Here is a 138,642-nt window from a genome sequence, read left to right on the forward strand (position 1 = left end):
TAGAGGCCAAAAAAGATTGGAGATGGAGTAAACAAAGAAGGCTGAAAAAGAAATGGAGGCTAAAAGCTGGGAGAAGGCTTGAAAGGAAGTGGAGTCAAAAATAAAATTGGAGGCAGAGAAAAAGCAGAGGCTGAGAAGGAGTGCAAGACCAAAACATGGCTGGGAGGTCAGAAAAAAAGAGAGGCTGTGAAAGGGTAGGAGGCCAAGAAAGGGTGGGAGGGGGAAAGAAATAGAGAGGCTAAAAAGGGTAGAAGGCCAAAGGAAAAGTAGAGGGGGAAAGAAATGGAGAGGCTAAAAAGGGTAGAAGGCCAAAGGAAAAGTAGAGGTCAAAAAAAGTGGAGGCTGAAAGGGAGCGGGAGGCTGGAGGGCAAGTAGAGGCCAGGAAAAAGAGGAGGCCGAAAAGGGGTGGGAGGCCAATAAAATTTTAGGATGAAATGGAGTCTGAGATTGAAAGAGTCTGACAAAGAGTGGAGGCCACTGAAGAATGGGGGGCTGAAAAGGAGCGGGACTCTAAAGAAAAAGTGGAGACCATTAAAAAAGAGTGGAGGCTAATATAAAGCTGAGGCCAAATAGGGGTAAAAGGCTAAGGGGGTGAGGGAGGTGGGGAAAAAAAGTGAAGGGCAAAGAGTGGGATGCTGAATAAATAGTGGAGCCCCCCCAAAATGTGGAGGTTGACAGGGAGAGGGAGGCTGAAAAGTGGGATGTGGGTCTTGGTGGGGCAGGGCTCCCTGCTTGACTTGTCTTGCCCTGCCTTGCCTTGCCCTGCCTTGCCTTGCCTTGCCTTGCCCTGCCTTGCCTTTCCTTGCCCTGCCTTGCCCTGCCTTGCCTTGCCTTGCCTTGCCCTGCCTTGCCTTGCCTTGCCTTGCCTTTCCTTGCCTTTCCTTGCCCTGCCTTGCCTTGCCCTGCCTGTCCGGCCGTGGTCCCACGGAGCCGTGTCATGGAGCCGGGCGTGCACTAGAGGACAGCCGAGCTCCACGCAAGCCGCCCGGGCAGGAGCCCCCGCACACTCTGCCCTGCCTGCCAGCAGCCCCTGCCCCCGAGCCCCCTGCCCTGCCCGGGAGCACTCTGTAGCCCCCGAAAATCCTGGCCGTGGGCACTCCGCAGCCCCCAGCATCCCTGCCAGCCCCGAGCATCCCCACAGCCCCCGGCGTCCCTGCCGGTCCTGAACACCCTGCCAGCCCCGAGCATCCCTGCCAGCCTCCAACGCTCTTCCAGCCCTGAGCAGCCCAGAGACCCCCTGGCAGCCCCAAGCATCCCTGGCAGCATCCCTGGCAGCATCCCTGGAGCTCTGAGCATCCCCCAGCCCTGAGCGTCCCCCAGCCCCGAGCGCAGTCCAGTTTCTCGCAGGGCTCCCAGGCCTCCCAGACCTGGAGGCTGATGCCGCTTCCTAAAACCCTGCCGAGCGAGTCATGGCAAAGGTGAAATCGGGGGGGATTTGGTATTTCTGCTTGTGCGTGGGGGTTAGAGATCCTTGCGCTTTATTTAAATCCAGAACCGGGAGCGTTACTTTGGGGGAAGCAGTTGCGAAGGTTCCCACTCACGGCTCTGCCCCGGAGCTGATGCCGTTGCATAGTAAATATGGGAAATGCTTCCTTTCTCCTCAGTTTCAGGTCAGACGGGGTGGGGACCTCTGCGAGCTGGGGAGCTGCAGCAGGCCCTGCTGCCAGGAGCTGCTGCTCGCATTAAAATTAAGGAAGAAGAGAAGGATATGGGAAATCCCAGCCGTGGTGGTGTGGTGGGCATGCAGCCCGTGCCGGGGGTCCCCCCAGCCAGCCCCCCGCTGAGCCGCAGCCTGTCCCCGCAGAGGTGGCTCACAGCTCGGTCCGGGAACCGGCTCTGCCGCCCAGATCCCGTCTAGAGCCGGAAAGTGTTTCCTGATGTTTAACCTCCACTTCACCCCATCCTCCACGTGGGTTCGGGCAGCCGTGTCCTCCCTCACCAGCGCGTCCTCTTCCCGCACACCCGCTCCCTCCTCTGCTGCTCTCGTCCCCAGGCTGCGCAGGGTGACGGGTCACGCTGCTCTCCCACGCATCTCCTTCCAGAGGGGTCTGCGCATCCATCCCTTCCTGCAAGGAAAGAGCAGAGGCCGGACCAGCTGGACGGGCACCTCTTTAGGGTGGCTCCTCGCAGCTGGGATGTGCCTTCCCTCGCAGCCCGTGCCCTCGCCGGGGCAGGCAGCGCTGCCTCAGCACCTGCGCCCATCACCCAGCGTGGGAGGCTGGGTGTCCCCTGCCCACGCCGCCACCCGCTCTGGGGGCTCAGGACTGCCGTGGGGTCTGGCCCGTGGGCATGCGGCTGCCTGGGCAGCACATCCTCACTGGCTCGGCACGGGGACCACCGCGGGGTGGGCAGGGCAGGGGGGCCGGGGTTCACGGACCCTGCTCGGGGTGAGCAGAGCAGCTGTGTTTACTTTCCATCTGCTGGAGGGAACAACAGGGGATTTTTCTTTTTTTTTGTTATTTCATTTTATTTTCTTGAGGCTTTGTGTGTCCTTCACCAGCCAGAAACTGTCATGTAAACATCCTGCTGCTTCTCCAGGAGGAGACAACGTGGTGATGGAGGAGGCGTCCCGCCTCCCGCTCTGCAGGGCTGCCCCTCTTGCGCACCCACCCACCATAGGACCAGGTAGCACAGGAGGGTGCTGACATCCCCCCCCCAGCTCAGTGTGGTCCCTGTGGCAGCGGGGCCGGACAGGTGAAGGGTGCGCAGGTGACCCCATGGGTCCCCAGAAAAACACGAGACACCAGGGCTGCAGCCTGCCACTGGTGCCAGCCCCGAGCACAGCGGCCAACTGCTGACTATCCTGCAAAAAATGGTTCATGCTCTCGCTGCAGGCAGGGGCTGCCCAAGCTGCCTGGAGGGAGAGGAGGTGGTGTCGGGGCGTTTTTGGGCAGTACCGCTCTGGGGGAAGAGAGAGGAGGATGTCCTGGGGGCAGCGGTTTGGGATGCCCCAGGGAATGCCACCAAACCGTGCGGTGCCTGCTGTAGCCCGTGGGCAGCGGAGGGTCAGCAGAAGAACGCGTGGGGGACAGTGTGCAGGGGGAGGCTTAGAGAGAGACAAGAGCAGCACCTGGATTTGGGACTGCGATGAAAGTGTGGGGTTTGCTCCAAGCACACCCCGAGGCTTTGCTTTGCTGTGCTTTGCTTTGCTTTGCTTTGCTTTCGTTTCCCTTCCTTTCCCCCTATACTCCAGGCAGGGGCATCGGCACCCTCGTGGTGGGGTCTGCGGCTGCATTAACAATCAGGGTGCCCCAGGCAGCATCCACGAGTCCTGTGATTTGAATCCCAATGACCAGGCACTCTTCCTTAAGCAGTTTCCCCCAGTCCCTAGATAGGAGAGGGGGTCTCTAGCCCTGCGGGGTCTGAGGGGGAGCGTGGAGGTCATCAGGAACATACCCCCCCCCAAGCCTTGCTGTACAGAGAAAGCTCGGGTGCGCAGGGCTGCTACCTCCCTGCAGCACTCGTGACACCCCGCTACCCTCCCCGCGGTGGCAGAGCCAGGGCAGTGGCCCCGCATCACCTCCTGTGTGCCCAGTCCCTGTGGCTCCCGGGGTGGGCGACATGGGGGACGTGGGGGACACGGGGCGGGCGGCTGCAGCGCTGGTGGCAGGCGGCTCCGGAAGAATGCAGTCAATCGCTTTGTAAAGATTTCTGAACCCTCGTGCTGTGCCTGTTCAGGAGGCGAAGGGAAGGCCCTTAGCACACACCGCCGCCTCTGCCAAGGCTTAATCAGCAGGTTTGTTCCGAGTTGTGGCCAGCCTGATTAATCCAGGCTGTCTCTGCTGGGATGCTGATTTCAGAGTCTGCTGCTGAGAGCAAATTTCGGGCTATTATGTACAGAAAATTGTTCAGGTTCTGGCTGAATTATCGGTGTCCAGGGAAACGGAGCAATACCTCGGTGGGACTGATGCTAATGGCTTGCATGGTGCTGGTGCCCCTCTGTGGGTCTCAGAAGGGCTCAGGGGGCCTGAGACAAACCCCGAGGCTCAGAGGCACACCAGTCCTGCCCCATCCATGAGAGACGAGACCCACTGCTGGCCCGGAGCATCATCATCTCCGGTGAGGAGGAGAAGAAGCATCTGACTTTGAAGAAAACATTACCCTCCCAACCCCAGCGCTCAGGCCAACGGTTGACTCATTTAACATCATCCCCTTCTTGGCCAAGGAAACTTGGAAGAGTGCGGTCAGGCAATGCCGTAGCCCAGCTGCCTTCGCTCCTCGCAGCCCGGAGAGGGGCAGGGGCCGCGTGTGCTGCCCCGGGGCTGGGCGAAGGTGGGTTTTTGCTGAAATGCGGTGTCTGCTGCCGAGCCTGTGCTCTCCGGAGCATGCACGGCAATGCCAGCGCTGGCAGCCGTGGCAGCAGAGCATCCTCCGTTCGGACAGGCGGCACGTGGAGCATCCTCGGCGAGCACTGGGGGCAGCCCCGTGGCTGGGGACCGGGATGAGGGCTGCGGGGCCGTCCAGCCACCGGTGGGGCCGGGAGCGCAACCCCAGCGCCCGGGTGATGCTTGGCGGCGGCGGCAGCTTTGCTTTGTTTACTCTGCAACTTTGGCTATGGCTGGAGTTTGTTAAGGGGTCAGGCTGATTGGGTTGTTTTCCTGTACTTTACAATTTCCTATGTGGTACTTTAATAGACGTTAGGGCGCCTACAGCTACAGAGAGGCACTTTATTTTATTTTAGAAATGGAAGTAAATAAAGAAATAAATGCACCCAGGCATCGCCTCCCCCTCCCTGGCCGCCTCGCTCACTCGCTATCTCTCTGCAGTCCCTCACCGGCTTGTTCTGGCTTGGGGGAACCTTGTTTAAACCAACCACAATATATTTTTAACAAGGACTGTTAATTAGCCCCGGCCCCAGCCCGCTGCGCACGGCTTCCTCGAAGCTGGGTCGGGGCGGCAGCTCTTTCCTTGGTGCAAACACCAAGATCCTAAAAAGCACCAAGCGAGTGGCTTTAAGCTCTTCCCAAGAGGATGCTTCTCTGGGAAGGGTTTTGCTGGGAGCCAGCGGAGGAGCCCGGGAGGGATGGGGAGGACCGGGGCATGATGCTGGCACACCCTTGGGACATGCAGGAGGGAGACGGACCCCGGGGAGCTGCACACCCCCCATCGCATCGCCCGCTGCCGCCGCTCGGCTCTGCAGCTTCTTCCCTTGAAGACCAGGCAGGGTTTGGGCATGGGGCTGCCCTGGGTGCAGCCGGAGGGCAGGTCCCCCATCACCACTGGGGTGATGTGCCCCCCATGGCACAGCGGGTGCCCGTGTGCTGGGTTGGCACCACTGTGCCCGCTGGCATCCTGCTCCGGGGTGCGGGTAGCTGCCGCCCCGAGGACCTGCCCCTGGCACTTGTTTTTGCTCAAACAGTGGGGCTGGTGTGTTGATAAGGTGCCAGCGGTGCCTTTCTCTGGGCCTTTCCCTGCTCTCCCAGGCCCTGAGGGCAAACATTCCTGGCATATTTGTCATGTTCGGCTCAATACAGCATCCTTCAGAAAAGAAAAAAAAATCAAATAAAAGAAAATCCGGTTCTTCCACTGCTCCCTTTAGCGTTCTTTTACACTTAAGCTTTTCAATTCCAGCTCTGAATAACACTCTTTATGGGGAGGCCTGAAAAGCCGCAGCCTCCACTGAGCTGGCGCAGGGGTGGAGGGTGAGCGGGGCTGCCGGGGGGGGCCTTGGGGGGACCCCCGGCTGTTGCCCCTGCTCCTGGCACCCACAGGGACCCTGCTGCCATCCAGCCCTGCGGCATGGGGAGGAGGGAGCTGGAAGTGCAATGGGGCTGCTGCCGGGGCTGCGGTGGGTGCCCATGGGGCTTGCAGGTGGCAGGGACATGGGACGGGTGGCACTGGGCGGCTTTAAACTAGACCTGGGGAGCAGAGACTGATAAATAAAAGGGTTTCACGTGTGCATTTTTATTGAGGTAAGCCAAAAGGCGCCTGGATCCCAAGGATGCCCTGGCACCCGGGGTGCTGAGCCTGCCGTGCTGGGCTGGGGCAGTGGCACCGGACCTGTCACCCCGTGGTGGAGCACTCGCGGGTGGTGTGTGGTGATGTCCAGCACAGCCGCTCTCCTCTTCACCTTACCCCCTTGCCTTTTCATTTTTCCATCCCATTCCCCTCCCCGCCTCGCCTGCCGCCCTCCTTTTACGCCATTTCTTCCACCAAAGCGCTAAACCCGCCGTCCTGCACATTTATAAACGTTCGTTTTCGAGGCTGAGGCTTTGGTAGCAGGTGACCTGCCCTCTCAAAGTCCTGTAATAAGTCGCCCTTTCTGGCCACCCACTCCCCAGCAGCCCCCGCACGCAGCCCGCTCGCCCTGCCCTGCCGCACGGGCGCTCCCCGGTGCTGCCCGTGCCACGGCTTGCCGGGAGCCAGGGCTGCCTGCTCCCTTTCAAAGGACACCTGGGTACGGGGGCGAGCAGCACGCGGCTTCAGAGAGTTCTCCGAGCTTGGGAAAAAGCCTCCGAGGCTCTTCCCCAGCTGTTTGCCTCCCCAAGACTGGTGGATTAGACCACGCCGCTGGCACGCTGCCTCCCCGACGCTCTCGATACCACCTCTGCGGCGGACACGCGCAAGCCCGGGCGCTGCCGGGAGCTGCCGGCGAGGCAGGGTGGGATGGGGACCGCGGTGTGCCGGGCTGGGCTCCGGCACGGCTGTCCCCCATGTACGGGGGTCTGGGAGAGGGCAACGGGGCCGGGTGGGCGAGGGGGGCGGCGGGGGCAGCCGGGAAGGGGCGCGGGCAGAGCCCCGCTCCCCGCACGCAGCTGGCCGCGATGCGCTGCCGGGGGCCCGGCGATGCTCATTTCTTTCCCACTCCCTCCCCCGTCGTCCCCCCCCCGAGGAAAGTGATGTTTTTGGAGAAGAATGAAAGGAAAGCCGGGGAACGCTCGCTGTGCTAATTCTGTCAGGGAGCCAAGAAATATGAAGCGCCCCTTTGTTTTTTTGAGCAATTATCCTCCACGATTTGGCTTTTTGTATCTCCGTGCGTGTAAAACTAGTTATTTTATCCTCCCTTATCTGCGGGGAGCGCGCTGCCTCCTCTCCGTGCCGCCCTGCGTACCCACCCCTCTCCTCTCCCCCGTCCCCCCGCAGCACCGGCTGCATCGCGCTGGCATCCGAGCCCAGGTCCCCCCTGCCCTTGCTGCGTAGCGAGTCAGAAAGACGCAGAGCATCCCTAAAATTGGTCCTGAGCAAGGGCGTTTGCTCACAGCAGTTTCTAACCTGAGCGTTGTGGCTGTTTTCCTATAGCCGTTGCCTGCAGCACCCCGGCATCACCCTGGAAGGGGTCACTCTCGCCCCAACTCTAGCCCAAACTGACCCACGGGTAACTTAGAGCAGCCTTTGGGCTGGTCCATCCTGCACCATCGCCTGTAGCTCCATCAGCCTTTCCCCAAAATGCCTGCTGCTTTGCTTAGCGCAGCTGCAGAGCACCCAGAGGTACCCCTAAAACTGCTCTGCACATTGGGAGGGTGCAGGGGGCTCTGCCACCCCCAGCTCCGGTGCAGCACGGAGCAAGGAGAGCGCGGCCACCCACCCCGTCCTTGGCCGGGGCTGCCCCAGCTGCTCTCTGCCCTTGCTGCTCTAAAGGGAATTTACCCCACCCCAGCTTTTATGACTGTTTAAACACGTGAAGCTGCCGCACGCTCCACCCGCCCGAGCCCGACGCCTTGCAGAGGAAGAGCAGCCGTGTCCCACTTTGCAGTTTTGCCTCCCGAGGCTTCATGTGATGGGAGATGCTCCCAGCTCCCCCCCACGCTGCGATTTCCCGCAGCCAATTTCCCCTGCAACACTTGTCCTGATGAGACTTGCTCCTTCCTTTAGCTCCTTATCAGCCCTTACCAGCCTGTGTCAGAGCCTCGCAGGCAGGTACGGTGACGTTTGCCCGAGGGGGGCACAGAGGGATGGGACCCTGGGGGACAGCAAAGGGGAGGCAGCTGCTTTCGGCCTCTCATCCAGCAGCTCCAAATTCAGGTCAGGGCTGTGCTGTGAGCGGCGATGCCTCGGTGTGTGTGTTTGCGTGAGTGTTGGTGTGTGTGTTTGTGCTGCCCTTCGGGTCCCGCTCTAGAAACCAGTGATAAAGCAGCTGCTGTACCGCTCCGGGGTGTCTCTGATGCTCTGGGACCGCTGGGGTCCCTCGATGGCCGCAGTCCCACCCGGGGAGCCGCGTGGGGAGGTGGCAGGAGCGCGGCTTCGTGCTCCGTGTGCTGCACTAGATCCCACCACGCAGCTTTCCAAAAGGGCTTCAGAGATGGGGTTTGGGGGCTGGCAAATGCTCTGCAATGGCCCGAGAGTGTCCCCCTCCATCTGCTGCCCCCACACTTGGCTCTCCATCACAGAGGGTCCTTCCACGGCACCTTTCTGAGCCAAGGGCTCCCCGAGACTGCTTATCTCTCTGCAGGGCTGGCAGTTTTTATGAGGGGCTTTTCTTGAAGATGCAGAGCAAATCTGTTGCTTATAAATGCAGAGCCCGGTATGCTGCAGGTACAGTGGGTGCTGCAGGCACCAGCCCCGGCTGGTGACACGGGTCTGCGGTCCTCTCCACAACGCTACCAGCATAAAATGTGGCATTGAAAATAGCTGCCAGATAAAAACCTGCCTGGCTTTGCTGGCTGAAGGATCCGAGCAACGTTCCTGCCTTTAGCAGCCCTCACATCTGTCCTTCTCCCGCGGAAGGGGCTCGAGTTCTCCACACGCACAGAGACTGCGGCAGCCAGCGAGCTGGAGCGCTCCGTGCATCCCCGTGCGGAGTTCAGCCGTGGGGTTTCGGCCAGGAAAGCCACAGCAGGATAAACAAGGCTTCGCTCCTCGGGCCGCCCGCACGGCCAGCTCCGGAGAGCATCGCAGAACCCCCCTCCCGCATCCCTCCTCCAGCTGCAGCTGCCTCCGGTTTGCAAGAGGGTCCGGGTGGGCCGGTAAACACCGCTGGCGGTCCGTAAACAGGCTGGGGCTAAACAGGACATGAACGATCGCATCCGTCCTTGGGCTGCGCCAGGGCCGGCACTGCCGGTGCACGGACACGGAGCTTCCCGGTGGGACCGGGGGAACCGGGCTGGGTGCCAGCGGTGCTGGGGGGTGCCGAGCCCCCGCTGGGTCGCAGCACATAGCACCCAGCCACGGCGTCCCGCTCCTGCAATCCTGCACCCTCCGAGTCCCCCCCAGCACAGGGGGATGTGCGGGTGCTCCGCGTTCACTCCGCATGCGGCCGGGATGGTTTCCCTCCGTTTTCTCGTGCTTGCAAAGGAAGGCTGGAAGGCAGCAGCTGCAAAAGCTCCTGGTGAAAAACAAGAGACCTGTGACTTGAATTTGGTTTTCATATCTGTCTGAAGGTGCTTCGTACAGGCTTGGAGCTAGTGATCCTGTGCGAGCGCTAATGGGAGCTGCTGCGATTCTGGGAGAATTCAGTGGCAGTTACGCATGAGTTGGCTTCGTGCTGACAGATGAGCCCTGTAACTTGCTCTCCGGCTACCTGGAGGAAGCAGTGAAACCCATTTCGTATGGTGATGGCTGGGAAGAGCAGAAGCCCCTGCCCAAGGCAATGCTGGGCTCATGCGAAGTCTGGACAAAAATTAGCCTGCTCGTTCAATGAGCTTCCCGCAGGATGAGGACATGAGCAGAGCTTGGGTTTCCAAGCCGTGGAGGGGGAGGCAGCAGCACCGGTGGGTGCAGGGGGGGTCCGGGTGCTGCTGGGGCAGGGCTGGCCCCGGCAGGCAGGCAGGGCTGCAGCCCGCACACCCCACATCTGCACAAGGCAACTTATTTTCTTATCAGAAACGTCCTGGCAAAGCCTCAAGCGCCGGCGAATTGCTTCAGCTCAAATAAACGAGCTGACAGCTCCATGAGACGGGGGTCTCCTGGCAGAGGGCGGCGGGGGGACAAGCCAGCCGCTCGGGTTTTGGCCGTTCCTTGGGAACATCTTTGCCTGAAGGCTTTAATGGCAAACACAAATGTGTGCGACTAGGTGTAAGCCAAGGAGCCTGTGCCAGGTCTTGCTACCTACTTAATACCTGGGGCCTGTTCAATTATGATGACTCCCTCCTGGGTAATGAATATTTTTAGCACTCTGCTATAGTGATTTTAGTGCCCGGAGAGGCCGGTTCCTGGCCGGCCTCAGAAGGCGGTGCTGGGGCTGCTTATGTTATTCCAAAGATGTCTTCCCCTACACAGATCCCAAGGGACCTACAGAATATCCTGATCTCTTTCTCTTTTGTTGTTTTTTTTTTAACTTTCTCTGATGTAAGCGGAAATAAATCTGCTGCTTTGGAAGCGGGGGAAACTGCCGGTCCCCTCACTGCTTTGGCATCAGGCTCAGAGCTTGGACAAAGGGCAGATCTGTCCCTGCTCGCCCCCTCCGGAGCCTGGGGCCGAAGAAAAGGTCCGTGCTGAGAGCAGAAAGGGGGGTTCGCCCCTACCCTTTGGTCTGCGCGAGGGCTCCATCTGGAAGCACTAAGGACGGAGGGGAAACTGAGTTTCTAATATTGTGTTTGGCTGCAATCTTGTTGTAGCGACTGCTGTTAATGCAAATCCCGTGTTGATTTTCTCCAGCTCACTTAGCTCGGTCGCAAGGCAAAAAAGCAGGATTTCTCTCCAGCTGGAGCCAGGAGTCAGGGCTGCGGAGGGGGAGAGGGGGGTCGGTCAGGCAGGGGCGAGGGCATCGGGGCATCGAAGCTGTCCCTGGCTTCACCCACGTGCTCCCCTGGGCAGCGTGGGTCGGAGCCCACCGGGGTCTCCTCGTGCCCCCCCGGACATCCCTCTGGTGTATTTGCTGGGCTCAGGAGGTCATACTCCCCAAATTGCGGGCAGTTGCTGTGTCCGGGGGATAAACACCCACCCTGTGCCCCGAGAAAGAGATGGCACGGCTTGAGCTGCAGCCTGCACCCGAGGAAGGGTTTCTGAGGTGTATCCTACCCAGTGGGCACCCGCTCCCTTCAGAGGGTTCTGCTTTATTTATCGCCGTTAGAAGACTCTTTTTCTTGCAGGCTTAAGTAGAAATATGGGACGGTCCATGACTCCCGAAGAGGAGCGTTAGGAAGGAGCGCGGGCAGCTCGCCACGAGCACCCGCAGCCACTTGAGGCAGAATCCGCTTTTCCAAAAGCAATCTGTGGCTCAGTCACCTGTTGATTAATACCACGGCTCCGCGAGGTTTCCTCACGCCTGCGAGCCTCCCGGGTGATATCTCCTCGATTCGCTCGAGTTGCCTCTAATCCCCGGGCAGAGGAGAGCAGAGGTGATGCTGCTGGCAGCTCGGTGCAGAGGGATGTTTCCCGCTGGCCAGGGTCGGGGGGACGCATTGCTGATAACTGGGAGATCCTTTTGGGTGGGAGGTGGCTGGATGCGACCGAGCATCCATCCGGACCGCGCTGAGGAGGGCACACGTGGCAGCCCCGGGGTCACTTCTCGCCTTGGACTGAGCTCTGGAGAACTTCAACCAGGAATGACAATAATTCATCTGACGTGCGGAGCGAGCACCGACACCTCTCTTCGACCATGGTCTGGAGCTGCTGATTGCGGGTGAGGGTTTTCCTGCTCTCAAAGGGACCCGTGCCGCGTGTAGCCGCCCCACAGCCTCCCCTCCCCGCACCGAGGGTAGGGGCAGGGTCAGCAGGTGACAATTTGAGCAAAAACCGATCCCATACCAGGTTCTTGAAGTCATTTTGCTTTTGTAATGTGCTAATTCCTGGGCCCAGAGAATAATTGATTCCAGATCCTAGAGCATTTTTGCAGGAGGGCGATGGAACTTGGCAGCCCTTCCCACCTCCAGCGTGAGCGGCGCGGGGAACCTGCGGGAAGGACGGCAGCGGGGAGGGCATCAGCTCCCCGTGCCGCTGCGGTGCTTGGTCCTGCAGAGCCAGGGTGGCCGTGGGTGGCCGTCGTGCATGCCACAGCGCCCGATCTGCCCGCTGTGACTGCGGGTACACCCCCCTCTGATCCTACCCACCCGCCCTGGCTGCTGCACGTGTCCCCCGCCGCGGGGGACATCTGCTCGTGCTTTTCTCTTTCCCCCGGCTGTCCAGGCCGGAGGTGCAGCTTCAATTTTTCCGAGAGTTCAGGAAGGTCAAAGACTTTTTTCAGTGGTTCTCATGGGGCTGCGTCTTCCCCAGATTGCATCGAGGCGAGAGGCTCTGCATTATCCGCCGTGTCCGACCCCGCGGTTAGCTCATTCCTTGGCCGGGATGTTCCCATCCCGGTCGGATTTATTCACCCATCTGCTGGTCCCACAGAATGTGGATCCTTTGGGGCTGCCTTTGGATCTGCCTTCCTGGAGACCTCCGGCCAAAGCATCTGCACTGTGTGTGTGGGAAAACTCCCCCTGACACCCTGACCAGTGCTGGGGGGTCCCAACAGCCCCCTAAACCCTGTCTCTGCCCCCCCCAGGCCCTGGCTGCAGAGCCAGTGGAGGTGCACAGGGCTGCTCGTCCTGCAGCATCGGCTGTGGCTCGTCCCCTGCACATCCCCAGGGATGTCCCGTCCCCTGTGCAGGGATGGAGGGATGAATGGCCGTGGCTGGGAAAAGGGGGACGGGACCGACCGTGTGTCAAAATCCACGCCTGCAGCCCCACGGCTCCTGGGTGGCTGCTGAACACCACTGCATCTCTCCTGAACCTTCCCTCTGTGTGTCCCAGCAGCGGGGACGTGCCTTCTGCCAGCTCGCCGGAGCCTGGGGCCAACATCTGAGGTTTTTTGTGGCTCCAAGAGCAGGGAGAGCTGGGTGCCCTCCCGCAGCCCCTACCTGCCATCAGCACCCGCTGTGCATCCTTCCCAGGCTGCAGGCTGTGTCCTGGCCCCCGTGCTGCGGTCCAGGGGTGATGGGAAAGTGGAGATGTGGGGGGGAGATGGGGGGGGGGCAGCCAGGTCCGCAGTGCTCAGAGCCCAAGGGGAGCCTCTGCGCAGCCAGGAGCTTTTCTGCTGAAGATTGCACTCGAGCAGAGTCGGCTTACGTTTATTTTTTCCTCTAATAAAAAACTAATAAAGGAGAAAATGAAAAAATAATTTTCTGGAATTTGGCTGTGTCTGCCCAGTTTCCTTTGTCCGATCAGCAGGGCTGCGGATGCGCCGGCGTGTGAGACGCAGGTCATTGCGGCGTGGGTGCTGCAGTGCAGGGCACTGTGTTCCCTTCCCCTTCCTCTTTCCCTTCCCCTTTTCCCTTCCCCTTTTCCCCTTTCCCCCTGCCCAGGCCCTCCCTCCTGCAGAGGGACAGGGTCAGCGCGCGGTCCTGTGCCAGAGCCCAGCATCGCAGGGTCCCCATCCCACCTGCAGACCCTCTTCCCCGCCTGCCTGCTCCGGTGCCTCCTGCCCACGCTGCCCACTCTGCCCTCGCCGCAGCCACCGGTATCCCTTTGCAGGGGACAAACCTCCCTTGTGCCTCCCTTGTTGTTGTTTTGGGCTTTGTCTCTCTCTAAGAAAACCTCCCCGTGTAAATCTCTGCAAAGGGCCCATCCTGCATTATTTATGCTCGCAGCGGGACCCTTCGCGCTCTTTTATCCTGCCTCTTTAATACGAACCAGAGATTTTTTTGGCTTAAAAAAAGTCTGCTGTGTTCCCGCTCCTTCCCCCGCCCAGCCCCGCTCTTTGGAAGTTCAGATAAGGGGAAGATTTATACGGGCGAGGAGGGAGGCGGTGAGCAGGGGGTTAAGAGAGAGTCACTTTTGGGGGTTCTTTGAAGATAAATTTAACTTGTTCTTATCTGGGCTTCATGCACTCAAGAAAATGTTAACACTGGGGGGGGCTGGCCACGGCTGGGGGAGGTGGGGGCTGTTTTTAATCTTTACCCTGTTCCATTTTGGGTTCATTATAGCGACATTCATCACTCCGGCCAGGTAAATAACTCGGGTCCTCGCTATTGCCCAGCGCAGTGGTGGGAGCTTTAGGGGATGCTGGCAGGTACACGTGGGCTCTCCTGCCCTGGGCGGTTAATGGGGTGATGCCGGAGAAGCCGTAAGGCCTCGCAGGATGCGCTTTTATTTCACATCTCATCTATTAGGGGTCGACGGGCGGGAATGGGGAGCGGGGGGGGTCCCTGCCCTGTGGGGCAGTAATCGAACACACACCCCCACGTCCGCTGTCAGCAGCCGGGAGCGTGGCCCCGGCCCCGCAGCTGGGGCTAATGAGCACGGGGGCTCATTAGTGACCCACGCGCTCACGGCGCAGGACGGCCGAGCTCGGCGCCAGGGGTTATTAACGCGCTGCCAGCCGGGGTGACGCGGGAGGTGCGGGGGGATCCCGTCGGCGGGAAGGGGGGTTTTACAGACCGGCTTGACGGGAGTTTTCCTCACTTGGCTTCTTCAAAGCTGTGCGGTTGCCTTCGCCTGCAGGGTCTTTGCCCGGATCGTGGGGCTTCACCCTGTGCAGAAGCGGCCCAACACCTTTAGGGGAGCACTCGCTCGTGGGGTGACCTGAGCAGCCCCGGCGATACCCGGGATGAGCTGTGCTCACCGCCCTGGGCAGCCAGCAGCACGGCTGGGCAGAGGCTGTGAATGCTTTTTTGTTTTGTGGGTTTTTTTTTTTTCACACAGTTTCTCGTGGTGGGAAATTTCAGGTTAGAAGGTTGATGGTTTTAGCAAAGGAGGGACACGCGCAAGCAAGGAAGGCACAAGGAGATGATGCTCATGAGAAACTTTTACCTTCTTGTTGCCTGGCCTCTGAGAAAAGGCAGAACCGCTTCGCTTTCCTCCAGTTCCTGCAGGTTGCATCCCTTCCCAGCAGCCTGCCTGGCACCCAGGGACCACCCCGACCCCAGCGCCGTGGGGTGTCGGGGCCCCAGCCCGGGCAGTCCCGTCCCCCCCAGCATGGCAGCGGTGCCTGGGGCAGATGCGTGTCACTGCAAAGGCCATTTCCCCTGGCTCGGCAGGACGGTTTGGTGCCTGACCCGTGACCTCGGTGTCAGCAGGTATTAACGATCCCCTCATGCCTGGCGGGGGAACGAGAGCCCAGCCTGCCGAGGAATTCGCTGCCTTTGGGGAGGCAAAGAGCATCCCCGCGCTGCTGCACCGGGGACGGGCACCCGCGACCCCCGGAGTGCTCTGCTCCTGGCCCCTCCGAGCCAAGGGCTGGCTCCTATCTCTGATCTCCATCATTAATTTATGTCCCAAGGCTTCGGCTGGCAGGGCTGCTTTAATTCACCGGAGGAGGGAGGGCAGGTCCCTTCAGCCCAGCCATATATCTGCCTGGGGTTATCTAGGAATTCAGCCCTGCTATCACGGCCCTATAAAGGGCTGAGCATCGTGGTGGCCGTGCCCTCTCCTGCCAGGGTCCCTCTCATCGCCCCGATGCACTCCAGGCTCATCACCTCCCTCCCTGGGGTCGCTGGCTCTTAACCCGGCGCAGGAGTGTGGGGCACAGCTTTTGGGGCAGGAGCACATGCCTCTGCTCTGGGGACACAGGGAGGGAAAGGGTCCTGACAGCGCTGGGGCTGGGCGAGGATCCTGGTGGTTTTGCTTCCCAGCTGGGGTTTTCTACGGTGACTTCATTGCCTTTTTGGTCCAAGGGCTATTTAACGATGCTCCAACCAGCAACAAATGGTTAAAACCAGCCACAAGCGTTTAAAATCAAAATAGAAAGGACAAATGGTGAAAAGAAAAGCTGTGGTAGAAAGGGATGAAATAAATGACTTTCCTAAGACCATACCAGCAGGTCTAGAAGGCGAATCGGTATCTTATCCGCAGAGCATTGATGTTTTCCATGTGCTTTGTGCTCTCTCATGCAGTGATCTGGGTGGAAAACACATAGGAAACCATTTCCTCTCCTTTTCACTCCCCCTCAAAGTAAATGCTGGGCAGAGCAGAAGCGATTCATCAGGCTGAGGACATGTATTTATGTTTCAATCAACTGGAAATGAATAAGTACCTGGGTAACAGGAGTGGGTATTTTGCATCTGGCTGTTGAAAGGTCGGGGACCCTGGGGGTCTCTTTGCATCTCCTGATATATTGAGGCTGCGTGTTCAGATGCCGTCCAGTGTCAGCCCCTCTCCGCCTGGGAAGATGGGAACACTTTCCTGGACCTGGTGCCGGCTCGCCGGAGCATCGCCCCGGGTGCGTGCAAAGGGAGAGCGAAGGCGTCCCCCCGCTCTTGCTCCCAGTGCCCCCCTCATTAAGGCAGCGAGTGTCCTTAGGAGTCCAATCCCTGGTGAGGCAGGAAAAGCTCCATGTCCCCACATCTGAGGCACTCACCAGTGACCTTCTTTTCCAAACCCTTTGCTACAGCGCTGGACGCTGATGCTCTGCCTGCGCCCTGCTGCCCGAGCGGGCCGGGGTGCTGGGGAGCCCTGACGGGAAATTTGGGTCCCAGCCCCGCAACACTGAAGGACAGGATCCTCTGCGGGACCCCCTTCCCGCTCACCAGCATCCTCCCAGCACGGCCCCACGCTCTAACTGGGACAAGCCGCAACCATCCCAGCGCGCAGAAATGCCCCACGCGGGATCTCGGCAGCGGCTTTCGGCGGTGCAGGCAGCGCTCGGGCAGGGTGCAGGCAGGAGTGCCGAGAGCCGAAACACTTTGGGAAAGGCAGAGTCCTTGAGTGCCGGCGGGGAGGACACGGGGAGCCCGAGGCCGGCCGGCGAGCGGCGAGCACGGCCCCGGAGCTCCGTCGGCAGAGAAGGGATGCGAGAGGCAAAGGGAAAGGCAAGGCAGAGGGCAGGAGCTGGCGGGGACTCGAGCTAAAAAAGGCTCCTTTCAGCATCGAGGAACCCAGCTTGCCTGAAGGCAAGAGAAAGGGGCAGAAAAATATGGTAGGTCAGTTGTAAGATGTGGCTTAGGGGGGATACGGTGAGACTGAGGCAAGGGTAGGGAACAAAGTCCTCTAGCACATCAGAGGGAGAAGGGCTGCGAGGGAATTCGTGCAGCCGCGGGAAACCCACAGGCAATAAAAGAAAAACGAAGGAGGGAAGGACACCGCAGAGGAGAGAGAGGATTTCTCTGCACAGACTTTTTCAGAGCGAGTACGTGCGACGGTGATGCCAGCCAGCCCAGCCGAGGGCAGGGGCGAGGGAGCTGCTGCTGCCGAAGAGGGCTCCCGAAACCACCGGCACATCAGAGAGCACAAGGACGGCCAGCCTCCTCTAAGAGTCCAGAAGGATGAAGCAGCTCAGCAGCTAGACTACATAGATCAGGCTGAGAAGTGGCCAAGGAAAAAAGACTTTCTCTTAAAAATGCTGATTCATCAACTTTGTCATGAACAGATCAGCATTGTTTTCTTTTTTCACTGCAAAAAAGGGAAAAACTCTCCAAATTAGTGAATGTTTAGCTCTTTTCCGTTTCAAAATACCCTGAAATTAAAGTTAATGATAGGAAAACATATTTAAAAATAAATGGCTGTCATGACTGAAACAAAAGCTTATGAAAATATGGGGAGAGCACATTTTGATTGTCCTGAGCTCTTCTTTGCAATTATTTTCCCTTCCCCTGCTCTTTTTTTTTTTTTTTTTTTTTTTGAGATGTAACATCCTTACTGCCCAGCCCTGCAGCCGTGACTGGATTTGGATGGAGGGAACGAGAGGAGCCCTGGCTCAGGGGAAGCCACTGAGCCCCTGAGGATGATGAGGATGGGGCTGGGATTCCGGGGGGGGGGGATCTGGGTGGTCCAGGGATCCTCCTGCAAAGAGCCATGGAGGGAAGCTCTGCCCCACCAGCACCGCTGGAGCAGCAGCAGCAAAGTGCTGCAAGGAAGGTGGGAGGCAGGCGCTCGCGAGGGACGGATGCTGGCACATCGCGTTGGGTGGATCGAGCCGTGAGCTGGTAGTTTTAGCTGCACCTCTTGACTACTTTCAAGCCAGCGTTGAAGCCATTTGGTATTCTGTTCCTGTGACTTTTCAGAGAGGGATTATGCAGTCTTCGAGGCATTACTAGGTGCTAAAGTTATAATGAATAATGCTTTAATTAAGCTTGTGGTCCCTAAAAAAAATACCTCAATGAAAGATTGGAGAAAATACTGCAGAGGAAATATCTCCTGTACAAAGAGCGAGGCTGTGTGAAACCAGTAATGGGTCTAGCAGAAGTTCTCTCCATTGGCTATAGAGTGAGAAAAGATGTCTTAATTGCTAATCCAGAGAAATTTGGAGCAATAGCCGAAATGTCCCCTCCCCAGCGCAAAGTGGATCTGCAGAGGATTCTCGGAAAGATTAATCACGGGAGAAATTCATTATAAACATAGAGGTGAACCCAAAGACTTGAGGCGCTTCGCAAGGCTGCTCTGGAAAAGGGATTTTTTAGTGGAGAAGAGGAAGCTGAAAGAGACGTTTGAGCAGCTCCGAGCGACGACTGCTCCTGGGTGACCACGCTGGTGGCTGCGTGGGGCTGTCCTGAAGGAAGGGCAACGGTGGCATTGCCCAGCAGCCGCAGCATCGCCGTTGAGACTTGGGGACCGTGCTGCTGTGAAGGGAAAAGCCTTGCTGCAGTTCTCCATCCCGGGGGCCTGGGGCAGCAGGGTTCAGGGCTTGGGGAGCAGGTGGATGCTCCCCACAGTTGGCCGTGCCACTGCTCAGAGGACCGCAGGGTGACGGCGGGGCTGTGAAACATCCCTTACAACAAAAGTCCCTCGTCTCTGCTGTCCTGTGCGAGGGAAGGCACGTCCCTGCAGGTCCCGGGCTGCTGGGATGGCAGCGTGCCATGCATGCAAACCTCGGTTGGGTGCAGCACCGGCATGGATCCCAGGGAAGGGGGCTCTGCCGGGGAGGAGAGGGCAGCAGGGAGAGGGGCAGGGAAACTGCGGTGGGGAAACTGCTGGGGTGTAGGGACACGAGCCCACCAGTCCCATGCAGCATCAAGGGGCATTTCTGCGGCAGCGGTAGCGGCCGGTGAGAAGCTGCAGTTCCCGTTGGAGTGTGGTGGGTCCTAGCAGTTCCCTCCTCCTCCTCAAAATGGGGTGCTCCCCCCTGCAGCCCCATATTTCCAGGCTGGTTTCCCACCTGCAGCCCCCAGCAGAAGCACGAGCCCGGAGTGCTGTGCCGTGCCGTGCCCCACGGCAGCACTGCCGGCAGCGAGAGCTGGTGGGGTGGCTGGCGAGCTCGGGGCAGAGCAACCTGCGGCATTTTGGTGTCTGCTCCCGGACCCAGCCCTGAGTCCCCACAGGCAGCAGGAAAGGGGGAGCTGGGCAGAGAAAGCAGCTTCACCCCATCCACGAGGGTCCGTGCCCCAACTACGAGCCCACCCACCTCCCGTAGCAACCCATCCTTTTTGCTGGGAAAACAGCCTCTCTGGGGAACTGACGGTGCAGCTGCGGGAGCCTGGCAGCACTGGCAACCTGGATTTGCAGAATGGGGACCCCCAAGTGCCACGGCAGGGCAGCAGGCAGGGATCCTGCCTCGCCGACCCGCTCGCTCAGCAGCGATGACCAGACACCAAAGCAGAGCCGGGCTGGGGTCTTGTTTTCCCACCTTCGCAGCTGCCGGTGGGAGGCCGGGGAAGCCCCCCCGTGCCCTGAACCGTGTCTGGAAGCACTTGCACAGCCCCGGCTGGGAGGAGGCGGCCGGGCACCCGAGAGGATGCGCGGGGCTGGGGAGGGAAGGGGCGATGAGCGGAGCAGCATGTGTGGTGGGGACGGACGATTTAGCGCAGCCGTCCTTCCTGCGCCGCTGCTGACAGGGTCCCGACCCGCGGGGGAGACGTGCACAGCGCAGACCCGATGTCAGGGCGATTCACGCGGCTGCAAAGCCGATTAAACTGCCCCGCAAAAATGCATGCGCTCAACGAGCGGGGAAGTGGCTGGGGTGGCCATGACCTGGCCCCAGGAACCCATGCAGGGCTCGCGTGGGACTGGGTTTATTTTGGTGCGGAGCTGCAAGACTTTTGCACGTCCGGACTTTGCTCCTGAACCGGGTGGATGCAGCTGGGGAGGATGCGGCCCCTCCTGTCCTGCAGCTCCTGGGACTTCAGTGCCCTGGAAAAACAGCCCTCGCTCAGGGGCTTGGGCTGACCCCATCCCAGCATTGCGGGGGACGCTGCTGCAGTCCTTGTGCCGCCCCACATGCAAAGCGTGAAGCCAGGATCCGGCCCCTCCGGGGCAGCTGATGAGCTTTGCGGTTTCACCCTTATCTGATCGAGCCCGGGTGCGGAACAAGCTGGGAGCTGCGGCCCCGGCAGCACCTCGCCGTGGGGCAGCAATGGGGAGAGCACCCTAAAACCTCACCCATCAGCTGTGTAAATGGGGGGGTGGGGGGCATCCTGCAGACCCCAGCCGCTTTCTCTGCCCCCTCAGGGGTCCCAGGCATTTTCTGAGCTGTCGCAATTTGGAAGAGCAGCTTGTTTCACGGGGCTGACATCTACAGCCAAACGCTCAGAGCTGCGGCCGCTGCTCCCAGGGGGACAGGGTGTGCAAGAGCCCTTTGTGTCAGGGCATGGCAGAAGGTCCCCATGGGGTGTCCCAGGAGAGGACCCCATTGACAGGGGGGTGGGATGCCCCCACATCGAAGCAGTTCTGGGTGCAGGACAGTCCCCGCAGCATCGTACCGAGCGCTGCCCTCGTGCATCGACCCGGGGCAGGGAGGATGCGGGCAAAGGTCTTGATCAAAGATAGGTCACTTTTGTAAACACATCTGAAGCCACCCCACGGCTCCCCTTCCCACGGAGCATCTGCTGGGTAATGTCTTTCAGGTGTCCCAGAAGCAGCACGTTGCAGGGGGAGGTTCAGAAGGAGAGCACGGGCTCCAAGTGCGAGCACAGGGTGCAGCGGGACAGCGGTGCTGGTGCGGGGATGCAGGAGGTTGCAGCCCCTGGGCAAGAAAAAGGGCGATGTTAAACCAGTCCAGCCTCAGCGGGACTGCCACAGGCAGTCCTCCCCACCTTGTGGCAGACAGAGGCTGATGTGGAAACCTCCTTTTTGTCAGTCCTGACATGGAAGACTCTGGGTGGAGAAAGAAAAATTCAGAAATGAAAGTTTTGGAAGGAGTTTTTATATTTCCCGTTTGACTCCAAGAAACAAACTCCTATTCTTTGTCCCCTGCCAGTTTCAATGAAAGACTCTGAAAACACACAGTTTTCCATCTTTCTTACATCTGGGGGAGGTGTTGTCTGGTTTACAACCAGTCCCACTCCCCCAGTTTACCTCACCCCTTTTATTTGACTGAGTCACGGGTGCCCGTGGAAGCCCTGCCAGGACCGAGGCGGATGTGGTGCGATGGCGTTATCGCTTAACGAGTTACCCACGTTGGCAAAGGAGGAGATGAAAGAGATTTCATCCCCCGGGATGGAAGCGAACATGTTTTGCCCCATGTTCGCCCCGGCTGCGAGCACTCGTATGCTGCAGCTGGGCTGGCCTGGGGTAAACACAAGGAAAGAGCCCACGGGCACCTGGCACCACCGAGAGCACGTTGTGGATAACCAGGATGGAGCTGGGGTTCTGCTGGCCTGTGCTGGTCCCAGTTGGCTGGCGGAGACTTTGGCTGCTCCGGCATCCCGGGACGATAGGGCTGATCTCAGAGCAAACACCTGCAGGGCTCGGCACAGGGAAAACAAAGGTGATGTGTGGGTTGGAGGGAGAGGGGCTCAGCGGGTCACCCGGCCTCCTTATCTCCCGCAACTGTTTGCTCCAAGATTAAGGCAAAGCCTGCAAGATGCAAAAGTCCAAGGAAAGCCAGCCCGGAGGAGGCCGGGTCGGGATGATCAGGGGACTCTCCCCCTTCCCACCACGGGATTGCTGGGCACCTTCACCGAGGGCTGGCGTTTAAAGTCCAGGCAGATTGCTGGTGTGATTTACAACCCATTCTTCTTTGGTGCAAGACTTGGTTAATGAGCAATGAGGGGTTGGGCAGGCTGCAGGGGTGATGTGAGGAGGGGGCAGGCTGGGCGCACCCATGGGAACCCGTAGGGAAAGGGCTTCTCCTCTGAGCAAACCCGGGCAGCTGCCTGGGCATAAACATTAACAGATTTAAAAAAAAAAAATACATAACTAAATCCCCACTGAAACTAAAGCACTCCCCAGGGGGAGGGAGGGGAGAGCAAAGGTGAACAAGGCTAGTCTCTTGGCAATGCCTCGGGAGGGTGCTGCGGGGAGTGCAGGGTACGGCCGTGCCTGGTGGGCACCCCAAAATCCTGCCAATGCCCGGGGCAGGAGAGGGGCTGGGCAGCCCCTGCCCGACCCCCAGCCCTCCTGCAGGACCATGTGTCTGACCCCCTGCGCTCCCCCCCACTCCCCGTGGGTTTCTCTAAGGGCATTTCTGAAGCTTTGATTCATACCTTCCAGCCTGCCCGGAGGCAGCCCCTCACCCCAGCCCCGTCCCAGCAGGGTGGTGAGATGGGGCCGGGCTCTGCGGGCAATCAGGCAGACAGTCTCTGCCTGCTTGAGGCCGAGACGACCGTAAATCATTGCCCGAGAAGGGGTCTGCAGCCGGGAGTTCTCTGCAAAGCCTGGGCCGCCGCGACGTGCTGCCCACAGGTCACCGGCTGCGGGCAAAGGGCACTGTCCGGGGTCTTCGTGTTTGCTCTGGGAGGTGATTCTGCAATAACAGTTTCTGCTCCACTCGCGCCACGTACGCTTTCGCACCCCCCCCCCCCAGCATCCCACCCGCCGGGGGGAAGCGGGCAGCACATCTGCGTATACAGCGTAGAAGTGACGACAGCCCCAAAATCCCCCATCCCGTGCGTGGCGGTTGTACCGGCCGGCTGCCAACTCGTGCTGTGCCGTGGTTCCAGCACCCTTGGGTGCTCCCTGTCGCAGGAGCCGTGCACCGGCCAGGGGAGAGCTTCCCTGCCTGGAGAGCTGCCTGCGTGGGATGCTCTCCTGCCTGCCAGGCAGGGCCCGCAGGGAGCGATCTGTTTGCAGAGAGGCTGAGCAGCCGCTCCCATCTTTCCCTTGAAACTGCAATTTCATTAAAGTGGTATTCAGCTAAAAGGTCAGCACGAAACCCCCGGCTGAGCTCACCGCTCGGGGCCCCCCCCACCCCACCGTGAGCTGTCCCCGCTGTGGGGGTGCACAGCCCACCTCCTGGCTCCGAACCCCCCCCAGGGACAAAGCCGGGGCTGGAGACAAGCCACGATGGGCATCCACGTCCCACCCCAGAGATGAGTTACCTGCAACAGCTCGGGTCCAGGCTGGAGGCAGGGCCAGAGACAGGCATGCCCGCACCAAGGTGAGGAAGGGGCTGGGGGGGCTCCAGGCTGAGCTTAAATAGAGCCGCAGGCAGGGGTGGGGAGCCCCAGGTGGGGCTGCTCAGGGTCTGACAGCCCCGCAGTGCCCCAGGGCTCTGACAACCCCTTAACTTAGCTCCGTGTCTGGCTGCAGCATCCCCAGCCCTGCAGCAAGGACCAAAAAGCCCATCCGAGCCAGCTGGGGGTGACGATGGTGACACCAGAGCTGCATCCCCCCGCTGTCACGCTCTTCTGCAGGCAGCAAGCGGCTGGTCCTGGGAGAGGGAGCCGCCGGCGAAGCCCGTATCCCGCGGTCCAAGCGAGCTGGAGAAGGCAGCCAACTCTGCCTCTCCAAATCCCTTCTGTTTTCTCTGTGATACAGATTTAGGGAAATGAGAAGAAAGCGGCGGAGAAGGGCTGGAGGGTCCAAATCTAATTTAAGTCAGCGCATTAGGCCAGGGGCTTATTTGGCCCAGGCAGCGTTGGCTGCGAACAGGATCTCAGGGAAGGCACTCAGCACGGGATGTGGGGAAGAGCTACCGTTCCCGAGGCCTGGGTACAATATGTTGTAATTAGTATCTGCGGGGAATTAGGAAGGATTTGAAGACAAAATGGCCTTAGATTAAGTTAAACAGCAATGTGATCTCAGCTTTGTTAGAAATCTGCTTTCCTGAACGGCTGGGTGCTTCCTCACAGCAGCGGGGCTGGGTGGCCACCAGTGACTGTCCCCCCCCGTCCCCACTCACCCAGGCAGCATCGGGGCCACGCACAGCCCTGGGAGCCCACCCTAATCCTGCACCCACAGCCCGAGGCATCACCCACGGTGTCAGGGCTCTAGGAAAGGCTCAGAGCTCAGCAGCCCTGCTTAGTCGCCGGTCTTAAGTCCCCTCTGACGGGGGGCAGAGGAATCCTCTCTGCCTCCCCAGGGATCGGATGTCAGGGGAATTAAGCAAGAAACAGGATCCAAATCCTCCAGTTCCTCTCTAAGCCCCCTCTTGCACAGTCGGGTGCCTCCAGGTCGGTCCGGTGGGTCCAGCCTGTCCCCAGCCACGGATGTCACCCCTCGCTTGTGTCCCCGCGTGAGCTGGCAGCTCTGCAAAACGCCCAGGCACGGGAGGGTGGCTCTTCTCCGGGGTCAGAGAGCCGGTGCTGCTTTTGGGGCCCTTTGGGATATTTTACAATATGGGGTGTTATTGTCAGCAGAAAGCCCAGGCTGCGGGTCAGGCGGCAGGAGAGGAGGAGGAGGAGGAAGGTGGGTGCTGGGGCTGCTTTGCCCAGAGAAAGCACCACATTTGCCCCCCGTCCAACCCCATCTCTGCTGCCCTTTGGGGATCGCTGCGAACCACTTGGCTGCAGAATTAGCCCCAGAGCAGGAAGAGAAGCACTTTCTGCTACCCCAGCCCTCACTCCTGCCTGCCGTCCCCAGGGCATCGTGACCCCAATTCCTGCAAAATGGGGCTGCGGGACCGATGTCCCCACCTCGCCCCTGTGGGTTGTCCCCGCAGCCCAGTGGCCTTGGTCCCAGGAGACCCAGACCCAGCTCTCCCTCCCCTCGATGCCACAGCTCTGCCTGCTTCTTCCTCGCCTCCTCTTCCTCGCCACATGCCGCTGCAGACATCGGCAGCGCTTTGCATCCCGCCCTGCTCGGGCAGGCTCTCCTTCCCTCTGCCAAAGTCAACACGGCACCAGCGACGCGCTCAGCCCAGTCCCGGTGCTGACAGTCGCCCAGCCTCCAATCGACAGGTAGGAAATAAATAATGTCAGAAAGATAAACAGAGTAAATACAGCCCCGGCTATTTCATTTCAGAAAATATTTGCAGAAGAGGCGCGCCCATCCCACCCGGCGTGAGTCAGCGGCCAGGCAGGGTGCGGCTGGTGGGGGGACGGTGGCCTGTGACCGCGGGGGGTCCCCAAAACCGGCACCGGGGGTGTAGCGCCCGGCTTTCCCCGGCACTTCTCCTCAGTGCCCGTAAAGGGGCACCCGGTGCTTTCTGCCCTGCGGGCTGTTCATTTGCAAGAAAGCCCTTGGGCAGGGGTGGGTGGTGGGCACCCAGGGGTCCGTGTAGGGGGAGAGCTGCCCGCTCCTGCAGACCCCCTCTGTGTTGTGCAGAGCTTGTAGGTCACCTCACACCAGGGGGGTGTCAGGACCCTTGGGTGGCCCCCCAGCTCCCCAAGGAGTCCCTGGGAGATGCTTGTTCTGCAACCCCCAGTGCAAAGCAGGGGGATGCCTGGTTCAGCAGTCGCTGAGTTTGTCAAACCAGGAACCCAGAGTGCAGCTCCCAGGCTGTGCAGAGGGGCTCGCAAAGAGCCCTGAGCACCTCCAGGGACCTCAGCGGGGGCTGTCCGCGGTGGTCCCACAGACGGCATCAGGAGCAGCAAGAGCAGCCAGCCTGGCTGGGAGATGTTCTGCAGTAATCCGGGTGCTTAGCGCTGTGATTTATCTTGCCTTGCTCACAACTTTGCTTTTTTCTTCTCTCCTCGCATCTGGCCACATGTGCCTGTGACAGCGCTGGCTGCCGCAGCACCCCCGTGCCTGCAGATCATGTGCGTCCCGCTAATTGGCGGTGATGAATGAGGGAAGGAGTGGAAGCGTGGCTCGCATCCCAGAATACCGCTCTCGGCGTGACAGTGACAGATCAGCCTCCTCGAACCCAACGGGGAGCTCAGGCTGGGCTGCTCGCTCAGGCACAGTCTCTGGGGACTTGCAGAGGAGGTCCCAGGAGAGCACCGACCTCCCCACGGCCACACTCGGGGACAAATCCGATTTGCAAGGGCGGGTTGTGGATGCTGCAGAGATGCTTCCCCACCTCCCTCCCAGCTCTGCGGGGCTAGTGGGCTTAACCCCTCTGTGTGCCGCCGACACATGCACCATGAGCTGGTGCAAGCTGATGGGGCTGCACCGACATCCACGGAGCGAGTCAGCTCCACCGCAGCCGGGTCCTGGGATGCTGCAGCTTTGCTCTCCATCCAGATGTCGGGATGGCTCAAGGGGGTGGGATAGCAAAGGGAGGCTTCCCTTCCTCTGTGCTGACTTGGGCTGTCCAGGGAGGTTGGTATCCCAGTGGGCGTGCTGCAGAAATCAGAAGGCTTGGGAAAACTCCCACAAAACAGGGAAAAATTCCTAAAAAAGCATTTGGAAAATTCTTTGGAACGTTGGAGGTGTTCCTGAAGTGCAGGTGAAAACATCCTGGAAAGCACAAAGAAAATTATTAGAAATTACCAGGAAAATTGCTGGAAAGGTCCTCGTCTGAGGAATTTCTGGAAAGCAGTGGAAAAGTCTGAGAAAAGTCCTAGACTGAGGGTTTCCTAGATGGGGAAGTTTCTGAAAAGTATTTGGAGAATTTCATGAAAGGATTCTAGACTGAGGAATTTCTTGATAGCCCTTGTGGGATTCTTGAAATGCTTTGGGATTCTCCTAGACAGGTTGTAGATAAGGAAATACCAGAAAACTCCTGAAAGAAAGAAAACTCCCAGGAAAACTGGAAAATTCCTGGGAAGTTTCTAGATGGAGGAACATCAGTGAAGCTCTAGGGCATTCCTTGAAATGTTCCAGATCGGGGAAGCCCTATGAAGCCCTCAAATATTCCTGGAAATGTCCTAGACACGAGCCTTAGAAAGACCTGTGAAAAATGTAGAAAGGCTTTAGACTGAGGGATTCCTAGGAAGATATGGAAAATTCCTAGAAAACAGTGGAGCATTGCAAGAAAGGATCTAGATGAAGGATTTAAGAGGAACACCCCCTACCCAAATTCATAGCTCTAGGAAAAAACCTCTAGAAACCATGGACATGTGGATCCCTAGGAAGGTCCAGGACTTTCCCAGGAAGTTCCAGGTGAAGGACTCAAACGCAGTGCTCAGCTCGATCCTCTTCACTTTTCTTTTCCTCATCCCTAAGCTCTCCATCTTTCACGGAAAGCTGTGCAGCACTCGTGGGACATGACTTTCTTGTCTCACGGCCCTCGACGTGTTGTTTGATTGCGATGGTCAAACAGACATGGCACATCAAAGGGCTCTGCTGGCAGAGGGAAGAGCTGCCGCTTGCAAGAGCCGGGCAAACTCTTGGGCCAGGTTCATCGCTCGGTGCAAGCACCAGCACGCCCTAAGCCCCAGCAGGATTTAACTGGAGCTGATCCTGGTTTTGCTGGCTGCCTGGTTTTGGGCTGCTGAGCTGACCGCAGGGAGCCATCAGGGTGGCGAGGAGTCTCCTCTGGTGACAAGTCCCACAATTCCATGAAGCCACTTTGTGGGAAAAGTATTTCTACTGCTTCGCGTTAAAGCTGTTGTCTAAGGATTGTGTTGTCAATTTTTCCATTCACTCTTTTGTAAACCTCTATAATTTTCAGTTATTTGCCTCTTCATCCTCTTTTCCAGGCTGTGGGGTCCTGGTCCATTTTAACTCTCTCCATACAGGTGCTATCCCAAACCTTTGATCAGTGGTGCAACGCTTTTCTGCACCCTCTCTTCTTTTTATGGCGTGGGTCAGTTGGAGCCAAGCCGCCAGAGCTTCACAGCTCCAGATGAAGGAAAAATGACATTTTCTCTTTTGTTCTCTCTTCTGGCTCTAAGAGTTCTTAATATTCCACTTGCCTTTTTTGACTCTCACTAATCGTTGAAAGGATGTCTTCAAAGAGCTCTCTGCAATGTCTCCAAGATCTCTTTAAAGACCAGTAATTGCTGATACAGAGCCTGTCGCTGTGCGTGTACGGTGGGGATAATGCTTTTCATGTTCATTACTTTGCAATTATGAATAGTGAAGTTCATCTGCCATTTTATTGCCCTGTTCCGCACGATCATTACATTTCTCTGCAATTCTTTAGTGTCAGCATTAGATTTGGCTGCCTGAATAACTCGGTGCCACGCACAAGCTCACTGCTTTGCTGCGCTCACCCCTCTCCCAGATCATTTCTGGGAGGGGACCACTGGAGGTCCCTGGCCAAGGCTCCCGTGGGACCTCGCTGAAAGCCCCCTCCACCGCAGCGGCAGGCTGTTCGCGCCGAATCCTTGCCTGCTTGTCTTTAACCAGTGATTAATCTGCAAGACCTTCTCATTTAACCCGGGGCAGCTCTCTTGCCTCACCAGCTTCTGCTGAGCAACCTTGTAGAAAGCTTTTAGAAAACCCAACTATTGCACAGCAACCTCCCTGCTCAAAACGTCTTCCGAGAGCTGAGCTCAATTACTCTAATTGCACTCGCATTACGGCACGGCTGGGTGCAGACAGACCTGCCCCGGCGCTGTGAGCTGCCGTGGGGCAGCCGGACCCAGGCAGGGTCCCAGTTCGGGGACAACTCCATCCCTGCCAGGACGCGGAGTTCACCCTGCTTTCCTCCCGGAGCATCTAAAACTGGAAACTTTGCAGGTCACTGTCCCAGACGGCGCATGAGCTAAGCGGGCTGGAAATTCAGGGGAGGGATGCTGTGCTTCTCGGAGCTCTGCTCTACAGCTTCAGCCCGGCTAGAGAGGAGCTGGGCTGGCCAGGAGGGATGCTCCTTCTTTAACAGCTTCCAGGAATGGCAGCACAAGAATAGTAGAAGGTAGAGGAGGGTAGAGGGGGCTTTTGGAAAAGCTCCTCAGGCTTGACAAAAGCTCTTGAGATGCTTCTCCTGCTGTCAATGGTACCCGGTCCTTTGGCCAACACCCCGCCGAGGTCAGACAGCTGGGAGGAAAGGGGCGGCTGAAGGGCCTCTTTTTTTCCCAATTTTTCTCTTTTCTTGAGTGAGGAGCTTGACAGGAATCAGCTTAAAGTAAACAGAGGAGTCCTTGGGGCGGGATGGCCAGCCGTTCTGCAGAGCTGGCAGAATTTGCTGAGGTTGGCGCTGCTGCGGACAGGGAGGATTAAGTGTGGGATAGTTAGCTGGGCTTTCCCAGCATCCATAGGATGTTAGTTTTCGGACTTCATCAATAAGACTCTTCTCCTGTGGCTCCCAAAGATGTTTATGAAAGAGATACAGGAAGGGAGGAAGATCAAACCTGCTTTAGCGAGGCCTTTCTGGCTTTATCTGTGGTTTATGAGGTGACCAGACCTTGGCGGCTCTGTTTTAACTTGTTTTGATCTGGCTGTGCTTTATGACTATTATTCTGAAATGTTTTGACAGAAGCGAGCCTCACCCGTCTGGGCTCCTCTGCGGGAGCCGCATCTCCCCGCCACGGGGAGTCTCGGGGCCACACTTTCCGGCTGCGGCCGGGAAAGTGCTCCAACAGCCTGGCTTTTCCCTAAAAAAAAAGGCAAAATGCAGAGGGAGTTGTGAGGGAGACAGTGCCAGCCCTGGTGATGCTGCAACCCAGGTCTGGTTTCACCAGGGAGGACTTGACCTGCTCGTGGTGCTTCGTTTCCCCACCTTGCTTCTGCAGAAGGGCTGAGGGTGCATCAGGCTTGGGCCAAAGACCTGCATTTAGGTCAATTTAGCTTTTCTTCTCATTTGTACTGGCAATGGGGCGACTGCAGTTGAGGATTGAGGGATGGGAGGACAGCACCGAAGGGACCCGGGTGTCCTGGGTGCAACAGCTACGTGTTAGGGGTGAGCCCACCTTGGGTGCTGGGGACCCTCGGCAGGGGCACGGGCAGGCTGCTGCTCCCCCGGCCCCTCTGCCCGGGGGCCACTCTGCCAGAAGTGAATTTGCCCGCTTTAACCCAAGCGTTTGGCAGCCTTTATCTTCCTGGTGCTTGTTGTTAGTGGGGCTTTCCGAACATCCCAGCGATGGTTTTCCAACAGATATTTGGGCTTTCAGGTTGTTTCCGTGCGCCGCCGCCCCCCCCAGTTGTCTTTTGTTAGCATACATGTCATGCTTTTTTTTTCCAGTTAAAGGAACCTCCAGCTGAAAACCACATTTCTGGGAGGAAAAATCCTTTGTGTTTTCAGTGAAAATTGGAACATTTCAATAAATCATTCTCATTTTTATTTAATTGTTTTGCAGACAATACTTAAAGATGGCATCAGAGCTACTGGCTGGCTGGCTTTGGAGAAAAGTCAGATTGACCCATCAGCAGGGGCAGCAGGGTGAGCTGTGCCGGGGTCTGCCGAGGCCGAGGGAGCTGCGGGGAAATGCCAGCGGTTCCCGGGGACCGGTGGGGTTACATTAGCAGCAGACACCTTCCCCATCTCCTCTTTACAGTCCTTCAAACCACAAGCAGCACAGCACAAATGACTGCACTGCAAGTCGCCAGCGCGCGCTGCAGCTGCGTATTGCACGCCCGAGCGATGTAATGAATCCTCGTGTGGTTCTGAGCAGGTCTCCAGCTCAGAGGATGGGGTCCCCAGGGCGGGGAGAAGCCACGTCGCCCTCGCCCATCACCAAAGGTTGCTTATCGCAGCAGCCGACACCTCGGCACTGGATGGAGGCAGGCGGGAGCAATGCCGGGGTAGCGGGGACCAGACCGCGCTGCAGAAGAAAAGCAGCCTGGACCAGCATCGTCTGAAGAAGCTGGGCCGAGGGAGGGCTGTGGGTACCAAGGGGAGGGCAGAATCCTGCCCCGGGTGCTTGGCACCGTGCTGCGGGGCTGGTCCTGCCCGGGGTGCACGCAACCCTGTTACTAGAAAGCTGGCATGGGCTTACCCGGATCGAGTACCTGCTCCCTGGTAATTAAGGATGTGTTGACATTAAGAGCCGGGTATCTCTATTTTGTTTAAGCATGCTTATGGACTAAAACCGCCCCGCTTTGTTATTAGCTTTGCGGAGCGGCGTGTGCAGCGGGTGATTAGAAGATGAGTGGAAAATTGCCTCCTGCTAATTTATGCAGATTTCCTCCCCTCTTTCTGGGCGCTGCCGCCCGCTCCTCTCCGGGCTGTGCCCGCTGCCGGCCCCCTCCAGCCCCCTGCCCATACATCGCAGTGCCCTGTTTTGGGGGTGCCCCGCTCTCCGGCGTCGAAAGACCCGTGGCGTGGCATTTGCGGTGACCTTGCATCGCCGGCGCCTGTTGCAGCCGGCAGCCCTGCTGCCGGGACGCCGCATGCGGCTGCAGCGGGGCGGTTAGCCGCATCCTTGCATGAGGCGAGGTAGAAGGAAGACCGTCAGGCAGCGAGCCGCGGCTGCCGTTTACATCTCAGTGGGTGTTTTCTTCATTAAAATGCTGTGGGAAGAGGTTACCTCTCCTGCCTCGGTGTTTATTACTGCTGAGATGGAAGCAGAAGCTCTTTGTCAGGGAGAATGCAAAGTAGTTTTGGCTGAAAGGGCTTTCCGTGTGCCGGCGAGGGCACTCGGGCAGCTGGCCGTGTCCGTATCGGCTTCCGCGGCGGTACAAAGGCTCTCCCCTTTGGCAGGGGGAGGACGGGGAAGGGGACCCCTGCAGCCCCCCACCCTGCCCACCCTCCTGGGGGCAGAGCCGGCTCCCTGCCCGCTGCCCCGGTCCCCGAGGTCTGCGTCGCTTCGCCCTTTCTGCAGGTTTGGCTTTTGGACAGTCTGGCTTTTAAGCGGGCTGCCCTGTATGCGAAGCTGAATGTCTCTTTTTATGGCTGAACCCCTGTTTATGTCTGTCCCTTGCGTTTCTGAGCCAGTCTCTCCGAGGACCCCTTCAGCCCCCCGTATCTCGCTCGGCATCGCTTCCCCAGCAGCGGCTGCGGGTAGGTTATTGCCAGCAATTGTCGTCTGCCTCACGGATACAGTTGGTTTTGATCTGTTGCTTCCTTGGAAAAGAAAAACCCATCTCTTTATTTTGTTTTAAGCATCGTTTATCGGAGGTGCAGCGCCTTCGGGCGATGGGGTGTATGGGCAGGGTGCCCCCCGCCAGCGATCCACCCTCTGAGCAAAAGGCTTGGGGGCACCTGGGAGGGTGGGAGGGCTCAGGCTGGGGACAGCAAGGACCCCCCTGTGCCACCCACGGTGTGGGGCTTCGCACAGCCAGGCACCCACCCGGGCTCCCTGCCCTCCCGCTGCCTTCCAGGCAGGTCTTATCTGGGCTGGACATGCTTTAGAGGCACTGCTGAAATTGATGCTGCTCACTGAACTCCTTAATTGCTTTTAGTTGTAGAGTTATTAAGGAACAAGATTTAAATAATGTCGGGGGGGGGAACCCCGCAATATAAATGAGCTGAAGGAGCTAGCAGAGAAGCTTCCCGTCCTGCCGAGATGAGTCCTAGCAGCAGCAGAGTTACAGCGAGGAGTCGTCGGCAAAGGCTTGTCGCACCGCTCCCCCGGCTCTGCCTTTCGGAGGCTTGCAGGTTTCCTATTTTTCCTCCAAATCTGCTTTGCGTTTAAGCAAACACGCCGAAGATTGCCCATGAATAGTCATGCAAGAACTGCCTGTGCTTGTGAGCTGCCTGTGCTTCAGCTGCCTTCGCTTCCCACAGGTATCCCGAAAAATGAGTTTCCTGGCAGAAAGGAGATGAGAAAAAGTGCAAGATTTTCCTTGAATATTCCTTATTATTCACTGAAGACTTGTAGACACTAGTTAGTGCTTGCGCTGAAGATCTGATAGGAAGAGCAGCGCTTGCCCAATTATGGAGTGGAAACGATACTGGGGGGTTTGCAGCCAACTGGAGCCAGCTCCTGCGGTTCCAACGGCAGAGCCCTGGTAGAAAATACCCTGCCAGGCAGAGAGCAACCGCTGTCGGGTGCAGGACTGCCCTCGCTCTGCTCTTGGCAGATCCTTTCTTCTGGTGTGCGCGTGGGTGTCTAAATCTGAGAAAAAAAAATAATATCGTGATTATCTGGGGGAAATCCAAGAGCGAAAAGAAGCCAAAATCCTTTGGAAAAAGTTCCCTTGATCACAACTTGGTGCGCTCGGAGGGTCGGAGAATAAGGGATGAATTCCGGGTGCGCCTTGACTGATGGAGGCAGATCATAAGATTCATACTAAGCAAACATGCTGAAAAGGGCATTAGAAGAAGCACTCATTATCTGCTTCTCCAGAGTGCTAATTGGGGTCACGGTGTGATTTTTGGAAGGATGGTGCTGTGAAACCCGGCGCGAGCCAATTGCTCTTTGCATAGCGAACAGTTGTGTCTGGGTGACGGGGGCTTTCCGGTGAGATGACAGATTCACCCAGGCCTTGAAATTTCTGCTGAAAATTGTCTCTCCCAGCAGAAAGGCACTTGGTAGAAAAGCCATTTTCCACACCGAGGTTTCTAGAAGTTGCTCTGGAGCTGGCTGTCAATATTTCAAATATCAAATGAACACAAAGCAGTTGGCTGCGTGTTTCCACCCACTGTACCCGCTGGTCCTGCCAGCCATCCCATTTCTGTGGCACGCTTGATTAAAGCAGGGAATTCAGTTCTTTTGGTGGAAACACAGGAAGAAAATGGCTCAAAGAGGAGGAAAATGGGAAAGAAATGGGACACTCGCAAGGGCAGACGCTCCTGCACCCTCGGCGTCTCTCCCATTTAGGAACCAAATGCTCTGGGCTCGGGCTGCCCTTCCCCTGTGCTGAACCAGAAACCACCCAGCCTGATCCCAGAAATGCTGTTGCCCATCTTTGAAGCTGGGGAAAAACAAGGACAGTAACAACAAGTTGAGATCCCTCCAGAAAAAAAAAAAAAAAAAAAAAAAAGACATCAACAGCTCTGCTGTTTCCTAAGATTATCTTTGCATTTCCAGCAGCACCCCAGCAAAAATCTCCTCTATCCCCAGGCCCGGTGCAGCGGCTGGCAGGGCAGATGCGGCACCCCATGGCACCCCGGCAGCTCGCAGCCGCGTCGCAAGGTTGGATCGGGGGGAGCCGAGCACCCGGGGGTGTCCCTCGGCTGGCAGAGAGGCAGCGCCGGCGGGGTACCGGTTCTGGGAACCGCTGCCGGAGGCTGGCGGGCAAGGGGCTCCTCTGAACCGGGCCGGTACCTGCCGTAGATGCAGCTCGTTAAATGACTGGCTGGAGGCGAGACAGACAGATCGCTTGATAAAGATGTAAAGCGAAATAGAGGGTAAATACAGTAATCTCCAGAACTTCCCACCAGGGTGTTAGCACTGAGGTTGTAAATACACTGAAATCAAAGACTCATAAAACATGCAAATTGCTCTGTGTTTGTCTGTCTCCTTCCCATGTCTTTGCCCCTCACCCCCTTCCTCTGAATGTCTATCTTTCTATCTCTCTTCTTTCCATGATCTCTTCTCTGCTCCTGATGAGCCTGTTAGGGCGAGGGAGGGAGCCTTTAAAAGACATTTTTGTGGTTCTGGGAAGCAAGTCAAGAAAAATCTGCTTTTTTTTTCCCGCCACCCTGCCCCCTTCCCTGTTCCAGACTCAGGGACACGTCACCCCAAACCTACACAGCCATCAAAATAAACATTAATTAAGATATTTTCAGTGATGCTCGCTGTCACAAATTACCAGCCTCACAAAAGAAACGCTGCTGTGCAACTACTCATGATGTCAGTTTATCCCTTTTGCGATTGCTGAGATAAAGCATCATTTCTCCGCTTTCCTCTTCTGCCTCTCGCCCCATCCTGCTCTGTGCCGGGAGCCAACGTCTCAGCGCGGCTGGAAAAGCAACGCCGCCGCCGCGGGCTCCCCGGGCCGCATCGGCAGAACCTGTGGCGGGGCACGGAGCGATGGTCCAAGCAGGCAGCGCGACACCGTGTTCTGCCTAAATGGGAGGATTTTATAGCCTTGGTGCCCTGTGGGAAACCGGGGTCCCCTCCCAGCACCCGGGGTGGGTGAGGATGGGCTGTGGTGTGCAGGGATGCAGGGGTGTGGGGATGCAGGGTGCAGGGATGCAGGGGTGTAGGGATGCAGGGGCGCAGAATGTGGGGATGCAGGGGCGCAGAGTGTGAGGATGCAGGGATGTGGGGGTGCAGGGGTGTGGGGATGCAGGGTGCAGGGAGGCAGGGGTGTGGGGATGCAGGGATGCAGAATGTGGGGATGCAGGGGTGCAGGGGTGTGGGGATGCAGGGATGCAGGGATGCAGGGGTGCAGGGGTTCGGGTGCTGGAGCTCGCTGGCCCGGGGCAGCGGAGATGGTGCCGGTGGGGCCGCGCAGCCGCCCGGGGAGGCAGCGTGGGCCGCCCGGCGCAGGATGGCTGCCAGCGAGCAGGAGCTGGCAGGGCAGGGTGGGGAAGCAGGAAAGGGAGCCCCGCTCCTCCTCCCCTCGGGGAGAGCTGTGGCTCTCGGCGGGAGGGTTGTGAGTACACACAGACTCTCTGGAGCCTCCCATGTAAATCCTGGCAGGACCCAGCCAGCTCTTAGCTCATTCACGTGAGATCACCGTCTCGTTCGGGGCACTCGTGCGGGTAGGTACGTGCTGGGATTTCTGCGGGGATCCTACCCTGGGGGGCTGCCCACAAGTTGGGACCTGGGAGAAGAGTTCAGCCCATCCAGCCCCTCTCCCTCCAGGTCCCTCCTGCAGCAGCATCGTGACTATGTGGCCATGCACAGAGGTCCCTCAACCTTTTCCAACCAGCTAGCAGAAACCTTTTCTCACGCCGAGACACAGGCTCTGACCCTGGGGATGGAAGGTCTGGCCCTGGGCACAGCAGATCTGACACTGGGGGTGGCAGGTCTGACACTGGGGACAGCAGATCTGACCCTGGGGGTGGCAGGTCTGACACTGGGGACAGTAGATCTGACACTGGGGGTGCCAGGTCTGACACTGGGGACAGCAGATCTGACCCTGGGGACAGCAATGCTTTTATTTGCTGCCCCGGCCAAGGGGCAGAGGCTGTGGCAAGCGGGAGAGCAGCCCTGGGAGCAGCCGAGGTGCGATGCCCTGGGCACCTCCACCGGCAGCCGCGTGCCCCGGCACGACGCCGGCGTGGTGCAAAGCGTGGCCTCCGGGTTGCCGGCAGTTTTCCCTTGGGTAGGATACGGCCTGAGGTCGCCTTCTGTTCTTCTGCCACCCTCAATCATTTTTCCTTTGGTGCTAAAACCTTGCGGGATATTTGCATGCAGTTGTGACTTCCCCTAGCCGCTACTGGTCCAAAGAAAACAGATCCATGTGTTTTAAAATCTCGGCTTACATACCATTCCTCCAGCTTCTGCTCCTTTTTGGGGCTTTTCCTTCTTTCAGTGGATCAGTGACCTGAAAATGCACTTTATGTTTTCCCTGGGAGAGGTAGATGAGAAGAGCTCTGGCATAGCTGCATATTAAACCCGACCTGCCGCCGCTCCCGTCCCCAGCAGCCTTTGCTGTGCTGCCGGCTGCCGCTCTCCCCCTCTGACAAGTTTCTAATCACTTGCCCCAGATAGATCCGATTAGATATTTTTTTTTCCCCTAACAAAATCATTAAGTTTCCTGTGCATATTTCTAGCCATTTGGCCCCTTTCATGTTTCCCTGACTGTGGAAGTATGAGCGGCCCTGCACATCGGGGTATCTGCGGGAATTTCATTGACAAGCTGCTTATCTTCTCTGCCAGGTCATTAACATGCTGTTTACGCGTTCTGCCAGGTCATTAAGGAAGATGTTAGCGAATGACCTCTGCAGTACCCTGTTAGATGCTCCTGACTCCACTGCCTGCCTCTTCCAGCAAGCTCTGCGCAAGTAGGTAGGTTGCTGCCTTATATATACATACATATATATATTCCCACCATATTGCTGTTGGGATATATTACCGTGCAGTTTAGGGCTGCTCACGCTCCAGCCAATTTGAGTAATTTTCATTATGTTTTCTACAATACTGTTCAAAGAGCTAAAAATAGCTCCCTACCGCTTCTCACCCATTGCCATTACTCTTTAAAAGAGCAAGGCGATCTACTTCTGGTGGGGACTTTTAGCGTGCGTGGCTTGGCTTTCGGTAAGTTCTGGATGCTCGGGACCTTCTTGCCCCCGGTTGCTCTCCCTTTGTGTTTTAGGGTGATGCCAGCCGCCTGCCAGGGATGTGGTTTTTGGTGTTGCTGCCCTCTCCCCCTTGGCAGCCCACCAGCTCCGCTCCTCTGCTCTCCCCCTCGTCCAGGGCACAGCCAAAGAAATGAATTTGCTCCTGACACGGTGAGATGGGGCAACGATTTGTCCTGCCCTCGGGAGGAGCGTGAGGGATGCGCAGGACCGGCAGCTGCCGCCTTCTCTGCCTCCGCTCGTTTCTCGCAGAAGGCAGAGTAAAGCGGTGAGTTCAGCCTCTCTCACCCATTTCTGAGGCCTCATTAATTTAAGCCAATATTCTTTCCTCCCCAGAGGTCCTGATGAAAGAGAGCAACTCCATTGAAGATGCTTAAGCATTAAGCCTGTACTCAAGTTCCATTAAAGCGCCTGATTAAAGCGGTGAATGGCCGGACTCGGGACAATGCTAAGTGCTTTCCTGAATCAGGTGCCCTGACTTCCCAGTGCCCGTGGCTGCACACCGAGCTCCCGCTTTCTGCCACTCTTCTTCCCCGCAGCCCCTGGCCGGACCCTTCTTCAGTCGCCTTTTACATCTTCTTTTTCTTGCAGGGATTTCTTTCTTCTCTTTTCTTTTTTTTTTTCTTTTTTTAAAACCTCAAATCCATGAGTGGCCACTTCTGAAGTGATAAAAATCTTATTCCTTGCCTTTGGTTTTTTTCCAGGCAATTGTAGCTTACACCACCTTAATTATCGCGTCTCTGAAAACTGGTTAAAGATTTTAATACTTCCTTCCCCGGACCATTATGCAGTAGACTTCTCAGCCCCATAAAATGTGCCTTCTGGAACCCGATGGCCTTGTGCTGCCGCATTTCCTTGCTCGGTCCTTGCCCCAACGGTTCAAGAGCCTCCAGCTCCCCCCTTGCCTCTCCCCCCGCTCCTCCCCGGCACCCCGGGCAGGTGGGAAGCGCCCGAGGCGGTGGTGGGGCTGCAAGCAGCCGTAGCAGATTTTCAGTTAGAATATGGGCTTTTTAATTTAAATCATATTACACAGCTAGCGAATAGGTTGCATCATTTTAATCAGCCAGCACATCTGCAGAAGGTGCAAGTTTCCAGGAGCCTGAGCGCAAGAATGATGGTATAAATCACGGCGAAGGCAAATTCTTGACATCACCTTCATTTCTGAATTTGATCCTCTGATTTAGCAGCGCAACGCTGGCTTTCTGGCACCCGTTTTGCCTGGCTGTTCGCTATTTAATAGGTACAAGGCTTGTCAGACATCTCCACACATCCGATGTCCTGGCGTTTCAAAAATCCCTGTGGTTGTTTTTTTTTGAAGAGGGTTGGATTAATCATGAATTTTGGCCCCAGTCTGCGCGGGGCTGTCTCCTTGGAACAGCTCTGCGCCTCTGCAAAGCCATTTGGGATACACGTGCTGCGTGAGTTCAGCCCGGTGAGATCTCATCCGTTTCATCCCAGAAAATAGTTAGGGGGAAAACCTACCACGTCCCACGGTGCCCGTGCCTTTGGGATGAGTGAAGTTTATTCCCCACCGATTTTTATTTAGGTGAGTTTTAAATAACTCGAACGCTTCCCGGGGGGAACCATCCCACAGCCGAACAGATTTCAGCACTAAGCAGTTTTTCCTGGTGTTCAGCCTAAATTTTCTTTTGCTCTGTTTTATCCCATTACTCTTTCGCTATAAAATTTTGCAGGCAATTTAAATACGAAGTAGCTGTGGAATAGATTTTGGGATGCAGATCATCATTTGATGAGGCTGTGATTGTGCACGGTAAGAAACTGCAAGCCACGGCTGCTCGGGAGGAGGTGAGGGTGACGGTGAGCTGCCGGAGAACCGAGTAGATTGGGGGCGATGCTGGGTCTTACCAAAGGGCGTACAATAACTTCTTTTTCGCCTTCTCCCTTTAGAATGAAGCAGGTGGGGGTGATCACCCCCCCAAATTGCATTATCGTTTTAAATTAGGTTTCAAGGGAGGTGGAAGAGGGAGGAGATGGAAGCCGAGACACCAGAGTACAGACGTACCGACGGTGTGGGAAGGGGACAGTGTGGTGTACGGGCAGGGGAAACACTCATGTGACCGTGCGTGTGGCACAAGGCAACTCCTGGGCCCCCAAAATAGGAAGAACGTGGGAATTAAGCGATGCCCTTTCTTCTCCCGCAGGCCCCCCACCCCTGGTTGTAGGCAAGGACTCTGGGGGACCACCAGGTCTGCGGGCTGCTGGAGACCCCCGCACCCCTCCCGGAAAGGGACCCCGGAGCGGCGTTACCCTCCTGGGCGCCGGGGAGGGAGCCTGCGTGGGAGCTGAGTCCCCTGAAACTCATGACACCCGCCGTCATCTAATACTTGGGGCAGCTGTCCCTGCTCAGGACATCAAAGGCAGCCAGAGCCGCCGGAGCGGGGAGCGCGGGCCGAGTCCCGCATCGCCTCTTCTGCATCCAGGGCCGCACCACACCGCGCCTGCGTCTCGGTCTGCTCCCCTGCAGCTCTGGGTGGCCGTCCCGAAGGAGAACGCCTCGCGCAGCTGGTCCGGGGCCGCGTACGTAGCTCTATTCGGCCCCCCACGCCTGTGTGCGCATACGTGCCCTTGGCGTGGGATCGTGTAAGCGCTGCTTCCCCTGATGTATAGCATGGGAATCCTCCGGACAGCTGGGAGGGCTGGGGCCGGCGCGGCGGGAGCTCTCTGATCCCTCTCTGCCGTGGCAGCGACTGAACTCCAGCCAGTGCTGCTAGCAGGTGCGCCCGAGCCGTGCACCCTCGCTCCGTGCACGCTCGCTGTGCGTGCTCGCTCCATCCGCGCTCGCTCCGTGCGCTCTCTCTGTGCGTGCTCTCTCCGTGCGTGCTCTCCACCCACACACTCCACGCGTGCTCACTCTGTGCGTGCTCTCCACGCGCACTCTCTGTGCACGCTCGCTCTCCGTGCACGCTTGCACGCTCACTCTCCGTGCACGCTCCATGCACGCTCACTGTGCGCTTTCTCCATGCACACTCACTCTCTGCGCGCTCTCCACGCGTCTTCTCCGGGGAATGGGCTGGTCCTGGGCAAGGCTGTGCCCATGGCCAGGCGCAGCGTGCGGGGACGTCCGTGCCAACCCTGGGAGCGCGCTGGGGAAGGAGAAATGCGGAAAAAGGGAAGGGAGACGTGAATCCCCATCGCTCCCTGGGCTGATGAGCGGGCATGGGCAGGGCGGCAGCTTCCTGGTGACTTCTCACCCGCATCCAGCGCCTCGTGCAAGCACAAAGCCCGGGATTTTTGGAGGAGGATGGGGTGTCATTGCCCCCCTGCACCTTCCCCACAACTGCTCAGAGATCCTTGCCTCGGCCTTCCAGGACAGCAATCCCTTCCTGCTGCTGCCAGCGCTGCTCTGTCTGGAGCTCAGCCCAGTTCCCCAATGTCACTGGTGTGGCTGAGGCTGGGAACCATTTTCCAGTTAGTTTATTGGGTTTTTTAGCCAGAACCACCTGAGGAATCGGCCTGGTTCGGCAGCACTGATTTCCTTACCGGGGCTGGGTGGGAAAAGCAGGATTCTGTCCCTGAGTGCCTTTACTGGGAGGCTGTTCCCTGCCATAGGAGTGACACCGGGAAGGGCCGGGAAAGGGTTTTCCCGTTCTCCCAGACCAACGTCCGCCTCTCCGGGGTGCCCCACTGCCAGGAATGAGACCTCTCCCCGCGCCGCCATGCCTCTCCCACCTTAGGAGCATTTGCTTTGGTGTCCCCCGAGACCTTCCCGTACATGTTTACCCAGCGTGCGGCCGTGACGTTTGAACCCGCAAGGAGGTGGCACCGGGTGATTTTTGGATGCTCTTTGGTGGCTCTGCCCATCTGCGGCGCTCGCCTCGTTCCGATCATCCCTGGGATGCGCCAGCACCCGTCAGCACCAAACTGGTCTCCACTGGTTCCGGGTGAGGGGCTCCGATCCCAAGGCAATCCTGAAATGATCCTACCTCCTCCGTCGGGGCGGTTTGGGCACAGGGGACGCAGGGGAAGAGCATCCTCCTTCCGAAGGATTCCTGGGCTCTGGATCCCCACCTGAGCCTGTGCCGGGAGAGCCGGCATCGCCATGGCAACCGATCGTGATGTCATGGGCAGAGATGATGGGGCAGGGATGTCAGCCATGGGCAGGCAGCAGGTACCGCGTCCAGCCGTGGGGACCAGGCCGGCCGGGGCAGGTCGCCCTCTCGACCCTCCCTCCAAAAAAAATGAAGAAAATCCGATTTTCTTTTTTTTTTTTTTTCCTTCCTCAAGGATCGCCATCGCTTTTGAATTAGGGTGTCATCAGAGGAGCGCGAGCCCCCGCCGCATGCCCGCTCCCGTGCGGCAACACGCTGCTCCCCGCCTGGGGATTTCATCTTAAAAAGCAGAAACCTGACAAATCGCCGCCCTGATTTGACGGCGGGGTTTTGCCACGTAAGGTGCTGGAGGAGAAAGGGCGGAAATGGAGAAATAAAAAAAGTAACGGAGAGAAATGTGTCTCGGGGTGTTGCAAAACGAGGGCATTCAATGCTTTTTTAGCCGAAAGCGAACTGACTCCAGAAGGGTTTTTTTTTCAATTTTTTGCAATAGAAAGAGAACTGACTTGAGCTTTAATTTACATTTTCTTAATAGAAAGAGGACTGACTCTGGAGTTTTTTTGTGACTCTGGAGTATTTTTGTAATAGAAAGTGAAGTGACTCCAGAGTTGTTTGTTTATAAATTTTCTTAATACAAACAAAACTGACTCCAAAGGTTTGGTTTTTTTAATTTTTGCAATATAAACCAAACTAGCTCCAGCATTGTTTTCTTTTTTTTAAATTTTATTAATAGAAATTGAACAAACTCTGGTGGGGTGGTGGTGGTGTTATTTTTTTTGTAATAGAAAGGGAACTGACTCCAGAGGCTTTTAAAAAATTTTCTTGGTAGAAAGTGAACTGATTTTGGAGTTTGTTCCCCCCCCACCCTCAAATTCCAAAAAACCTCCCCCAAAATTCCAAAAAACTCCCAAACCCCTCAGAAAAATCCCCCCAAACCTCCCAAAAAGTTCCACACCCCCTCCAAAACAACTTCAAAAGACTTCACAAAAACTCTGAAACCCCTCCAAAAAAAACTTCAAAAAAACCCTCCAAACCCCCTCCATAACCCCTCCAAAAATCTGCAGAACCTCCAAATAAAAGCCAAAAAAATCCCTGAAACATCCCAAGACACTCCAAAAAACCTCCAAACCCCTCCAGAACCACTCCAAAAAATCTCCAGAACCTCCAAAAAAAGCCAAAAAAATCCCTTAAATGTCCCAAGACCCTCCAAACCCCCTCCATAACCCCTCCAAAAAACTCCAGAACCTCCAAAAAAAGCCAAAAAAATCCCTTAAATGTCCCAAGACCCTCCAAAAAACCTCCAGAACCCCTCCAAAAATCTCCAGAACCTCAAAAAAAAAAAAAAATCCCCCAAGTGTCCCCAAACCCTCCAAAAAAAGTCCACCCCCCTCTCCAAACCCCTCCAAACCCTCCGAAACCAGTCCACAAAGTGCCAAAAACCTCCAAAGAAAAAAATCTCCAAACCCTCCAAAAAATAAATTACCTCAGAAAACCTCGGTAAAACTTCCCCAAACCTCCCCAAAGGTGAATTTGTTCAGTCCTCCCCCCCCGCCGCCCACAGCCGGGCCCAACCGGCGTCTCCTCACCGATCGCTGCCGGGCAGGGGCGGGGCCAGCGGTGTCCGCGAGGGGGCGCCGTTGGATCGCGGCTGGATGCGGGTCCCCGTTTGGGGGAGGCGGGAATAAATTAAATAAAAAAAAAAAAAAGGGGGGAAAAAAAAAAAAAAGGAAAGCTGCGCGGGCCCTTTAAGACGAGAAAGTGGGCGTGTCCCCTCGCCGCAAGGCCCCCGCCTCCCCCCCCCGCGCCGCTCCGCGATTGGCCGCTTCGCTCAGGGCTGCCCGTGCCGTTGCCTGCGCGGAGGAGTAGAGCGATCGTCGCGGCGGGCGGTGCCGCTGTGCGGGAGGGGACGGCGGCGGCGGCGGCGGGACGGGAGACGGAGGAAGGCGGCGGGGAAGCGGTATGGGCGCCTGACGCCCGTCCCGTCCCGCCGCCGAGGGACGATGGCGCGGCCCCGCGGCGGGCGGTGGTTGCTGGGCGTCCTCCTCGCCCTGTGCCGTTTGGCCGCGCCGCTCGCCAAGAGCCTGGAACCGGTCTCCTGGAGCGCCGGTAACCCCAAGTACGTGAGGCCGGGGAGAGGGGGGGGGAACCGGGGAGGGTGGTGGTGGTGAGGGGGGGAGGCAGTGAGTGTGGGAACCCGCCTGGCAACCCCCCGCACCCCGGCGGAAAAAAAAAAAAATAAGGAAAAATTGAAAAAAATGAAAGATTGACCAAGCCGGCAGGATTTTTAAGGGGAAAAAAACCCCAAAAAACCTTCCCCGGGAAGCGGAGAGGGCACCGCGAAGAGCGGCTGGAGGCTGCGGTCGACGGACGGAGAAGGAGCGACCCCCGGCTGGAGTACGGACCCCGCCGAGCCCCGACTGCTGCGGGCTTTCACCTTCGGGGCTCTTTTTTTTTCTTAGAAAAATGTACTTTTAATTTTTTTTTCCCGATTTTTAACCATTCCTTCGGGTTTTAAAGATTTTCTTATCTTCAGATTTTTTTTTGACATTTTAAAAGGCCTTTTATTTTTTATTTTTAAATTTTTATTTATTTTTTTCTTCTCTTTTTCACCGGGATTTTCGGAGGCTCCGTCGAGCCCCGCCGCCCCCCGCCGGGGGGGCCGCCACCGGGCCGGATCGCCGCTCCCCTGTACCACGCCGACGCTAGAGTTGGATTTACTATCGTTTTTCAATTTTTTTTCTGGGTTTTCTCTTTTTTTTTTTTTTTTAATTTCCCTTCTAAAAGCAGGCCACGGAGGAAGGCGGGGGGGGCGCAGGGCGCGGTGGGACCCCCCCGGTCCGGGTCCGAACAAAGCCGGCGGGGCTGCAGCGCTCCTCCCCAGCCCGGCTCCGGCTACATATACAGCTAAATTAGAGAGAGAGAGAGATATATATGTGTTGTATGGCTGCGTACGTGTCTCTGCCCCGGCTGAGGTGCAGGAACAATGAGAAGGGGCTTTTCCAGCGCGCCGGGATGAAGGGCGAGGAGGAGGAGTGGAAGGTGCTCGGCCGCGGTCGCTGCTGACCTGGGGATGTGGTGTCAGGATGGTTTTGGTAGCCCTCTTGCTGGGCTTTATCTTGTAGATCACACAGTGTTTGTTTATCTTAGCCCCTTCTCGGTTTAAAAAAAAAAAAAAAATCCTGCTATTAGCCTGATTTTTTTTTCTTTCTTTCCCACCATATTTCTCAAAACAAACAAACAAAAAAGACGACAAAAAAAAGAGGTTTTGAGGGTTGAAGAGAACCGAAACAATTTGGACAACCTTCCGCGCTTGGATGCTTCTATTCCAACCAAACATTTATTTCTTTTTTTGGGGTGGGAAAGCAACTTTGCGGGCACACGCATGTGCCCACACGCTCTCGAGCTCCAGCCCAGCGCGTTGGAAATGCTGGGATGAAGGCTCCGGCGGCTGCGGGGGCTCCCTGTAAGTTAATTCTCCTGCTTGGTGTGTTTTTTCGGTCCTTCTTTTTGGAGATGTGTCTGTTGGCTGGGAGCAGAAAGAGCCGTCACCCTCGGGAATTGCTCCGTTGGCGAAGGGGAGGCAAATGGGTTCCAGAAAATACCTTTTTCTTTGGAAAAAAAAGGGCAGCTGGAGGTAGAAATCGCTTCGGCTCGGTGGTGTCGGGGGACGCCATGTTGCCCCCGTCGCCCCAGTCCGCTTTCGTACCGTTGGCTTTCATTAAATCGCCAAGGCCTGGGAAGTTGGGAGGCGGCGGTGGCGATGCGGTGGGCAGGCTGGAAACCGGGGGGGTTGCACGCCGGTGGGTTTTCCACCATCCTCCCGCTCTGCTGGGGGGGGCTGCCTGTGCCGGCCCCGGGTGCGGTGGGCTTGGAGGCGTCCCTTCCCACTGGGGTGTCCGGGGGTAGCTCGGGGTGTTTCTGGGTTCTCCCCCAATTTGGAGCTCGATGGTTGTCCGCTCTCGGCGCAGCTTTCTGGTCGCGTGTCGTCCCGCGTGGGGACTGCTCCGGGGGACGCCCGGTGTGGGGCAGCAGCCCTGGGGGGCTCGGGGGCAACGCCGGTGCTTCCCCAGCCCCAGAACCCCACAGGGATGGGAGAAGGTGGGAAGTACCCGAAATGTCACCGTTCCCACCCAGAAACGGCGCTGCCGGGGCGGGATGGGCGCTGGGGAGGGATCCCGGCGGCGGGGCAGGAGCCGTGGTTGGATTTTGCTGTGGTGGGGGTTGTGGGTGCCCGGCCGTGCTCCCACTCACGCCCCGTCAGCCTGACCCCAGCCTGACCTCGTCTTTGGGGTCCGACTTTGGGGGTCCCTCACTTTCTTTTACGCCTTAATGCTCCCGCCTCCGATTTTTGCGGGTTGCATGGCGTTGGGCAGAGCCTCTTCGCGGCCGCTCCTGCCTGCAAACGTAGTTGAGCAAACCGGTCTGGGGAACCGCCTGCTGTAAGGAAGTCTGGTTCCAGTTTGAGGAGAAGCCGTGCTCTTTGTTAGACTGGGCTTACTCTCCTGGATAGATGCATTAAAACCCCCCACGCGCGCTCGCCACCGTACTTTGGGCTTTCAGGTGCCTTCCGCGGGCGATGCCGTGTCTGTGCCAGCCCTCCGCCCCGCTCCGCCGAGCTTTAACTCTTGTTTTTAGAGTAAAGAGAGCTAAAGCCTTTTAAAAATAACATCGCTAAGTGGAATTTTCCAACAGATAGAAGGAGAAAGCTTCGCGCGTTGGGCCGTCTGGCCTTGGTGGTGTCACTGTAAATAATGAAAATATTTTTCTGCCCTTTCCTCCCCTGGGCAGCTGAGGCTGCGCTTACTAAGTGTGGGCTCGTAACTTCACCGGGGCGTCACCGGCAGGTTCCTGATCTCGTGGTGGTTATCAGAGGGACGCTGATAACGCATCTGATGGAAGGAACAATTTCCTAATCGAGTTAAGACTAGCTTAGGCTGCAGCACTGTATGCTGCGCTGGGGAAAGGTTTCCCTTGGGCTCCTAGGTGCGTGTCCAAAAGCCAGCAGTGAAATCGTCACCGTCTTCCTAGTGTGAATAATTCTGTGTCTTTAAAGGGGAAAAAATAGGCCTAGAAATGTTTTCGGCTGGATAAAAGGTGATGATGGTCACAAACCCGTGGTTGGGACAAGCTCAGCCTAAATGAGATCCCCTCTGAGCGAGCTTTCCCCGGGATATCTGCGGAGCCCCTTGGAAGGGGTCTGGGGGAGCCAATATGGTTTTAATTTTATTCCATCGTGTCCGAAGGGGGTTTCACGGGGGGGGCCAGAGGGTGCTTTTGGGATTTAATTGGCCCTTTTGCTGCTCAGTCGGGGGCCTGGTGGGAGCGTGCTCTTGTTGGACAGCCGGGAATTGCAGGAGAAATTCTGGCTAAATCCTTTCTGAACTCCCTTGGCTGTAATTTTGGAGAAATATTGACCCTGGTGGGCTCCTGTGCCGACGGTTAAAAGGAAGCATTCCTAATAAAATATGGTTTGGAAAATTCATTTCAGGCTGGAATTTGCCTCTCCAGAAAGTATTTTAATAAGGAGGTGGGGGAAATGGGACACATCATCCGTGCAGCTCTGAAGAACCGGTCCTTTCGGCTCTGCTTTTCTCTCTTTCCCCTATGTAAAGTTTTACTCGGCTCTACTCGCTCACCAGCTCTGCAGAGCAGCCCAGCAACTTTCTAAAAACAAAATAAATGTATTTATTTAAAAAAAAAAAGAAAAAGGAGGGGAAAAAACCCCCCCAGACAAAAGTCTAATCTTTTGTGGTATTTTTATTCTGTTTTTAATGACATTATGGTGTCCTATTGAATTTTGTAAGCCTTGAGTTTGAAGCCTGGCGTATCTTTGCCTTTTTTTTTAATGTCTTTTACGAGGGACAAAGTGCTTGCGGGAAGGCTGTTTCCAAGGGGGATGGCTGGCCTGGAGCTCTGCATCGGTGGGCTCACACTTGTCGGAGCAGATGTAATTTAATTACCGTACCAGTGGGCGCATGAGGCGCTTTGCAGTATAAGGAGTTGGGAAATAGTGAAAACACGCTGCTTATTTTTTAATTAAAAGCCATGTTGGGCTCGCGGAGCCTTCGGAGACTCCCTTCTCCTGGGGAGCGCGCTGGGCCGGGAGGTGGGTGCTCCCCGGGGGATTGGGGGGCACGGATGGTCCCGTGAGGGATCCGATGGCCCCCTGCACACCCCTCTGCCTCCCCGGGGCTTTGCTTATTCTCCAAAGACTGGTTTGGGTTAGGTGAGCCTGGATGGTCTGCATCCCAGTTGGAGTTTCCCTCTGGAAAACGGAGGAGCCCTTTCCAAGCGTGCCGGGAGGTCGCGGCTGGGAGGGTGCTGCACGCTCCGGTGCTGGGGGGGCCCTTTGGTGGGTGCCAGGCTGTCGACCACCCTCCCAGCACGGAGGGCTCTTGCTCTCGCTCCCCGCCAAGGCAGAAAGGCCGGTGCCCGGCCGACGTTGCAGCGGCCAGGTTACCCTTCTTGCTGTGCCTGGGGGAAAGGAGCACCCAGGGCTTCTTGCGTGTCGTTTGGGAATGACTTCATTAACTTAAATTAAAAAAAAAAAAAAAAGCGAAGGCAGGGCTGCGGCTATTGCAGTAGCTGGGTAAATACCACTGGATTCTATAAAATGGATTTAACTGCTTCCTTTAAAAGAAAAAAAGAGCCGTGATGGGGTGGCTGATTGATTGTAAAAGGAGCCGTAGCTTTCTCCAGAGCAAAACAGCTGCCGCAGCTCCTCGGGGCCGCATGGCTGCGGGGACGGGACGGGGCTTTTGTGCCGTTTCTGACCGTGGAGGGCTGGGTGGGAGCTGGCGGGGGGCTGCTTCCCCCCGCCGCCGCACCTGAGCGGCTTCATCGCCTTTGGTTTGAAGCCGCTCCTCGGATGCTGGTCCCAAAGAGACTGCGTGCGGCAGGGTGGGATGTGGCCTCGCACAGCCCGGTCCTGGCCGGGTGGGCAGGGGCCCCCTCTGAGCAGCTTTACTGGGAGGGCAGGGGTCCCCCCCGAGCCCTGCACGCGTTTGTACGGGTCGCGGGGATTGTGAAGAGCCGCGATGCCCGTGCGGCCCCTTGCATGTCACACGTTGGGAGGTGTTTGGGTTGTCCCCTGGAAACTGGGAGCTTAGCTGTAGGGGTGACCCCTTTCTTTCCATGTAGGATTTTTTGGGTCCCGCTTGCCCCACAGCTTCCCAGTGGCATTCCGGTCCCTGCCCCGCTGGCAGGGCACCCCGTCATCAGCAGAGCGGTGGCAGTGCTGCTGGGAAGCCGGTCTACCCGAGGAGCACTGGGGTCCGGTGGGAAAACATCTTGTACCGATCAGTAGCACATGCTACTTGGAGTCTGGCAGCTGAAACAGGGTGGGGAGAAACAAAGCTGAAATCCATTCTGTGTCTAATTAATGATTGCTTGTATCGGGAGAGCAGGAGGAGGACTCTGGGCTCGGCGCTATCTTGGCGTCACATCTGGGCAGGAATGTGGCGGCGGTGCTGTGGGGCTTTTGTTGTGCTCGCCTCGAAAGAGCCGGGGTCCTTTCTGCTGCTTTCTGACGCTTTTCTCCATCCCATCCCTGGTCCTGGGGAGGGTGGTATGGTGGAGAAACCTCCTTGGGCAAGCAGGAGGGGGGGTGGTGGTGAATTGCCTGCTCGCAAGAGGTTTGGTGCCCCTCCGTACATCCCCGGCATCCTTCGGGGAGGTTTTTCTTGCCTCTCGTGTCTTGTCTCCGGTTGGAGCACCGGTGTTCTGCTCATGGCTCTGCTGGAGCTTCGGCATCCCGGCGCTCCCGGCTGGCTCCACCAGCCTGTCCAGGCTCGGTCCCAAAATGAGTCGGACAAGCCAGGGCTAAACGTCCTGCCTGGTTAGGCTGGATTTGCGGATGGGGTGGGGTTTGCGCGGCTTCTTTGCTTTCGGGGAGCGGGGTTCTTCCTCTGGGGCTGGAGCCAAACCCTGCAGAGGCTGTGGGCGATGCCCGGAGGGGAGGGGGGGCTTGGGGGTCCTCCAGCACCCTCCAGCCAGAGGATGGGGGGACAGGTTTGGGGGGTCACTCGTGGTGTTTCAGCGAGCGGTGGCTTCTCCTTGGTGAGCTCTCCCCGCCGGCGCCTCCGGACGGGATCCGACCCGGCTCAGGTGCCGGCGTGGCAGTGCCGCCCCGGCCGAGCCGAGCAGCTGCACTTCAAAAATGCCAGCTATTTATAACCCTGGCTCGGCTGCTCTGGAATAACCTTTCCCTACCCACAGCCGGCCCTTCCCAGGTGGGCTGCTCCTCCTTTCCAAGGCCGTGGGACCGGGTTTTGCCAGCGGGGCTGCCGTGGGGGCTGCGCCGAGAGACAGCAGGGATGGGGGGGGCTTGTTAGCATCCGACCGTGAACTTCCCTCGGTGTTTTCCAAGGGCTCCGTCCCGCCGTGATGCTGCGCCTGCGCCTATGTCCACGTGTGCCGCCTCTGCTGGCTCGGCCGTCGGCGGGGTTGGGCCGCGGTGAGGGGCTTCGTGTTAACGCGGTTTGACGTGGGTCGGCTCTTGCTGGGGGTGGGATGCCCAGGGGACGCTGCGGGAGCTCTCCGTCCCTGCTCCTTCAGGCCGGAGTTTTGGAAGTGCCTTCCTCGTGGTGGCTGGGTCCCCCTCCCCTGCAAAGGTTTGGGGTGGGTGCTGTCCCTGGGAGGGGTGTCCCGGCTGGTTTTGGTGACTGGTGTCCCTCGTCGTTCCACGTGCGGTGATGGGACACGAGCGTCCCGTTTCCCGGCAATCGCTTTCCTTGTATGCGGCAGCGGCCGGCAGCTCCCTGGCTTGCAGCACGAGCCCAGCCTTGGGGACTGTCTGCCCCGCCTGGCTTTTGGCATCCGACGGCTTCCGAGTAGGCACTCCAGAAAAAACAAAATGGGTTTTCACGGCTTATCGGCCACAAATACCCTTACACCATTAATATTGATCACGGAGCGTTTGCATGTTTTCCTGCTCATTAAGGCTGGGAAACGTCTGTGGTTGCACATGCATTAGTGGTAAGGCTGAGACTTGACACCGTCTTCTATATCCCACCGGTTTTAACGTTTTAATGGGTTTCTGAAACGTGCGAGCGCAGTCTGGTGCGTGGGTTTGCGCGCAGGGGTGGCAGCCTCGGGTCTGGCGGCAGCGCGGTGCGATGCTCGGGGACGCGGTGATGCTCGGCGATGTGACGGTGCTGGGCTCCGGCGTTCTTTGTCTGGGCTCGCTGTAGTATCGCAGCCGAACGCGAGGGGGAGGTCCGCGGGCCCCCCCCCGGCGTTTCGGGGGGCAAATTGTTGATGTGCGTTGGAAAGGGGGGAATGGGTGCAAAGGCTCTTCCCCCTCCCCCCCCTTAAAGCAGGGGGCGGCTGGTTTTTGCCCGGGCGGAGGGTCAGGGTGGGCTCCCCCCCCCCAGTGCCGGCAGGGATGACGGCGTACCCTGCCTGCAGCCGGGCGGGCAGCATATGGAAAGGATCTGGGTGTAATATCCCGGGCTGCAGCGCGGCTTTGCTGAAGAGGCCACTTCAGCAGGGGACGCGGCGTGGTTAGTCCTCCCGGCTGACACATCCCAGGCCTTCCTCGGACTTGAAAGAGCTGGAGTTCGCCTTTGAATCTGAGGATTTATAGCCCTTTTAGGCCTCTCCAATAAAAGCATGGCTCCCTCCTCAGACGGAGCCCACCGTCTCCCTCCTCCGGGCTCATTATCCCGGGGATTTGCGTTGCGCGCTCTCGCTCTGTTGTTGGCTACCGCCGCTTTCGTCAGATGCGTGGCCGAGAACTTCGGAGCATCACGGCGGAGCTGCGGGTCCCAGCCGCGCTGCCAGGATGCGGCCCCCGCCATCATCCTCAGCGACGGCGGCTCCAGACCCAGCAGGGTGAGGACCCCTCCTTCGATGGTGCTGGGGGTACGCCCGCGTCTCCCCCCTGCGGTTGGGGACCGTCAGCTCCCCTTGCCCCCGCGTGTTCCCGGTGATCCCCCTGCCATCCCTCGAGGACCGCGAGCAAACCAGGATGCGGTCCCGTCCCTCTGGGCGAGCCCCCACCCCGCCTGCCTCCTCTCGGCACATGTGGGCACTTAAGCATCCTCAGCCCTACGGATCGTGTCTGCTTTCTACCAGGCACGACAAGCCCCTAACTGTTTAAAGAGAGGCTTAGGAAAGAGTCCAGAGAAACGACATAATAATTATTGTATTACAAATTGTTTCCTTTAATGGGCCCTGTCGGATCGCTCAGTCTGCTAAACACATTGTGCCCTCCCCCAGCCCCGCGCTGCTGCGGCCCCTTTCCACCGCTCCAGCCTCCCCTTCGCAAACCCGGCCCCGCTGGAAAATTCCTCCTGCCGAGGAGCCCGGCTGGTGGGGCGAGGGATGGGGGGGGCTGCGTGGGGACCCACCCGTCCATCCCCCCCCCCCCCGAGGGGCTCCGTAAGGCGAGGGGAGGATGGAGCGGACCCGTCTTCAAGGAGGGGTCCTCTCCCTGCAGGGGGGTGGTGGTCCCAGCCCCTTCCCATCCCACGGAGCATCGCGTTGCCCTGGACCTCGCGCATCCCAAGGGCTCTTTCGGGCCGGTGGCACCCCCAGCTGATGCTGGGGGCTCAAGGGCACCCACTCACCGGTCAAAAACTTCTTGCCCTGCCCGCACCGGTGCCGCAGGCAGGGTGGGATGGGCAGAGCGAGGTTCCTGCCCGTCCCGGCGTTGCGGTGCTTGCGTGGCGGTGGACGGCTCCCAGGCAGTTTTCTGGCAGCTCCCACCCCTGAGGGCTGCGGGGTGTAAGGAGAGGAGCCACTAGCGGCAGTGCGAATTTTTTCGTTGCCCCCGAAGAATAAACGTGTCGGAATTAAGCAGCAGGTTACGTTTCTTCAAGGCCGAGCAGCAAATATGTTTTAAATTTGGCAGCCGGCAGCGGAGAGCGGGTGGGAGAAATTTTCCAGGTATTGCGTTACACTTTCCCCTAAAAGGGCTCTGCTTTGGGGCTGGGGATTAAAGGGAGGAGAGGAGGGGGCGGCTGCGGGGACGGGGGCTGCGGACCCCCTCCCTCGCACGTGCTCGCAGCCCCGCGCGCTCCCGCTCGCTCCGGCACGTTCCCCAGGGCGCGGGGGCCGCGATGCTTGCCCCGGCTGACTCAGGCCCTGCCCGGGGCAGAGGTGCGCTGCGGGGGATGGCCGGGATTAATTTTTGGGCTTCCTCCCTCTGGGCGCGATGGGAAATTTCCACCTGGCTGTGGGCACCGCCCCGTTCCCCCGGCTTGCCGGGCTCTGCCTTGCCCTCCTCTCCTCCTCTGATGTCTTTAATAAATGCTTCATGCAAGAGCGAACCTGGGATCCACTCCCAGCATGGAACTGGGGCTTGGCCAATTAGTCAATTATTTTAGAAGAAGAAATTAAAAAAAAAAAAATCTTCTTTTTTTTTTTTTTTAGGGGAAGGTCTGGCCAATGCGTCAGCCAGCAGCCCTTCTCCTGTGGGAAGCGCTGGGGTGGGGGCGAGCTGGGGGGTCTTTGCACAGCCCCTGCAGTCGCTGAACTCGGGTGTGTGTCCGCCCTCCCCGTGTTGGTGGGACGGGGTGCTGCCCCTTGTACCAAGCAAGAGATGGGGTCCTGGCAGCTGCCTACACTCTGGCTCACTGCCCGTGTCCCCTGCACTCGGTTGTCCCCCCCCAGCATGTCCCTTGTCCCTGGGCAGCCAGGCGGGTGGTCCATGAGCATCCCCTCCAGAGCTGGCACTGGTGCATCCCATTGTTCCCAGCTTCCTTCGCAGCGGGAGGAGGAGGAGAAGATGTTTCCCTAGGAGGTGGGGAAGGGCTGTCCCAGCCCCGTCGGGGGGTGCAGAGCCCCCTTCCCTCTTGCTGGGCAGAGCGGCCGTGCCCCGTGGTCCCCACTGCCTGAGGGGGCCGGGGATTGGGGGGGACCCGGCTGGGCTGGGGTTTCAGGAAGGCGCTTGGAGGTGCGAAGGGCTGGAGGTGGCTGGAATTTCCCCTTCAGCTGTGTTTGGTTTTAAATTTGTATTATTCTTCTTTCGTGTAAATTCCGCGAGGACACGGCCTGGTTGCGCATCCCTGCCGGCGTGTGCTCTCCGGTGGTGCGCCTCCCTCCCCTGCACCCCCGTTAGCGGTGCCTCAGCTGTAGCTAATTGCTGAAATAATTGGGGCAGCAACAGCCTGGCAGGGCAGTGGTGCTGGGCTGGGGTCAGCGGGGGGAGAGGAGAGGAGAGTCCATCATATGGCTGTGCCTCCCAGCCCTCTCCCACCCCTTCGTCCTCCACCGGCACAGCTTTGTGCCTGTTGCTGGTGTTGCTGCACTAGGATAACTTTTTCCTATTTCTTTTTTTCTTTTTTTTTTTTTTTCCCCTATGCCTGAGCTACAGAAAAACTCGTCGTTGGGGATAGGGGATGGAGGAGAGCTGGCTGGCGGGATGCTGGTGGGATGCTGGAGGCTGTCGGCTCGGTGTTCCCTCCCCAGGAGCGATGGGTGCTGGGGCTCGGGGGGTGGCTCTGCAGGGACGGCACAGAATGGTGCACGGGCCCGTCTGCCAGCTTTGTGTCTCGGGCTTTCTTTGCAGAATTAAACTTTGTTCCCAAAAAGGCCAGGAGAGGATGGCACCCCAGGGTAATGGTGGGGAGCAGCCAGTGCCCTTCCAGGGACTGCCTCCATCCTGTGTGGCTGGGGTGGGGGGAGTCCCATGCAAACCCCTTCCCAGGAGCGGCTCCTGATCCCCGGGAGGTTTAACACTTGATGATGCTTTTGATCTCTGCCTTGACTTGGTTGGCAATGGGCGCTGCTTCCCTAATTACCCCCTTCATGTGGGGCTGTGCTGGTTGTTTGTGCTTACCCGGTCTCTCTCTTTCTCTCAAGACAAAAAAAAAAAAAAAATACCCTGGAAGGGTGTGTGCGGGGTGGGGGAGCGCAGCGTGCTTTCCCATACCACGCAGGAATCCTACAGCGCTCTTCATATAGCCCTGGGTGCTCCCACCCACGGCAGGCAGTTTCATGCTCCTTGGCTGGTTTCATAACATCCAGGAGAGGCACGAAAGTCTTCCAAAACCACCTCCCTTTGCTGCGCGTGGAGCCCGTGGGCTTGGGAAAGTGGGGGGGGGTTGCCCCCCTTTAAGGGTGCCAACCAGTCAGTGGGGCTGGGGGTTTTTCGGTCATGCCACCTGGCTGGGAGAGTGCCAGTGCCCACCTAGCATCCCTTCTCGGCTGGATTTTACTCCTGTCGGGGTGCAGGCTGCACGTCATGCCTGGACGCGTTGTGGGACGGTGACGGTGTCAGGGAGGGCGCAGGGACTCCTGCTGCTGTCCCCAGCCAGGGGTGGGCGAGAGCCGCGGGGTCCTCCTGGCTCCTGCCTTCCCAGGCACGGCCCTTTCCTTCTCCTTTTTCCTCTTCGAGCATGGAGGTGCGTGTGTTGAGGATGGAGATGTGTGTTTGAAGATGGAGGCACATGGACCATCTTGCAGTGCTCCCAGGAGTTCCTCCCTGCCTGTAAAGAGGTGTTGGAGGTTTGAGGGACGTCAGGCTTGCAAGTAAAGCATGAACATGCTGCGGCTTCGTACCAGTGCACGGACAGAGCAGAGAAATCTTTGTATTTCTTATCTGAGAGGGCTTTCTCCTTAAGGTACCTATGGGTGCCTGTCCCTGGTGTGCCCAGTTCACCCTGCGTGCCCGAGACCTGGCAGGAGGGACCCTGCCCGTCTGCCCTGCGCCCTCTGATGGGAAAGCCTCCGCTGCCTACTTCTTGTCGGGGAGCGGGGCGAGAATCCTAGTTTATTAAAGAGATTTGTTGATAGTACGAATGGTTTCCTTACACAAGGACGGGGAGCGGGTGACAGATACAAGAGCGGTGGGATAATTGCTTCCAGATGCTGCCTCCCCTCGTCGCCGGAGCCGTGTGTGTTCCAGCACCCTGCCAGCTCCAGCGAGCAAAACCAGGGAGTCAGCCCAAAAAACGGGGCTGACCCGAGCGGTTTCAAACAGCTCAGACTGCGATGGCTCTCGATTTCACCGCATCTTCTGGCAGCCGGAGCGGTCCTGTGTGGATGTGGGAGCAGGCTGGCTCGGGAGCTGTGGCTCTTGGGGTTCTGCGAGCCCCCGAGCTGGGGCTTTATGAGGAACGCTGAGCGCTGCCGGCCTGGGGATGCAATCCGGAATTGGCAGCGCCGGCCGCGTTGTGCGCGGCAGGCGGCTCTCCCGGATCCGTGCCGGAGGAGGCTGCCTCCGCTGCGCCCGGCTTCCCTGCGGCTCGGGATGCTTTTGCTGTAAACACCGCGTTTTTTGGCATCCGGGCTTTCTTGCAGGGAGCATCGTTGCTAGCAATAGATTAATGATTATTTATTGGTTCTTAATGCCAAGTAATGTAAACATCTGGCTAACGCAGCGCACATGTTGCTCGTGCAATGAGACATCTCCGAGTGTTTGGCGTTGGGTTTACGCGCTTTATGAATTAGAAGGCGGCAAATGGTGGGTTGTTTTGATAAACTCCCCTGAAGGTAGAGATTCTTGAAGGGCTTCGCTGCTGACCTTCTTGTTAATTACTGCTCTGCAGCGCCGGGAGGACCAGCTGAAAGGGAGTAATGAAGCGTTGTCATCCGGCGCGCTCAGCCCGGCCAGGGCCCCGTGAGGAAAACGCCTCCTCCCTTTTGCACCGGGGATGTGTGCCTCTCTCTGCATATTTATCGAGCTGCTTCCCCATGCCTGGTAGATCGGAGCCTCAGCTCATAAGACCGATTTTAAGGTTACGGTTCTGACCTTGATTTACACTGGTAGTGGGTGTCGGTGCAGGATTTTTCCCAAGGTAACTGCTATAGAGGTAAATCTAGCTGATAGTAAAGGTGCTGGCCAAGAAAAGGGAGCAAAATGGCTTGCTGGCCTGTTGCTTGCTGATGGACATGGGTTTTACTTCCCCGCCATTTCCCCTGCTTTTGGCCCCAGACAAAGCTTGGTGGGAAGGAGAAAGGAAAATGTGAACGGGGGAAAACTTACTACTCCTGTGATTCCTGTAATGCTTCTGAAGGTGAGAGTTGAGTCACTTTGCTTAGTACTAGCTCAGCAATTCCACCTCGTCCCCGGAGAGTGTCTGAAGTCACGCAGGGAGAAATAATGCTTGGGGTTAAAAATAGACGCTGACAATAGGAAGGGCGGACTGGAAAAGCTCCATGTCAGGGGAGGTGGACGGAGCCCAGTGAAAGGCATCAGGATTACGCTGCACTGCTAGAGCTGGGCTTTAATGGGTTAGACCGAAATTAAACCTCATTTGCACTTGTCATAACCCGGAGCGGATTTCACTCTTGGGCTTGGATGTCAATCAGTCAACCCGGAGAAAGTGCCTCTGTTTTTAAGGGTCTTGCAAAAGTTTGTTAGCGAGGATGCGGTGCTGTCGGGGCCAGGGCTGGGAGGAGAAGGCAGCTCATTAAATCCTAATTGTTTGAGGAGGGCAGGTGGGGCACGGCTTTGGCAGAGGAGAGCCTGGCACGGGATGGAAGTGTTCCAGCTCCTCTGGCATTTTTTAGGACTGATTTGGAGAGGGAGGGACTTCAACTCGATCTGCCAGCTGGGATGCGCAGTCGTGCTGCGCCCAAAGCGCTTTTGTCGAGCTTGTCCCAGTGCCACCAGTAGCCACCTTGCTGGGAGCGGGGCGTGCAGGGTGCTGGGGACGGCGATGGTGCCGAGGAGAGGGTGCTGAGCGGTGCAGGACTGCAAATTCTGCAACCCTTGCCCGAGGCTTTTGTTAAAGCTCATTAAAACCATCTGTGGTTACCGGAGCCTGACCAGAAAACCGGGGCGGCAGCGGAGGCTGGGACAGCCCGAGTCCCCGTCCCCTGTCCCCAACGTTGGGGACACGGCCAGCGCCGTCCCCCCGGGGCAGCCGCCAAGCAGCGGGTGGGAGGAGAGGGGGGGTCACAGCTCCCGCTGGAGCAGGACCAGGAGCGATTCCGGCTTCTCCCTTAGTTTAAAGCTTTTTTCATTCTCTCCTGTTTCTTTCACTCTGGCAGCCCGTTCGGCCCTCTCCACCGCGCGAGATGCTGCGAGTACAATAGGGCTGCGAGGTGGGGCGGGAGGGTGGAAGGAGATGAAAGGGGAAAAGTAAAATTGAAGCATGTCTGGAAGGGCATTTTGATGTAAATGGGACTTTTTGATAGACTTTGAGAGACACCGGCAGAAAGGGCACCGGCCCCCTTCAGCGTGCTGAGCTCCGGGCTCGGCTCTTTCATTTGCTCAGGAAAAGGGCATTTTTTTTTCATCTGTGTTGGGTGCACCCACAGTTCGTACTGGTCCTCCCCGTCCTCATAACCACCCGTGTCCTGGCATGGGGCAGCCCCGTGAGCACATCATCACGAAATCTGATGAACTGGAGAGTCCTGTTCAAAATGGGAAAGCGGTGGCTGAGTCTTGGGAAAGGGAGGTGGCTTCTTGCAACCCAAGCAGGCAATCCATGGGTGGCCGGGAGGGCACGGCTCCATCCCACCTTCCTCCCCCCGGCAGCTCCCACAAAACTTTCCCCTCCCTGGGGAGGGCGCGCGTTTGATCCGCTCTCGTCCTTTTGATCCCAGCCCTTGTCCTTGGCACCGTCTCGGCAGCTCTCCTGCGTTCGTGGAGATGTGGCCTCGCCGTGAGTCATCCTCCTTCCTTTCTGCTGCTTTTTTATTTTTCCCTTTTCCTTCTCCTAAGAGAGCACTTATTAAAAGGAAGCAGCATATTCATCCAGGAAACAAGAGCACAATAAACGCACGGCATTTATAGTTTAAAAGGCGTCTCCGTCGTGGTTGTCGCTGCTGCTTTGACAAGCTGGGAGCGAGAGGCAGCTGCCGGCGGTGGGGGGCCGGGGATGCTCCCCATACGCATCGGACTTGGGGTCCCTGGTCCTGCCCAGCAGCGGGGAGCCCTTGGGGGGGGATCACCGGTCTCCTGTCGGCTTCCCACGTGCTCGTGTGCTTCTGCTTGGCAGCTACTGACCCTGCCAAGGCGAGAGGAGAAGAAATGAGGACAGAGCTGCTCCCCGGAGAGAAGTCTGACAGGTCGGGGGGCTGGGAGGGGAGAAGTTGGAAGGTCGGTCGGAGCTGGCGTCCGCATCCCCGTGCCGTCGCAGGCGATGGGTAGCCCAGGAGGAGACCTGTCACTTCTCATCTCCGTGTTGTCGGCTGAGCCCGTGTCCTCCCTGCACCTCCCCGCTGCCATGTTCGTCTTCCTTGAGTTGTTGTCTTGCGCACCGAGCTGTTGGCAGTCTGAAAATATACTGCCGGTATTAAAACCATCAAAAAACTGAACTGTTAGTCAGTAAAAATGGCAAGGCATTTGCAGGGAAACTTGTTTCTTCTTCTGACAAACTTCTGAGTCAGTCCTTTAATCTCTAATCTAGGTTTATGGTCATCTTTATTGAAATGCTGGGCTCTGCGAAGAGTTGACATGTATGACCATCATAAACCAGGAGTTATGGGAGCCCAGAATTGCCTTGATGGTCCAAGTGTCTGCAGGAAGCATTTTTAAAATCCGTAATCAGGATTTATTGGCCATTGTGGCTGAAACTGTCAGTAGAAAATAAAATAATCAGCCCGGGACTTTTTTTTTTTTTGCCTCTTTGGCATTTGACTCCTTCCACATATTCTTAAATCATTTTGTGTCTTGCCTACATGCTTAATGCCTTTCTAACAGGGGGGCTGCGGGTGAGAGGAGGGGGATGCAGCCCTGGTCGGTGCTGGGCACCCCAGGTCCCATCCCTGGCCAGGAACAGGCTCCCTGTGCCCTCCCGTCCTCCCCATCCTGGGCAGGCTGAACATCTTCTAGTTGGTGTACCACAGCGTGCGGTGTTCGTGGGCACGTCCGTGGCAGCACCGCTGCCGTGGAGGATGTGGACACGGGGGACGTGGAGCAAATACGCCTGCCTGGAGGAGTCTCAGCTGGTTTCTTGCCTGGGGTAGCTGGGTCCTACAAATGTTATGTGCTTTTTGGGTTTATTTCGCTGTTGTTAAAGATGTACGTAATGGGAAACATAAGTTGTGGAAGGGCATCCTCCTTGGGTCGGTCGCGGAAGGGAGCAAAGCAGCTCCTTGTGTCCATTGCTGGGTGGTGGGTATGGAGGCTGTCCTCCTCCTCCTCCTCACTGCTTCGGGGAAACGGAGACTGCCAGGACCTTTACCACTCAAACTATCAATTTCCGTCGAGTTACCACGGTACCGAGACCAGTGCGCAAGGCCAACAGCACATTTTTCTACAAGACAACTAATCTTTGCCAGCGCCGCAGAGGAGCCCGCGCTGCTCCCCGGGTGGCAGGGGCGATGCCGAGCTCTCCTCCCTGGGCTGCGGTGTTAAAGCAGCCCTCAGTGCCCCGTAGCTTCTCCTTGCGAAGGACCTTGGTGTTAAATCTCCTGTTTTCTCTCTTTTGGATAAGCTAAACTGACCCGACCCAACTTTTTTTGTTTTTTTTTTTTTTTTTGCCACTCTTTTTCCAGTCTTGGACTCACTTCTGTGCTTTGCAATTGTTCCCCGTCCATGTCCGATGGGGGCTGTCCAGGCTACGGATGGGCAGTATTGCTCATCCCGGCTATGGATGCACGGTATTGCTCTCGCTGCTGCCTGGCGTTTCCCTGCTCGTGGGTGCAGGATGCATCCCATGGTCCCTGCATCCAGAGCCAAAACTCTGACCCAGCCCTGAGCATCTTCTTGGCCCTTCCCCATTATCTGCAGTTGCCAATTTGCTCTCCACTAACCTGTGACCACAAGCAGCACCCGACGGTGCTGGGTCCTGAGTTAGCCTGAAACAGTCTGCTCAGGTTGATAAATATCTCTGTTTCCATTTTGTTTAACAAATATCTTTTTTAATGGCAAGGGTTTTTGTTAAGCTTTCTGGTATTATCATCATGCTTAATCATGCAGGGTGACTTCTAAAAGTACTTTTTTTAAATGCCAGTTTTTATCCAGGTTTTAAAATTGAAATTCATTTTTTATCCAGAGGCAGGATATAAATGACTCTACTAAAATTAGATTAATCCTAATAAGAATGTCAGTTATCATTTCTGAATACATTAAATTTTTTTTTGAAATTTTACATGCCTCTTTAGCTATAATTGCTAGTGTAATTTCTTACATAGACATGGTGTGTCCTCACGGTTGACAGAAATACTTAATGCAATGTCGACACTGCAGTAAGTTACAAATTAGTGCGTCGCAGTCACTGCAAACATTTTGAACTTTCTCCTTAAGTTAGGAAAAAAAAAAAGAAAAAGCACCTTAAATGGAAAGCAAGGCTAAAATGCGTTTAGCTCGTCGGAGTAAAGCAGGGCGGTTGGAGGCTGGAGCCCTTCAGAAGGGCCTTTCCTGAGCTGGGAGAGGGAGGCAGAAAGCGAAGGGGGAGTGGGGGCGATTTGGGGTCCCAGCGAGCGAGAGCAGGTCGTGGGGTTTGTGTGGAGGGGGGGTGAGTCCTGCCCGTGTCCCGGGGGCTGCAGGGCAGGACTTGGGGCGGTTCTGCAGCAGCACCCCTGCTCACTTGGGATTTTTTTTTGAGGGATGGTAAATAAACCCCCTTTCCTGGTGGATGCCCCGAAACCGTTGCTGCGCGCGTGCAAGGTGAGCGTCTGATCTCTGTTTGCTCTCGCAGCGCCCTGAAAAGCTGGGGCGATGCCGGGGTGGGGGGGGATGATGGGGTGTCAGCACCGGAGTGGGGCAGACCCCGCTGCTGGCAGCATCCCCGCGCACGCAGCGGGCGCTTTGCGATAAACTCCCCGTCGCAATAAAAGGGTTGGCGGCATCGGCCCTCTCTGGCTCCCGGCATGGTGGCATCGCGGGGACGTTGTCCCCAAGCCGGTGGCACGGCGTGCGGCGGGGTGAGGACGGCAGCCGGGAACGCCTGAGCTAGCGGGATTTTGGGGCAAGGCTCTGGGGAATCGCATCTGGCAGCAAAGCGGGAGGGGAGGAAGTGGTTGGGGGGAGACTTGGGTCTCTCCCGCGGCGTCTCGTCAGCTTTCTTCCATGCGCGTGGGTGGCAAGCCGGAGGTTTTCGTCTCGGGGCGGGGGGGAAGGATTCCGAACGCTCCCCGTCCGCGGGCAATCGGGAACTGCCACGCGTTGGGCTGGCGAGGGCGGCCGGGGAGCGAGGTGGCAGGCTGGGTGCTCTGCCCTCCTCCTCCTCCTCCTCCTCCATCCCAGGCCCAAGGGCTGGTTTATTTTTAGGTTTAAAACCCGAGCTTTTCTTAGCGCCTTGTTAAATCTCCGCCTGGGAGCAGGGGCCGTGTGTCCCGGCAGGGTTTTGGGGGGACATCCCTGGGGAAGGGGCCGGAGAGGAGCACCAGTCCCGAGATCTCTGGGTCTGGCAGCATCTGCGACACCCGAGACAGCAGTGGGCTTTCTGGTTCCTCTCCTCCTCCTGTTCCCAGCAGGAGGTTGTACATTTTATTAAAGTTCAGCTGTACGTGTATCTGGCCTAAAAATAAAAGCAAGCATGAGCCAGATCTCTTTCAGCAGGGGGAGAGGTTTAAACCTGACACTCTTGTGTTGTGCTGGCCTCTCTCTCGGCCCCTCTCTCAGCTGCCACCGTGCCGACCAGCCCCGAACTGGGTAAACTGGGAGCAGTGAAGGGGCAGGCACGGGGGAGCACAGGGGGTCCCAGCCCCTTCCAGTGGTGAAGCCTTTAGGAGGGTCTTTCTTTTTGCCGCAGCCTGTAGACGTGTAGAAATCTGGGCCTTTTGCGCCCGAACGGGACCTTTCTGTGAAGAGGGAATGTGGACAGCCCTAGGAAGAGGTTTTGGGGAGAAAGGGGCAGTTTTCTCCCCGGCAGAGTCACATCCAGGAGCATGGCCTGAGGCAGAGGCTGGATTCACGCTTTCTTGCGGAGCTTGCTCACCAGGCTTTGGTGATCGCTCACAGTTGTGCGCAGAAGGAAAAGAGTGTGTGTGTGTGGGGGGAAACAATCTTTTGAGGTCCTATGACTCATCTTTAGCTTTTTCTCCCAGACCTAAACCAGACCCATCCACCCCCGTGGTGTGGGGTGAAGGTCCTGTACGGCCAAGAGCCGCAACGATAGGGCTGACTCAGAGGTGAGGAATACTGCGTGACCTGGTTACTGGGGCAGTGGTTGCACGGCCGTAGTGGACAGCTGTTGGGGTTGTTGTACGCCGGCACTTCGTTATAATGGGGCGGTTAAGAAGGTCTTAATAAGTTACAAGGCGGGCTGCAGTCGAGCGAGTTCCCGGTAATGACACGAGGGCTGAGGGGTTGGTGATTTGCAGCTGCCTGGGAAGATGGCACTTCCAGACCCAGCCAGAATGACAGAACTCGTTTGGCCACATCTGGGAGATCAAAGGGCCCGGCGGTGAGTCACGGCGGCGTGGCGAGGGGTGACGCTGCTCCCCAGGGACCGCGGGGCTGGCAGCCGCCACCGGCACGGCTGGCGAAACCCGGGAGACCTGTTTGGTGCAGGGCAGGGCATCCCGCAGCTGGGCTGTGGGTAACCGTCCGCAGGGTTTTCTCCTCTCCCTGCCCGATTCCTAATGTTGGGATTAATCCTTCAAACCGCAGCATCGCTTCCCCGGGGGCGAACCTAAGCCCCAGCCCTCCCGGGGATCTGCTCACAAGTGGGGTCGGTGCATGGGGGGGCTGTCGCCCAGCCCTCGGTGGGATCTCCGGGGATGGAGATGCGAGCCCTGGCACGTCGTGGGGGGCTCCTGGGTGCCGGGGGAAGGGGCTTCCCGGTGACTTGGCTGAGGCCAGGAGGTCCCTGCTGCTCCCCGTGGCAGCCGTGGGTTTTATTTTTGTGGAAGTCTTCAGAAAAACGAGTGAGGCGACTTGCCTCCTCTCCCTTGCTTCGGAGGCGGCCACGTGGCCGTGCGCGGCTGGCGGAGTGTGAAGCGGGGAGCCGAGAAGTTTGGGGACCCCTCGTGTACCCCTGGGGATGCAGCAGCAGCAACTTGCGGCGCTCGGTGTCGGCCGGGTGCGGGGGCGCGCCCGGCTGCGGTCCCCCAGGGACCCAGGCGCGGGGAGGTGGCTGCTTTGGGGCTCCTGGTTGCAAACTGGGTTTGTGGGGTGCAGGGTTAGCCGGGGTGTCAGGTACGGGGGTGCGGGGAGGAAGGGGCTGCCTCTCGCCCAAGGACTAACCGCAGGCTGTAACTTCATCTCTCGGCGGTTTGCTCTCAGTTCTTCATTTTTCCAACCGAGCTGGAAAACTGGGAGGTGGGAAGTAGGGGGGGTCTTTGGAAAACACCGGAGTTGGTGTCAGGTCTGGTGGGCTGAGCCCCCCCCCCGCCGCTTTCCCCTGTGCCCCCAACCCCGCGTTGTGGAGGGCTGCAGTTTGCCTCCTTTCTGTCCCGGCTGGGGATTAATCTGCATGACAATTAGCGGGGCTTGGCGGGGAGGTCTTGGTCTTGGGTTCCCTGGGCATATTCCTGCCGCTCCCGCTTTCCCTTCCAAGTGGGCGCCCAGCCGCTGCCGCGTCCCCTGCCAAAGTAATTCTTTGCTTTGGAACCGGGAGACAAAATCTCCTCCGTCTTATTTTGGAGGGGTCAGGGAAGGAGTGGGAACCCCGCTGATCCAACCTTGTTCCCTTTTAACCTGCCTCTTCGTCTCTCCCCCTCCCGGCCCCCCGTCCTCCGGATGAGCGGGGCTGCAGCCAGGGCACGAGCGTCCAAACCGAAGCAAAGCCGAAAAACACACGGGGCCGAGCGGGGAACCTGATCCGCTTCCGTTGGATCATTTAATATCTGCAGCATCCAGCGCTTGGGGTTTGGGTTCGTGCCGCTTCTGGTGCCGTCTGGCTTTTGCAGTGCCTGCTGGGGTGCCGGGCTCTGCTCCTTGCTGCTTTCCTGCTTCCTTGGGGTTTTGGTTGGGTTTTTTTTTTTTTTGGGGGGGGGGTGGATGGTGGTGCGGCTGCGGCATCCAGCTGCCAACCTCTGGACGGGCAGCCGGGGCGGAGCAGAAGGTGAGCGCTGCTGCCCACGCCTCGGCCCTCGCCGCCGCTGCCCGCGCCTCATTGTCTCACTTCTCTCTCCATTCCTACGCCAATTAAAGAGCCGCGTTGCCATTCATGGCCCTTATGGTTTTGTTCAGTTGTCTGTCAGCTCTTGTCAAGCCCTGTCCCCTTCCCCTCCCCCGTTTTCAAAAACAAAACCCCTGACAAACCCCCCTTTGAATCCCCTCTTACCTCACTCCCAGCGTGGGGCCCCATTGACGGGAGATGCCGGCGGCGGCGGCGGGGAGACCGCTCCCCACGCCGCCTTTGTGGGCCGCCGGCAGCCCCCCCCGGCCCCCGGCCTCCCCGCTTCTTGCCAGCATTAATTAGATAACTCGGCTCGTCTTTATTTCTCCGAGGGGAGGTGCGGGACGATATTACTTGAGGGAGAAAATATGGCTTTTTTCCTCTTTATTTTCTTGGCCAAGCCCTTGGTTCCATCGCCGGCGGAGTTGCTTATTGTGCTGAAAAATAATGAGTTTGCAGGAGCGCGTGTGGGGCGGGGGGGCGAGCCCGGGGGACCCCCAGTGCTCCTTATTCTGCCCAAACGGTGTCTGCACCCCATGCCGGCGCTGGCGGGAGCCCGGGGTCCCCGGAGCCGCACGCCACCGGCTGCGGAGAGCGCTGCAGGTGGCAGCAGCAGCCTGCGCCAGTGCTCTGGCCCCAATTAAATCTCCTCCAAACTCCCTCAATTACCAGCTTTTTTTTTTTTTTTTACCCCCCCCCCGCCCCTTGCAGGGTTTGGATTAATATCATTTGCTTGCATGGTTTGAGCGCAACATCTGAACGCACGGGGTGCTGCACCGAGGTGGGAAGATGGAAGAGCGCATGGCTGCTCCCATCAGCGCCTGGCTTCTGCGAGGGCTGTGAGCCTTCCTCCTCTTCCTCGGGGCGTTGGGGTGCTCAGCAGCCGTCCCCTTAAGTGGTGGATGAGCATCGGGAGGCATCCTGGCTGAGCCCACGAGGGGACAAAGGAAAACGTCCGCCTTTTGGTGGGTGCTGCCACCCGCCTTTGGCAGGTCTCAGCCCCGGCGTGGCGGCGGGCTGGGGGTCCCAGCTTACCCCCCACCACCCATGCGTGTTTTCTCCAGCCACAGGGGAGGCAGCGAGCATCCAGGCAGGATGCTGCCGAGGTAATTAAAGCCCTGAGATCCCCATCCCGAGGGAGGGGGTGTATCGACAGCGAGCAGGGGGCACCCAGCAGCTCGAAGGCTGGCATGGGACCCCCCCCTCCAGCAAGCCCCGGCACGACAGGACCCTGCGCTGGTGGTTTCTGCAGCAGCTCTGCTATTGCTGGTGCGTTCTCTGGCCTCTGCGGGACGAAGCCTGAAGCCACCCAACCTCTGCTGGGTGTTTGTGGGCGGCTGACGGGCTGTGGTTGGGATGGGGCAGGAGGAGAGGCAGCTGGAAACGTCAACCTGCCGGTCCCTGCCATGGGAAGGGACAGCAGAGCTTTCTCCCCGGGCTCCCTGCCCGGTTGGGTGCGTTGGTGTCCACCCGTGGTCAGCCGGCACCGTGGGTCTCCCACCGTCCATCCTCCTTGGGGCTGGTGGGGAGTCTGGGGCTCGGATGCTCTCCGGCGGCGCGTACCTTCGCCGGTCTCTGATTTCGTGGATGGCTCGAGGAGAAAGCCCTTCCCGCAGCCCTGCCGTGGGCTCTGAGTCACCAGGGCTGGCCCTGGCTGCCGGTGGCCGTGGGACCGGGGACGTCGCCGGCTGCGGTGGCAGGTGCCGGTGACGGGCACCGAGGTGTGGACGGCACCCTGCAGCACCCGTGCATGCTTTCCCGAAGTCTGGCTGCTGAGCCATTTTCTGCAGCATCCTTGATGGCTGGAGCCCTCTTCTGCTTGGTTTTCTTCTTGGTTGGCAATAACCTCGGTGTAACCGCTGCTGGAACCGCCTGGTCCAGAAGCCCTTGGGAGCAGAGCAGACTCCTGAGCTTGGCAGCAGCAAAGCCGGCACAGAGGGCAGAGTCAGACCTGTGGGGATCGTCGTTTTTGCCTGGTGACCCCTGCTAGTTGTTCCTCATCTGGACTTTTCCTGCCGTGGCATCTGGTGCGGGAACAGCAAAAGCAAAATCTGTACGGAGGGACTGCATTGCTGCTTCGTGGGTGGCTTTTTTGGCTGAAGAGCACCTCCGCTAGTGGAAACGTGCTGGGTGGTGGTAGCGGGTGGAGTTTTGAGTCAGCCCTTGCCCAGTGTTGCTCTGGATTTCTTTTTCCCTAGGAGAGGGGTCTGAGCTGGAGGAGGGGAGATCAGGCCCTTCTCCAAGCTGCAGGTGTGCAGCGGGAACTTGGGTTCTCCTCTTGGCTTCCCATTGCGGAAAGACACTGCAGTTGTGTGTGTTTTCACGGTAAAATAGGTTCTCTCTGGTCTTTCTCCATTTGCTAATCAGGTACAACTGGGCCATCCCCCTTTACATTTTGTAAGGGCTTGGTCTTCAGAGTTACAGCAGCGAGTGGGCAACTTCTGAACAAAGCTCGAAGAGGCGTGATGGGATCTCTCCTGCTTCCCACCTGGGGCAGGGATCTCTGCGCTGGGTAAACAAGATGCTCACTCGGCCTTCAGTGATTGAAACTGGTTAGGGAGAGTTGCGGTACGAAGCGTTGAATGTGAGGGTCATGGTTACTAAACCTCTGCGTGAGGCATTGGAGTGGCCTCCTGGCATGACCAAAGCCACCGGCTTCCCTATGGAGAGATGCTGGGAGCTGGGTCAGGGCTGGGGCTGGCACTTGAGCGTGGGCTTGCCTGCACCGTCTTGAGCATCGCACCTCTTTCTGCCCAGAGAGGGGTGTTTTGGTGTCATTTTCCCCCTGCAGCTGGCGTTTCCTTGCCTTCCGCTTAATTTGAACCCCAGCTTGACCGTGACCTGCAGTCGGTCACGGTGCAGAGTTTACCGGGGCTTGAGCATCTTTTAACTTCATCTCAAAAAATGGCATCCCTGGCACCCGGGGGGGGTCACTTTTGGGTGGGTGTGTGTTTTTACCAGCCTGTGATGGGCCTTACAGCTGACATTAAAGCAACAAAAGGGTTTTGGGGAGCAGCAGAGTTAGAAAATGGCATCCTCGTGCTGGGGGGGGTGGTCAGGGTGCGGGTTGCCATGGCGACCCGTTTCTGCCTCACTGATGCGTCGTGTAAATCCGTTTGGAAACGAGAAGGGCCTTTTGTCTTTGGGAGGGTTGAATGGGCCTCATTAAACCCGAGATGTGGAAAAAGGGCCTTAGAGTGCATCTGGGAGGGGAACGGGACGGGACGGCCCCGTGGGGCGGCCGCAGGGGCTCAGCGGAGGCAGTTCCCCCTGCCCGGGGATGGCGAGATGCCGGGGGGGCTGGAAGGTGCCTTTGTGAATAGCTGAAAAGTATCTCTTTGAGCAGCGGAGGTCGAAGGAGCGAAGGAGGTATGAGGCTGTTTTCGGAAAGAGTTACCTGGAATTGCTGGGTTCTGTGCTGACCGCCTCGGCTCCGAAAGGATGCAGCAGAAATAGAAGAGGTCTGCAGAAGGGCAATGAAAATAATTATGCATAGATTAGCAGGGGGGGGAAAAAAAGATCGAAGGCTCTTTTTAGAGGAGACTTAATAATAGAAGAGCACATAAAAGAAGTGGGATCTGAAAGTGTGGGGATTCGCGTGCTCCTATTTACCCTCTCTTGCGGTAACGAATAATTTGACTGAACAAGCGAGAAGGCGACAGATACAGATGGGAGGCAGAGGAGAGCGGGGAACCTTTTTATTCAAGTTGTAATTAACTTCCTTCCGTGGCATATCTTTGTTCCCAAGAATTTAAGGAGAGTCGAAAAGGAGAAAGGGTCCTGTGCCTTCGGGTGCTGGCACTGCTCTGGGAAAGGGCTGTGGATGCTGCTGTTGTACTGGGATGAGGTGGGCCATTGGGTTAAGTATGTAATTTCTCCATTTTAATTGTCCTCGGCTCTTGAGAGGTGCAGTGAGTTGGGTGGTGGGTTGTGGTGTCCCGCAGGGCTGGCTGGGGACCCCCACTGATGTGCCAGTGTCTGCGGGCAGCCCAGCCCAGCCCTGCCTGGGGTATCGCTGGGAAAACCGTCCCCATGAAACGGGATATCTGATGCTCTCGGTTCAAGCTCGCAGGGGACCGTGTGGTTGTCCCTGTCCGACCATGCTGTTTGACTTCAGCCACGGTGCTGTGAAGACATGGCCCAAGTAAGGTCCCAGTATTTGGTACCAGCCCCTTGATGTCTCTTGCTTGGTGAAAATACGGGTTTTGCCGAACGCAGAGGTGGCTGGGCGTCACCGGAGGAGCTTTGGAGCGATGGTCGGAGTGTGAGCTCTGGAGGGACCCCTCTGATGGCTGGAGCGTGACCTGGCTCTGTGGCAATGGGGGGTCTGGAGAACTCTGCCAGGGACAGGATTGATTTCTTCTAGGTGGTGGCCAAGTGTCCTGGGCAGAGGGAGTCCCCTGAACCTGGGCAGCTGCTGTGAAACGGTGGTGTTGTGTCCTAGAAAAGCAAGTAAGAATGAGGCGGAGAGCGGCAGGTGTTTAATTTTATGTGCCGTTGGGCATTGGTGAAGCTCTTGCAGGTTTCAGAAGTGTTTTCCAGGAGAACACACCCAGTTTGCACATGGAGTTTTGGCTTTTTTTTTTACTGGTTCTCTTTACCTTGCGGAGCTGCTGGCCATTTCCCATCCCTTTTCTGGGGTGGTTCCCAGCTGGTGTGAGCTGCGGTGGCTCGTGGGAGCCGTGGTCCTGCTGGGACGACCCATATGCTCTGTTGGTACGGAGAGCTGAGCCAACGTGGCCTTCAGCTGCCCAGGCACCAGGAAGACACGCAGCTCCTGCATACTAGAAAATGCCATATGCACCTCAGTTATCGCTGCCTTCCTCTCGCTCTGCCGGGCATCGGCAGCCTTCCTGCAGCCTTCACTGCCAGAAGTAGATGTCCTGCTTGTACGATACAGTTATTTTTGGATTTCTTTGAAGAAAACAGCATTTAGCATATGTCATCTTGTATGTGTGTCAGCATTAATGCTTTAGAGCATCTTCTCCAAGGAGGAGATTGTTGTTAAATGTTGTTCTGTTTTCTGCAAAGCATGAAATAAGGTGAGGTGCGTCATGTTGCTTGGACATGGGGAAAGGCAATGCTGCCCCAAAGGTTTTGTAGTTCACATGGTGCAAGGAGTGCCTGGGCTCGGGGAGAGAGAGGTTGTTGGAAGTGCGTCAATCCATTCTTTTAAAAAATCGTATTTTCAAGCAATTTACTGGTCATGTTCTCCCTAAGGAAGAGCTGAAGGACTGCTAGCATGTTTGTAAAGGTGCCAGATACCTTATCTGCAGGACACTTGTGTTTGCAGCTATTGCTGTGAACGTGTTAGCTTGTCCACGTTTAACCATGACCCAGTCTGCTAGCCCGTGCATGCCCATGTGGAGAAGAGGAGCCTGCATGGTATGTGTGTGTGTGTGGAGGAGGGAGGTACCATGCCCAACACGAGTCCTGAGCTTGCTCCGACCAAACTTGCACGGTTTTCCTTCTTACCCCTGTGTTCCGGGGCTCCTCGAGCCTCTAGCAGCAGTGGGATGGAGCAGGTCATCCCTGCGCGATGCCCGGCGGGGTCTGCCGGTTTCAGGAACCGCGGTGCTGCCGGAGCAAATTGGCGGGGCTGGTGCCCTGTGGGCCAGCTGGGGAAGCCGTGGGCTTGTGATTTGGCAGGCGGTTTGCCGGGAGCCTCGCCACCCTCCAACGCGGCTGCTCCTCCTTGAAGCCGAGGTGTGAGCTTTTTGGCTGACGGCGTCCCTCTGCCTGTGGTCGTGCCAGGGGTCCCGGTCACCCTCGGTGTGCGCAGGGTCTGTGGCCGACCGTGTCGGGATTGAACCGAAGGAGCAGCCGGCACCGCGGGGCTGGTGTGCACTCACCCGGGGAACGCGCCGGTGCCGTGGTGTGGCTTGAGCTCCTGCCTAGGCACAGCCTGGGGACACGAGGGCTGGGATCCTTCCCTGAACCCTGGGCAGCCCTCCTGTGTATTTCAAGGGATTAGCATCTCTTATTGCCCCATTCCTCTTCCTCTCCCTGCAAACCGCCTCCGTCATGCCAGGGCGGCCGCCTCTGACACTGGGCACCGGTCGAGTCCGTGGCCCTTCCAGCAGGTCCCACTGGTAGCCCCCAGGTCACTCCATCAGGTCTCACTGGAGGTTTTTGGACCCCTGAGGGGAGACTAAGCTTCCCTGCTGGTGAGACGGGGGGCTGCCTGGTCCGCAGGGGGTTGGGGGTCCCCGTCAGTGGCCCCCCAACTCGGGGCAGGGGAGAGGCTGCTCTTTAATCCCATCCCTCTGCTCCGGCATCCCGGCATCCCGCTGCCAACAGAGCTCCCCTTGTTTACCCAACTCGGAGGAATCGGTTTACAAGGCTCACAAATACCCTTTTCACCTTTCCCATCAGAAAACACCTCCCGAAACAATGAGGAAATTGGACGTCGCCACCTGATCGCTCCCAAGGAACCTGCGGGGCCGGGAGCTGGGGGCTGTGGGGGCCGGGAGCCGGGGGCCGGGGGTGCAGCGGCGGGGACGCCTGCCCGGGATGCTCCTCGGCAGCCAGCACGGCTCTGCGGGTGGGCAGCCGCAGGTGCCACCACCCAAAAATCAGCTTGAGGGGCTTTAGGTGATGGAGCTGCCGATAATGGGAGTGGAGGCCAGCGCTCCCCCCGGCAGGCTCTGCTTGGCTGGGTGCAGTTTGCAGCACCCGCAAAAAAATTTATTTTTTTTAAGCTTTAATGGCTGTAGGTAGTCTTTCCCACCACCTTTGGCATCAGGAGGAAGGATGCTGAGATGTTATCTGCGAGCTGAGCCGCCATCCTCCTCCCAAGTGGTGGGAGAGGTGGAGGAGGGTGGTCGGGGGGGAAGGTGCATGCGTGGGGGGACCCCACCGGGTGCCGTGGGTGGTTGGGGTGCTGGGTATGGGCTCACGGGCTTCCACGTGCTGTGCAGGATTCGCCCTGAAAGCACTGGGTGCTCACCAGTGGGGCACTGGTTGTGGGTCCATCGTCCCCCTCCCGTTGCACGGGGTGTGCTGAGCCTGGGCTCGCCGGGGCAGATTGTGGGCAGGGGTCCGCTCGTGTCCCAGGAATGGGGTCGGAAATTGGGCTTTGGGGAGGTTACGGCGCTGAGCAGCAGCTGTCTTCCCTCTTGGTGCCCTGCAGCTCTGCTGGACCCAAATTCAAGTTGTCTAATAGAGTGCGTGTCTGGGGCCGTGTCCCAGAGCATGTTATTATGCAGGTGTCAATCTTAGTTCCAGCGTTAAGGTTGAGTTGAATTTTAATTTTTTCCTTTTTTCCTTCCCCACCTTAAAACGGGGAAATGAAACTGTAAGGTGTGGAGGATACAGCATGTGCTCTGAGGGCACAATGAATTTCTCTATTAATTTAAAAGGAGATCTGTTCATTCTTCCCAGTTAAGATAAATTTGAAGATGTGTCCTTGTAAAGACAAGTCAAGAGTGTAATTCTTTTTTGCCTTCAACGGTCCTTCTGAAGTAAAATTTCTCATACTCAGAACTTGCTGTAATACTGCGTACGGGCAACTTGTGACAATTTTTGGACACTTTTTTCTCTGCTGTTCCTGTGATAAATGTTGCTTTTCACCTTCTGTATTTTAAAGGAGAATTTCCTGGAGAACTGGCTTCTTGCATGATGGGAACCGTTGTCGGTCTTCCCTAGCATGGCCCTCATAAGCCATTGCTTGCAACAAAGCAAAATTTTGGGGGGCAAAAAGTCTCGATGTGTGGTTAAGAGCTCAAGGAGCCCTGAGAGGGGTTTTGAAGGCGTACGCTTTGGGGGTTTATCTTCACTGCTCATGCTGCCCGGCCTCTCGGCTGGGAAACAGCCCTGCTTTTAGAGAAGAGAGGGAGGACGCTAAGGGGGAAATGGTGGAGAAAAAATCAGGGAACTCGGAGGACAAAGGGTAAAATGAGTGTGTGCAGGCAGGAATGCGGTTGGCAGGGAGCAGCGGTCGGAGGGAGCACCCCCAAAAGTGCTGCCTGCTTTGGCTCTGTTGTGCTCGATGTTCGTGTAGATCTGGAAAATGTTCCTGGGCTAATTCCCAGGCAGAAGCTGGGTGCTTCTGAAGCTGCGACTGAGCGTTCGCAGAAGAAACGGGGCTTGTCATTTTATCCTTGAAACAACTAAAATGAACACAGGCCTTCTTTCTGAAGTTTCTGGGATGAAGAAGTGGCAGCAGGCTGTGGTGCTGGGACGTTCTCAGCTCCCCTGGTCGCTTGATGGTTAAAAATCAGCTTGACCTGATCCCAGGCGGCCGTGCCGTCCGCGCGGGCTGGTGTCCCGCAGACCGGTCGGTTTGCGGGTTTTGGCCGAGGAGGTGCGATAGGTCCTCCTGGTACGGAGATGGGGGACGGATAGCAGCCTTCTCCTCCCGCTCCGGCGTTGCAAGACATCTGCCGGACTTGTTTGTGGCTTCCTGTTTGGCATCTCCTGGGCAGGAGGGAGCTGGCAGGGGCCGGAGGAGGGAATTTGAGTCACTGGCGAGTCCTGTGCCAGAAAGCCTCTGACTCAGCCCAACCGTGGAGAAATGAGTGTGGGATCCAGCTGCCTCTCTCTCGGGGTGGGAACCCGTGAGCGGAGCGTGCAAGTGTTCACTTGCGCTGCATGTCTGCGGCCCCGGCGCGGGGAGGGAGGGGCAGGGGCTCCTTCGCATCTCCTGCTGCACGGCTCCCGGGATTGCGGCTCCCGGGATTGCGTCAGGGCTCCGGCTGTGGGTGGGGGGGGGAAGCCTTTATCGCTCCCAAGGCTTTGGAAGCGGCGTGCTGGCTGGGGGCCAGCTGACCTACTTGGTAACGTTCAGGCGAAGCGCGGCTCACCTGCCGGCAGCGCCGGGGATGGAGCCGGGCTCTGCCGTGCCGGCGGCGCGGCATCCCACCTGCGTGTTCAGGGGTTAAGTTTCCTACGAGTTTCCTATTCTTTCGTGAGGCTGTTGCCTTCTTCCAGAAGTCGTGACTTTGGTAAAACTGAATTGCTCCCCGCGAGCTTGCAGGGCGAAGGTGCGGCCGCTGTACCGGTGGTGCCGGGGTTGGGATGATCCCAACTGTCCCTCCCATGGCCACGGTGCTTTTCCGGGTACCGCTGGAGCTGGGGTGGTCGAGGCTGTGCTGCAGCTCAGCAGGGAGGATGGGGCAGATAATCTGAACTCAGCTCCAGCGTTCGGAGCAGCGTGGGTGAAGGGGACCGTACCCCCTGTCCCTGTGCCTTGCCTCCTCTCTTGGGGCTGGGCGAGGGCGAGCACCGGGGCTGCGACCTGGCAGAGAGGTGCAGCTGAATTCTGTCTGTCTGTCTGTCCTGGCCATCCCTCCCGCTGTTACAGCTGGCACCGAGCTCCGGAGCCCTTGCCAAGGGCATCGGGGTATGCGTGGGCTCCGGCTCCGCCTGCCTCCTCCCAGCCCGGCCGGTCGGCGTGCAGATCTGCTGGAGCTCCTGCAGCCGGAGGCCTGGAGCCTGGGCTGCTCAGGCGCTAGTTTCAGCTCCGTGGCTTCTTGCTAAGACTTGTACCAGAGCCACGGAGCAGGTTGGTCTTGTGTGTTTGATCTTCCTTCCGCGGTGCCTCCAGCCCCAGCCGGTGCAGCTGGCTGGGGGGGAGAAGGTGTCCCGTCCCCTCATCCGACGGCTGGGGTGGGATGGGACGGGGACTCGCCGTGTCCGAGAGCAGGAAGGGAAAGCCGCGGACGTGGAGCCTGCTGAAGCACTCGCTTCGGTTTTTGCCATGCCCACGTTACGCGAGGGAGTCGCAGCAGAGATAACTTTGCAGGAACATCCATTCCCACCTTATCTTCCATCAAGAACGCATTACGTTGCCTACATCAAAGTAGATGATCTGCTGCTTCCCTCCTTGTTGCCCTAATCCTCTACTTCATGCTTAAAAAAAAAGTAGTCAGAGTATTGCTCCACAATAATGAAATCTGAATGCTAATTATCAGCATATTGCCTTCCTTCCCTTCGCAATGCCCTGCCTTCCAGCCCCAAATAGCTTTCCTCCCTCCTCGCTCCTCTCCATCCGGTCCTCCCACGCTCCTGGGCACGCCGTTGAGCCTGGCCTGGTAGAAGTTGTCCTGCAGGATGCTTCCCTCCCTTCCATTTAAGGACAGGAATTCCTCGGGGAGCCGGGGCGTGGAAGGGATCCCTCCCTGCGCCCCATTGTCAGGACTTCTCCCCGTGCCTAATTATCGCCTGTCACTGCAGGAAGCTCCTCGCCTGGCCGTCGGGCAGAGCCGCGGCGTCTCCAGCCTGCCCGCTCCGCAGCCCTTTGTGGGAAGACTCCGTTCCCTTTTGGGAGCCAGGCGGGGGTCTGGGAAGGGCGCTCAGCCTTGTCGGGGCAGGAGGGCTGGGGAGCGGGAATGAACCGAGCGAGCCCCTCTTGTTGTTGGTGGGAGCCTACGCTGGCTCCTTGCAGGTGCAGTGACGGTGAAGGAAGAGGAGAGCTGTATTCTGGTGTCAAAAAAGCATCTTGCAGAGGGAAAGCAGCAGAGTTTAAGCACAAAATAAACGGTGTGAAAGCAGGGCTTTGCGGGGGGTGGGACGGGCTGGTGTGGTCCCCGCTTGCCTGCACGTGGCTAACCTCTCGCCCTCCTCTCTTCCAGATTCATGACTGGGAAGGGGCTGGTCATCTACCCGGAGATTGGGGATAAACTGGACATTATCTGCCCCAAGGCGGAGCCGTCCAAGCCTTACGAGTACTACAAGCTGTACCTGGTGAAGAAGGACCAGGCAGATGCCTGCAGCACCGTCATGGACCCCAACGTGCTGGTGACGTGCAACCGGCCCGAGCAGGAGATCCGCTTCACCATCAAGTTTCAGGAGTTCAGCCCCAACTACATGGGCCTGGAGTTCAAGCGGCAGCAGGATTACTTCATCACATGTGAGTTGCCCTCCTCTTCCTCGCCGCCGTCCCTGGCTCGGGGGGGGCGGCAGGGGCCTGGAGAGTGTCGCCAGGCGCTTTGTTCACGACTTGGCCGGTGCAGAGAGCTGACACGTACGGAAAATATTTCCCCACTGGATGAGAGAAGGGGGAGGAATGTGTCACCGGCCGAGCGGGTCACCGGCCTGTATCTGGCTGCTGTACCGTGTCCCCTGCCCTCCCCGCAGCCGGGAGCAGGAGCACGAGCATGTCCCCCCGCTGGGGTCAGCCCTGGCAAGGAGGGGCAGCGTGTGTCTGGAGCACCATCACGCCCGGAGCTTATTTTTTGCTGCCGTCTCTTTGCTGGAGGTGTTGCAGGGCATTTCTCGTAGGGCTTTGCCTTGGGGCTGGGAAGCTTCTGGTGGGGCAGTCAGGGTAAAGAGGAATGGTGATGGAGGAGACGCTCGTCCTCCTACCTGGGTGCTGCCACCAAGAACAGCCCTGGCAGAGGGAAGCTGCTGGCGGTGCCCAGGGCTTGCTGTGGTCTAAATGGCTGTAAAATTTCTGCGTGGCGGCCTGTTCCTCTTATTTCTTGGTACAACGTGATTTTATGGAGGGGAGAGGGAAAGAGGGCTGAATTTTCTTGGAGCCCGTGGTCCGTGCGTGTAGGGGACCATTGCACAGGGATGTATCTGCCTTTGCCGGCTCTGGCAGGATGGAGTGAGGATTCTGGGAAGCTCGACCATCCCTCGGCAGCCAGTCCGGCAGCGCCAGGCACGGTAATGCCCACCAGCTCGCTCTTCCCCTGCTCATCATCTCCTCAGCCTCACCGTTCCCGCCTGGCTCGGTGTGTTGCACATGAACCCACGGCAGAGCAGCCGGCGAAGGGCACGGTGGCCGCGCTGCTCGTCTCTCCCCTCGCCGTCGCATGCCGCGGGCTCGCCGGCCGGCGGCCCGGCGCGGAGGTCAGCTACCTGCGTGGGAGGCGAGCGCCGAGCTGTGGGAGCTGGTGCTTTCCAGTCGGTAAACAACGTATTTTTAGCCTGAAATCTTTGCCCTCGGAGGGGCTGCCGAGGACGTCGCAGGCGGCTGGGGGCAGGAGGTGCTGTGCCGTAGCGCAGTGCCGCGGTGATGCTGCCAGCCTGGATTTCCCCAGCGAGTCCTCCCTGGGGCTGGGGCTGCCTGTGGTTTTGCTGCAGAATAATTTGACTAAACCCGGTGCACGGAAAGCAGCCGGGACGGGCTCCGGCAGGTCAGCCCTGAGCCCACCCTTGCTTCCTTGGGTGATGGCGGGGAGGACCTGGCGCAACAACCCGCTCGGCCTGCTCGGCGTGGCGGTGGTGCCGGCAGAGACCGCGGGCTGCACGGGGCTGAGTCACCGTTTGGCGGGGCCGGTCTCTGCCAAGAGCTGCCATCGCTCGGTCATTCTCGCTGTTGGGATTTGGGGCCATCTGCCTGCTGTCACTCAGGGGGCACAGGTGGGGTCACCAGCTTTGCAGCCGTCAGGGGTGCAGGCGACCCTGGCTGCGAGCCCAGGCGCCGCGGGGATGGGCTGGGAATGCCAAAAGCCCTGGCACAGCTCCCGTGCAGGCTCCCGTCTCCCTTAGCGTGAGTAACCGTGGCCGGTGGCTCTGGGACCCCGAAAGGTCAGCCCTTCTGCTGTCCCTCAGCTGATGCAAGGCTTAATTCAACAGCAAGCTTTCCCTGCAGTGGGCAAAGAGGGGGGAGAGGGGCTGAACGCGCAGCCATGAGTCTGCCTTTTGTATGTCAGGCAAGCATCTTGAAGCACTCGGTCAGCGGCTCCTCCGTGCTCGGGGGTCAAGTTCAAGCAGCGGCACGGTCGTCAAGCTAATGAGGGCTGAAAGCGGGGTCCTGCCTCGCGCCCCGCTGCTATGTCGCCTGGGACCCCCGGGGCTGCAAATAGCCCCCAAAGACAAATACGTTTCCCAGAAGGAGCTCAGGAGCCTAACGAAGCGCTGGGGAGGAGAAACGTGGGGTCCCTCGCATTGCAACGCGGTCCGGCAGGAAGGTGCGGGCAGGGCAGGCAGAGGGATTTACCAGGCTCTGAATTGCACAAGTTTTAAGGAGCTGCTTTGCATTTCACACGAAAGGTCTTGCTTAAGTTAAATCAACTGCCCGTAGCTTTTGGTGGCGTTTTCACAAGCGGCTGACGGCGCGCTGCCGAGTACAAACGTGGCTCCCCAAGGGCCCCCATGGCTTTGAGCCGGTGCCAGCTCCCCTCCGACGCTGCCAGCGCACCTGGGTCACCATTGACTCCGGCTGGCTGCACCTCCGATGGGATGCACAGCCGGGATTTTGCAAGCTGCGCCGTGCCGGCTTTGCGCAGCTTGCAAAATCCTGACTGTGCATCCTGTTGGAGGTTTGGCTAAGGCTTTCAAACTCATTGCGTTTTTGCCCCCTTTTTCGGTATGATTCTGCTGCTGGCAGTGGGAATCTTCTCCCCTATCTAGAAGTTTTCTCTGTATTTGTAATGCAATCCTGCTTTCATCCCAAGGTGGGGGGATCTCTAAAGAGACTGCCATAAAATCCTATTTATCCTCTATTTCCCAGTCTCCTCTTGCAGCCTGTATAGGGCTGGAACAGGGATGCGGTGAGCGGGGTGCTCAGAGCATCCCTGCGGGGTCCCCCCCTCTCTCCTCGGGGGGCCGACAGTGCCCTCTGCCCCCTCCTCGGACCGTTTCTGACTTTAATTTCTCTTGACTCCTCTGCGCTTTGATGCGAGCCCCCTCGGTGCTGGGAGCGAGCGGCCGCTGCCAGCTGAACTTTGGCCCCTGGGTGGGCCGAGGATGCTCCTGTGATCTGGCCGTACCCTCTGCCGAGCAGCCCCAGGAGCTCTTTCTGCCAAGAAATAAAATAGCCAAAAAAACAAAGTCAAAAGTCTCCTGAGCAGACCACCCACGTGTTGTCTTTTTTTTTTGTCTTTTTTTTTTTTTTCCTTTTTTTCCCCTTTCCCCTCCCCTCTCCCCAAGCTTTGCCTTGACGCACAAAAGGGTTTTTTTCTTCCTTTTCATTTGCCGGCGGCCCTAAGCTGGGGGAAGCGATGCTGAAGCGGAGGGGAGCGAGGCAGCAGCGGGACGTGTGCCGCTTGGCCCCCGCCTTCCCCAGGCGGCTGGAAAACCTCCCCGCCGGAGCCGGGGGGCTTCCCGGGGTCTCTCCCCATTCAGGGCTGCTCCCCCCTCCTCGCCCTCGCCTTGGATATGCCAAGCCTTGTTTAGGGCCACTTTTATCATGGAGGGACACGGCCCCAGCCCTCGGCTTAGCAATGAAAAAGGCTTTTGAAAGAGAACGTAACCTCTCCCCATCCTCTCCAAAGCCTTGCACCGAGCCCCTCCGCGCCAGCCCCAGGCTTTCGTTAAAAGCATCTTTTCTCCCGGGGCTGGGCAGGGGAAGGTGATGCTTCTTCCTAAGCCTTTTCATAAAGAATGAGATGCAGCAGCTCCTGCCTGCAGGTCCTTGGTGGAGGATGTGGGTCTCCAGCAGGACATGGGGCACTGTTGCCAGGATGGGGCCCTGAGAGAGCGGAGAAGTTGGGAATTGGGTGTTTTGCTCCGCAGCAGACTTTGGATTCAGGGCAGCCTGTGGCTTCTTCTGCCCTTGGTCTCCTGCGGCTGCCTCCCTGCCTGCCTTTGGTGTCTGGGTGGGAGTCTCCTGTCCCCAGCGTCCCGTCCCCTCCCTGCAAAACCATCGTACGCCGCGGGCAGACAGAGGGAAGCGCACGGTGGTGGCTCTCCCAGGCGGTTCCTCCTGCTGTGCTGCGTGGGAGGTAGGAAGGTGAGGTCCAACAGGAACGAATTCTTGCTTTTTGCCCCAAAAGAAAATCCTTTTAGGGGTTCCTCAGCCAAGCACAAAGCTGTGGGCAGGCTGCTGGAAAGGTTGAGGGGGACTCCAGGGTAGCTTGTATTTGCAGACCTGTGTGTGGATGCTACTGCTGCCACCATTCCCTGGGCCAGCAGTGAGGTTTGGATCATTCACACTGTCCTCGTCAAGGCAGAAGGTGCTTCTGGCTCATTAGCAGGCGTGTGGTTACTCCTCCCTTCATCCCCGCTGAGCTGGTAGAGAACCTGGTTGCTTGTGAATGGCTGAAATGGGAGGGAAGAATGTGTCCAAGTACTTAAAAGTAATCCATCCGATTGCTTTTTGGGCTAGCAGGAGCAAAAGGCTGTAGGAAGGTGGAAACCGGAGACTGTTTTGTGAAGGTGCTGTCCTAGAGGCGGGGTGGGGGTCCTGCTTTGTGCCCGTGGGTCATCTGCACCAGGTCTGAGAGCCTGACCATACCAGCATTTCTCCTCAGCTTTGCTTTTTACGAATTTCTGATGATTTTCTCTGCTTCCTTGGCTGTCGGTGTCCCACACAAGTAGCCTTCCCCATCTCCCTTGTGTCTGTGCTCCTGGGATGCTCGTGGGCAGCTCCAGCCCCCCCCACCGCTCAGCTAGCCGTGCAGGTTTGGCTCTCTCCACCTCACCTCCTAATTCACTGCAGCTCTTAATTGCGTTTGCTGCTACTCTTTGAACTCGCTCCAGTTTTACTATCTCCGGTAATGAGGTGCCTAGATAGAGGTGCATTAATCCCGATGTCCTGGCAGCGGGGCGGCGTGAGGAGGAGCTCCCGGCGCAGCTCCCTGCCATGCCGATGCAGGAGCTCGGGATGCAGCCCAGCGGTGCCCTGCCTGCTGCCGGTGCCACCGTGTTCTTCAGCCTGGGTGCTTGCTTCATCCTTGGACATGGTGGCGGTGGTGGTCCCTGCAGCCCTTCTTGTGTTTGATGGGGTGCGGGAGAGTGAAGACCCCCAAGCGAAGCCTCGCTCAGCCTTTCGATGCTCTGCAGGCAGCTGTTTGCAGATGTGATGGGCAGCGCCTCGGCCAACCAGCGCTGCGGTGTTTTTCCAGGTGGGATCTCTCACCCATCCCTCTGCCAAGTCTCTGGGCACGGCCGCAGTGTCCCACCTCTCTTGTGAGCTTGTTTAAGGCAAGGAGACCTTGTTTGATGAAAATGCTAAAGTAAAAGTGAGGCCCCGGTAGATGTTTGCCCCATAAATCTAATACGTCTGCTGTTTATTGTTAGTCTTTAAGCCCTTCAGTCCATTTTTGATGTAATAATGTTCGTAATCCAATCTAACGCTTTTTGGCAGCAGGATTCAGTGAGACCAGATATATTACCCTGAGTGTTTCGTTAAACCCCTTGTCTTGCATTTCTGTTTTTAGATGCAATTAGACTTAACCTGGCAAGAATTATTTGTTGTAAACCATGGCTGCCTCTGCAACGTGGGCTTCGTCCCTGGGCCTTTCTACATCAGCATTTTTCTATGGCTTGCGCTTCAGCATGGAGAAGGGGGTCACCTATATACTGGCAACTGCCAGAATCATCCTTCCTTCTTTTTTTTGGGACACGCTGCCTTACTTGCTTTTCCGTCTGTACTCCTCCAGCTTCCGAAATAGCTGCCATTGGTTTGGGAAGCCTTTTAGCCCATGCCAGCAGGTGTGAGAGTGTCTGCAGAGCCGCTTGACTCCTTTCTGCAACCCTTGGTATTTAATAATTTCCTCCCTGGTTCCTTCTGCCCTGGCAAGTGCCGTGCTGGCTGCCCGTCTCCGATGGGTGCTGTGCTGGGGGGGGGCCGGGCGCAGCCCCCCCAGGGCGGTTTGTCAGCCTGCCAGCTCTTTGCTGGCTTTCTTTGCTGATTGCATTTGAATGTGGCCACTTTCATGTGCTCCTCATCTTCCGTCCCACAACTTGTTTGGTGAAGATGAGTTGAAAGCAAAAGTGCCGTTTGATGCCGTGATGAGCGCTATGAACTTCTGCTGATAAAAACCCAATTAACCGGCTTCCTCATTCTTCACCCAAATGGGCCGACGCTGTCCTCGTCCCACCAGCTTGCGACATACCTGCGGCGACGCGGAAAGCCTGGGCGAAGCAAAGCCATCCTGGCGGCATAACCGTCTGGTTTTGGGGACCGGCTTTCCTCCTCCATCCCCATCCTGCCGGGAGCTGGTGGCAGAGGGTGGATGAGACCCTCTCCCCGCAGGAGATGCTGCGTGGGAGCCGGCGGGCTTGCGCCGGAGACAAACGGGTCTCTAACGGTGTCCCACTCCCAACTTCAAAGCCCGGGCGCTGGACATGTCAAACCCAAATAATGGCCTTTAGACAACACGCGGTTCCTTGTCTTGGAGGCTTGTCTGAAGACCGTGACCACAGTAAATGCGATTTTGTTGAGCCCTGTCCCTTAAGCCTCTGCCTCTTTTCTCTTCTCCTCCTCCCTCCTGACCTTTTCGGCTCAGCGCTGTCCACGGACAGCCCCTGGCAGCTGATCTCATAGCTCAGCCTTTCACGGCCCTAATAGGGATGAAAAGCCCTATCAGAAAGGGCCAGTGTCCCGCACCCGGCTAGGAGGTAAATACCCAGCGCTTTGATCTGCTCCTGGGCCGGGGAGAGGGGGGCCCTGCCCGAAACAGGGGTGCCGGTGCCGCTTAACTCTCTGCCTGCTGGGCACCAGGCTGCCTGCATCCGAGGATGCTCTTCCCCAGGAGAAGCAATGTCCAAGAGCAACTCTCTAACGTTGGCGCGACCCCTTAGTACAAAATAAAACGCGTTCGACTCCCCAGTGCTCCTGAAAACCGAGGTGATGTGCGGACAGGACATGCAGCCGGGGCAATGGCAGCAAGGAAGGTGACATCCAGCTGGCAGCCGTGCATCCCCTGCCCGATCCTGCTCTGCAGCGTGACTCTACCTGCACCCCCCCCAAAAGATGCTCCCTTGGCAGCTGTGGTGGAGGGCCAGCGCTAAAGGCGTTTTGTGGTGCACGCCGTGGCCATGCATCTGCCTCCATCCTCTTCCTCCCCCTTCCAGCCCCTGCTCCCCCTGGCACATCGGCAGCGGCGGGGCTTGGGGACCCCAGGGAATCCTCTGGACCCTGCTCTCCAGTGACGCGCTGGAAGAGATTAAAACTTGGTTCCTTTTGGACTAAACTTCCAAGTAAAAGACTTGACAGGCAGAAGAAGCCTTCAGCTTGATGAAGACTTGAAAAAAATCCCGGCATACAGCAGTGGCTGGGAAGGGCGTACAGTAGATAAGTGCAGGCAACTACTTCCTTGGCATTTTTTTTTTTTAAATAACCACTTCTTCATCGAGACCCTCTCCCCGGGCTTTTCCCCTGGGATCCCCTACTGCTCCTGTACCTATGGTGCTTTCTTGCTGCCGGGGCACCGGGAAGAGGCTTGCAGGCACCACCGCAGCTCCAACCTGGTGTGAAAGGCTGCGTGTTGTAGCTTCAGCTGCAAACTGGGGTGCTGGGCGATCGCCCGGGGTGTGCGTGTTCGACTGTGGGTGCTGGGGTGGGCGACCATGGGTGCTGGGGTGGGCGCTGGCTGTCGGACCAAGAGCACGCTGGGGGGGCTCCAAGAATTGATGCCATGCTTGGACCGTGAGATGTGCAGAGTACAAGCAGGTTTGACATTAACGAATTGCGACGCCCAGCCCTTTTCCATCTCTAATGTCTAACGATCTGTGTTTCGAACGCTTCTCGACCAGGCTGGCTGTGCTGGGGAGGGCTGCCCAGGTTGCGTGCGGCACCTTTAAAAGCTTGCCTTTCTGGGGAGAATTGGTTTTACTTGCTATTTGAAGGTTTTTTTTTGCCCTAGGAATGATGGTTTTTCTGCTGCTGCTGCGTAATGACTGTGCTCTTTGATCCTGCCTGGCAGCGCAGAGCGGGTGTTAACACAGCTAATTGAGAGCCGGCCGCGGTGGGCTGGTGGGGAGCGGTGGGGTCGGGGGGGGGTGGCTGGTGGTCCCTCTGCAACGGGGGTCAGCCCTAACTTGGGGGGCAGAGAGGCCTTCCCTCCATCCTTCGCTCGGTGAGGGGGCGAGTCCTTGTCTGGATGCTCAGGTGTCGGCGAGCTCCTGCTCCGGCTGATGTGGGATGAGGTGCTGGGAGCCGAGGGCGATCCTGCTCCGGTCCCTGCGTGGGTGCAACACCGGTGGGTGCACGGCAGCGGCGGCTGCTCCCCCTGTGGAAGCGGTGCCTGGGCCAACTCCTGTCCCGGCCGTGGGGGTTCTTTGCAACTCCGGGCCGGGAGTTGCACCGATGTAAACTTCCCTGCTGCCTGCAGATTCCTGATGCTTATGCAAAATTTTCCTTTAATTGCAGTGGGTTTTCCTCCCGGCTGTCCCACAGTGCAGCCCGAGCTCCTGTCCCTCCCTGCTGCCCTGCACCTCCTCGGCTCCCCACGCTCTCCCAGGCAGAAGATTTGCACATGAATCAGCCTCTCCGGTCCCTGATAACTTTGATTTTTCTCTGAGCCGCCTCCAGCCTGGCACCCAGGCAGTGATGGTGTAGCCTAAGCTCAGCCGGCTGCTGCGGCCGCAGTCTCAGCGAGCAGCACTGGCTCCGCATCCCTCCGTGCAGCATCTCGCATGCGAGGAGGAGCTGGCGTTGGCATCGGCCTCGTCGGAGGCGGGGGGGGGCACCGTCCCCCTGCGCGTCCCTCTCCGTCCCCTTCACGACAGATTTCTCAGTCAGTTGCAGATGTTTTGCTACCTAACCGAAGAGATTTACACCCTGTTAAAACGCAATAAGTGCTTTCCTCCTCTCCGGCTCCCAGCGGGGCCCACAAATGACTCTGGCAGAGCATCAGGTGGAGAATTACATGGCACTTTTTTCCTGACCTATAACCAGTTGCTTGGGGCTACCGCAGAGACTGTGCAAATAACCTCTCTCTTCCACCGACGCTCTCTTTTTTTGGAAGGGGGTGGATAGAGTTGAAGACAAAGGCTTTATTTAGTGCCGTGGTCCTCCTGAGCTGCGCGAGGAGCGAGGCCGCGCATGCTCCCCGGCGCGGGACAGGGACACGGGGAGCTTGCAAGGCTTTTCCGCATGGACGTCTCGGCAGCATTCATGCAAAAGGGCTTGCGAGCGAGTAAGCAAGCAGTGGTCTTGCAACCAAGCAGTGCTTTCCAGCCTTGATGAGGTTACCTGTGATGTAGCTGTGGCTCTTAATTATGATGCTAATTGGGGCTGATTATAATTTTTCCATCAGAAAGCTGTTTTAATGGGAAATTAGGTTTTCACTTAAGCATTACTTGTGTTAAAGTGTCTTTTTCTATGCAATACTTCGGTGTTTGCCTGTTGCTCTCCCTTCACCCCGGGAAAGCACCCTAGAGAGTCCCAAACCAGCGCTTGGGTGTGGGAGCAGTGCTGTGGCACATGAGGATGAGTGTGGGCGCGTGGTATCCTCCCTTCTCACCCCTTAACCCAGCCGGCACTGGTGGACCTGTGCTTTGTGAACGTAGCTGCTGCCCTTTAAAAGGGATGGGGCTAATTCAGCATTTTTGTTTGTCTTTGTGGGGGGGCTGACCCTGGCCAGGAGGAGGTGAACTCCATCCCAACCAGACCCAGTGCTATCGTTTTCATTCCTATTTCCAGAAGCATATTTGAACCTGGTGGTTTTCACATTGCGGTGCGTTTGCTGTTTGCTGGAGCAAGAAGCGTGGGCTGGGACGTGCGGGTTCCCCAGGGCACGCAGCCAGCGGTCCGTCCTCCGCAGTCACCCCGGCTGTCCCCCGCTTGCCGTGTGCGTGGGGAGGATGGAGGTGAAGCCCCGGCTTCCTTCGCTGTGCCTTGGCCCCAGCTGGTGGGAGCGGACCAGAGCAGCACACCAGGTTCTCCCTTTGGTGGCAAAAATTTGTAGGGTTTTTCAACAAGACAAAGTTATTACTATAGCTAATTCAGCCTCTATCAGCACTGTTAGGTCATTTCCTCCTGCCTTGGCTTGGAGACCCACCAGCTCTTGGCCATACCTGCTTGCTCCCCCTTGGTGGAAGGACTTGGTCCGAGGTTGTGGCGGGGAGGCTAGCATTTCCCTCCCCAGTGCAGGGAGAGTCACGTGTTTTTATATATAAAAATCTGTTTATTTAGCCAGGCAATTCCAGGGCTGGGCGCATGGTGCTGGCAGGTGTTGGCATCCCCCTTCCCTCCAGCCGCACTCGGCTGCTCCAGGGCTTTCCAGGAAGACGTAGCACTTCAGAGAGCCGAAATCCCCAGCAAACACCGCAACCGTCAATGGGACCTTTGTGTCGGCCAGCAACTGGGTTTGCCGTGTGCCCCTCCAGCTCCTCGCCCCGCTCGGCGTGGGCGTACCGCCGGCAGATGGGCCGGTGCGGCTGCGCCTGCGGGAGCTGGGTTGGGAGCGTGCGGCTCTGCTCGCGGCTCCCAGCTGCTCCGGAGGGGTTGATGCCGTCAGCAAAAACCGGAGCCGCGGGCTGGAAGGAGCTGCGGAAGCAAACCGTGCGCCCACACCTGGCTTTGCACATGAAGCGGTGGCGGTGGGAGGCTTTACGGCTACGCCGGAGGAGTTAAGCGTGGCCGTGAACCTCGGCACGCCATCGCCCAGCGTGTGCTGGTGGGGGTCCTGCTGCCGCTTCTCCGGCAGCCTGCGGTGGTCAGCCCTCGGTTCGGTGGGTGTAAACCACCGGGATCCCCGTTCGTCCCCTGCGGAGGCAGAGGGGAGGAGATGAGCTCCGTGTCCCTTCGGTGGCGTTTCCCAGACCCCCAGAGTTGCTGTGCTGCAGGCAGAGGGAACCCAAAACCGATCGCTGGGACATGAGGAGGGTTCGCCGTTCGGTGCTTCAAAACCCCGGCTGCGGCAGTTCCTGGGACGGGCTGTTTTCTAGAAAACACCCACGTTTTTCCTGAGTTGCTTGTGTTTGTGGGACCCTGAGACAGTAAACCCCGAGGAGCAAAGAGGAGGATGCAGATAACGAACAGGGAAGGTGTTGCTTGTGAAACCCAGGTTTGGGTCTTAGGGCGCTTTGGCAGGGCAGAGCGGGAAGGTCGTGGTGGTTGCCCCCAGCTCCGAGGATCTCCCCGTGTTTCCCACCCCGTGGCCACAGCCATCGCCATACACAGAGCAGCCTGGAGCAGAGCTTTTTCCTGCCAGAAGGGGTTTTTTGGGTAACGGGGAGTAGGTGATGGGTGGGCAGGCTGGGAATCCCTGCCCGTGGTGGTCGTCTCCTGGTGCCCACCGGGGACGGTGGGGAGAAGGGACCCGAGGCTGCGTGGGCTGTCCGCAGGCTGACCTGCGGTTATGGGCTCTCTTGCGTACCCAGTATAGGTGTGGGGGGCAGAGAAATCCCAGTTGGTACCGTGGCATCGGTCCTGGCTGGCTACGTGGACCCGGCAGTGCCCTCCGACGTTGGGGTGGCAAGTTGGGGAGGGGGCAGCCCCCTGCACCCCCCGGGCACCCTCGGGGTTAGCTGCTCGGCTCTTCTCTTTCGGTTGCAGACTGGGAGGCTGGAGCAGCTCTGGAGCTGCCGGGAGGGTGTGTGAAACCCAAGCCTTGCACCTCCTGCAGCCGTTCGGGGACGGGACAGGGCTGGGCTGGCTTGCACACGCGTTTCTGGGGCTTTAGGGCCCCTTCCCGGTGCAGCTGCCTCTGGGCTGGAAGGCTCCTGCCGGCTTCGCTGGCAGCGTGACAGCGTGGGGCTCGGCTCCCCCCGCGCAGCCCCTGCCCTTGCTCTGGCAGCCGACCCACCGAATGTGCCGGAGCTGATGGAAAGGGCTTGGGAGGGGGGTTGTCTGCGGGGGGGGGGGGGTGGTGGGCTCACCTCCCTTCAGTGGGGCCCGACAAGGCAAAAATAATAATAATAATAAAAATAAATAACAACAACAATAATAATAATAATGTTAATATTAATAATGGTGGTGATACCGTGAGCGTAGGCTGCATGCAGCCGGGCTGTGTGCCCCTGCCACCTCCCAGCTCAGCCGGAGAGGAGGAGGAGGAGGAGGAAGGGGCTGCAACTAAGCCCTGCTCTCTGGGCAGCCCCAGAGCACTTGTGTGCGGTGGAGCAGGCGGGTGCCTCTGCTAGGTGACCTGGAGTGGCTTTTGGGGGTCCCCTGGGGTGCCAGCCCTGGCCGGGATGGGGGGAGGAAGGAGCCCGGTGCCCGTGAGGGAGCTGGGCACCCGTACAGCACCTCTGCTGATGCAACACCCGCACCTCGGGTGCTTAAAACAGCTTGAAAGACTTGGAGGAGAGGAAAGGTGGCAGGAGCTAGATTTTTGTTTTAAACAGAGTCTGTGGATTCGTGCAAGGGTCTGCCGGCGCAGCGTCCGAGCGCACTGGGGGTGTGTGAGTTGCATCTTCAGGGCCACCCGTAGGGTCTTCACCTGTGCCAAGAGGGTCTTTCAGGCTGGTGCGGGTGTCCTGGCTGAGCTGTGGCTGGTCTGAGGCTGCTCTGCACCAGCTGCCCCTCAGCGAGGTCGGTCGGTGCCTTCCCACCGCCCCGTCTGCTCTGGCGGGACGGGGCTCAGGCTGCGGGGGCACCCCGAAGCCCTGGCAGCGAGCGGCGGTGGGTGCCGGCGGGATGCTGCCGCCTCCGCCTAAAGCTGCGCGATGGAAACGGGAATCTTGGAGGGGTCTGGGGGCGAGGGGGGGGATCGCGGGGCGGGTGTCCGGGCTGAGTCCACACAGCGCCTGGCTGGGTCTGGAGCAGGGCTGCGGTGCACAGATGGAAGAGTAATTAAGAATAATAAAAGGAAAGAGACTTGGATTCGCTACAGTCTCAGCACATTAATTGTGCTTTGGGGCCCAAATCATAACGGAGTCCTGCTAGAGGGAATCCAGAAGAGAAACCAAGCGTCTCGCTCTGTCCAAAGCTGACCGTTTAAGAGACCCTTGCCTTCATCTGCTGCCAGGTATTACTTCCAGAGTCTCCCATCTGCCAAAACGCAAGTTCTCGTTTGAAATATTTTTAGGGGAGGAAGAAAAGCTATGGTGACACTCTGAGTGCTAGCGGTGGGGAGGCAGATCGTGATGCACAAGGCACGGCACACGGCACAGCTTGCTGCTGGAGGTGGAAACCTGGGGTTGTTGGGGCTCTCGGAGGCATCTGTCCCAGTTGGCTGGCGTGTGTCACTGGGCTGGGACTTGGTGTTTCGCTGGTCTCGTGCCCGAGGACCGGGACGAGTTGTGCCAGCAAGTGGAGGTCCTGCCTGTGCTTCCATGCGCGCTGAGCATCTCTTCTAAATTGACAAGCAATTACATGGTTAATGGTATCAATGTTAAACCCTCATCACTCAGCAGCCTGAGGCTTAATGCTTCATTAAGGGAAAGGCATCTAATAGCTCTCTGGGCTGGGAGCTGCCTTTTCTTTAAGCTGGAGTAGAAGTCATCTGTCCAGAGGCTGCTTGTGCTCTCCCGGTCCTACAGCCAAACTGTAAGTAAGTCCCTCCAAAATGGAAGGGGGGCAAGAAAATGCTCCCATGCACTCTGTGCTGCTGGGGCTGGCCAGATCAAGCCTTGCTGATGCGCGAGCTGCACGTTGCAAACGCGGCGCGTGGAGATCACAGCCGTCGTTTGAGGCCTGCCATTTCCTATTCCCTTGGGTATCCCCAGCTCCCTGCCTGTCTTCGTCCGTCGTTTTATAGCTCTGCCTCGTGCTACCGCCCTGCGGCCACCGCTCCCCAGGCTCAAGGCTGCCTCTCGCCTCTCCCTGCAGCTCGCTGTTGCGCCTGTGGATTTAACCTTTTTCTCCCCTGCGTTACCGTGCGTTTGTTGACGCTGAATTTCATCCGCCGTTGAGGATCGGTGGTGCCTCTGCCGCTCTCCCATGAGTGCAGCGGCGAGTATCACAGACGCTTTGGGCTTCCATCTCGCTGCCTGCCAGGTGCCTCCCGGATCGCGCGTCTCTGCCGGAGCGGTGCCGGCCTGATCCTGTGGCCTTCTGCTGGTAAATCTTCCCCTGAAAGCAAGAAACAGAGCGGGAGGATCAGCTCTCCATCGCTGAGCTCCGAGCAAAGCACGACGGAGGAGCCTGCAGTGCCGCCGCCGCAGACCCCTGCCCGTGGGTCAGCAGGGACCCCCTGGCCACAGCCCCCTGCCCACCTCCGGACCTGCTGCTCAGCAACACGTCAGCCTGTCCTACGTCTTTATATAAAACCTGCCAGATGTTGTACTCTCTCTGTTAGCCGTTTGGATGGGATTTTGACTTTTGGAAGCCCCACCAGCTGTGTGGAACATCTTGCTTTGCTTTGGTTTGGCCCATTTTGGATCTATACAGAGCGTGGCAGCGTGTGTCCTTGTTTCAAGAGGCTGTACCGGAGATGATCGCCATGGTTTTTGCAAGTGTTTTACCCTTTTAGCCTCCCCTTTTTATGTTCTCTCAAGTAGCTGCTTCATTTTTTTCATGTGGTTCCCTTTCAAAGCTACTTTCTCCCCTCATCATTATGACGATCAGAACAAGAAGAGGCTTCTTGAACAAAGTCCTGTGTGTGGCGCGGGAGGAAGGATGCTCAGCTGCGTCCCCTCGTCCGTCCCTGTGACTCCAGCTGCCGTTCTTCTGTCCTGCTTGAACCATTAATATTTTTGTCGTATCCAAATGCAATGTCTCTGTCGTTATTTTGGAGGAACTGCTGTCTCCCGTTACTGCTGCGTGCTCTACCTTTGCAGGATCTCCTAGTTCCCCACACTCGAGCCACACTTTGTAGATCATTTTGATATAATTAGCTTATTACCTTATAAATAAGACCTTATGAGGTCTCGCAGAGGCTCGTTTTTACAGACTGCTCTGTTTTCCCCTGCCCCGCTGTGTTGCAGCATGAACGGGTGAAGTCTGTTCGAGATGGAGCAACCTGTGGCATGGTGCTGGGAAGCTGTTCGTGGAACTGCTTCAGGACCATGACCTGGGACGTATCGGCTCATTTCATCCGCAAACCAGTGCCTTTGGCCTGGGAGAACCGGGCTGCTGAGCATTCTGCCGGAATTATCTCCCCAAGATGTTTTTATGGGGAGTTTTTACGCGGGCCCTGACTCTGGTTCACATTGGGAGGAACGTGTGCAGGCTGTAAGGGGATGTTTATCCTGTTTCCCAGGCGTTTGCATCAGGATTTGTGCTGACAGTGCTCCTGTCAAAACGCCTGCCAGCGAATCCCAGATGCGTGGATGTACGGCTCCGTCCAGGGAGCTCCAGGGAGCTGCTGGAAGGTGAAACCCTGCTGCGAGAGAGGTGATAACTCAGCAAACAGCCCAACGACTTTCTGATTAGTAAAACATTTGCTGGTGTTTCACACGAGAGCCTTGATTGCACAGAGGCGTTTGGACAGAGCTGATGGACTTTGAGCCTGCATCCCAGCGTGATCCAGGCTCGCTTTCCAGTGTAGCCTAGCATCGAGTCCTCATCGAGGGACCCAAGGGTCTTGCTGCGGGACAGGGAGTGCAGAAGAAAAAGAAAGACCTTGCTCCATAACTCAGCCTCTTCCCATCACCTCCTCACCAACACCCAGCGGGGTCTGACGGATTTGTCCCCACCGACCATCAGTCACCCCCCCCTCCCCAAACCCGAGTTTTTGCGGGGTGGAGGCAGGAATTGGGCTGCACAGGCAATCTGAAACCCTGGGGCTGAGTTTTGGCATTGAGGCTCAGGGTAGGTGTTGGCTGTGCTGTGCTGGCCAAATCCTGCTTTGCTTCACTGCTTTGTCTCTGTAAAATTATCCCCGTAGCTTTGTGATTCTCCATTGCATCACCTTTCCTAAGCCCCGCTCATGCCATATGCTGTCGCCGTGCTCCTCCCAGGTTTTGTTGCTTCTCTGGGTGAATAAGTCCCTGTGCCTGGATTTGGTGGAGCACCGAGATGATTTGCGTTTGCCGTGATGGATGGAGGCGCTGGCTTGGTAACCATCCCTGCTTGCTGGGGAGAGCCTGCTGCGTGCCAGAGCCACCCAACACATCACCCGTCTCGGCACAGCATCCACCGGGTGCTCACTGCTGCCGGCAACGAGGGCCCTTTTGGGATCAGAAGCCATTTTTTTGAGTATGTTTAGCAGAATCTGCCATTTGGGTTCTTAATCCTGTAATCCTCTGGCTTGGGGTTTTTTTCTCTCGTGTCCACCCCTGCCCCGAGCTGTCCCTGCCACGGCAGAGGGCTGGTGGGTGCCTGGGTGGGGGTCCTCCTCTGCGTGGTGGCGGTGGGAGACGTGCAGCTCCCTGTGCTCCTGCAGGATTGAAAGGCTTAAAAATCTGTGCCGGCTAAAGCAAAAAGTTAATGTGAATATAACTGACTTCTGCCCTGCAATTAAAGCCACTCAACCCTATTGGGGCTCTGAGTTTACATTCTTTACTGAGGCACAGTGTGTAATTATATATGTATAATTTAAACTGTGCATATGCATGTGTTCCTATTATACACCAAGGAGCAAAGGAAATTATCCAGGAATTAAAGGGGGAGGAGGGTGCAGGCACGGAGAATGGCTCACTTGTGTGGATGTGGCAGTGAGGGGAAGCTGGAGGGATCACATCCTCGCCACTGCGAACAGCCTTGGAAGGTGCAGAAAATGAGAACTTGGTGTATTAAACACTTGTGGTGGGCTTCGGACTGGGGCATGAAGAAGTGGCCGCAGCAGGAGGTCAGGAGCAAGCCCCTGTGTCAGGAGGTGCTGAGCTCCTGCCAGCTCCCTCGTGGTGCCTGGGGACAGCGGGGACCTGCCCGGTGGTGCCTGGGGGGAACTGGGACGTGCCCAGCAGTGCCATTCCAGCTCCCAGGAACCCTGCCTAACGCTCCCTCTCTTTTCTTGCAGCCACTTCCAACGGGACACTGGATGGCCTGGAGAACCGGGAAGGAGGGGTCTGCCAGACGCGCTCCATGAAGATTGTCATGAAAGTGGGGCAGGGTGAGTCCTTCTGCACCCTGGGGTCCCCCATCGCCAAAATGCTTTTGCCCAGCAAAACGTTGGCCCCTGTCCTGCTGTGCTGTGGGGGTTCTGGGGAAACTGAGGCCAGGCCAGCTGGTCCCTGGAGCCTACGAAGCCTCCTCGGTTAGTTCAGCAGAATCTCATTTTTAGGGTCTTTTTTTCCTCCCTTTTTTCTTTCCCAACACTTGCACACGTTTGGTGCATTGGGATTAAAATGGAGTAATTGTTCTGTGTTAACCTCGTGGTTGGTGTCCCGGTGGGAAGCTAGCTCAGCGCGGGACCCACGAACTGTACAAGTGCCTCGGCAGGGGGGGTTGGCACAGACAGTGCCCCCGTGACTTGCTGGGCACCCAAGGAAGGGTTTGAGCTGGGCAGGCATTAGTGCTTGGGCTCAGCGTGGTCCCGGCAGCTCTCAGCGGTGGTGGCCACCGTGCTTCGGGGACGATGCAGGCTGACGGTGGCAGTGGGACACCAAGGGTATCGCCGATGGTAGTGCTGTGGCAGAGCATGCTCTTGTCCTGGAGGGAGCTTCCCAGCACCTCCCGTCCCAAGCTGCCGGCTGCCTCCCAGTCCCAGCGATGCCTCGGGCTCGTTTCGGCCCCCGACCTGGATGCACAGCTCCTGGTGGCTGCTTTTCATTATTGTGTTTTCGCTTTGGGCCCAGTATTTATAATAAACAGAAGAAGCAGCGCTGCAGCCTTGGCAGGCTCCCTTCCCTTCCCGTTCCTCCCGCTGTCTGTGCGAGAAACTTGCCCCAACCCACGCAGAGGAGCTCAGAAAACATAAAAGCGGGGGGGGGATTAGGGTAGGGAGGCTGCTTCCCACAAGCCCTGAAGCAGCTCAGCCTTGCTTTGTTGCTCTCGGCATCTCCCATTGCTCCTGCGTCTCCCCACGCCCCGTGGCGGGTGGCTGGCTGGGATTTTGGGGGCAGTTGTTCTTCAGGCAGGGAAGCGAGCTGCCGCCGTCGAGGTTGAATGAGGTTTCTCATCCATCCCTTCCCTCTCCCCCCCAGATCCGAACGCGGTGATCCCAGAGCAGCTGACGACGAGTCGGCCGAGCAAGGAGTCCGACAACACCATGAAAATCGTCACGCAGAGCCCGCGCAGCAAGGTCCCCGCGGTGGAGGAGCCTGGCAAGCCGGGTGGGTTTTGCCAGGGACACCCCAGGAGAGGGATGGGGTCTCTGCCTGCCGGCGGGGCTGGAGCTTGGCAGGCAGCTGCTGCTGGCAGAGCAGCTCCAAGCCGGGCTTGCTGCATGGATCCTGGGAATACCAGGCGCTCCAGAGCAAGGATCCAGATGGGTTTCCTGGAAGCACTGTGCCCATCTCTGCCGTCCCCACTGCTCGCAGCATCTCCTTGCCCCAGCCCTGTGCCTTCTGGCTCAGGGCATGGTGCAGCCAGCCAGGCTGCAGTACGGAGCAGCTCGAGTTTGTTTTCCCAGCTCTGGTATGTCCTGGCAGGAGCTTTGCAGGGAAGTGCTGTTTCAGCACTCTCCTCCTCCTCATCCTCCTCCTCCTCGCTGACCATCTGTTCCTCGCAGTACATCTGAGAGGGCTTGGAGGAGGTGAGGTCCCCGGGTTTTTGAGCTGAGCCAGTGTGAAAGCCCTTTGAAGGTGGTTTCCTGAGTTCCTGACCCTGCTGAGAGAAAAGTGAAATCAGATGAAGTAGGGAAGAGTTGCTCTTTTCTTCTCGTCCGGTTTGGCCAGCCAAGCACTCTTCCCTCGGGGAGCTGGGGCTGCCCTGGCCCGGGGGTCAGGAGGAGGTGGGGGGTCAGTAATCGGCTATCGCGGGGCTCCAGGTATCAGAGCCCACTTTCAGTAGAGCATCCAGATCTGTCGCGGAGAGCGAAGGCTCCCGGGGTCCGGACTGGTCGTCACCCGGACACGAGCAGCGCTCTGCTCCATCGGCCGGGAGATGGAAAGGGGGAGCAGCGATGCGGGGTGGGGGAGAGGGTGCGTGGTCCCTCCCCTGCGGATGCCCAGGGGTCCTGCCCGTCCTGCCCAGCGCCCGCAGGCTGGGCTGGAGGGATGGGGTGGGAACGTGGGGAGATGCCGCCGGCCCCTCGGAGGTGAGAGGGCTGCTCCCCTCCCCAGGCAGCAGGGAGGGAAGCCGTTGCGCCGATTTTGGGGGGTGGAGAGGGGCTCTGATGGATGGCTCGCCCACCCGCCCCTCAGATGCGATTCGCGCGGAGGTGGGGTGCAGGCTGCTGCCCGCCGGGCTCTGACACCCCTCTCCCCTCGCCTTGCAGGCTCCGTCAACCAGGACGGCCAGGAGACCCAAGGTCCCAGCGACGGCTTCTTGAGCTCCAAGGTGGCCGTCTTTGCGGCGATCGGCGCCGGCTGCGTCATCTTCATCCTCATCATCATCTTCCTCGTCGTCCTCCTGATCAAGATCCGCAAGCGGCACCGGAAGCACACGCAGCAGCGAGCCGCAGCCTTGTCCCTCAGCACCTTGGCCAGCCCGAAATGCAGCGGGAACGCGGGCTCCGAGCCCAGCGACATCATCATCCCCTTACGGACTACAGAGAATAACTACTGCCCGCACTACGAGAAGGTGAGCGGGGACTACGGGCACCCCGTCTACATTGTCCAGGAGATGCCCCCCCAGAGCCCAGCCAACATTTACTACAAGGTGTGAGGAGCAGCCTGGGCAAGCCGCCGATGCAGGAGCGCGGGAGCGCCGAGCGCGGGGGGCAGCCGCCCCCCCGGGTCTCCCCACGGGCGGTCTGGCGCCGGGAGGGAGGAAGCGAAACGAACCCCACGGCACGGCGCGGGGAGCGCCGGGGTCCGGCGCCGGAGAGCGGATGGCTCGCTCGCACGCTCGCGCGCTGATTTCTCCCCTTTGTATTTAGTTTTGTAGTTCTCAGCTTTTGTAATCCCCGAGACTCGAGGGTGAGCCTTCAGCGTCCTCCTCTTCTTCTCCAGACTGCGGCCGGCCAGGGGGCGGGCGCCGTGCCTTTCCGTGCTCGCTCGGACACCGCCGGCAATCCCGGACGCTCCACCTCCCCTTTTCGTTTTGGGATTTCCCTGCGTCGCCCCTACGTCCTTGCGTGAAGTGCCCGTGCGCCTGGCGCCGCATCGGCCGCCGCTTGGGTCCCGGAGCCCGGACCGACACCGGGGCCGCGGCGAGGAGCCTCGGTCCGAGGAGGAGCGAGCCGCCGCGGGGGGAGGAGGAGGATGCTTTGCCTAGGTGCCAAGATGCAGACAACTGTGCAGGGAGGAAGCTGGCAAACCCGATTTACTACTACTACTATTATTATTATTATAATTATTTTAATTTTTTGTAACATTTTTATTTTTGTGAATTCTGGGCGGGACTCCGGCCCGCCGCCCGCCGCCTTCGGGCACACGCCGTCGCCTCCTTCCAGCACGCCGTCCCGCCGGCCGCGGGGCAGACCCCGCTGCTCCCGCCGCTGCCCTTTTAAACTTTTGTGTTCGTAGCTGTTGACTCTTGTTTTAGTCTCTTTATAAAAAGAAAGAAAGAAAAAAAAAAATATATCTATACCATGTCTCAAGCATTCAGTGCGCGAGAGTCCGGGTGCTCCTCCTGCCCCGCGCGGAGCAGCGGCCTCGGCCCGGCAGCTCTCCCCGACCCCCCCGAGGGCACCCCGCTGCAGAGAAAAGCCTTTGCTGAGGGTTTCCATCGGGCTGGGGCTGAGCCTGCTGGAAGCGAAGTGGGGGGGCGGCGGGAGGGCAGGGGGTAGCTGCAGCCCCCGGTCCTGCACCCCAGCCGGCGATGCTGCGGGTGGCTGTCCTTGGGGAGGAAAACTGGAAAACAGACGTTCCTGACCCACAGCCCGTGCCGGGAGGGGAGCTGGGGGGGTGCCAGGAGGAGGCCAGCGCCCAGAGCTGGAAGCCCCCCCGGGAGGTATCCCTCTGGCCGGCTGGAGCACCGGGCTTGACTTGGTTGGGAGCTGAGCTGAAGGCTTCTCCACGCACCTGGTTTACCAGGACAACCCAGTGCCCCTCTGCGGGACCTGCCTTCGGGAACCGGTCCCCAGCGCGCCTGCCGCCCGCCCGGCCGTGCTCCCGCCGCAGGAGCATCACCCGGCCCTGCCACCTCCCGGGGGTCCCGCAGCCCGGGCTCCCCCTGCCCTTGCCTTGCCCATCTTCTGCCCAAAACTGGAAGGGGGTTTGAGCCTTGGGCTCTTTTGGCGGGATCCTTCCCAGCTTTCTCTCCCCGGGAGGACCCGCCGGCACCGTAGCTGATGCCGGTGAGCGCGGCGGGGCTGGCGGTGCCCGCGGCCGTGCCCTGCTGCCCTCCGGTCCTCAGGCTGTCCCAGCCTGGGGTCCGGCGGCCGTCCCCTCCTTCCTCGCTTTCTTTTCCTTTCAGAAGTAGCTGCTTTTGCTCAGGGAGCAAGCGCGGGGCAGGCGGTTCTGCTCCCCCGGGGCGGCTCGCCGCGCTGCCGGGCGGTGGGTTTGCGGTGGCACGGGGGGGTTGCCTGGCCTGGTTTGTCCTTGCCTGTCCCCAGGGCCTCGAAACCCGCGTTAGGAAGTGCCCAAAGAGCGAGAGAGCTGCTCTGCAAAAGTGCCTTGACGAGGAGCGGGCAGGAGGGGCAGAGCAGGGGACGGTGGAACCTGGCGGCTCGGATGCTGTACTGGGGGTTTGGCCGCGGTCCTGAGCGGGACGGGAGCATCCCTTGGTGTCGCGTTGTTGGGGTTTTTTTGGTTTTTTTTGTGTTTTTTTTTTTAAAAAGGAGTTTGGGCTGGAGCAGAGCAGGCTGCCCCAGCTCTCCTCCCGCCCTCGGCATCCCGAAGTGAGAACGGCTGCCAGGGTCCTAAACCGGCTACTGCCCTCGGGAGAGAAGAGCTGCGGTGGGTGCTCCCCCCTGCCCAGCTCTTCTCCCCGCTCCCCTGGCCCCCCGTGTAGCACCTTTCAGCCCCCTTTCCTCCACGGCATCCATGCCAGCGCTGCCCACCCCGGGCTGCTGCTGAAGGGCCGGGAGCCGCCCCAGCCGGGACCCCCGTTCCCTGCCGGGGGACGGGGTCTGCTCTCAGAAATCACAGAAAATTGTGTCTTAAAGAAAAATCCCCCCTTTTCCCTCACCGGTGCCCTCTTCCATCTGCAAAATCATGACCTGCAGTTCCTGAAGCGAGCAGAGCCCCGGTTGGGCGGTGGTGGTGGTGGTGGCAGTGGTGAAGGATGCTTTATCGATGGGGAGCTTCTCCCCGCAGCCCGGAGAGCAGCGGCTGGCGTGGAGGAGGCGGTTGGGAAATGATTTAGTTTTGGTTCATTTTTAGAGGAGAAGGGAAGGAGTCTGGCGATGGGTCGTACCAAAAGGAAACTGATGGCCCCGGGTGGTTTCCTGCGGTGGCTCTTCCCCGGCACAGTGGCTGTCCCCAGCCGGGCTGAGGCTCAGCAGCTCCCATCAGCTTCACTCCTGCTGCTGGGGGCAGCTGAGAAACCTTGTAAATATGTGAAGAAAGGGTGAAATCGGAACTCTTGGTTTTTGCTGAGCACCTCGGTCTGCTGGGTCCTGAAACGGAGTGTGTCCCTTCGGTTCTTTTCATTGAAAGCATTGAAATTTGGTTGGTTTTTTCTTTTTTTTTTTTTTTTTTTTTTGCCCCCCCCTTTTGTTTGTGTAAATACTAGTCTTTTTTGGAAGAAATAATGTAAAGATGTTTTGTATAAACTCTGAATTATTTTCTGGTTGCTTTTTCTTAGAAAAACAAATGAGAACTAAAAAAAAAAAAAAGAAAAAAAAAGAAATTTTAACCACAAGAACGGGTGTAAAACATTGTCATACTGCGCTCAGCCCCGGAGCTGCCCCGCGGGGCTGTGCTGGTGTGCGGGTGCTGCCGGGCAGAATGGCAGCGGGGGGGGCTCGGTCCCCCCTGGGGGGGTCGAGATCGGATAAGGGGCCGTGCCTTTGATATAATGCAGGATCTGCCGGGCCCCAAGCAGAGATCGAGGCCGGGAGCACCGGTTCTGCCCCCAGCGCGGCACAGCGGGGCTGGTCGTGCCCCTTGCTGCCGGCACGGCCCCGGCACTCGCGGCAGGGTCAGACTTGGCTTTTTCCCAGTGAGTTTCTGGCCGTCCTGGGTCCGGGCAGAGCGTTCAGCCCCAGCCTGAGCACAGGCAAGAGGCTCAGTAGCACAAGGTGAACAAAAGGAGTATCAAATTTATCTCCTTTTTTGTCTTTAACCAAAAAAACCCGAACCTCGGGATGTGTAACTCAATGCAGCATCCCGAGATCCTGATCCACTTTTCCAGACCCGCGGAGCTGCTGCTGTTGCAGATCCCTTTCCCCAACTATCCCCATCTTCCACTTGCCAACCGCAAGCCCACCGTAGCCCGATCTCTGCTTGGTTCCCCGGGCCGGGGGCGGCTCGCTCCTCTTGAGCAGCCCCCCCACGTTTTATACGGGGCAGTGCCAGGGGTCCCTGCCCCCGGGAGGTGGCCGTGCCCACCGAAGCCATCTCCGGTGTCACCGGCACGCCTGGCACTTCCCCGTGGGCAGCCGGGAGCTCCCTGTAGTCCCGCTTGCTCACAGGAGCCGGGCAGTTGCCTGTGAATCTGCATTATATCAGCAGAGGGTGAGGGGGGGCTGCCGCAGCCTCCGCTGCCCCTGGGGGGGGGCGTAATTTGGAGGTGCTGGAGCAGGGGCTGGTCCTCCCTCCCTCCCTCCCGGCCGCACCGCGCACCAGCACACCCGCATCGCGCGCTCCCACATTTCAGAGCTGTGACCACGTCTACATCCCACGGCGTCGCATCCGCACCCTCGCCACGGTCCTCCCGCCTCCCGAGGTGGGAAAATTCCCCGCGTTCCCGGGCGGCCCCGCGTCACGCGATCAACCAGCCGCGGGGCCGCTGCCCCGACCCCGTGCCCGGCTGCCTTTGCCGCGGTGCCGGCACCGCTGGAACATCCAGGCTGCGAGGTTTTCCCTGTCCGTCCTCTGCTGCCATTAGCCGAGAGGTGGATTCGGACTCGGAGCCTGGATGTGGCCGGTCCCGCTGCCGGCGCAGGGCACGCGGGATGGCCGGCTTTGGCCGAGGGCCGGGAATTGCCGCTGGCGAGCGCCCGGAGCGGTTTGGGCACCGCGCGGCTTGGCGGTGCGGGGGGACGCCGGGGCTTCGGCCGGGGCACGGAGGGAGCAAGGACCCTCTGTCCCGGAGCAGGGCTCGGCAATCCCGCGCTGGTTGATCGTCCTCGGCTGCCGGTGGGGCTCCGGTGGTGCCGGGCGCCGGGGTCCCGTCGGCCGCTCTCCCCGGCGCCGCAGACTTTTGTTTCTTCGTGTCATGTTCCTCTTTTTGATTCCTTTCGCCTTCTCCCCAGCTCTCCCGCCCAGTAGCATATCATCGGCATCGGTAACCAGCTCTGTGGCATCTGAACTCCATGGAGCCGTGATGGAACCTGATATATTGTTAAATAAAAGGGTTTTTTTCCTATGGAAACCCGGCTGTCTCCTGTGTGCTTTTTTGCTGCCCTACGTTGTCTTCTGAAATCGCAGCCTGGTCTGCAGAGATCTGGGACAAGTTAGCTGGCGCAGTTCATTGCCGGCTTTTCCTGCTGGTGTCAGACGGAGCTGTTGAGTTTGTTTTGGTCAGCATTAAAAATTTGGAGATTTTTGTCTAATACCTGCAGCAGCTCACATGGCCCCAGTGACTCGATGGACTTAGGGTTGGACACAGATGGGTCCAGTTGGATACTGGATGGATACGGTTGGACTCGATGATCTTAAAGGTCTTTTCCAGCCTAAATGGTTCTACGATTCTATGACTCTGTCCCTGCTGCTGGAGGCTTCTCGGAGGCCACCAGCTCCCCCCGGGCGAATGCCCACCTGCCTTGCTCCCAAGAGCAGGGCTGCCTGCCCAGCCGCCGTGCTGGCACGGCCCCCGGGCTCGCGGTGTGCCCGGTGGTCCCCGTCCCCCAGGAGCTCGAGGGGCTGCTCCTGCACTCGGGAGCAGGCAGAGCCTCGCAGGAGCTGTGTGTGGATGGGGCAGGACGGTGATGCTCGTCCCATCTAGTGACTGATATTTATTTAGTCATTCCTCAATGTACCTTCATTTGATAAGTTATTAAAAAGTCATTTTAGGAAATGGGATGGTAATAAATCCTTAACAGATGGTGCTTTTGCTGGCTCCAAAATGGGCTCTACCACAGTCATTGCTCTTGCTTTTTACAACCAGCTTTCATAGGGCACTTTGCATTGCTATAAAGTACCACGCAGTGCAATACATTATGAATGAGAAGTGGGGTGTGGATGGGAAACGCTCGATGGGTTGGTTCAGCCGCGTTACTCAGCCTGGAGCCCGTATTTCTGATTGAGGTGGACTTTGGACACCTTTTTGCTGCAGGGACAGGACGGCTCCCCTGCCCTCTCTCCCTGCTTCCCTGGTTCCCTCGGCTACGGCTGATGCCTCGTCCGAGGATTGCCTTTCCCGGGGGTGGCAGTCCAGCAGTACGGGATAGCAGTAGCATGAAGGCAACTCGGGGAGCCTGGGACAGCTGAAGAAGAAAGATCCCGGGAAAGGGCAGTGGTGGAGCGGTGACATGTCGTCCTCGTTGCTGGTGTGGATCTGGGACGTAGAATGTGGGATGCGGGATGCTGGATGTGGGATGCAGGACGTGGGAGGTGGGCTGTGTGCCGGGGATGGAGCAGGATGATGGGGAAGGCGTCACCTCCCAGCCAGGCTGGGCTCAAGATGATGCGGGAGCCTGAGTGCCGGCCACTGAGGTCCCGGGCAGAGGCTGCAGCCTCTGGGTGCCCCCTCCCTGCAGATCCCAGGGGACTGGCATGGTGGTGGGGAGGCCGGGGCACCACGGCCTCGCCAGTCTCCAGCCCAGAGGAGGAGGAAGGCTCTTAGCGACCTGCTGGTAGGAATGAGCCTCCTGCACAAAAGGGCAAGGGGAAAATCGGTGTGCACCAGGGCACCCAGAGGAGGGGAGCAAGGCCAGCTTCCCTCTAGCTTGCCCAGCAGTTGCTCTAGGAGAGGACGGAGGAGTCGAAGCTCTGCCTGCCTGGTGTAAACCGTGTCTGCACCAAGCCAGGTTGTCCCATCAGGGGTTGTGGATGCTGGATTGCACGGTTACTGCGGGGATGCAGGAAGGGATGGGTCGGGTTTATGGGGTCTCGGAGGAAAAATGAGGCCGAGGCACCAAGAGAGGGTGGAGAAGGAACTTCTTCTTGGCCAACGTGCAAGGGGTGAGAGACAAGGTGGGCCGAGGAGATCAAACGCAGCAGGCTGGTTCGGAGGTGCTTGGGGCGCAGCCCGAGCCACGGGGACCATGCCAGGGTGTCTGTAGGAGCGAGCAGGGGCTGCTTGGGATCGGGGTCAGGGTGGGGGGAGCGGGCCTTTGGGTGTGACAGACGTGCTTATATGTGGTTTGCTGGTTGGAAAACCCTTCTTCTCTGCATGCTTTGATCCCAGTGTGAATTAAATAATGCTTTTAATTTTAAACAGCTTCTCTGGTCCCTGATGCCCAAAGGGTAAAACTGTAAGCGCCAAACTTGCTCGGACCTGCCAGAGAAGGAGAAAAGTACTTTAACAGGTTCCGTAACCCGGCACCCGGCCGGGGGAGCGGGAATGCAGCAGGTTCCCCTGGCTCCGGGGCTGCTCCGGCTGGGTCCAGCCGGGGACCCGGCACGGGCTCAGGGACACCCACAGCAGGGACTGGTGGGACAGACCCTCTCGGACCCGCGGGATGTCCCCTACCCCTGCGAGTCCCGAGGCTGCTGGGGAGGGGGGTCCCGTGGGGCATCATCCCCATTGCAGGGGGCTTGGGGGAGCCGCCACGCTCCCCTCCTGCTCGCACCCTGGTGCAAAGTCCTGCAAAAGCACCCGGGCTGGGAAGGGCTTTGCTTGGGAGCATCCTCGCCCCTGGCTGTGGTGGGGAGAGGACATCGAGCTGTAGGTGCCGGTGCCCACGGGGACACGGGAGCCGAGGGCACGCGAGCACGTGGGGGCTCTGCTCCCACGGGCCGGCTGGTAGCGAGGGGGACCGGCAGGATCTCGCCCAGGAGCCTCCAGATCTGGAAAGTTCATTACAGCTGCAAAGCTGCTGATGTTTTTGGACGTCCATCAGGCCTGGATAAGTTATTTTAATTATTTAACATAAAGGAGCTTTCTGTCAAGTTTATTAACTCGCCCTTGGCTGGATCCCACTCGGGTCTGAAGCGGCTGCCAGGTCAGCAGAGCCGGAGCGTTTGCAACGGCTGCGCACCCCCAGCCGCGGCTGTGCGGAGGCTGGATGCTGGGGTGCAGGAGCCGGCCTGTGGGGTGGCATGGCCAGGGTGGCACCCCACGAGTGCCCGCTCTGCTCCGTGGAAGGGGCAGCCCGTATGGGAACCACCTGTACAGCCTGGTTAAAGGATGGGAAGCTCAAACGGCCTCGGTGGTGGGTGACCAGGGAATAACAGATCTGCAGCACTTCCAGCGCCGGTTTGAGACGAGGCTTGACTGGAGATGGAGCATCAAGCTGGGCTGCTGCGGGGCTCGGGCTGAGTCCTGGCGTGGGGAACGCAGAGCAGCCCCCGGGATGCCCGGGACACCGGCTGAGGCTGCCGGAGGTGCCGTCGGATGCAGGACAGATGCGTGCTCGGGGCGCGGGTCCCTGCGCTGGGGCTGCAGCATCACCTCTCACGCCGCACACCCCGCAGCATCCCTGTGCTGCAGGGGAGGGTCGGGCTGTTTTGGACGAGGAGATCAGAGCAAAGGCTTCCCGGGCCACCTCTGGCCTCGTGGCCACAGACGTGCATACCAGCGGGTCCATGTAACCTGGCAGCAGCCTCCCCGAATGGAAAGCAGACCGCAGAGAGAGACTTGATGCTTTTCAGATGTTTTTGGTGTATTCTGATCTCTCCGTTTATATAGGCGCCTCCCGAGGATCGTCCGGTTTGTCCCGGCGCGCCGGGGGGTGCGAGCAGGGGAGGCAGGAGCACTGGGGGGACCGAGCCTGCAGCAGCGGCTCCACGCACCGGTGCTGTGCCGGTGGCACTGGTGCTTTGATGGGTGCTCTCCCAACTGCACCGCTCCTCGCCCTGCTATTCCCAGCACTGTCAAGCCATCGCCTGGAGCTTCCCTCTCCCTGCAAGGCCCTGAGCAGCGGTTGCTGCTGCACATCCATGGGATCAGCCGGCCCCGGGAGGCAGCAGGGACAGAGCCGGAGCACCAGTGCCTCCAGTCCCCTGCTCATCCCGGCCTCGGCTGTGTTGTCCTGGGTCTTGGCTGGACCGAGGGTGAGCAGAGCAACGGAGCCCCAGTTCTCATGGCTGCTCTGAGTTTCCTTTCCGTTATCACACCCCATTGCCCCCCTCGCTGCAGCCCTATCCCGGACACAGCCGCCCTTCCCAGCCCGCTCAGCCTCCTCCTCCGGCATTTCCACTCCAAGGGGAGCATCTGAAAAACCCCAGCCTGTAAGAGGCTATATAACAGCAATCCCTTTTAATAAACCTTGGCTGGGCCAGCTGCTGCAATGAGGTTTGGGAAGTTTATCCTTGTTTTCCCTGTAGTATATCCAAAATAACTAACAGGTTCCCCTGGTCGATGCGATGGGCTTTTCCCACAGCCAGGGTTTCTGCGGCATCCACCGACGCGGCTGCACCTGGTTTCCACGCTCGCACGGAGAGGAGCCTGGAAGATCCATTAGGCTGTCGTGGTATGCAACGAGTCCCACGGGCTCCGTAATGAGAGCAATAACGGCAATGCACCGGAGGGCCGTTTGTCACCGGCCCATCGCGCGGGCAGCGGGGACGGTGCCGGGGCATGGGGGACAGCGGACCCTGCCCCAGGGCTGGCCGCTGCCGCTGGCTTGGTCTGCACCATGTGCTGCAGCCCTCCGCGTGGGAGAAGAGGAGGAGGAGGAGGAGAAAGAGGAGGAGGACGTGGCTCAGGATGCCAAGGCAGTGGGTCGGGATCCAGCGCTTGCTCCGTGTTTATGTGCAGCAACCGGCAAGCAGCACCCTCCTTCGTGATAGCGAAGCCATCTGCGCCCCAAGGCAGAGCAAAATCTGGGACGGGGGAAAAAGCCCAGCCCAGGCTCGACACAAAGGGCCGGCAGTTTTCTGTAGCTAAAACCAGCTGATCTCAAGTGCTCTAAGAAAGGCGTCACGTGCTGCCAAGGTTTTTTTTTCTCTGCCGGCAGGCCCGAAGCCAGGGGGATGGTTGCAGCCTTGTTCCCCTGGCAGGGCTTCCAGCATCCCGAGACAGCTCTTCCTTGGACGTATCCCAGCAGGGATGCTGTGCACGGGGAGGGGAGAGCCAGCCAGCTGGGACATACGCAGCCGTGCCGGGGGTCCTGTGCATGACCCCCCCCTGGGTTGCCAACAGCCTGGTGGGACAACCAGGAGGAAAGGGCTGGGCCGTAGGGGCAGCAGGGCTGGGAAAAGCAAAGGACCTTTGGGAGGGTGCTGGAAAGCCAGGGAGGGAGGAGGGAGGGAGCTTTCTTCCAGCAGGATGAGGCCCAGCAAAACAGGGAGCTTTGGGACAAATTCAGTAGTTTTTCATTCGTTAAAAAGGAATGAATACAAGTATTGCTCTACAGCAAACGTAAATTAATTATGTGCAAGGTTTTAATGTTACTGAAACACAACCCTTGGAGAGGGTCCCCCGGCTGCTGGAACAGGGTCTGAAGGAAACACAGAGCTTTTCCTTTTTCTTGTCTTGACGGAGGATGAGAGGTAAATGTGAAATGTCAGCGCGGCGGCCACCCCGCGAGCCGGGGGGGATCCTGCCTCTCAGCCGACCTGGGACCCCGCTGGGGGGGGGTTACCCCATTTATTTGGTCGCTCTGCTCCTCTGCCTGTATAGCAGTGCCCTGTCCCCAGGGACCCAGGGGAATAAGGGCACCGTGACTGCAGGGTGGACGTGTCCTGGGGGGGGTGATGTGAGCCATGCACCCATCACTTCATCCCGCCCCATGGAGAGATGCGGGTGAGCCTTTCCTGCCACCTCCCGCATCCCCAAGGCCAGCGCCCAGAGCGCAGGGATGCAGTTGGGGCAGAGCCACGACAAAGAGCTGTGTGTTGGGGTGATGCCCAGCACGTCTCCTGCAGCCCTCGTCCCAGCGATTGCCTCCTGCCTCGGACCCGCACTCTCTGCCCCGGCTGGGAAGGGCCGAGCGAGGCTTCGGTTTCAGCCAGGCTTCCCCCCCCTTAATTCCTGCAGCCTGGTGTAATTCTCCCGAGTGAGCCCAGCGCCAGGTTCCTGCTGGAAATTGGCTCTTGCTGTGGCTCTGGGGTCTTTGTAAGGTAGCTGAGCCAGAAAGAAAAGAGAGCCGGCGATTCAAAAGGGCAGGGGCTGGGGAGGCTTTGCTCTCTTCTGCCTGGGTCAGGGGGACGGGGGACCTCAGGTGGGGACGTGGCCCCTCTGGTGTCTGGCGTGGGGTGGGAAAAGCCCTGAATCCTGCTGGGGGGCTGGTGTGGGGCCGGCCCCGAGGCATGGGGCAGGGGATGGGGTGCCTGTGGGGTGCCAGCCCTTCCCAGCAGCAAGAGGCAAAGGGCTTCTCTCCATGCCCAGGATGTGTCCTGGCTGGAGGTGGGCTTCTCCTCCTCTCCGCAGGGTCTTTGTCCTTCCCCTCTGACAGCAAGGCAAAGCCGCTGTGGCATGGATGGAGCTGGGGGGGGGATATGGGGAAATGCCCTTTTGCAGCAGTGTTGGCCAGAGCCAGGAGCACAAAGGCAGCTGCCTGCGGGGTTTATTTTCCTTTTTGCATGAACGAGATGAAAGCGCCAGGAGGCTTCCTACCACCCTGGCCCCACGGTGAGGGCTGCCCAGGCTGCTGGAGGGTGGCTTGTGCCCAGCGCTGCTCGCTGCCCTGCCCGGGCACCTTCGGGGCCGGGGTGCGGTGGGCTCCTGCGGCCGCTGTCCCCTTGGGACCCCCTGGGGTTTGGCTGGCTGTGGGTCCCTCTCCACGAGCAAAGTCGGGGCTCTCTCTGGGGTGGAAGGCAAGACTGGTGCTGCCCATCTTGGATGGGAAAATCTGGGCACAGGCTTCCTCCTGAGAAAAAGGGTGCCGTTTCCCTGGCTGCCCCCGGGATGATGCTCCTGCAAGGGCAGCCGTGGTCCTGGTGCTCGGCCGCGGGCATGGGAGCTGTTTGAGGAGCAGGCGCCGGGGACCGTGCTCTCCTGTCACCGAACGCGCAGCTCCTGGGCAGCGGTACCCAGGTCTGTGCCCTCAGCATCCCAAACCTCTGATCCCCAGAGCTGCCTGTGCATATTGCAGGCCAGCACTGCATTGCCCGCCAACGCCAGAGCTTCCCCTTTGGGCAATCTTCCTCGCTGCCTTGGGGCCACCGAGAAATGGGTGGATGAATGCCAGACGGTGCCTGGCAGCAGCTGCGGCCACGAGCAGTGACGGGGAGAGGAGGGCACGGCGCAGGGCAGGGCGGTGGAGGGAGCCGCGTGGCGTGCTCTCCCGAGAAGAAATGTCTCGGTGCGTGCCGGTGGCACCCTGGCCGGGGGTTTTCAGCCATTACCTGTGGGCAGCCCAGTTTCACCTTTCGTGTGACCTCGGCTGATGCCCAGCTCGCTCCATGTGCCGGTACTGTGCCAGGGCAGCAGGATCTTGCAAGGATGGCAGCTCCTGTCCCTGGATCGCTTTGGACTGGCTCTAAATGAAAAAGCAGCTTGTAAGAAAGATGCGTGACAAACTTTGGCATCCTGCTGCTTAATGTAATAAGGTGTCGGCCATTAATTATGTGCTTAACAGGCCAGCCTGGGGAGGAACCTCGAGCAGCGAGTGGCCAGATCACGAAGAGGGCTGAGCTGTAAAGCCGGAGCTGTGCTACGAGGGAAGAGGTTTCCCGGCGAATGGATGGGGAGGGCTGAGCTTTGTCCCAGCGGGAGAAGGCAGCCCTGGGCAGGCAGGGAGGGGGTGCGTGGACCCCGCCGCCCTGCCGCTGCCCCTCGGCTCTACCCGTCCCCCTCCCCACGCTGCCCGCTCCCACCTCCCACCCGTCAACCCACGGGCGCAGCCTCGCCAAAGCCTGACGCCTCTCTCCTCACCCCCCCCGGACTTCCAATAATAATCCCGGTGCCTGCTGGGTTTTGCTGCTCTTGGATGCCGGGAGTGGGGCTGGAGCGTTCGACACGTAAGGCGATACTCCGTCAACAGCCGCAGCCTGCGCGGCCGAACAAAGCCCCACTGTCTGCCGGCCGGCATCGCCCAGCACGGGGTCAGCAGGAAATTAATCCCAGGCTGGGGTGAAAGGGTTAATGAATGCTGATTTTACAAACATCGCCACTATCCTTCCCCAAACTAATAGAGGGATAATTAGCTCTTAATAAAAGGGAAAGATGAGCCCGGCCAGCCTTGGCGGGGATGCCGAGTGGTGCGAAGGGGTGGGTGTCCGTGGGGTGCGCAGGGCCTGGGAGCCGCGGGGCAGCTGAGGGCTGGGGGGCTCATCCTGCACCCCCATGAAACACCCGGGCAGTAAGCGTCTTGCAGCTCAAGCCAAGGCAGCGAAGCCTGGGGGTCAGAAAGATGGTTTTTGTTCCACGTCCTGCGGGTTTTATGTGTTGCCACCGTTGGTTTTGCACCTTCCCAGGTGGTCCCAGCTGCTGGAGGTGGGTTTGTGGGAGCAGGAACCCCCCGTGCAGGCTGAGAGGCACTGGGGGGCTTTGCTCCCACCCGCGAATGCAGTTTGGGTGTTGGCAGCCCCATCATTCGGCTGGGGATGGGACAGAGGGCTTGGCAGCAGCCAAAAAGTCTTCCCAGGAGCGGCGGTGGGTTTCCCGGCGTGCCCTGCCTCGGTGAGATGCTCCGGCGTTGCCTGCACCCCGCGTTCCTTCTGCTCTTCCCCGCGGCACCGCCGGCTTGTGTGCAAGCCTGGATGCGTGCCCGGTGGGGAGGGCCTGCGTGCAGCGGTGACGGGGCAAAACCAGCCGTGGCCGGCGTCAATGGGAGAGAAAGGACCTTTCAGGGAGTGCAGCCATGCACGTTGCACGGCCAGGGCCCGCGGAGAATCCCCCGAGCGGTGCGGGCAGGGAGGTGGGCACCGGCCCGTGCCCCCGCCATCCTGCTGTAGCATGGCTGGATGCACAGAGGGGATTTTGTGAGCCCCAGGGTGAGTAAAATTTGCAGGGGCAAGGGAAGATGGAGGCCCGTGACCTGCAGCTGGCGTGGGCTAGCTGGATGCTCTGCGGCATCCCGACTCAGCACCAGGGCTGTTCCCGCTGCACGTGGGGTGGTCCCGCTCCGTCCCCCAGCAGCACCGCAACATCCCAGTCGTCGCCTGCCCCCAGCCTCCCCCCGGTACCGAAAACCCATCACAAATGCCAGCCAGGGTGGGCATTTCGGTGGGTCGTGGTCCCCCCCGGCGCTGCAGCATCGCGCGCTGCGGGTGGGATGCTGGCAGGAGCGGGCAGGCTGTTCGGCCGCGTGGGCTCCGTCTCGCCAGATCTCCAGAGCAGGACCAGGGAGCCGGGAGCGCTCCCAGCATCACCCCAAGAGCTGGGAGGTGCTGGGGCAGTGGCAGTGGGGGGGCTCTGCGGGGTGCTTGGCTCTCGCCGGTTCTCACCCTCCGCACCGGGAAAGCAACCGGCCGTCGGCGAAGCGATCCTTCTGCCTCCCGCCTCCCTCCCCCGCCAGCGGGTTTTTAAAGAAATGCTTTTGCCATATAAATCACATATATTAAAATTTCCCACCAGCCCCCGTTACTGTGTCACTACCCACCTCCTCGCTCAGGGACGTGCAAGGGGCTGTAAACAGCCGATTTACTGCCCGGTGCTGGGGCTCCCTTGCCCAGCTCCCCCCGCTTACAGCACAGACGATGGAAGCGGCTTCGCTGCAGCCGCTTTTGTTTCTAGCAGAGCGGGGCGAAACATTTCCGATGAATGCTTTGCTCGACAAAAATATGCAGTTTTGGACCGGCCTAAACTATTCATACATTCTGGATTCGTGGCCAAAAAAATGGATTTTTAAAAATATAAAAATGTCTCACTTTGACATTTTTTAAATAAGATTTTGGCTTTGCCTTTGGAGTCAAAACTGGGAGATCAGGTTAAGCTATATGGAACATTTTTTGAAAGATAACTCTCCCTTCCCAAATAAACTTTGCTTTTTCTTTGGCTGTATTTAATGTGCGTTTGTTTGTTTACCCTCTTGGAGACAACGGCGTTTGCTTTTGCAGTGTTTCTTGTTTGCTTCCGGTTGCTCAAAATGATTTGTTTTTTATTATTATTTGGTTGCTGAAGGAAATCCCCAATCAGTTATTTTGACAGTTCTTGTGGCAGTGGGGTTTTCTCCCGCGCTGGTGCATTACCAGGTGTTTAACCCACCAGCAGGAAAAGGGGTTCGGAGCGTCGCTTCCCACAGCCGGCTCCTTTTGGGTGGGTCGGCTGCTTTTTGGAGGGCGGTGGGCTCCTCTGCGGCAGAAGAGCTCGCAGCCGGCAGCGAGCGGCGTTTCGCCCCCACCACCTGTGAAACCTCCTGGCTGGGAAGATGCTGTAGCAGCGAAGCCGGCGAGGGAGGCGGCAGAAGCCGTGGGGATCCTTAGGGACGTGTCCCACTCCGCCACCGACTCACCCTCCGTCCTTGGGGGTGGTCCCCAGCGCCCCCCTTCCACACCAGCACCCCTGGGGCCAGGCGGGCGGCAGGGTGGGCAGCGGGCGATGCTCCATGGGGACCAAAGGAGGGTCTCCCGTGTGAGCAGAGCCTTTTCTCCCCACTCTGCCCCTGCCTGCACCCTCCCCGCCTCGGCGGGTGCAGGCAGAGCTGCCTAATGCGTGCTGGCAGCTGCTGCCGCCGGCTCTCCGGGGGGAAGCGGCCGCACGGGCTGACGAGATGCGGCCTGACGGCTCGGCCATGTTATACAATGGGCTGCGGCGGGGAGGAGGGGGGACGGGGTATTGCGGGGACCGGGGCCCCCCCGTCCGCACACAGCCCCCCGCGCGGGTCACGCCGGGGCCCGCGCTGCATGCTTGTCGCATGGCGGGGGGACGACGGACACGGGAGGGCTTCCAGCACCCGGGTTGCAAACCGGCGTGCGTCGTCCTGGCCGGCTGCTTCGCTTTCTGCGCCTCTCGGCGGGGTTTTCCGTGAGGATGCTGTGACGGTCACTGAGGATGCTCTGCCGGTCACGGGTCTTATGGGCTGGGAGCAGCCGAGCCGTGGCTGACGGAGAGGATGGTGGAGGAGGAAGGTCTGCCTGGGGCTGGGTTACGGGACCCCCTTTGCACCCACTCCTGACGGCCACCCAAGCTTCGGCCCCACCGGAGCAGCAACTCTCCGGCACACCCCAGCATCTCCGGCCCGGCTGCGTCCCCCGGGACCGGCTCCGCTGGTGTGACAGGCGTGAACGCTGCAGCAGTGACATGGCTACGTGCCCTTATTCTTCACAGTGGCCTCTGTGTGCAACTTTTAATTGCTTTTGTGCCGTGGGTGGTGAGCCCGGCTGCCCAGGATTCGCGGCGCCAGCGGGAGCCAGCTCTTCCTCGCTATTGTTAGCACTGACGGCGTGCTGGGTCCCGGCGAGCCCAGGCACAGTTCCCCTCCGTCAGCCGGGATGGTCCAAAGGGGCCCCGGAGCCAGGTGGAAAGCAGCCCCCCGGGTTGGGGTGCCTGGGCACAGGGGGCAGAGATGCCTCCGAGGCGTTCCAGGTGCGGGAGAGCATTTTCAGCCCTGTCCCTCCTCCCTGTCCCCACGCCTGCGCTCCCCCAGCCCCAGGCTGATGGCAGGAGCCCAGCGGGTGATGCAGGGAGCTGGAGCAGTGGGGGAGATGCTTGTGGCCAGCTGAAGATCTCTCTCTCGGACGCCTGGTCCGAGCTGCAGGCATAAAATATTAATTGGAGGCAGCAGCGCAGCTCCGTCCCACTGGCCACGGGACAAGCCATCAGCTGGCAGGGGACAGAAAAGGCAGCGGGAAGGGGCTGCGTCCCTCACCGCGGGGATGGGGGGACGGCACCGGGTGCTGCGGGCACGGCGAGCCCCCGCGGCTCTCCTCCTCCTTGGCCTCCAAACGCTCGCACCTGGTGTGAAACTGTGGTTTCTTTCCGGCAGGAGCAGAAGGGTCCTGCGGCTCTCAGCATCCTCCTTGGCTGGCAGCTCGGCCACCTGGAAGACAACGGGAGTCAGCCTGGTTTGGAGCGGGTTGGACCCCTTCTGCCTACCCGGTCCGTCTTCTTGCATGTGCACCAGGGTAGAGGGGGGGGCTGCATCCTGCTTGCCACTGCCAGGGTGGGGATTTGGGGGCAATCATTCCCCAGGACAGGGTCACCTTGACTTTGCCGTGGGGCTGAGCCTCTCCTCCCCGCTCAGAGCCCTCTCTCAAGAGGGAGTGAGAAGGGAGGGGGAGTGTGGGAAGGAAACAGCCCTGCCTGCAGCCCTGCTGATTCTCCCCTTGGCAGAGGATTCTGGTGGCTGGCGGAGGTGGGTGATGGTGGGACGTTGCTGTTCCGTGTCCCCAGCAGCCTGGGACCTCAACGAGCCTGTGAGTATGGAGACAGCCCCCGCCGACATCCCTTGTGCGAGGTGATGAGCAGGATGCTCCCGCACGGATCTCTCATGACACGGTCCCATCTGTGCCGTGGGGCCGTCAGTCCTTCTGTTGGTGGGTCCAGCTCCCAGGCTGTGCCTTGAGGTCTCGCCACCACCGTGGGGCCCCGAGTCCCCGGAGAGCCCGAGCAGCCCCTGCCAGGCACTTTCACGGCAAATCTCCAACCTCACCGGGAGCCCGGGGTGAAAGCACGCCATGGCGTGTTGTGAGGAGGCTGAGAGACCTGGAGGAGCCCCTGGAAGACGGTGACAGCTCCTGAGCCCCCATGCAGCGTCGTGCTTGGTGTGATTAGTGTTACTGGGGATTTCAACCTCTCCTCCACTCCCCGCTGCTCCGCGAAGCGTGTCTGGGCTCCGTGATCCGCAGCTGATGGCTTCCCACTTGCACTTCCTTTTAAGGCTGAGGCAAACAGGTCTTTTATTATTATTTATAGCAGAGAGCTGGGGCCGAACCCCCCCGCTCTCCCCTCCCTTCGGGGCTTTGTGCGATGGCTGCTCATCTCAGGAAAAGCAGAGCTGTGGCACGCTCCGCGTGTGGCCACCGAGCCCCCGGCCCCGTGCTCTGGTCTCGGACAGCCACCTGCGGGGAAGGTGCCATTCCCCATCACAGGGGCCATGGGAAATATATTCCCTTTTGGCTTTTTCAAGCTGCAAAAGTTTCGCAGTCCTTCCCAGAGCATAGAAGCTCTGGAAGCAATAATGAACGTGATACAGCCATGTGCTGCTCTATTGCCACCCTGTAAAGCGGCCAACCAGCCAGCACCAGGCACGGATGCCGTGGATGCCGGTACCGCTGCTCCCAGGTTGGATGGCACCGGAGCGGGGTGCCGGCATGGGTCCCTCCCCAGCTGCGGGTGGGCAACAGCCCGGTACCCTCAGGGCAGGACAGACTCAGGCAAATTGCAGGAGAAGCAGCACAGAGCTGGGAGAGAGTGACCGGGTGGCTGTGGGGAGGGAAGCCCTGCTCCCCCAGCGCTTTTGGGGGCAGGAGACGGGGTTTCAGCTAAGATGCTGCCTTGGTTGTGGGGCAGCTGAGCTCGGGGTTTGGGTGCTGCTGGCCTTGGGTGATAGCCCTCCTGCCCGGCAGCACCGAAGCTGAATAGCAGGAGCTAATTTGACCTGGAAATCATTAAGAGGCACTGCCAGGCGCCCTGCAGAGGAGAGCTGCACGTTCCTTGCCACGCTCATCCCGTCCTGCAGTTCTGTGTAGCAGCTTTTGTCCGAGCGGCACCGAGCACCCCAAGGCAGCATGTGCTCCCGGCGGCACGAGTCATGGAAAGCAAACAAAACTTTCCTGTCCCCAAGCCCATGGCAGGTGACAGCGCGTGGGGAGGGAGGGATGAGGGAAAGCTCTGCTGGGAACTGAAAAGAGAGCAGAGGAGGCATGGGGAGCTCTTCCTCTCCGGAGGCAGGGATGTGGAGGAGCAGGCTCTCACGGAGCAGAGATGGGGGAGGGCCATCCCCAAATCTCCCCCAGCCCTGGCAGGAAGGTTTCTTCCCCCCACTTGCACGCAAAGGGTGGGATGCAGTGGCCCGTGAGGACCGTGCCCAGCGGAGGGGCTGTCGGCAGATGCTTGGACCAAGCTCGACATCTGCCTCCCTGCCCGTCCTCGCTGCGGCTCCCGTCTGTTCTGGCCTGGCCCTTGGCTGCCGTGTGAAGGAATGTTAATAAGTGCCGAAACGAGAGAATAAAAATATAATTGTTCCTCTCTCCAGCGCATGTCGGCTGCTGAGTTGATGTAAGGGCTTCTTTGTGCTGAGTCGGGAGCAACACGAGCTCTGCTGTCTTCCGCGCTCGGAGCCGCTTTGCCTGGTAATTGCAGGTGTATCGCGCTCGCCGGCTCTCCGGAGATGGTAATTGGAAACACTTGCAGGGACTGCGGCAGGGAGGCCGCCGGGCCGCTCTGTGCTCCGGGAGCACCGGCGTGTTCGGCACCGCTCTCTGCCCGCGCCGCTTGCCGCTGGGGAAGCTCCGATTCACGCCCTGCGGACGGGAGCAGAAACCGGTGCTGCTCGCAGACCCGGCTGCTTCCCTGGGCTTATTTACACCTGAGCGCGGAAGGGTTTGATTCTTGCCACCTTTAAGTGGCACAGATCGGGAATAGGATGATATAGAAGCGGCAAAGCCCGCAGGTGGATTCGTGGGGTCTCTCGCGTCGCCCGGGCACGCCGTGCCGTGGGGCAGCACCCTCTCCCCACGCCCGAAGCAGTGCCGTGGCTCCGGGGTGGGAGCGATGCCGGGGCAGGAGACGCGAAGCCAGCAGTGGCCCCAGCTTTCTCTGGAGCCCTGCCACCGATTAAGTCCTCAAAAACGGGTCCCGGCATCTTTGTCCTGCTTCCCTCGCTCAAAGCCAGCCGAGTCGTGCGTCTGCCCATCCTCGTCCTGCCCCGTGGGTGCCGGCAGCAGGCAGCTCTCCCCGGAGGATGCGCGGCTCTGGCCGTGGCACGCTGCACCCCTCTGTCCCTTCTCCCCGGGCTCGGTGCTGCCGCGGTGCCTCTCGCACCCGGCTGCAAATTCGGCTGCGTTCCAGGCAGCGCGAGCCTCCGCCGAGGCTGGGGGCCGTGATTTACCGTCGCTTAATTGACACGAGCAGTGCTACCCTCACCCCCTTCCCTGCAGCCGCTTTAATGACCTACTTCTAATCCGGGGACTGGGATAAATTAGAGGCAGAAAAGGCCTGGGAGAGGTTTTGTTTGGCCTTTCTGGGTGTTTTTTTTTCCAGCTTGGGCAGTGCATCTGGGAGCCCCCTTCACTCTCGGGGACTCTTTAAACCCTGCTCCTTGAAAGACTCCCCCAGAACAGCTTCTCTCCCGCTCTCTTTATTGCCGTGATTAAGCTCCTCTCCCCACCCCTGTATCAAATCCAGCTGCAGAGCTGAAGAGATTCTTGGCAGGAGACTGAAGACAGAAACAATACTTCAAGTGGAGAAGGGGGGCCGAGGGCCAGAGCTCTTCCTAAAGCCCTGGAGAGCTGTGGGGCTTCATTAAGGGGATTTTTGCAGCCTGTGGTCAGAAAATCCTTCAACTTTGTAGCTATAAAAAGTAAATTTCTATAATCTGTTTTGCCCGAGCGAATTAATGCGAGTGTTTCGTGGCTGGCGCCTCGGCTGCATTGATCTGCGGATCACCTGAGTGACGTGGCCCCGCTCCTGCAGCACGCTCCCTCCCGCCGTGTCCCCCGTCCCTGGGGATCTCCCCCTGCCCTGCCTCGGTCCCACTGGGCTCTGCTGGGCAGGAGTCCTGGCACGAGAAAACTCTTTGAGTCGGGGCTGAGCAGAGCTGGGCAGAAGGTGGGAGGTGGGGGGGAGCGTGCCGAGCACCCACCGAGGATGCAGTCCCCCCTCTGCCAGTCCCTGCTGTATTCCCTGGGAATTTGCTCCACGCGCATCTCTCCTGCTAAATGCCCCCTGGGATGCTGAAGGCACCCGAGGACCCAGGAGATGAGCTGGTTTATGGGGGGGAAAGGATTTCCCGGCTGCCGAGGTGAGGTCCTTACCCCCCCACGTGCTGGGGTCCGCTGAGGGCTCCTGCGCAGGGGCCGGCAGCTCGGGTGGCTGCAGGGTGCTGAGGGATGGGTGACGCACTCGGCACATCCCGGCAAGGAGAAGCCTTGGGTTGCTTGGGGAGATGGTGCCTACAGGAGCCTTCCAGGCCTTGGGGCTGCAAATGGGAAGTCGTTAGCAGTTGGGTGGGGGGCAGGAAGGGGTAATTAAAAGCCAGCAGTAGGGCTTGGCAAGGGGGGAGAGGGGTAGATCTCTGCCAGGGGTTGCCCATCATCACGAGACCTGGCTGGAGACGGGAGGAGCGGGGCTGCCACGCTGCGCGGCGAGCCGTGCGGCTCCTCGGTGGGGCGGGCGGCCGCCGAAAAGCCCAGGATCAAAAGGTAACTGGAGAACATCGTGCAAGATAAAAGCCGGGAAGGTTTATAACTGCAGTGACAGAAATATCGGCCAGCCTAGCAGGATGGCACGTCCTTCTCGAGGTGCTCGTGTATTCGTGCTGAGCACCATTCTGCCCGCAGAAGGGCTTCCCATGGCACAGCCGGGAAGGGGAGACGAGGAGTGAGGATCCAGGGCATCTGCAGCCTGTTTCAGAGGTGAGGCTGCCTCGGGCAAGAGGCAAGAGCAGACCCAGCGCAGGAATGAATGTGAGAAAAGCAGACTTTGCTCTGGGTGGGGAATCACCGAGGGATTAAAGGTTTAATAAGATCAGAGGGACAAAGCAATAATTAGCCTAAATTATGCTGTAATTTAGGAAATTAAAAACAAAGCCTCTAATGTCAGAGTAATAACCGTGCCAGCAAACAGGGGGAAGAGATGAAGAGCAAAGGGGGGGACGTGACAACTTGGGGCGAGGAAATCAGAGGAGCGGCCGCCGCTCAGACCCGGGAGGGACGATGGAGGAGCAGCAGGAGGGAGGAGAGCCCAGCTCGGCCCTGGGGGGGCTCAGCTTTGGGCCCCCCTCGGCAGTGCTGGGCGTGCAGGCTGGGGCAGGCTCCGGGGTGCGTCCCTCGCCTTCGCCTCCCTGCCTGCAAGGAGCGGGCGTCTGGCGGGCGGTGGGGCTGCAGCCCACCCCCGGGTGCTGGCAGGGGGGCTGCTGCGAGCGGGAGGGGGCCGGTGCCGCTTTCGGGGCTGCCAGCACCACGGGGCTTGGACCCCAGTGCTGCGTTTCTGCTCCCCACTTCCATCAGCTTGGCACGGCATAGCCCCTCTGCACCTCTTGTCTCGGGGGGGGTCCGATGGCCACCGAAAGCCCCCTCTTATTCCTAGGAAGCCCAACCCTCGCCTCCCCCCCCGCCAGCAGCTCGCCCGGGGTCCCAGCGATGCTCAGCACCGGTGTTTGCTGAGGTCCCGCACCAAGGGGTGCCCGGGGATGCTGCGGGACCCCCGCTCCCCTCGCACACCGAGACGGGGAGCTGGGGAAGCCGCCCCTGGCTGGGTGCAGCATTTTCACTGGTACTGAAGAATTTGCCTGGAGAGACAATCAGCTCAGACCCCAAGACTTAGCTCATTACAATAACATCAAGATTAAATGGGATATAGAAACAGCTGTCCTAAAGCTCCTTAAAGGATCTGAACAGATGTAACAAAAATAGATTTACATTTAATTTATTAAGTTTTTCCTCCCTTAACGTTTAGATCATTTGATTTTTTTAATAGTGTTTTATCTCTGCCTGGGCCTCCCCAGCTACTGCTGTCTCCCCTGTTAACCCAAGACCCTCATTCTGCAACACAGTCACGAGGAAAAGACCCATTTCAGGGGACCGGGGACACTGAACTGGCCGTTTTGGGTACATTCACATTTGGATTGGATGCCCAGTTGCAAATGAGATAAATGTGAAGAGAAGAACTAGGGCAGCATGATGCTCAGAGCAGCTTTGGACTTGACCTTGCTCAGACTGGGCTGCTGAAGGCAGTTGCCTGTGGCTGAAATAGCTGATTTCAAGCTCTGTATCTACCGTAGCTGCCGTAAGATGAGAAATGAACAGAGAGCGGTTTGTTCAGCCCCGTGAAACGGAGGTTGAGAGAGGATATAATGACTCTTCATAAACATACCTGGGGGAGCAAATGCCAAGGAGGGAGACAAACCGTTTACCTTCAGCGCTAGTATCAGCACAAGATCAAATGGTTGTAAATTAGTCATTAATTAATTTAGGCTGGAAATCAGGAAAAGATTTCTGACCGGCTGAAGGGTGAAAGTCTGGAGCGGTCTGTGGGGAGGGGGACGCGCCGGCCAGGGACCAGGACCCTGGCTGGGTCTGGGAGGGAGCTCAGCGGGTTTATGGAGGAGTTTGTGCTGCTGAACGTTAAGCCCACCAAACACGGGGAAGTTTAACAGGAATTCGCATGTCTGATCTGTCAGATTGAAGGATCTGGCAGTTTGCTGTTTGTGTGAATTATGCGTTTATTCTATCAACCCTATGCTCCACCTGTGGTAGCCGCGCACGGAGCTCTGGCGGTCCAGGGCTGGGAGCTGGGGTTGTTCTCCGCATGGAGCAGCCTGGCTTTTGGGCTCTGGCTGGTAGGACTGCAGCCGCGGGACCCTGCCCAGGCGAGATGCCCGGGTCTGCCCAGGGAGCTGACTGCTGCAAACAGCCTCGCTGTGCGGCATGGGCAAATCTCCTACCCTGCCTCCGTTCAGCAGGGGATGAAGGACGGGGCATGTGAAAAGCAATTGGAGATTCTCGGAGGGATGATGTCAAGGTGAAGCCAGATGCTATTTTTAAATAATATTTCCCCTCTACTCCCCTTCGAAGGCACGCTGCTGCTGCTGGGGCGCCTGCACCACGCAGCGTCTTGCAGAGCTCGCCGGTGTCAAGAAACTCATCCTGCCCTGCAAAAGCCCAGTCTGAGGGCGGTTGAGAAGCAAAACATTCAGCTGAGCCCTGGCCGAGCTTGATCCCCCCCTGACCTCCGCACAGCAGCGGGCGCTTGGCTGTCAGTCTGAGCACGGTCGGGCTGGAGGCTGGGCAGCTCACGGAGCTCTCGCTTCTCCAAAACACGGCTTCCTTCCTCGGGAGCTGTTGCAGGGAATGTCACCCGCAGCCCTCAGCTGCAGGGTGCAGAGCATCAGCGTGCCTGGGCAGCCAGCGCCGGCTGCGGGCTCCTGGGTTCCCCTTTTGCTCTTCCAGGGCCCGCGGCGATGCTCCCCATCCCTCACCCAGCACGTGCTTCTGCTGCAGAGCAGGATGTTTTCCTTTGCCTTTGAGTTTCCCATCTGTGTTTTGATACTCTTTGTAGCTCGCTGGTTGCCGGTATTTCTGTAGGCGCATGGCCTGTGTTTACTAGGATGCTGTTTTGGACTGTATTTGCTAAGGTGCCGGAGGGCTCGGGCATAGGGAACCTGCAGAAGAACATCTGTTAGAGCCTATCTTGCTTTCCCTTGCCTTCATTACCTAGGCTGCATTTTCCCCTTTCATCTCTTTCTCTCTTCCTTCCCTCTTCCCCATGCTCTCCAGTCTTTTTCCTTATCTCTTGTTTCACTTCCCGCCTTGAGGAAGTAATTTTGCTCAGATGTCCTACGCATCCATCACAGGCACAGCCATTCTCCCAGGCCCTTCGGTGGGACTCCGCTTTTGCTGGAGGATCTGCCGAGTAAATTGCTTGGATGGGAAATGAGCACCTAGGCTCATTACGACCGAGTCCGGGAGATGGTAATTATCTGCCTGCGAGGGAACAGGGTGTAGGACCTGCCAGGAGACCCGCACCGGCTGATGGGCTCCGGCAATATCAACAGCCAGGCAGCGCGGAGCGGGTACCTGCGCCGGTGACCAGGGATGCTCGCAGGGATGGGTACGGGCTTGGTGACAGGCCAGCATAAAGCGAGACTGCAAGGGACTGGCAAAGGAGAAAAATTCACCGATGCAGGCGCCTGACCTGTATCCCCACATGCTGAACCCTTGGAGCCCGTGCTGGGAGGACGGTTGGGATTTTCAGTAGCCCCAGCGCAGAGCCCTGCAGAAAGGAGGTTTTTCCAGCTTGCACAGCCCTGGGGTGGGTTGTCTGCCCTGTCTCTCCCCTGGTTATTCCCTTGGGCCTCCCAGGCAGCTTTTCTCAGCCCCTGGAGAGGAGGATGGTCGGGGCACGCTGCCCGTACATGGGCTTTTGTCCTTCCTGGTCCTGCGGCCGGCCACGGGGAAACAGGAGGAGGTTATCATCTCTCGTGGTTGTTATCAAATGACGGGCTTTTCTGCTGAGCATTTCTTTCTCTCCTTGATGACGGCTGCTAAAAGGCTGCCAGGCTGTGGTGGTGGCTGCTCGCCCTCTCCTTCTCCTTTATGAAAGATTTCAGGAGCATCTTCTGTGGCTGGGCTCTTCTGGAGCCGACCCTCCACTTCTCCGGTGGGGAAATTAGCAGCACAAGGTACCATCGGGCCGGCTCGGGGCCAGCTCCCCCCCAGGACAGGTTTTAGCCCTATTTCCAGCCCCTCTGCCACAGACACCATCTGCCAAGCCCACTCCGGCATGTCTCACAGTCCCCGCTCAACCTCCGGTCCCGTGTCCTCTCCAAGCACAGACTCACCGCGGTTGTTGGAGCTCGGTTTCCCAGAGCTGCTGGGCACACGCCGCACGCTCAGTGTGTGCGCGAGCGTCCATCTGTCCCCCGGTAATAACTTTGAGTCCACTGGCTAATTTTAACCAAATCTGACAGGTCTCTCGAGCACGTCATTCCAGCAAGTTTCCAGCGAGACAGATGCATGATCGCATGGCAGCTACCCGATGGGAAGCTCCGATGCCCAGGCTCAGGGAAATGTTGGGAGGGGTTTGGGGCTAGAGCTGCTTTTTCCAGGCAGAAGAAGGAGCTGTGCCGAGACGGACTCCTTGTGCCCCGTGGCCGAGCGGTCTGGCTGGGCTGTGCCAGGCCCCCCGTGGGGCAGGAATGTAAAAGGGGTCTTTGGATAAAGACAAAGGGTCTCAGCTTTCCCGCAGCTCCCTGCAGGCCCCCATCCTCCCCGCTTTCCCAGCCCCCTGCCCGTCTGTCAGCTCCTCTCCCCCGGCCAAGGCGTTCTTCAGCACCAGCCTATTCCTCGGTGATGAAACGGCCACTCAGCCGCTGCCAGGCAAGAGACAGTGACCTTGTGTCTCCCCTCTCAGTCTCCTGAAACAGCAGCTGAAAGATGGGGACAAGGTCAGTGACTCCTGCCGGCAGGTTTACTGCCGAGGAGGGGTGAGAGCTCGTCTCGGGGATGCTCCCGGGGATGCTACAAGCGCACGCAGAAGCTCGCCTGCACCTCCCCAGCTTGTGGGGTGCTGGTAGGGCAAGGGGGAGCAGTGTTTCTCTGCAAGATGATGGGGCTGGTTTGGGATAGAGGGCTGGATAAGTGTTTACTGCCCTCCATCCCTCCATCTTTCGGTGCTGTTCTCCACTCTTGCTGGCTGCTGCCACGCCGGTAGCAGTGGGGCCATGGGGGACCAGTGATGGTAACGGCAGGTAGCATCCATCGCCTACCTTCGGGTCAGTGTGGGCTCTGTGGGTAGGTACGGCAAGGTCTGGACCCAGTCCTGTGGGTCTGCCCCCCCCATCCCTCTCCCTTTTCCTTCGCCTCCCTCCGCACGACATCAAAACGGTCTCAGCCCTTCCTCCCCCGCGGGCACGCACGGTGTCTGCAGCCCGATGGCCGGGGTGGATAATCTCACCAGCTTTTACATGTGAAGCAGGAACTGGGTCAGCCGTGCCGCGATGGGAGCCGGGGCGGCGGAGCCGGCACTCGCAAGCACCGGGCTGGTGATTCAGAGGGTGGCGGTTGCTTCCTCTGAGCCAGGGCTGATTCAGCGGTGCCAGGGGTGCTGCGCTGCTGCAGGCCCAGCCTTTTGGCCATTCCCTTTTTGTTGGAAATAAAGTGTTTTGGTTTTTTTTTTTTTCTTTTTGTAATTGTACCCATTTAAAGCAAGCTGGTTGCTTTCATGTTAGAGAGGGAGTGCAAATCCCAGTGTGGCAGCCAGGCATCCAGCGCATCCCCTGTGAGTACCGGGCAGCTCCCCGCGCCAGTGCTGCATCCCGCCAAGCCCGGAGCATCGCTTGTCTCCCTGGGGAGAAGGTACGGCACGAGGCAGAGCAAAGGTCTGGCCCTCGCAGCGATGGTCTCGCTGGGATGCGTCCCCAGGTGCCACCGCACGCCCTCCGTATGTCACGGCGCAGGAATGTCCCCTGTGGGACCTCCCGTCCCCAGCCACGTCTGTCGCCCACAGCCAGATACGGACATTGCTGTGATGGGTCCTCGGGGACAGATACCCTGTTTGCAATAAAATCCCGCTTCAAAGAGTTACCACGACTCCCGCGACAAAAAAAGAACTCAACTGTCTGTAACAGTTTTAAATCCATCACCGGGAGATTAAATTCTAAAGGGATTTTAGCTTTCAATATAAACAGCAGATTCTTAAGTACCTCTTCATTTTCTGCATTTAGGAAAGACACAGAAAGGCCTAAAATCCTCCCAAATCCCTTAGCATCATCGCAGCCCTGAGCAGAGATGGGCCAGGCGTTGGGCGATGGTCTTGCGCCCGCGGCGGGGTGCTCCCCGGGGAGCCGCTCCGTGACTGCACTGGAGGCTGCGATGACGGGGCTGCGTTTCCTGACTAACCGCATTGGGAACAGGAGAACTGGAAGGTCCCCAGCTCCCTTGGGGCAAAGACACATCAGAAATACCAGGAGTATTACGGCTGTATCAGGGAGCTGCCTGTCTGGAGCGGGGGGAGAGGGGAAAGGGGTTGGGAAAGCTGCTGGTGAGGAGGGACCGAGGATGCAGAAGCCAGCACGGAGCATCCTCCGGGGGGAGGGAGGCGTGGGGCAGCTGCCCCCCAGGTGGGAAGGTGTGGGGCGCCGGGTGCCTCCGGTGATCGGGCTGGAAATTTCCCATGAGCTGTGCACATCCCAGACGAGGCCGGCATGACGGTGCCTTGACGAGACACCAGCCTGCAGTCAAATTCTTGCTCAGGCTCTTTGTCTTCACCTGGGTGCGGACCCGAGTCGGAAACCAAGCCATCGGGCGTGTCGGCATCCCGCTGTCTGCGGGTGCCTTCCACCGCCCCGCTTTCATCTCCTCCACCCCCAGCTCCGCTCTCATGGCCGGTGGTTGGTGGGTTGATGGGCTCAACACCTCCCGCCGCAGCCTCGGAGGAGGCGAGATGCCAGACATTCCCCCCCAGGCCAAGGTGAGCCCGGCTGTCTCGCATCTCCTGAGTCACCCCCGGCTCGCCCCGCTGCCGGCCCCGGGACTGGCAGCAGCGAGGGCAGAGCTGGCACCGCCACCGTAGCCGGCACCGGTTGGTGCTGCCAGCGGGGAAGTGGCAGGCGACTGGAAACGAGGGCTGCTGTCCTCTGCCTGGGTGATGGCAGAGGTTTCCTCCCTGGCCACCGGTTCTCTTGTTTCCTCTTCTGGCCTCTCACAAGTGTCCCTGTTTTAATTATTTTTTTTTTTTTTACAAATTTTTTTTTCTGCAAGTGTTTTTTGCAAAACTGAAAACTGATAACAAAACTGCAGCAGCTCCCCATGGCCGGACCCACAGTGCCCATTTCACCTTGCATGGCCAGGACTCTCCTTGTCCATAGCTTGGATGCTCCCGCGGTCCCCCAGCAGCAGAAGCCAGTGTGGAGGCTCAGGGGGTTCCCTTGAATTTCAGGGGGGTGGGGGACTTCTGGTCTCCTCCCTCATCTTTGCCTGCCCAAAGCCACCACCACTGGCTTCTTGCCTTGCTGCACGCTGGAATTACCAGCAGCACTGGGACTCACAGGCAGCGAGGGGTTAACGGAAATGCTGCTTTGAAGGTGCTTTCTCTTTTATTAAAAAAACCAACAAACAAAGCAGTGTAGTTCTGTATGAAAATAACCCAACCAATGAAAGAGGAACCACCTGAATGCTAAAATTTTGCTCTGAACTCCTTTTTTTTTCCTCCCCTGAGTAGCTCGTTCTGCATATTTGCCATGAACCCAGCCACAAAGCAGAACTGTTGGGTCATGTAAAATCCTGCACCAATGGCCAGAGCCCAAGTCAGAGATACCCCTGAGCGACGTTACCCCAGACGCCTCGGCTTCCCGCGGCACATCCCAGGCTGGACCCGCCTCGCAGTTTCGCCTGAGCCCGGAGCTGCCCGGAGGGATGGGGAGCTGCACCCCGTGGCTCATTGCTCCGTCGACCTCCTGGCCAGTGGGCGAGTGGGACTTGTCCGTGGCGACCAGCGAAAATGCTTCTTCTCATGGAGAGGCTCAACTGAACGCAGCTGGAGTGGGGATTTGCAGTTGAAGTCGGGTCCTTGGCCATCCCACTGGTGGGAAGATGGAGCTCCGGCCTCCCTCCGCCGGGCTCAGGCTGCCGGGTGAACCCGGGCTCTGGTCCCTTTGTCTTGCACTGGAGGGGGGAAACGGGGCTGAAGCGGCAATCCCGAGGCTGGAAGCAACAAAAATAGCGACTGGATGTCATGGAAGCTGTTTGCAATCAGCCCGCGCGCTGGAGTGGATGCACATGAAACGTATTTTGAGCAATTATGAAGAGTGAACAAATTAGTAAAGAATCAGAGTCTGTTCATGAACAATTCACAAGCAGGAAGAAAGAAAAAAAGGCAAAATGCTTTGAATAAGTTGTTTGCTATAAATAGTTTGCCCAGTTCGAAGAGCTAGTGACAAACACAGTCAAGGGAAGGCAAGGATAATACATCACAAAATGTACTTTGTTCATTTATTTGACAAGTGTAGCTAAGTTTTAATTATTTATGATTATACTTCATAATGTGCTAGCACATGTTCTGAAGAATATTTTAGTCTTAGTAATCTGAGACCTCGCTCCAGCACTGTCCGGGCTATTAAATCCCCGCGGCTCAGCGGGGAGCGGAGGACCTTCCACGCATGTGGAGCCCGGAGCGTGGGAATTAGTGAGGAGCAGATAAAGTCCCACTGTGTTTGTAACCCAGGTAAGGAACTGCATTGTTTGAAAATACCGAATTGTGAACCTGACAATATGCCTTTAATCTTTGTCACTTCACATGCCAAATCCCAGAAGTGCTGAATTATTAAGTCTAAAGTTCCAAAATAAACTCTCACTCAGAAGATTATTTCCATATAATTTGAAATTTCCTGCTCTAATAACTCCTGCGCTGGGTCTGTCTCTTGCCCTAATCCTGTTTCGAAAGGCTGAGCCCAGCCCTGGGCCTGAGCGGAGCCCCTGGGGTGGGCTCACCTTCCCCTTCCCTCCCCAGATAAACCTCCATCTCCCAAACTGCTGACGGCTTAATTATTGCATGGGATAATTAGCACAGGGAACCAGACTGAGTCCTCTCCAAACTCATTTCACTGAGGAAATCAATCTGATCCCTCCCAAAGGGCTCCGCTGCCAAACTTAATTCCAAATAATTTAACAGAAAAGTGCTTTAATGTTTCAGAGGGGTAAACGCAATGAGACGGTGACCGGCCCGTGGCACTTTGCAGATGCCGCTGGCTGGATGCCTGCGCCCACCCGGCTCGGGCAGCCCCTCGCCGGGACCACGGCGAGGCCGGGGGCTGTGGGCTCGGTGGGCGGTGGGTGCTCGGAGCGGTGCGAGCACCCGGCTCTCCCCTCTCCGGTAACCCAAATCCCAGCCGGGGATGCTCCAAAGGCCGCGGGTCCCCCAGCAGGGAGGGTGCCGGTGGAGCGGATGGGGAGCAGGACAGGCAGCACTGCTCGCAGGCAGGGAGCAGGCAGGAGGTGGGCGCTGCGGGACGTGGGTGGGCGCAGGGAAGGATTGGACCCAGACAAAGCTATTTTTGCCATGAAAAGGAAAACTCCGCCTTTGCTCCCTGGATTATATATATGTATGTTTTTCCCCCTGCAGTAACTGGAGAATAGAAATAAAATACTGAATTATTAACTCTAATTACCCCCAGAATTACTTCAATAACAGTGCAATTTCACAGACGGCTGCTGCGAAGACAATATGCAGGGATAAAAGGAGGCAGAGAATCCACTTCCACCACAGGAATGTTTGCAATTTATTATTTTCACATTAGCCCTCTTTCTTTTCTTTGGTTTCTTCATCTTTTCCTTAGCAGTGGTCAAATTTCAAACGCTCCGAAGCATCATCCCGATGTGTGGCTGCATCTCGGGACTATCCCGACCCCACCGAGCTACAGAGCTGGGCTGGAGATTGCGCAGGAACCAGCTCGCTTGAGAGCAGCAGGGATGGAGCAGCAGGAATGGAGCGGCAGGGATGCTCCTGCTCTGCATCCTTCCCTGCTCTGCCGTCCGTCCATCCTGGCAGCACTGGTGGGTCGGGCGACTCCTGGCTACAGGGGGACCTGGCTCTTTGCAGGCCAGCCACAGCCCTGGCGAGGCACGGGACACACTCAGAGCAGCATTTCTGAGCCTGACACTTCAGCTTTCCTGGGTTTTGTTACCAATCCGGAACTGATCCTGTTTAATACCGTTTTGCATATGTTCTGAAGGATGTTGTGTTAAGGTTATACAGTAGTCGGTCCCCTCCTCCCTCTGTGCAGGTGTAGCTGATTTTATTTTTATTGGCTTTCTGCATTTGTGCGGGCTCTGTGAAGTTTTTCAACTATCAGAAAACTTTAGTGCTTGTGGTCCAGCCTCTACAGCAGCACCGGGGCTGGGGCAGCCTCTCTCCTCGCCAGGCTGGGGGGTCCCTGGCACAGCCTTTGCCAGCGCCTTTACCCACACAACTCACCGGCACGTCTCAGCCAGCACTTGGGGTGTCTGACCCCTGTCTGGGGGGGTTTGAAGCGGGTGCTCTTACTCCCAGCCCTTCTCACTGTCGGGTACCAGGGCACAAGCAGAACTTGGCATTGCAGGGATGCTCGGGCCCCATTTCCACAGGCAGGTTAATCCAGAGCAATTTGCGCTCTGCTCCGCTGCTCTGTACCTGAACCGCAGCTCGGGGCCATGTCCTGCAGCTTTTCACAAGCACTAAATCAAAGGGGGGTCCTGGAAGGGAGACAGGGGGGAAGGGGAAGAGAGGGGAAAAAAATGCACTTTACACTGGAATGTGACCAGCCTGGGTAACTCAAACCAGAAGGCAGCCAGTGGCAAGCAGGCAGCTGGCAAGCGGCTCGCCGTGCTGGCATGGCCGCAGAACTGACCTGCCAAAAGCCTCTCAGTACTGTATATAAAAAAAAAAGAAACCCAGACCAAAAAAACATGCTGACTTGGAGAGCAGCATCACTCTCTTCTTTCCGCTCCATGCTGGTGGCTCAGGGCTGGGAGCCCTGCATCGCTACGGTGGAGTGAGCGAGTTCAGTGTGCGTCCCAGTGACAAGGGTGCAGAGCCAGCTGGGGGGGGGCATTTTGGGGTGGGAAGGTGATGGATGCTGTGTGAGGGTCACAGGGTGGGCGATGAGAGCTGCAGAGGGGCAAGGCAGCTTCTCAGCCCCGGAGCTGCCCACGCAGGGCTTTGGAGGAGAGGTGGGCTCCCAGGGACCCCCACCACCCGCAGAGCCACGGGGGGTGGGATGGAGCGTGGGATCCCACCTGCACGCCCACCCCAACCTGCTGGAGAGTGGTCCGGGGTCCCGGTGCTGTCTTGGTCCCCGCGGGCAGGATGACGATGGCAGTGCTGCTGCATCCAAAGCAGCTCATACTGCACCGCAGCCGGGTGCTCCTGCCGTCTAATCCCTGCGTGTCCCCTCACCTCGGGAGCAGGGTCCCAGCCCAGCACTGCCATCCTCTCCTGGGTTGCCCCCTCTCCTCTCCCTTCTGCCTATTTTACCTCTCCAGCTCCTGTTCTGGCTCCCGGCAGGTCCGAGGGCCTCCGGAGGCTGAATGAGCCACCGGGACCGGGGCAGGTACCGCACACACACGGGTGCCGGCAGCTCTGACGGCTCCATCCCTGGCTCCCTCCTCTTTGTGCTGCTGGTCCCAGTAACGAAGGGGGAAGAGAGCCGGCAGGTCTCCCCCCGCTCCATGCGCGCTGCCCTTGCTGTACTGTGCATCCCTCTTGCCAACAAGCACTTAAGTGGAGTACATCCAGCTTTCCCCAGGGAGCAGACGTTTCGGCAGGGATCAGCTATTTGAGTAGCTGGCTTTGAAACGGGAAGGGAAATCCCCAGACTCTGGCAGGCTGCTGCGGATGCTGCCGTAACGCTGTGAACTCTGCACTCCAGGGCCTCCATATAGTTTTCTCTTCCTTCCACATTTCCCCCTTCATCTGCTGGTGAGCAGCCGCTGCTCCAGAGGACACAGCTGGCTCCAGGAACCCATCTGCATTAAGAGGAAGGCTATTTTCTTTCCATGGAGAGAGTAGGTCTCCCCCTCTGCCAACGTCCCCCCTTCGCAAGTGGAAGAGTTAATTCGCTCCGCTGCCTCTCCTGGTGTTTCCTTCCCAAAAGCTGGTCCAGCCCCTCCTGCAGCATCCATCCCCATGGGTCTTCCCAAGGCAGCTCCCAGCACCCTGGGGCTGCTCCGGCTGCTCCGGCCTCTCAAGGGATGTTGCATGCTGCCTTCCCACAAGCCCTGATGGCTTCACTCCATCATCCTTTTGCTACTAGGAAATCATTTTGCTTGATAATGCATTAAAGTGATTGTTATTTTAGTGATCGTGCTCATATTTCTCCCTCTTTGTTTTCCTGCCAGGCTTTAGGGGAAACCTAAATAGATAAATCAGTTCTGCAAGCAGGTGTGGGAGATAGCTGTTCCCCGGCTGCTGGGAGTCGGATGGATGCTTTGAAGCACGGACCGCTGGATCCACCAACAGCTGTACAGCCCCTTGGAGACACGGGCATTCCCTCTGCCCAGCAGCGGCCTTTCTCACCCCGAGAGCTGTTTTCCTGCAGCTCTACCCCACAGCACGACGGCGAGCTGCCACACTCTGCTCCACCGCCGCATCCAGCCTGCGTGGGGCAGGGGACGGGGGCTGAGCTGCCGCCGTGGGGCTGGGCAGGCGTCCACCCCATCAGCTCTCTGTCCCTTTCTGGGGTCCGCAAGCAGGAACGTGGGGGTCCTGCGGCGGGTGGGAGCAGTGGTGTCTGCCCCGAGGGCTGCTGCGGGATGCTACACGGTCTGGACGCCGCTCTCCTGGGAAAACGCAGCTGGTTCGGGTGGCAGCAGCCCTCCAGCCCAGTCTGGGAACCGCCGGAGCAGGGTCAGGCACAAAGCACCCAGACGTGCCGGTGCTTCCCCATGGCCGAGCGCTATGCCGGAGTCAGCCTGCTGAATGGGAGCTTTCAGTCTTTCCTTCTCCTTCGCGTCTCGCCATGCCCTGCAGCCAAGTCAGAACCCCGCCTTTGTTCGCATTTTTTAAAATAAATCATTTTTTGGGGGTGAATTTCGTGCCAGCGAACAATGCCAGCCGGAACGTGGCAGGGACTATAAGGACTCCGTTATTTGCGGCGGATGCCCGGCGCGGCTGAAGGCCAGCCGCAGGCAAAGCGGCTCCCTGGGATGCTGAGCACCCTGCCCTGTCCCTGCGGTGGGGAAAGGCTTGTGTGTCCCCCCCGGGGCTGCTGTCACCTCCCCTGTGCTGCTGGCGAAAGCCCAGGCTGCGTCCTTGGCGCTGGGACCCCGGCAGCGCCTGCTGTGCCTGGGGCTTGGCTTCCCAGTGGCTCCCGCCAGCCAGGGCTTGGCATCGCTGGTGCTTTACTGGGAAGGACTGGGATACACCGGAGAAAGGACTGGGACTGCAAGGCAGGGTGGAGCAGGGGAAGGGGCCTAGGAGTGGGGCTCATTCCCGAAACGCAGATAGCTTTGATAATTAGCCAGGACTGTGAAGGGAAATGATGAAAGGTAGAAAGGATTTGTTTAAGCACGGCATGTTTTATTGCTTTCCTCTCTCAAAGTCTCTCTTTAAAGTGGTTGGAAGATTTTTGCTCTTATTTTGCTTCAGATGTTGAACTTTAATTACAGCCAACGCACCGAAATACCTGTAATATGAATAAATCATGTAAAAATTTTCCCAGGGATTCCTGCTGTCCCCGAGCTCTCCCCACCTCGCCACCGCACTCGGGGGTCCCGAGAGGGACCCCAGCTCAGCCCCGTGGGGTGCCTGCACATCTCAGCGCTGCCGTGGAGCTCTTGCCCGTAAGTCAGAGCCCAGGCTGGGCAGATCCCAGCAGCCGGGCGCTGCCTGCGGTGCCCTGGGGCTGGCATTGCCCGCAGGGTGCTGGCGGTGCCGGGTTGCATTTGTTAGGGAGGGCCGCAGGGAAAACTTGCCACCCTTTACCAGCCCAGAAATGCCGCAGAAATGCTTCACCCTCCTGTGCTGCTCGGTTGTGCCCGGAGGCGGTGGCAGGACTGAACACAAACTATATTTTCCGGATGCCAGCGCTCCTCTTCCCAGCCCCGCCGTCAATTCTGGCTGCTGGGACAAACCCCTCCAGCACAGGGCAGCCCCCCCAACCCAGCGCTCTCAGCACCTACCTTCACAAACCTCTTTCCCTCCCGCAATTATTGCAAGGGATCATTAGAGTCTGTGTGCGCTAATTGCTGCAATAGTTCCTTTCCTGGGAGGAAATCCGAGGAACGGTCCACGGTTTGTTTCTCTTCCCTTCGCGGTCGGTGCGGATGCGGTTGAATTTTCCGGGTCAGGGCCAGGGAGCCGGGGCAGCGATGCCGCTCGCCGGGTTTGGGCTGTCTGCTCCCACCAGGGATGGCCGGAGCTGGGAAGAGACCAGCAGTTCTGCTGGGACAGCCACTGCGTGCCGGGCTGGAGAGGGGCTGCTCGGCTCAGCCTGTCCCAACTGGGACCCTGGGGGTCAGGGGGGGCTGGGGGGGGGTCTGGGGTCTGGCTGCAAACAGACAGAGGGTGGTGGAGCGGTGTCAGCTCCGCTGCGGATGGTGAGGCAAAGTCCTGCCTTGCCTTGGCGGGGGAAAGGCACGGAGAGGAGGAGAGGCGCGATGCTGTCGCATGCCCCTGGCAGCCCCAACCTAGCTATTCTCCTGTTATCGATTATTCTTACGTATTTATTATTCATACTGCGCCATAAGTGCTCAGGCTTTTTATAGGCAAACAAAGCCGGCGGGCGATGCCCTGAGGTGCTGCGCTCCCCTAAACGACTCTGAGAGCTCCCAGTGCTTTCCAGGGCTGCCCCCCCGTGCCCCCTCTCGCCGCCCCACATCGGGGTGTGCACAGACGGGGCACGGGTGACCCCAGCAGCGAGGGGACGGCGGCTCAGCGCCGCTCGCTCAAAACCGGGGAGATGCTGTAGAAGGCTGGATAGGAAAAAGCCCAATTAAGATAAAATCACAGGGAACTGATTAATAATTAGTGGGTAATTAGTTATCTCTCTACCATCTGGAGGGCTGAATCTGCTTGTGCAGCAAGCGGCTGTCTGCTGGGTGTCCCCGGCCACCCGGGCTGCCCCGTGCCATCCCCGCAGCTCTCCTGCCCTGTGCCGCTGGCCGGTGGCCCTCGCCGGAGCCCTGATCTCCTCTGGCATCTCCGTTTCGGGGACCTCTTGCTCTCCGGGTTGCAGAAGGAGGCACGGAGGCACCTAGCTGCCGCTTCAGCTCTTATTTTCTGGGTTTATTCTGCCAGGCTGCGAAGGGAGAGCTCTTCCATGGGCCCATCCTTGCTGAGAGGTGGCCCGAGTTATGGAAGAGCACGTGTACATCTTCTGCTTGAAGCGGGAACAGCCGATGCTCAGCCTCTTCCCCAAAGAAGTGTTCATCTGTGCCAGAACCAACGTTTTAAATTTTCAGCTTCCTCTGTTTGAACCAGCAAGTTTCTTTATTTATTAGGTGGGGCGGCTGGGGAGGAAAGAAAAGACGCCGAAGCCAGGAGCTCCCCCCTTTGCTGCCCGATATTTGCAGGGGCTCAGCCCAGCCAGTGCCCCTCACCTGAGGGGCGACGTGGCCAGGAGCAGCCGTGCCGGCTCCTCTGCTGTCGTGCCATGTATTTTAAATGTGATCATTTCTACCCTGCTGGCTCTCCGTCCTGCCTGCGCTCCAGAAATGCCATCAGGCACGTGACTTGCCCGTCCCCAGCCTCTCTGTCCCCTCTCCTCGGGGTGGGAGAGCATCCCACCTCCCTGCAGCCTCCTCTGAGTGCTCGGGGAGGCTGGGCTCGCCTCTGATGTGGGCTGTGTTGTTTCCACACACATGAGCAATTGATGGCACGCCTGAGAGCACCCGGGGAGCGGGGAGGTGAGCCAGCGACGAGAGAGTCTGATTTCCCTTAGAGGACTTCACTGGAGGGGATTTTGTCTGACAAACATCACCAGTACAAAAACCTGAAAGCTTTCCTCTTCGGAGGAGGGATAAAAGAGCTTTGAAGACACAATGAAGACAAACACCATCTCGCAAGCGTCCAGAGGGTCTACGAGTTATGGGGCACAGCCCGTATCCCACCCGCCAGCAGTGGGGCTGGAGATGTGACCCATGAGCGAGGGCACTGCGCAGGGCTGGTGGGGCAGGGGGGGTCACCCCGGCCAGGGAGTAAGGATGAGGGCTCAGGGAAAGCTGTCGTCTATCTGTCTGGCTCTGTCTTTCACAGACTGGATGCTGAGATCATCACTTCATCCTTCCCAAGCCTTTTTAGATGTCGGGGAGGTTTTGCTATGGGTGGCTCATCCTCCACGGGTGTCTTACCCACCGGGGCAGGACTCGATGCTGGCAGAGCTGTGTGTTTCTGCAGCACCGGGGAGCTCTGGCCCTCCCTGCCTGGTTTCAAAGCCTGCTGCGATAAAGGCAGCCCTGGATTGGGGCCAGGGAGTTTTCTTTGGCTCTCCCTGTGGTAAAGAGCATGCTGGAGAACTTGAGGGCTTTGCAAGACCTTCCTGGGGCTTTGCTAATGAACCCCTCCCCGTGCCACATATTTCATCACAAACCCAAAATGAAACCACAGAAGTCCATGGAGAGGCATTTCTGCTGCTCCAGAGACAGCAAAAATGTTCACATGCAAACGTGTCTGGTTTCTCTTCCATTTTGGAGCCCAAAGTAGCTTCATGCCTCCTATTTTCTGGTTAACAGAGCTGCCCTGGGCAGAGGCTTGAAATCTGAGGACGTGTATTGTCTTTCTTCTGGGAAGAAAACAGAAGGCAGCAGCTGACTTGTAATTTGAAGAAAATCAAAGCCCTACCCGAAGGGAAGGAAGGGGCAAGCTGTGCCATCTTTCTATCAATCTCTGCATTATCTCTGTGTCTCTTATCCCCTGAATCAGAGGCCCTGCGGACATCCCCAAATGAGACACAGGATTTTTCCACCGCCACTGCCAGTCTCCCCACAGCGAGGCACACGTTGGCCAGCCGGTTATATACTCCATGTCCTTGGAGATCTGGTGCCCCAGTTTGAGAGGGAACCTTTTGGTGTAACTTCAGTGGTGTCATGCAGCCCGTCCTTGGGCAGGCAGAGCTGCCCCATGTCCTCCTCCTGATGGACACTGGAAGATTCACATCAACCTTCCCAGGCCCTTCGGTATCCCATCATTGTGAATCCATGGGATCCCTCCCTCCCTGCTCCTCTCCATCTTGCAGAGTGTGCCACGGTATCCCGCTCCAGAGGCTGAGCCCTGCCTGAGGTCCCCTTGCGATGTCCCTCATGCGGTGAGGATGCTCAGGGAGTCACCTGCATCCTCCTCATGCTTGTGCTGAAGGAGCAATGGAAACCTTAAGTTGCATCCACATCTTATCGAATAACGCTTTAATATGTTGTATTAGTTACTGCTCCTCTCAATTCCTCCTCCTTTACTCCATGGCTGGTTGATGCTTTGCTAATTTTTCAGCACCTTCTTCCCCTCCGCTGGAGAGGGGACAGGCTGTGAGATGAAGTTCAGGGACCATGAAGACACACACAGAGGTGGCTCCCGGGTTGCAGAGAGAGAGCAAGGCAGCTGTTTCGCATCGCTCTCTGGCTCCTGGGCTGGGGAAGGTCTTTGCTGCCCTTTTGTCGGCCTCTGGAGAGGGGCAGCCAGCTGAAGGAAGGTCGCAGAAGAGAGGAGGCACAGGCTGGCTCTCAGCTCCGGGCTGGGAGGGAGCCATGGAGCCGGCATCGGGGGGATGCTGGTGTTAACCTGCCTCTCCTTCAGCCCCTGCCTTGATCAGCAACGTGATCAGCCACTTTCCGCTCTGCCTTTAATTTCTGCCATTTGTAAAATCCGAGTTGTGCCAAAGTGGTTGTGAGACTTAGCTCATATTTATTACTCCTTTTGAAGGAGAAAAAATGGCTCCATGAATACTGAATATTAGCAGCTCGGAGAGATGGACTGACGCCACCAGAAATCCCTCGGCCGGCGAGGATGAGGTTTGCAAATGCCAGGTTGCATCCTGCCCCACCACCGCTCCAACTGGTCCAGAACGGCTGAATTTCTGTGCCCATGTGTATTTGCTTCTATTTTTTGGCTATTACTTCACCCCTGACTAAGTTTTGCCCTCTGCAAACAGAGCAGGGCAGAGCCAAGAGCAGGTGGCAGGGCATCGGCTAAATCCATCAAATAAATGGGAAATTTCCTGCGAGCACCAGTGAGCCTGGGCTGGAGCCAGGTTCTTCTGTTGATATTTTAATGACGATAAACGCAATTAAGGATGAGAGAGAGGAGCATTAAATTAAATAAAGTATCCAAAGCTTGAAGATTCTTAGCTGATGGGGTCATAACTGTCTCTTGGGTTCCCTAGGCAAGTGGCAGGTGTTGCTGGATTGCCTTCCACCCGTAGAGCCGTCGTCCTGTCCTTCTGCCTGTCTGCCGTGGTGTAGACTGACTAATCCTGACCTTGTGGCACACCCACGCCAAGCGCAGAGGTGCAGCACCAGGTAACCCCAAGTCCCCCAGCATCCCACCCCGCTGGGAAGGGGTGTTTTGACGTCTGCTGTCTTGCTGCTGTCCCCACCAGGCTCTGCCTTGTCCCAGCTGGTGATGGGACGTCCAGTAACCGGCCGCAGGCATCATCCCACAACTGGGAAGCGCCAGTGGTTTGCTGGATGGGGCCTTAATAGCGCATCTCCATCAGTCCCCAGGGCTGTGGCGGTACCAATGGCCAAACACAGGTGGCTCCTGGAGGAGCTGGAAGAGCCAAGGACACCCAGCGCCCGGCTGGAGCTGTGATGGGCCAGTGTTAGCGTCGTGTAGGGGAATCACCGGTGGTCCCGAACGGCTGTGGGATTGGCAGCTCGGCGTTTGCCGGATCCCGCCGAGGCCGGGCAGCTGCCGAGCGTGGGAGCTCGGTGCCTGTGTGTCTGCCCGCACCGTATCGCCTTTATCTTCTCCTTGAGCCCTACCAGGGGTCAAGGACGGGAAAAAGGGTTTTTTTTGGTGGGTCTGTACTAATTGTCAGCCTTCCCTCACGCTGGTGCATGAGGCGTGCTGAGCGGTGGGCTTACGATCGGCATTAGCGTTCCTAACGAAGTCCCGTGGGCTTCCCACCTTCCCTTGCCCCTTTTATAACAGTCACCGCTCCTAGAGACTTTAAAGCTCCTTTTGTTAGGGACTAAAAGCAGCCTTAAAATAATCATTAAAAATGGAATTAAATTAATTTAAAAGGGAGCCATTCAAAGCTGGCTTTCTTCTAGCCCTAACAGGTTTTCCATCTGGGTTTGCCTCACCTTAGGTGGGCCAGGCATGAGTCCACATCTCTCAGACCTGCCTGGGGGTTTCTTTGCCCCCCCCAAAGCACGGTGCATAGGGACATCTGCCCTGGGGGACAGCGGCTGTCCCCCAACGTGAGCACTTCTCATGGCTGCTGGCCACGGGGACACAGCGGAGAAGAAGAGATCTGCTGCAGTGGCCCAGGAGCATCGCACCAGCTGGGAGCACCAGTTGCTCCAGCCCTGGCTTGTCCTCACCTTCCCAGTGTGGGCGGCCCTGCCCTGGGCAGCAGGACTGAGCTCCAGCTCTGAGGCTCTGCAGGCAAAACCCAATGCACAGGGCAATAAATGTGCCAGCCTGGTCCTGGGTTATTTTTTTGCCCGTTTCGGAAGATTATAGCACAACTGATGGATTTTCAGGCCAGGAGGGACCGCTGTGACCAGCCAGGCTGACCTCCTGCATTCCACAGCCCGCTGCCTTGGCAGAAAACTCATCGCTTATGCTCAAGCTGAAACATATTTTTTAGAAAGATACTCAGTCTCCATTAAAAGACTTCGAGTGATGGAGATCCCACTCTGTCCCTGGGGATTCGTTCCAACCCTTAATTGCTCTGACTGCTAAAAATGTGCTTCTTATTTCTAATCTGGATTTGTCTTGTTTTGGCTTCCAACTAGGGATGTTGTAATGCCTTTTCCTGCTAGATTAAAGAGCCGTCTGCTATCAGAAATCTCTTCCCCATGCATATGCTTGTAGACCGTGAGCAAGCCACCTCTTGGTCTCCTCAATAAACTAAACAGCCGGAGCTTCTTCGCTCTGTCACTGTAATGCATATTTTCCACTGCCTTGACTCACTCCCAGCTCTTTTCTGAACCCGTTCCAAGTTCTCCTGCTCTGGTTGGAAGCGCAGACGAGAGCACTGAAGGCAGCATCCTTGCAGCGGGCTCCTCGTGCCATGTGGCCGGGTAACAACGTTCCTCCCTCCTCTTTTGTGGATGCAGCCAAGGATGACGCTCATCTCCCGAGCCCGTGTGCATGCTGCTCGGGCTGCGGGGCCGCGCTGCCGCTCAGCGGCATTGCCTGCCAGGGTAGGCACAAGCAGGACAGGGCGGCTTGTCTGCAGATGCACGTGCACCTGCCGGGTCCGCGGGACCTGAATATTTTGGGTCCACCGAGCTGGAGGCAGGGATGCTCGGGACAGGCTGAGCTGCACCACCAGCTCTGCTCGAGGCTTGGCTGCCCGAGACGGGGAAAGGAGAGGGAACCCAGCCACCCCTGTCCACCCCCTTAACTCCCTCCTAATCCTGTCCTCTTTCGCCTAGTTTCCCAAGTTTGGTGCTGAAATGAGGTGGGATTTATAAGGGCCGAGCACAGCTCGGTGGGGCTTGGTAGGGGTGGCTGTGGGAACGGGGAGGGGGAGAGGAAGGGCTGGCTGTCGTCCAGCTCGTCGTTAAAAGTCAGCGTGGTGGGATTCACCCACTGGCTCATTAGTGCCGGGTCTCCTGGAGCTGTTGGAGCTGTTGGAGCTGTGAGAGCGGCTCCCTGCAAGATTAATCATCTGTGACCCATCCGGGCTGTGTTTTGGTCTCCTTTCCGAAGCCCATCCTGTTCCTGCTCCCTACCCACCGAGCAGGCTTGGCTCTGACGCCGGCCAGAGGTCGGTATTTCTCTTCCCTTCAGAACAATGGAGCACTGGGCTGCAGCAGCCGACACATAGCAGTGTGCTGATGGTTGCCAGCTGTGTTGCCTTAACATCTTCCCATTATCTCCGTATTGCTGGCTAACCCTATCTTGGGGGAAGCTTCGTCCTGACTTTGGCAGAGGAAAGAGTCTCCCTCCCAGCATGGAAAGTTGGCCGGGCGCTGGCTCGCTCTGCCCTGAACATCTGCTGCCGGCTTGGCGGGGAGCGGGGCTGCACGCTGGCGCTGACACGGGGGGGGTGTGCAGGAACACACGCAGCCCCGCCGTGCCACGCCGTGCCGTGCCGTGCCATGCCATGCCGCGCCCTGCTGCCCGCCACCCCCCCCAGCCAGATCCCAGGGCTCTGGCTCCCCACGGCCCCCGGGAAACCCACCCCAGCGCCCGTTCCACGTGCGCGCGCCCACTGGTGTGCGTTCCCACCGCACATCCATCTCTGCCCGTCCCCTGCTGCGGGCACGGCTCACGTGTGCGCACAGGCGTGCAACAGGCGTGCACACGCTCACCCCTCGCCGGTTGCGTGCACGTGCTGCTGCGGAGCAGAATTCGTCTCTGAACTGCTCTACATCAAAGCAGGCACAACCGGAGCCTTGGATAAGTGCAAACAAAACCTTTTTCTGAAGCCCTGGGTGGTTACGGGTGCATGTATTTCCTCCTGTTACTTTCTCATGACTTGCTTCACCATGTGCGGACTGGGACCAGACCGAGAAAAGCGGAATTATGCCAAGAAAAGCCCTTTCTGCTTGATGCAAATGCCTGAAATGCAGAAGGGCTGAGTCCGTACGCAAATAGCACGGTGGCCTTTGCCAAGGGGAAGGTCGTTCACCTGGGACATCCCCCTCGTCTTGTCTGGAAGGAGCCAGGGGTTTCTCTCAGCCCCTTGGCAGGAGTCCGCTTAGTAAGCGCCAGTGCTCTCTGGATGAAAGCGCCAGGGCCCAAATCAGTTAAGGGAGGAATTAAGCCCCCAAGCTTGTCCTGGCCGGTGAGCCGTAGCATTGGGTGGGCCACGGAGCGGCCAGACCAGCAGGTCCGGATAAACCGGCAATGCCTCCAGCCGCGGACCTGCCGATGAGGACGGCCGGGTGCTGGCAGAGCCGGGTGGGAGCACGAGCAGCGTTACACCCCCGTGGGATGCAGGGAGCTGCGGGGATGGGACCGGTGGGCATCGGCTGCGTGGGGCGGCTTGTTGCTCTCCCCGCTGCAATGCACGGGGGGATTTTGTCTGCTGAAAATCCAAGATGCTGCACATAGCTGCAACACTCCTAGGGCTTGGGATGCTGTCTTGCAGGGATGCTGCGTGCTTTTTGCCCTGTGTTAGGGAGCGGGATCAAGCCGCAGCAGCCCCGGTGTCCTGCCCTGCGCTGCTGGCACCAGGCTGCTCCCTGCTCGTGCTAGGGATGAGAAAGCCCGAGCTCCGGGAGCCAGCCCTGCCTCCGGACACGGTGCTTTTGCTGGGGCAAAGCGGCAGCCTAGAGCCGCGGAGCCTCTCCGCATGGCTCTCCAAATCCGTGGGCCGTGGAGGAGCTGTGCAGTGGGAAGGAGCCGGCGGGGGGGCTGTGTGGAGGGGCCCTGCCAAAGTTGTAGCACGAGAGGGAAAACGAGAGTCCCAAATAATTTGAGAACCTGAATGTCTCTTGCTGTTCAGGTTTTGTGAACATCCTTAACGGAAACACATGTGAAACACGCTCTCTGTGGATCTACCCGAGAAGCCTTTTCCGTTTTTGCTGCGTTAGCAAACTGCAGACGACTCTGTCTTTCCACCGTGAACTACTGAGCAGGGACCCTGGACTCTCTCCTCCATTTTCATTCAGAGCCTCTGCCAGCGTCATAAACCCAGTAAAACGTTATGGCACTTTGCACCCACTGGGAAACCAAATGTATTTTAATGTATATTTAATAGATTTCAGGTCTTTCTGTTATTAAATTTGCTTTTCATTCGCCCCCTCCCCCTCTCTTTGGTGCATGAGACTCAATGGGAAATTTTAAGTGTATTAAACGAGCATCTCACAGAAACAAATCCAGATGGCCTGGTACGAATCAGGAAAAAAAATCGCATCAGAATCTATTAGAATCTCAGCCCAAATGCAATCCACATTTCACCAGGCAGAGACCGCCCCGTTACTCAGCTCCTTGCTACATGACAGCCAGGAAACATGTGCTTTCTTGTCTGGGCTTCTTGGGAAGGTGATGGATTTGACAGCCTGGAAGCTGCGGGCCAGATTCCCCTTTGGTGTGCGCTGGTGGAAATAGGCACTGAAGGGGTTGAGGTCAACTGGGGTATTCTGGTTTTCCCTTGCTCTTACTGGGAGCTGAACCCAGCCCTCCAGCTCTGGCTCCCTCAGAGGAGGGGAAGGGACGGTGCAAACCTCCTGGTCCCGCAGCGTGATGCCCCTGGGACTCTTCTTCCCTCCAGATCTGGATCAGGACCAACCTGCCCGGGTCAAGTCCTACCTGCCCCCTCCAGCCTGCACCAGCAGTCTCCGTTCCTGCTGGTCTTCCAGTGCTTGGTGCAGGGAACTCGGACCCCGGGATGCTGCTTTTGGGGTAGCAGGAACAGCTCAAAGGAGAAGTGAGACCGAGGCAGGGGTGTCGATGGCTTCGGCAGGGGTTCCTCTCCCCACTGCCTCCCAGCAACGCGTCCCAGCCTCTCCAGTCTTTTCCATCCCCTGGTGCCCACGGTAGAGCTGTGCGAAGGGCCTGAAACAAAAACTGGTTTCAGGAGCGTCCGTAAGCAGGACATTGGAAATGAGTCCAAGACAGAAAGAGCTCCTTGTTCAGCTCAGCAATGGTGTGCTCGCCGGGGGAAAGCAAAGACGTGGAGGGGAGATGGGTGGGAATCCCTGTCCTGCCCGGGGCTCTGCTGCCAGCAGAAGATGCTCGGTCGGTCGCCCCAGCCATCCCCTGCCAGCAGAGGTGTCCCAGGAGCGAGGGTCCTCCGGGGCACGTGGGGTGGACGGGATTGCTCGCAGATGCTTTGCAAGGTAAATATGACCACCGCTCCCCAGTAACTCATTTTCCACGCTTTATTAATGTTTCAAACCACAACTCCTTCCGTTCTGGTGGGGAAGGACAGCCCAGGTTACCAGGTGAAAACAGATCGCTTTCCTTTCTTCTGGAGCGAACGCCGGCAGCCAGCGGATCGCAGAGGCAGGAGAGAGTGGACACAAGGGCCTGGAGCGGGCACAGTTATTTATTTCATCTGCACTGACATTTGTGAAGCGCTCCTCAGTGGAATTTCCCCCGGTCTCTGTGCCCGTTCCTCCAGTGCGCTCAGCCAGGCTCCCTGCACACCCCTGCTCTGTTTGCCTTCAGTTAATATTCAAGCAAACAGAATGAGTT

The 138,642-nt window shown here is 58.4% G+C and overlaps 1 protein-coding gene across 1 annotated transcript; it reads left to right on the forward strand.

Moving 5' to 3' along the window:
- Positions 1-42,351: 42,351 nt before the first annotated feature.
- EFNB1 (ephrin B1) lies at positions 42,352-98,636 on the forward strand. The gene is made up of 5 exons (XM_075053838.1): positions 42,352-42,922; positions 74,291-74,568; positions 91,127-91,219; positions 92,253-92,381; positions 93,488-98,636. The coding sequence occupies exons 1-5, from the start codon at positions 42,807-42,809 to the stop codon at positions 93,874-93,876; spliced, it is 1,005 nt and encodes a 334-aa protein (XP_074909939.1). The 5' UTR covers positions 42,352-42,806; the 3' UTR covers positions 93,877-98,636.
- The last annotated feature ends 40,006 nt before the right edge of the window (positions 98,637-138,642 follow it).

The sequence above is a fragment of the Buteo buteo genome, chromosome 22, assembly GCF_964188355.1.
Source record: "Buteo buteo chromosome 22, bButBut1.hap1.1, whole genome shotgun sequence".
NCBI classification, from domain to species: domain Eukaryota; kingdom Metazoa; phylum Chordata; class Aves; order Accipitriformes; family Accipitridae; genus Buteo; species Buteo buteo.

Bases quoted from the DNA above. Each gene is read 5' to 3' on its own strand.
- EFNB1 (XM_075053838.1), top strand. From the start codon at position 42,807: ATGGCGCGGCCCCGCGGCGGGCGGTGGTTGCTGGGCGTCCTCCTCGCC. The intron at 74,569-91,126 runs GTGAGTTGCCCT...CTTTTCTTGCAG, and splicing joins GCAGGATTACTTCATCACAT to CCACTTCCAACGGGACACTG. The intron at 91,220-92,252 runs GTGAGTCCTTCT...TCTCCCCCCCAG, and splicing joins TGTCATGAAAGTGGGGCAGG to ATCCGAACGCGGTGATCCCA.